This window comes from Staurois parvus, unplaced genomic scaffold (genome assembly GCF_062004578.1).
Source record: "Staurois parvus isolate SC_StPar_1 unplaced genomic scaffold, SC_StPar_1.0 ptg002222l, whole genome shotgun sequence".
NCBI classification, from domain to species: Eukaryota; Metazoa; Chordata; class Amphibia; order Anura; family Ranidae; genus Staurois; species Staurois parvus.
In genome coordinates, this window is record NW_028320018.1 from 323223 (window position 1) to 452304 (window position 129082).

Here is a 129082-nt window from a genome sequence, read left to right on the forward strand (position 1 = left end):
GCAGGTGGTGCCGCTGCGGATCCGCACGAAAATCCGTACAGCCGCACCACCCGCACAGAGAAATGCGGACCCGCGGGCGGGTACCATTAGTTCTAATAACACGCCGCCCGCACTGGGAAACGCAACTGTACCGGGAACTGAGGTTCCTGTGCGGGCTGCGTTTTCAAAAGATGTGAAGGGATTTCTTCCCTGCATGTATCAGGCACGGGAGTCCATTCAAATGAATGGGCTCTCGTGCCCGTGCAAAACACGGCCGCATATATGTGAACCGGGGCTAACTCTTAACTATTGGGGTTCTAATTGGAGAGGCATATATTTATCAAAACAAACTTCGGCCTCATCTGGAGCAGCTATTTTCTCCTTAAGGGCCGGTTCACACTATAGAAACGCAGACCAGATGTGTTCTGGATGCGTTTTTGTGGCGTGTTCCGGTGCTCTTTTGATGCGTTACTGTGCATCTTTTATGCATTCCAGTTCATTTTTTCCCCCCTCTTTTTCTTCAATTGAAATAGGGACATGTGCGTTCTAGCGCGGTTTTTATGCATTTTACCGCGTTCCAGTACAGTTCTGTGCAGAAAAAATGCCTGTACTTTTTTTTTTTTCTGTAACCGGAACGCACTAGAACTGCAAGCACTGATGTGAACTATGACATTGACAACCATATAACCTACTTTCTGTGCGTTTTGGATGCAAAAAAACGCAACTGAAACGGATGGAGTGTGAACCGGCCCTAAAGCAGAACTAAGCTCTGGAATATACTCACCCCAACCTTCAGAGATGTGTCTGTTACATCCCTCACTGTCTCCCCGGGTACTGGGATTTTGGGCCTCTTGATTGGCTCGGGGGGGGTAGTGGGATGTTATTTCCATGCAAGGAAGTCAGTTCTGGCCTAGCCAGAGTGTTCTGCATGCACACTGAGCTGTGCGTTAGCAGGTCAGTTTAAATTCAGTAGAAAACTGCAAGTAAAATGTGTATTGCAAAAGAGACAGAGCAGGTCTTTTCTGCAATACAGAGCTGCCTGCTCACCGTTTTCTACAAGTTAGGTATAGTTCTGCTTTAAAGGTAAAGAAACTCACTAACTTCCTCCCTCCCAGTTCGTTGGGAACTACAGGCCGTCTGCCATGGTGGCTGATGGGACTTGTAGTTCATTCATTCACAGATAGCTGTGAATGAATGAAGTGGCTGTGTGGGCAGAGCCACACACAGATGTGCTGTTTTTAAATTGTGACAGCGGGTGCGGGAGAGGATCTTCCACTGACGCAATGGGGGATGGGGGGGGTACAGGTCTGCTGCTTTAGTAACCTGTTAATCCTGAACACTGGTGTAACATGTTACTACAGGTGAAATTTTCATTTTAATATATATGCTGTGGGTGTTTTTTGTTTTGATTTTTCCCTCATTTTTTTTTAATCCTTTATCTTCTCTTCAAAGGGTCCGTCTCAAACAAAATAAATATCCCATCCTTTTTCTGACACAAGGCCAATCCGAAATCTATCCAGAGCTCATGGATTTGAGATCCCGAACAACTCCATTTGCGATAAGCTTTGCTCAGTTTGAAAATATTCTGGTAAGTAACTGGTGTAATTTTACATAACTGTAAGAGCAAAGAAAGCTGACAGAGGTGAACTCCTGTCTCTGTAAACTGAAAAAAGTGCTAGTCCAGGGTTGACAGGGGGGCATACAAGGTCTGGACAGTGACACAAAGTCCGATTAAACTACTTGGGTCAATTTAGACAAGATTTAAATAAGTTGCCAGTATATTTTTGTAGTGTAGGAGGAAACCAGAGCACCTGGAGGAAACCCATGTAAGGACAGAGAGAACAGGCAAACTCCATGCAGAATCCTGGTTGGGATTTGAACAGAGGACACCAGTGCTGCATTGCACCGCTCTCTTCTCTGCCTGTCCAGTGCTCACTTGAGTAGGGGAGGCAGTGGGTGGGCACAACTAGATCCTGGCTGTCAGCCACATGCTGAGAGGCTGAGCCAGCTGTCAATCAGGCAGCTATGTGGATCCCGACAATATAGTTGGTAACCTTGCAATGCCTGGAACAGGGGCGGACTGACAACTCATGGGGCCCCCGGGCAATAGGGGATCATGGGGCCCCTGTGTCCTTGCCCAAACTCAAAAAAGCCTATGAAAAAGGTACCACGGGCATCTCATGGGGCCCCCTACTGACCCCGAGCCCTCGGGCAGTGCCCGAGTTTCCAAATGGTCAGTCCGCCCCTGGCCTGGAATGACTGCCATGTGAACTGATAGCAAGCCATAGACCAATATTGGCTTTTTCTGGGTCACAGGAGATCAAAAGTAAGTGCATTCTTGTGACCCACAGAAAGACAAACAAAACAAAAGCTTTGGCCATACTTTTCTTTTAATATAAACAGGACATTGGTTTAAAAACTTGTAAAATGCTAAACCAGCACAGTGTCGCAGGATACTTGTGTATAAGCAGAATATTTTTACTACAGTTTCATTGACTAAACTCAGCGGCTAGACTCATCCACCTCACCAACCTCTCCACATCTGCCTCCCCCCTCTGCCAATTCCTTCATTGGCTCCCGATTGCCCAACGCATCAAATTCAAACTGCTAACTCTGACCTACAAAGCCATTCACAATGCCGCCCCAAACTACATAACTGACCTGATACCCAAATACTACCCTACCCGTGCCCTCCGCTCCTCACAGGACCTCCTACTCTCTAGCTCCCTGGTCTCCTCCTCCCACGCCTGATTGCAGGACTTCTCTAGGACTTCCCCCGTCCTCTGGAACTCCCTACCCCAATCCATCAGACTGTCACCCACCCTCCTCACCTTCAGGCGCACCCTGAAAACCCTCCTCTTCAGGGAAGCCTACCCCAACCTCACCTAACAACCTCCTCCACTCCTCCCACCACTCCATCCCCCACAGCCATCTCCTCCTGTGCCACCTTCCCCTCCCTCCTAGATTGTAAGCTCGAAAGAGCAGGGCCCTCGAACCCCTCGTGTACTGTTTTGTTACTGTCTTGTCTCATGTTCTGTCCCCCTTGCTACTGTACAGCGCTGAGCATACCCTTTGGCGCTATATAAATACTGTATAATAATAATATTAATTAACCGTTTCTGGTGACAAAAGAATTCAATACTTAATACTAAATAGTTTGTATCAGGAGTTAAAGAACCCTGATGGTTTGGTACATTTGTTCATGACAGACTGACTTATTGTTTTCATAATGTATGAATAGGGAATAAATGTCCACACTGAAGATCTGCTGAAAAATCCACATTATATACACGAGGCTAAATCAAAAGGTCTGGTTGTGTTCTGCTGGGGCGATGATACCAATGACCCTGATAACCGGAAGCTGATGAGAGATTATGGAATCGATGGACTTATCTATGACAGGTACTTTTATCAAAAATGCCTTAATTGTATAATAGAGGGCCCCCAACAATTCAAGTAGTGGGATTTTAAGGGCAACTCAAAATACTGCAGTAAAATAGCGAAAGTGATTACAATATCTAAAAGATACACAATGTAGTCATTGAAATTGAAGCATAGCACAGTGTGCTAAATACTGTATGGCTGCAATGGTGAAAAATATCCAGTGTGAACCACAAAGTCAAGATGGCATATCCTACTTGTCCTATTGGAAAAACATCAGCGGAGAACCCGACGCGTTTCAGATATCTCTTTCATCAGGGGTACGTTGTGGAGGAAGATCATATATTATTTGGATCAAATGTAGCCATATCTATAGTAAAGTTAAAACCTCTGTTAACGTCTGCTGGCACCCCGGAGGCCACCATGGAGCCTCACACTGAGACCGCCATAGAGGGAGAGGAATCAGATAGGTTCCTAGCTCGCTCCAGTCATCGGAGGGATGTGTAATGATTGTAAAAATGACTTAGAATCAATATCCACTTCCACATAGATAAATTGCAGTAGGTGGAGTGGCGAGGACCCAGTTTCAAGATGATGTAGTATATATCTCAGTATCTTCAGAGAAGGAAATCATCTAGTCCTCTTGCACACAAAATTAAGTGACAATCGTCCGTCCCGGTGGTGCACACAGTATCGCAGCTGAATTGAACAAGCTGAAGTTAGAAGCTGATTGGCTACCATGCACAGCTGCACCAAATTTTCCACTCTCCAGTTTTACTAAATTGAACCTATTGATGGAGAAGCAGCATACAGCTAGTAAAGTCTATACTTCCATCCTGCTACCTTGTTCCAGGTCAGTGACTTACTCCAGAGACTTGGGCAAAAGAAACTGTATAGACCAGGGGTCTCCAAACTATGGCCCTTCAACTGTTGAAGTACTAGAAGTCCCTTCATGCCTCTGCCCCTCGGAGTCTTGCCTGTAGTTGACAGAGTCATGGAACTTGCAGTTCCTCAACACCTGGAGGACCATAGTTTGGAGACCCTTGGTATGGACCAGGGGTCTCCAAACTTTCTAAGCAAAGGGCCAGTTTACTGTCCTTCAGATTTTAGAAGGGCCGGTCTGTGGCCAGTGGAAGCAGAAAATGCCCCGGCATCAGTGCCCCATCATTGGTTTCAATGGGTGGAATAGTGCCCCATTGTTGATATAAATGAGAAGGACATATGTAACAGAACCGAACCCCGACTGCACTTGTATTTCCGTTATAATACCGCTTCCCCGTCTGAACACCGACCACAGACACCACAGCAGACCATACAAGACTAGACGGCACCAGTCTTGAAGGAAACCAGGAAATAAACTATTTTATTTTAGCACAGATACAAGTTATATACATGCAAGGGAACAACCCCCCCCCTTTGGCATAATGACACAGGGCGGGGCAACCTTCCTTTAGTAACAAGAGACACACCAGCAGACAGTCCCATCAGGAGGGAGGGCTGCTGCAGACACTCACCCCCCCCCCCCCCCCACCCCTCACCACCACCACCACCAAGCCAATACACATAAACACATACTTCCCATAATAGTTTGCTCCCAAGCAAGACACACAATAGAACAATGGGATGCAACCACATGGCATTAAACAATGACCAACCCCCCACCCCAATATTAGGACAGATCACCATGTACCCCTAACAGGCACAGGGTGACTTGCACATGATAGGGATATGGGGAGCTAAGACAGGGATCTCCCCACCTCTCCAAAGTGAGCTGTGTTCCATGGGCCCCCCCATCCAAAGTGACTCCCGTCACAATATAGCACCCAGTTGATGATGTCAGTAGGCGGACTGGTGCTTCAACATTGGTGTCATTTGATGGAGTTAATACCCCAAGGGCCAGATAAAAGCAAGCAAAGGGCCATGTCCAGCCCCCAGGCTGCAGTTTGGAGACCACTGGTATAGACGATCAGATGGCAGCTGTGATAGTGGTTACAGCTGATGGGTAAATCCGGCACAGTGTAAAGAATTTTGCCAGATATTGTAGTATTTCACAGAAAACTGAAAATGACTATTTTGTATTATATGACACATTTCAAGCGTCTTCTCTCCTTTTTCTCTCTTGCTTTCTATTTCTTTTTTCTATTTCCCCTCAGAATTTGCTCCTAACGAGCAGCTTGTATGTATGAGAGCAGCGGAGGTGTTGTCATGATCAGGTCTTACATTTTAAGCCTGTTTGTTAAAAAGCATGAGCACGTTACTTTTATTTCTAAAGTTATTGAAATTAGTAATGATGAAGCTAAACTCTGGGCAGTCAGCTAAATACACAAATGAAATACAAATAAAGGAACTGCTTGTGACCCCCAACCGAAATGATGGATGCCGCTCAGGCTGTAAGGATCCCAATCAATAAAGCCAACCACTGAGAGTGCAGACTAGAATGGAGCTTGTCCAGGCTCCAGACAACAATGTACAGAGAAGAAAATGTCCACGTCAGCCACACATCTCTGCTAACCCCGAGGTAAAAAAGTGTAAGAGCCTCAGCCCAGGCTTCATTCAGACCACGCCCCCAATGTGTTTCACTTCGCCCCTGTTGTTCACCCAATGGGGAGCTCATGGGGATCCCCTTGGTTGAGCTCTGAAGGCGCAGTGAAATGCGTTCAGGGCATGGCCTGGTTAGAGCCAGGGCTGTGTGCAAAGAAACAAACAGAGGGCGCACGGGCCTAGTGCATTACCTTTTAAAAAGGTACAGTGGCTAAATGGTTAGCACTTGCACCTGGCAGTACTAGGGTCGTTGGTTCGAATCCCAACCACGCCACCACCTGCCTAGAGTTTGAATGTTCTCCCTGTGCCTGCGTGGGTGTCCTCCAGGTACTCTGGTTTCCTCCCACACTCCAAAGACATGCTGGTAGGTTAATTGGATCCTGTATAAATTGTCCCTAGTATGTGTATGTATGAATGTGAGTTAGGGACCTTAGATTGTACACCCCTTGAGGGTTAGGGACTGATGTGAATGTATAATATATATGTAAAGCGCTACGTAAATTGATGGCGCTATATAAGTACCTGTAATAAATAAATGAGATTTATTGAATAAAAAGTAGTATACTCACAAAAGAATAAAATCAAAGCCACATCACAAAAAAAGACAGCATGGTCCAATCTCTCTAGATGGTGGCTGTTGGGGGACTGTAGGCCTCCAAATGGTAGAACCTCTTCCTCGGAGCCAACTGAGGAAGAGGTTCTGCCTCGAAACGCGTCAACATTTGGAGGCCTACAGTCCCCCAACAGCCTCCAAATGGCAGGACCTCTTCCTCAGAGCCAACTGAGGAAGAGGTTCTGCCTTGAAATGTGTCAGCCATTTGGAGGCCTACAGTCCCCCAACAGCCATCATCTAGGGAGGTTGGACCATGCTGTCTTTTTTTGTGATGTGCCTTTGATTTTATTCTTTTGTGAGCAGGGGCGGACTGACAACTCATGGGGCCCCCGGGCAATAGGGGATCAAGGGGCCCCTGTGTCCTCACCCACACCCAAAAAAGCCTATGAAAAAGCCAATGAAAGGTACCAGGGGCATCTCATGGGGCCCCGTACTGACCCCGGGCCCTCGGGCAGTGCCCGAGTGCTCAAATGGTCAGTCCGCCCCTGTTTGTGAGTATACTACTTTTTATTCAATAAATCTCATTTTTATAAGGTAATGCACTAGGCCTGTGCGCCCTCTGTTTGTTTCTTTGCACACAGCGCCTTTGGATTTCCTTGGTCTGTTGAGGGCAGCAAGACTTGGATTCCCAAAAAGTACTCCATGTGGGGTTACTGACATTGTGGAGCTCATCGTCCAGAGCAGGAGTTTCAGCATTCATTTGCTCATGCTTGTTTATGGAGCCAGGGCTGAGGCTGCCACACTTTCTTACTTGGGGTTTGCAGACGTGTGGCTCGCATGGACATTTGCCAGATGGGGGGGATAGACCAAATTAAATCCTTCTTTTTTTATATTCAGTAATGATTTGTCTAAATCAGTGTTTCTCAACTCCAGTCCTCATGGACCCCCAACAGGTCATGTTTTCAGGATTTCCCTCAGATGAAACAGCTGTGGTAATTACTAAGGCAGTGAAACTGATCAAATCACCTGTGCAAAATAATGGAAATCCTGAAAACATGACCTGTTGGGGGTCCATGAGGACTGGAGTTGAGAAACACTGGTCTAAATGAAGGCTATGCAGACGTCAGCCATGTTACGTAATTGGTCTGTTGATGACTTTCAGTTACCAGTTGGTCTAGACCAGGGGTAGGCAACTTGTGGCTCTCTAGCTGTTGTGGAACTACATTTCCCATGAGGCATTGCAAAGATTACAAAACTGACAGTTACAGCTATGACTTGCAGAGGCATGATGGAACTTGTAGTCCTACGGCTCTCAGATTGCCTACCCCTGGTCTAGACTAAGTAGATTATAAACTGTTCTACTGGAAAAATGTTGTGAATTTAAAAATCATTAGATTGTGTAAAGTTAATGGCCCAAAATGTGTCCAAGTTTAGGCTACTATTACCCAGCAAGCAGCCTGGTATGCTTGTTTGTAATTGGAAGGATCTGGCGATCACATCCTATGTGAGATAACTGTTGCATTAGGCTCCATGCACACGGGGTGTTTTGATAACGCTGGTAATGTTAGCTGTGTAAAGTCACATTAAAAACTTGCGTTTTTCAGCTTTTTTTAGCATTTTTGCATTAGCGGTTTGCTGCGATTTACGCATTTGCTGTTTTTTTTTTTTTTTGTTTTTTTTTTTTAACCCCCTTGGTCAAAAAAAAGTCCAAAAATGCTGGTGTGTGGCAGTTTACTGCATTTTTCAGCGTTCGAGCGTTTTTACAGTTAAAAAAACTCCTCTAGAAACCCACTAGTCCTGTTCTCTTTTTTTTCCAGCCAAAAAACGTTCCGGCCAGAAAACCCTGATTAGTCTGTGTGTGTATGGACACATAGGAGAACATGCTGGGGGGTTTACTAGCTGTAGAAAAAAACGTCAAAAGCCAAAAACAGCCGCTGTAAAAACATCCCGTGCGCATGAGGACTTATCCGGATGCACAGTCATTTATATTTAGTAACACTTTTCCCGGGTGATTCTGAATTGATAGAAGACCTTTTCTGTAGCCTTCCTGGCGGTTTTCCCGAGCTACACTCGGGAATACCATGTGGTGCTGCTCCGGGATCTCTTCTTTACTCACCTTGTCCTGCGCTCCCGCGATGTCCCCCCTGCAGTGTCCCCTGTAATGTCCTCCGGCGGATGCCGGCATCTGTCATCTGGGTTCCGTCCCCTGCGAGCATCGGGATGTACGGGAGACGGAGCGGCGGGAAATTTGAAAATGACAAAAAGTGACATTCACTAAAATCACTAAAATCACATAGTATAACATTCCTGTATCAAACCATTTCACATACATTTTGTCCCGAGTGCTTTGTCCGGCGCCCTGCCTGCATTTTTACTGTTCTTTCTGCCTGGAAACTGAGAAACGTCCATGGCGTCCAAAAAGCGTCCGTTTAGGTCAAACGGTTTTAGACCGGCTAGAGAACAGCGATAGTAAATCAGAACCACTTGCAGAATTGAGTGATAATGATTCGTGGGGGAAATTCCTCATCAGACACTGAAAATGATTTTGCGACTTTGCTCAGCGATGTGCGAACTTGGCGCTCTATTTCACATTTCAGTGTTTTTTGTTGATTATATTATTGAATTAAATTTATTATATTATTATTTTTTATGATTATTTATTATATTATAATTTATGATTTCGTGTTTCAAATTTTATCCTACCCGGGATGTTTACTAGACTCTTGTTCAGACAGATTTCAGTGAGTTATTCCTAAAAATTACAGGCCTACAATAAAAAAAATACATATTTCCATGCAAAAAAAATGTACCACTTTGAGCACAGAAATATGGACATAATCAGACCGCTCGGGAGGTTAAATAGGCTCATTTACATTGTAGGTGGATGGTGATGAGGTAGTCCATGTGCAAAGTACATACTTTCCAGGCTCCAAAGTGCTTGTTGAAGTATATGTAAAACAACCCATTCAGTTTAAACATGTCCAGTAAAAAAAATGTAAAAAATCAAATTTCGTCATAAATTTAGGCCAAAATGTATTCTGCTCCATGTCTTTTGCTAGGAAAAAAAAAAAAACCCAATATGTGTAAATTAATTGGTTTACGTGAAAGTTATAGTGTTTACAAATGGCGGTATAGATACTGAAATGTTTTTTTTCTTTTAGTAATAATGGTGGCGATTAGCGACTTATAGCGGCACTGCGGCAGGCATTCTGACACTGGGGGGGAACTGACTTGGTGTCACTGACATCCCCAGTGACACCAATACAGTAATCGGAGCTAAAAAAAAATGCAGTGACACTGTACTAATGGCACTGGATTAACATGGAAGGGGTTAACATGAGGTGCAATCAAAGGGTTAATTGTGTGCTGGGAGTGTTTTTCTAAGGGGCGGGGGTGTGTGCTTCACTGTAAGCACACTGCTCTGGATGGCTGTGCACAGCTATCCAGAGCAGTGTGCCCGAGCTGATCGGGAGGAGTGCTGTTGGTAAACAAAGCAGCCCTCCTCCCCGTTGGTGATTGTTGGTAATTACCAGGCGCTGGTGGGTAATCACCATCCGGGACCCAGTGATTGTGGCACGGTTAGGGTGCGCTCGCAGCTCGCACACGCCCCCTACCCGGAAATGCGAAATCGCGTGTGTATATATACAGTATATGTGATTTTGTGCACCTGTGCTGACCTGTAGCAGTATGTCTGCTATAGGGCAGTCCGGAAGTGGTTAGAATAGAAAACAGAGCCAAACATTTGTGTATAGTTGAAAAATAAAAAAAGGGGAAAAAGTGTGTTTATAATGATTTTTTTTTTTTTTTTTATAAGTGATCTCATTCCCTCTGTTTTCAGCTGCATAAGAGCTGGGGGAGAAGAAAACAGTACCACAATGATCTTCCCAGTGAATTGCTGTGGTAGGGTGGCGTGTCAGGACAAGTCTGATCATTAGAGGAGAGCAGGCTGAGTTCCCAGCACAGCTAGAGAACTGACCACGCTGTGCTGTTATGCCTAGTGTGGTCAGTTTTTGATAGGAAACCATAGAAACTGACAGGAACACCAGGGATTTCACACAAAGGAAGCAATTCAAAGAGAACCGGAGATTTTTTCATTGTACAGCAGGCACATAACAGGAATATGAAATGTTGGGTTTACATACTGTCAAGGGCTGTGAAGTTTCTTCATCCGTTTTCTTACTGCTGGTCATACTTTGTGGTTGGCCTAAGTAGCATCAGCGGTAATCCTCCAACTCCAGGACCATAGCAGGGTGTGAGATGATTAAAATGAACCAGTGAGGGGGTATTGACTGTGTTGGATCTTCACGCTGGGACTGTATGAGGTAGTGGACCATTAAGTAGAGTGGATGTGTATGGATTATTTTTTAGAGAATAGGGATACTGTCACTTTAACATTGCACCCCGCAGGCAGCCGACAGCCCACTTCATTGGGAATGTTTATGTTGGAGTGGAGTGCACCGTTTTCTCTGCACCAGCTTTGGCATGTTTGTTTAATTTGCTTGAAAACACTGTTATGTGCATGATTATCAACCTCTTAATCACTTCCAGTCCGGACACTTTCCCCCCCTTCCAGTCCGGACACTTTCCCCCCCTTCCAGTCCGGACACTTTCCCCCCCTTCCAGTCCGGACACTTTCCCCCCCTTCCAGTCCGGACACTTTCCCCCCCTTCCAGGCCGGACACTTTCCCTCCCTTCCAGGCTGGACACTTTCCCCCCCTTCCAGGCCGGACACTTTCCCCCCCTTCCAGGCCGGACACTTTCCCCCCCTTCCAGGCCGGACACTTTCCCCCCCTTCATGGCCGGACACTTTCCCCCCCTTCATGGCCGGACACTTTCCCCCCCTTCATGGCCGGACACTTTCCCCCCCTTCATGGCCGGACACTTTCCCCCCCTTCATGGCCGGACACTTTTCCCCCCCTTCCAGTCCGGACACTTTTCCCCCCCTTCCAGTCCGGACACTTTTCCCCCCCTTCCAGGCCGGACACTTTTCCCCCCCTTCCAGGCCGGACACTTTTCCCCCCCTTCCAGGCCGGACACTTTTCCCCCCCTTCCAGGCCGGACACTTTTCCCCCCCTTCCAGGCCGGACACTTTTCCCCCCCTTCCAGGCCGGACACTTTTCCCCCCCTTCCAGGCCGGACACTTTTCCCCCCCTTCCAGGCCGGACACTTTTCCCCCCCTTCCAGGCCGGACACTTTCACCCCCTTCCTGCCCAGCCCAATTTTCAGCTTTCAGTGCAATCACACTTTGAATGACAATTGCGCGGTCCTGCAACACTGTACCCATATGAATTTTTTTCGCATTTTATTTATTTTGGTGGTATTTATTCACCACTGGGATTTTTATTTTTTTGCTATATAAATGAAAAAGTCTATTAGAAGCCCTCTGCTGGTCACAGCACTTTTCTAGCATACCTAAGAAATCTCTGTATGAGCCTTCAGAAAAATCCAAACTCCTCAACGCAACCTTTGTCAGGTCCACAGCCCGGGGCTGTAGCTGGGATTTATCATCACATATCACTTATTTGTCTTTGTATGGCCAGCTTTGCATGTCAAATTGTGGCCTGGAACCATGTTTCTATTTACTCATAGTGCCTGAAAGGAACATTCTGCTGTCCAATCAGATCATTAGTTTAGCATTGATCTGGGGAAAAAAAAAAAACAATTATCAAAATCTTATTGGAGTCTGTGCGCAGTAGACACCTCCTTGGACACTTGTGATAAAGGTTAAGAAGTCATGCATATTTTTATTAAAATTATTTAAATTGTTTTATTTTCTTGTTTTGCAGAATTTACGACTCGAATCCTGAACAGCCCAACATATTCCAAGTTGAACAAATGGAGCGTCTTAAGAAGGGCTTACCCGAGGAAATGCTCAGGAGCTGCTTGTGCTCCGTTGACCAATACGTGTGCAAGTCAACCCACTGCTCCAGCAGCCGTGTTTGCATGAACACCAATGGCGTCGCCGACCTCAAACCAGTTTAAGTTCGTCTACAGCACCCTTACTAGCATCTCAGGGCCATATCATCCTTTGTTGTCCTAAACGGGCAAAAGCAAAGCCACCCATTGTCCCATGACACACGTTGCACCCTGACTTTTGCTGTATCATTGCGTGTTTTTGTTCTGGCCAGACGTAGTTCTCATCGCAGTACGCGGCAATCAAAGCTCTCATCAGCCAATCAATGCACTGATGGAGAGGATTTGTATAGAAATGAACTATGAGATTGCTACTACTTACCATAGTACCTCAGAAGAGCACGATTCACTCTTTATAACTTCAAGTGCAATATACACGCTGTGGACCGCGGCATCCTGTGTGCGCAGCCATCACTGTACTGGATGTAGAACTATCTCTGGCCATTGACAGATTACCTCATTTGCAGATTTTTGCACGGCTAAATGCTTTGGTACAAAATGAATGTGCCACTATGTAACGATCAAGTGTCCTGGACTCTGGTGCCACTATGTAACGATCAAGTGTCCTGGACTCTGGTGCTTACAAACTCTTTTAACCCATGTAGAGACATTTGTAGATGTTTAGATTTGTTTCCTCACAAGAGGAATAGTCTACTTTAGATAAGCCACAAAAGTTATTCCGTTTGACAATGTTTCTTTTTGAAGGAGCCTTCAAGCTCTCAGAATTGGAGCCCCATCTATGGTGTAAAGCAGGGGTCTCCAAACTTTCTAAACAAAGAGCCAGTTTGTTGTCATTCAGACTTTGAGGCGGCCAGACTGTGGTATTAGTGGGAGGAATAGTACCCCATCATTGGTATCAGTGGCAGGAATAGTGCCCCATCATTAGTATCAGGGGAAGGAATAGTGCCCCATCATTAGTATCAGGGGAAGGAATAGTGCCCCATCATTGGTATCAGTGGGAGGAATAGTGCCCCATCATTGGTATCAGTGGGAGGAATAGTGCCCCATCATTGGTATCAGTGTGAGGAATAGTGCCCCATCATTGGTATCAGTGTGAGGAATAGTGCCCCATCATTGGTGTCAGTGGGAGGAATAGTGCCCCATCATTGGTATCAGTGGGAGGAATAGTGCCCCATCATTGGTGTCAGTGGGAGGAATAGTGTCCCATCATTGGTATCAGTGGGAGGAATAGTGTCTCATCATTGCTATCAGTGGGAGGAATAGAGCCCCATCATTGGTATCAGTGGGAGGAATAGTCCCCCATCATTGGCGTCAGTGGGAAGAATAGTCCCCCATCATTGGCGTCAGTGGGAGGAATAGTCCCCCATCATTGGCGTCAGTGGGAGGAATAGTCCCCCATCATTGGCGTCAGTGGGAGGAATAGTGCCTCATAATTGGCGTCAGTGGAGGAATAGTGCCCCATCATTGGTATCACTGGGTGGAGTGGTTCATCATTGGTGTCAGTGAAAGGAATAGTGCCCCATTATTGTTACTGGAGGACGCTGAAGGGAAGATGAGAGATGGATTGCACATCACAGTACAAAGACCATATATTGTTTCCCCTTTACCTTCCTCTAGTAGTGCCAAGAGCAGCTAATGCAGGAACAGAAAGATCTAAACACACTTCCAGGCTGGAGGTCCCTTGTCTGAATGTCCTGATTATCCTCAAATCAGGATCTTTATTAGGATGCAGGGATAAGGAAAAGCCAGGAAAAGTACTTTAATGACACTTGTCCTTTGAAGTGAACCTGTCATTGGAAGTCTTATCTACAGGTGAAACTCGAAAAATTAGAATATCGTGCAAAAGTTAATTTATTTCAGTAATTCAACTTAAAAGGTAAAACTAATATATGAGATAGACACATTACATGCAGAGCAAGATAGTTCAAGACGTGATTTGTCATCATTGTGATGATTATGGCTTACAGCTCATGAAAACCCCAAATCCACAATCTCAGAAAATGAGAATATTACATGCAATCAATAAAACAAGGATTGTACATAGAACAATATCAGACCTCTGAAAAGTAGAAGCATGCATATGTACTCGGTACTTGGTTTGAGCCCCTTTTGCAGCAATTACTGCCTCAATGCGGAGTGGCATGGAAGCTATCAGCCTGTGGCACTGCTGAGGTGTTATGGAAGACCAGAATGCTTCAATAGCGGCCTTCAGCTCTTCTGCATTGTTCGGTCTCATGTCTGTCATCTTTCTCTTGGCAATGCCCCATAGATTCTCTATGGGGTTCAGGTCAGGCGAGTTTGCTGGCCAATCAAGCACAGTAATCCCACGGTCATTGAACCAGGTTTTGGTGCTTTTGGCAGTGTGGGCGGTGCCAAGTCCTGCTGGAAAATGAAGTCAGCATCCCCATAAAGCTTGTCTGTGGAAGGAAGCATGAAGTGCTCTAAAATCTCCTGGTAGACGGCTGTGTTGACCCTGGACTTAATGAAGCACAGTGGACCAACACCAGCAGATGACATGGCTCCCCAAATCAACACAGGCTGTGGAAACGTCACACTGGACTTCAAGCACCTTGCAGTGTGTGCCTCTCCATTCTTCCTCCATACTCGGGGTCCTTGGGCCTCTCCATTCTTCCTCCATACTCGGGGTCCTTGGGCCTCTCCATTCTTCCTCCATACTCGGGGTCCTTGGGCCTCTCCATTCTTCCTCCATACTCGGGGTCCTTGGGCCTCTCCATTCTTCCTCCATACTCGGGGTCCTTGGGCCTCTCCATTCTTCCTCCATACTCTGGGTCCTTGGGCCTCTCCATTCTTCCTCCATACTCGGGGTCCTTGGGCCTCCCCATTCTTCCTCCATACTCGGGGTCCTTGGGCCTCTCCATTCTTCCTCCATACTCTGGGTCCTTGGTTTCCAAATGAGATGCAAAAGTTGCTCTCATCAGAAAAGAGGACTTTGGACCACTGAGCAACAGACCAGGTCTGTTTTTCTTTAGCCCAAGTAAGACGCTTCTGACATTGTTTGTTGTTCAGGAGCGGCTTGACAAGAGGAATATGACATATGAAGCTCATGTCCAGGATCTGTCTGTGTGTGGTGGCTCTTGATGCACTGACTCCAGCCTCAGTCCACTCCTTGTGAAAGTCCCCAACACTTTTGAATGGCCTTTTCCTGACAATCCTCTCCAGGCTGCGGTCATCCCTGCTGCTTGTGCACCTTTTTCTTCCACACTTTTCCCTTCCACATAACTTTCTATTAATGTGCTTTGATACAGCACTTTGGGAACATCCAACTTCTTTTGCAATTACCTTTTGAGGCTTTCCCTCCTTATGGAGGGTGTCAATGATGGTGTCAGGTCAGCAGTCTTTCCCATGATTGTGATTCCTACTGAACCAGACTGAGAGACCATTTAAAGGCTCAGGAACCCTTTGCAGGTGTTATGGCTTAATTATCTGATTAGAGTGGGACACTTTGAGCCGAGAATATTGCACCTTTTCACAATATTCTCATTTTCTGAGATTGTGGATTTGGGGTTTTCATGAGCTGTAAGCCATAATCATCACAATGATGACAAATCACGGCTTGAACTATCTTGCTTTGCATGTAATGAGTCTCTCTCATATATTAGTTTCACCTTTTAAGTTGCTGCACTGAAATAAATGAACTTTTGCACGATATTCAAATTTTTTGAGTTTCACCTGTATGTTCGAGCATCGCAAAATGCCCTCACCTTTTTTTTTTTTTCTAGCCTGAAAAGCCCACCTTTGCATGAGAGAGACTCTGTGGCCAAAGAGGGTATTCTGTTCAGATTGGGGATAGCAGTTGGCTGGCCTTACCCATATGGAAGACAACTATATTTGAAATATATTTTAAAAATATTCTTCCCAAATATATTGACATATATTTGGAATGCTACAACTTTGACCATATTCAATATATTTCAAATTCTATTTTAACAAATAAATATATACTGTATGTTGAAATGTGTTTTTATTACTAAATATATGAAAAATATTTTGAAAAATACAGTTCAAATATACTGCATGTGTTTAAAAATACAAATCTACATTTTTGTAATGCATTTACAAATATATGTTAAAATTACTTTTTTTATATGTAAAAAAAAATCTGAAGAATATATTTTTAAATATATATATATATATATATATAGTCTTCAGATTTTTTTTAACATGTAAAACAGGTTTTTTTTTTTAGCATATATTCTTACATTTTTTGAAAGCATTTACAAATATATGTATTTTTAAAGACATACAGTATATTTGAAATGTATTTATAAAAATATTTTTCATATTTAGTAATAAAAATGCATTTCAACATTACAGTATATGTATGTATGTGTGTGTGTGTGTGTATATATATGTATGTGTGTGTGTGTATATAGATATATGTGTGTGTGTGTGTATATATATGTATGTGTGTGTGTGTGTGTGTATATATATGTATGTGTGTGTGTATATATATATGTGTGTGTGTGTGTGTGTGTATATATATATGTGTGTGTGTGTGTGTGTGTGTATATATATGTGTGTGTGTGTGTGTGTGTGTATATATATGTGTGTGTGTGTGTGTGTATATATATGTGTGTGTGTGTGTGTGTGTATATATATATATGTGTGTGTGTGTGTATATATATATATATATGTGTGTGTATATATATGTGTGTGTGTGTATATATATATATATGTGTGTGTGTGTGTGTATATATGTGTATATATATATATTGAATATGGCCAAAATTGTAGCATTTCAAATATATGCCAATATATTTGGGAAGAATATTTTTCAAATATATTTTTCTTCCATATGGGTAGCTCTGAAGTTGGACAAGTCAGAGCCTTGGTAATAAAAGGGAGATGATTTCAGAGTAGATCTTCTATCTCACAAAGAAAACAGCAGGCAACTGACACCGACTGCACTTAGGCTGGACATTTGTATTTGTAGTTTCCACAGGTAACATGGAATACTGGGCATTGTATCATACACAAGGAGCAATATGAAGTACTGTTATCCACACTGACCAATCAGAAATCCTCTTTCATTAGTCTGACTACACTTATCTATTGGCAGTTGTCTGGTGCTGACAGGTGACTGCTTGTCCCTTTAAAAAAAAAAAAAAAAAAAAAAAAGCTCCAGCGTTACCTGTGGCCGGTGTTCCTGTACTAGCACACCTTTTGCATATCATTCAAAAAGAATGTCTTCTGGAATTGTTCTGTACTTTATTTATATGCTTTCTGTTCTGCATATACACTTTGTTTCTTGTGCCATACACCTCTATGCAGCCTCTGTGTTCTCTTTTCAGGTTTCATAAAATGCTCAAAAGAAAGTGTTGCTTGCACTGTCGTAGCTTCTCACGTATCTCCAACCCCGAAAATGAATGCTTTACCCCTAACCCAGCCTTCAAAACCTAAAGGAGTATTTAACCCAAAAGCAAACCTTTATTAGGCTAGGTTCACACCTATGCAGGTTGCGTTTCACCCGTTTCTGCATTTCGTTTTGTGTTGCGTTTTGTGTTTTTGCCTTGTTCTTGATGCGTTTTTTTTTAAGTTTTTTTGTTGCTAGGCAGATTTAAAACGCAAAATGTAACACTAATGCAGCAAAACGCAATACGTGCGTGTCCATTGCAGTCTATAGAACCAAAAACGCAACTTTTTGAGTTAAAAAAAAAAAAAAAAAATTCCCTGACCCTTTCCAGAAACGCACCGGGTGAAAATGTCCCATAGGAAATCATGTTAAATGGACTGTTCTGCAAAACGCTGCAGAAAACACTTAGATGTGAACCTAGGGTCATATTGCAGCTTACGACTCCTAGATGTGATGGCTGCATTAGTTCTCTTTTTTTTAGGCTTTCCTTCCCTATTTTTTTTTTTTTTTTTCCCATCTAGTGATCCGGCCAGCAAATCTGATGGTTTTTCAACAGAACAAGCTGCCCTGCAAATGTAGCAGTGTTGAGACAAACCATCTGCCACTGCCAAGGGTGCTTACAATGATCAGCTTTTATTTATTCATGTAAAACCTTTATCCCCTAAAGAAAAAAAACTGTTTGCTGTAATTGCTTGTGTACCTACAGTGTGACCTGGAATTTGGCTTGAATTTGTTAGATGTACAAGAAGATTTGGATGCACTAACACTCCCCTCCCCCCAGACTGCTAATGCTGCTGTTCAGTGGTGTGCCCCCTGTGCTCCTTCAGCCAGAGTGGGAGCGCTCTAATACAGGAGGTGTGCTACTGGCCAGATCACCACGTAAAAAACTAGAAAAAAAAAAAAAAGATAGTATAACATATTTGGTTTTCGGCTTAATACCGTATTAAAGGCTATGCCCACCTTTTTAATAAAAAAAAATAAATATATATACAGTCAGGTCCATAAATATTGGGACATCAACACAATTCTAACATTTTTGGCTCTTTACACCACCACAATGGATTTGAAATGAAAAGATGTGCTTAAACTGCAGACTGTCAGCTTTAATTTGAGGGTATTTACATCCAAATCAGGTGAACGGTGTAGGAATTACAACAGTTTGCATATGTGCCTCCCACTTCTTAGGGGACCAAAAGTAATGGGACAGAATAATAATCATAAATCAAACTTTCACTTTTTAATACTTGGTTGCAAATCCTTTGCAGTCAATTACAGCCTGAAGTCTGGAACGCATAGACATCACCAGACGCTGGGTTTCATCCCTGGTGATGCTCTGCCAGGCCTCTACTGCAACTGTCTTCAGTTCCTGCTTGTTCTTGGGGCATTTCGCCTTCAGTTTTGTCTTCAGCAAGTGAAATGCATGCTCAATTGGATTCAGGTCAGGTGATTGACTTGGCCATTGCATAACATTCCACTTCTTTCCCTTAAAAAACTCTTTGGTTGCTTTTGCAGTATGCTTTGGGTCATTGTCCATCTGCACTGTGAAGCGTCCAATGAGTTGTGAAGCATTTGGCTGAATATGAGCAGATAATATTGCCCGAAACACTTCAGAATTCATCCGGCTGCTTTTGTCAGCAGTCACATCATCAATAAATACAAGAGAACCAGTTCCATTGGCAGCCATACATGCCCACGCCATGACACTACCACCACCATGCTTCACTGATGAGGTGGTATGCTTAGGATCATGAGCAGTTCCTTTCCTTCTCCATACTCTTCTCTTCCCATCACTCTGGTACAAGTTGATGTCGGTCTCATCTGTCCATAGGATGTTGTTCCAGAACTGTGAAGGCTTTTTTAGATGTTGTTTGGCAAGCTCTAATCTGGCTTTCCTGTTTTTGAGGCTCACCAATTGTTTACATCTTGTGGAGAACCCTCTGTATTCACTCTGGTGAAGTCTTCTCTTGATTGTTGACTTTGACACACATACACCTACCTCCTGGAGAGTGTTCTTGATCTGGCCAACTGTTGTGAAGGGTGTTTTCTTCACCAGGGAAAGAATACTTCAGTCATCCACCACAGTTGTTTTCCGTCGTCTTCCGGGTCTTTTGGTGTTGCTGAGCTCACCGGTGCGTTCCTTCTTTTTAAGAATTTTCCAAACTGTTGTTTTGGCCACGCCTAATGTTTTTGCTATCTCTCTGATGGGTTTGTTTTGTTTTTTCAGCCTAATGATGGCTTGCTTCACTGATAGTGACAGCTCTTTGGATCTCATCTTGAGAGTTGACAGCAACAGATTCCAAATGCAAATAGCACACTTGAAATGAACTCTGGACCTTTTATCTGCTCATTGTAATTGGGATAATGAGGGAATAACACACACCTTGCCATGGAACAGCTGAGAAGACAATTGACCCATTACTTTTGGTCCCTTAAGCCGTGGGAGGCACATATGCAAACTGTTGTAATTCCTACACCGTTCACCTGATTTGGATGTAAATACCCTCAAATTAAAGCTGACAGTCTGCAGTTAAAGCACATCTTGTTCGTTTCATTTCAAATCCATTGTGGTGGTGTATAGAGCCAAAAATGTTAGAATTGTGTCGATGTCCCAATATTTATGGCCCTGACTGTATATATATTTATTTCAGGTAATTATATAGAGCATTCAATTTACGCAGCACTTTACATATATATTGTACATTCACATCAGTCCCTAACCCTCAAGGGGTGTACAATCTAAAGTCCCTAACTCACATTCATACATACACATACTAGGGACAATTTAGACAGGAGCCAATTCACCTACCAGCATGTCTTTGGAGTGTGGGAGGAAACCGGAGTACCTGGAGGAAACCCACGTAGGCACAAGGATAACATGCAAACTCCAGGCAGGTGGTGCTGTGGTTGGGATTCGAACCAAGGCCCTTAGTACTGCCAGGCGGAAGTGCTAACCACTTAGCCACTGTGTATGTATATTTATATTTGCAGGGAAAAAAAAATCTGGATTTATTATTTTATTTTTTGCAAATCAGCCTGGGAAACATTACATCCGTGATCAGTGGATCGTAGGGACAATGCCAGGCTCCTGTAGACTCCATCTCCAGCTTCAATTCTGTACCGAGGCATGGACATTTTTCAATAGTCAGAGGGGCACCAAGAATATTGCAGCATGGATGAAGGTAAAATCTACCCTCTCCTGTGTGGAATTTCATGCTCCAGTGATCTCCACAGCTCACAGTTCAACAAGAAGTGGGACGGGTTTGTCTCTAGCATGCGGACACAACAGTTGATACCCTGGTGGTACCATGGGATCAGTATGTTCCAAGGCGGACTGACCATTCGAGCACTTTGAGTGTGGGCAAGGACACAGGGGCCCCATGATCCCCTATTGCCCGGGGGCCCCATAAGTTGTCAGTCCGCCCCTGGTATGTTCTGATCTATGCCTTTCCCCTCTGAAATTCTGCTATTGTCTACTTCAAAGGATTGGAGCCAAGAGCATTTCAGTCATTCTCTTAGCTCCAGGTTGGCTTCAAAGAGTGTGGTATGCCAACCTTTTCCGTTGATGCTCCATGCCCTCTGCCAGATATGTTATTGTCCTCTACAGGACACAGGGAGCCTATTCATACACCATGGGTTATAGCCTTGTACCTTCAAGTGATTGGATGCTGGCAAGCTTTTGAGGACACGTCCCCAAGGTGCTCCTCCCCTATACCCCTACCCCAATCCATAATTCTTTTTTTTTTTCCTTTGTAACTTCCTTCACATTCTTCAATCAACCCTCACTGTTTTCTAATGCCTACACAGAAGTAGTGTATCTGGATCGGTGCAACCTTGAGAGTTTACTCATGGACTGATCTTCCCGCAGTGCTTGCCTTGACCATCCCGCCATTAAAATGCAGGTTCTGAGAGAGTGTTCCCCCGCTCTATTTGAAAGTGAAAGAAAATCCCAAATCTGGATTGGGAGTTTACTCATGGACTGATCTTCCCGCTGTGCTTGCCTTGACCATTGTTGATGCTCCATGCCCTCTGCCAGATATGTTATTGTCCTATACCTGACACAGGCAGCCTATTCATACACCATGGGTTATAGCCTTGTACCTTCAAGTGATTGGATGCTGGCAAGCTTTTGAGGACATGTCCCCATGGTGCGCCTCCCCTATACCCCTACCCCAATGCATAATTCTTTTTTTTTTTCCTTTGTAACTTCCTTCACATTCTTCAATCAACCCTCACTGTTTTCTAATGCCTACACAGAAGTAGTGTATCTGGATTGGTGCATCCTTGGGAGTTTACTCATGGACTGATCTTCCCGCAGTGCTTGCCTTGACCATCCCGCCATTAAAACGCAGGTTTTGAGAGAGTGTTCCCCCGCTCTATTTGAAAGTGAAAGAAAATCCCAAATTTTGGGTTGTCTCCAGAACATGAATGGGGGGGAGGGGGAAATCTTCCAATGGGGACATTAATTCTGCTGATAACCAGTCAATTCTTCACTTTGGAGGGATTTCCTCACATCCGGTTGTGGTTATAGGACAGGAAGTGAAAGGAAATCTCTTTAATGGGGCACAGTTGGCAAAAAAAAAAACCTGGGGTTGCAATCTTCCTTTATTCAAGATTAAAAATATAAAAGTTTTGACTTTAATTCTAATTTATTTTTATTATTTAGAGCCCAGCTCCGGGCAAAAAAAAGGGGGCCTGCACCGCATAGGTCAACTGCTTGTTTTGCCTAGGGGCGAGGAGAAAGTTTTATACTCGCCTCATCCTTCGTTCCTCCGGAAAAGAGCACTCCCCCACAGCCCAACGGTGGACCGTTCCTAGTCTATGGAGCCTGCTCTGGGTGTGATAATATCAAGCACAGTCCACTATTCAAGAACACAGAGGGGCACCAGACCGGACTTGTGCTGGGCGGATCAAAGGATTAGGTAAGCCTTTCTCCTAGAAAAACAGCAGTTGATCCGTGCAGTACGGGTATAGCCCCACAGCATGGGATTTTTTATTTTTTTTTGCCTGGAGTTGGGCTTTCATATCATCAAGCCTGGTCTAGAGCAGGGGTGTCAAACTGGTGGCCCTCCAGCTGTTGCCAAACTACAAGTCCCATCATGCCTCTCCCTTTGGGAGTCATGCTTGTAACTGTCAATCTTGCAATGCCTCATGGGACTTGTAGTTTGGCAACAGCTGGAGGGCTGCCAGTTTGACACCCGTGCTCTAGAGTAAAACCAATTGACGGCATACTGTTGTAATTCAATTTCACAAACCAGCGTCCTGGAGAAGTAATACACAATATGCTTTCTATTTATTTGCTGTTTGTCTGGGAGGTCAGCTGGGAGGTATTTGTCACCCTTTCTGCTGAGCTACTTGTATCACTGAGTTGACATTTTGCATTTGCTCCTAAATTGAATGTCTAGGATTCTATGGGAAATCTGCTAGCTAGTGGAAAGTTATTTAGCTGTAGAGTCCCTCCCACTCCTCACCCCCATCTTCCATGCCAGAGGGGGCCAAAGGATCTTCCTGCTGCATTTGACACCTCTCTGATAGAACACACTAATGCCGGCCATAGACGGGTCCAAAATCGGCTGATTTTTCGGCCGGAAAAAAAATCGGCCGATTTTCGCACCGTTAGTGGGTAAAATTGGTTGGCTGTTTTTTGGGCTTTTTGCACATTTTTTTTTATCGGGCATGTTGGAAAATTTGCAGCTGATTTTGACGATCAGCCGATTTTTACGGCAATGATGGGCAAATCGGCCGATCGTTTTACCGATAAAAAAAATCTGAGCTGTGACCTGCAAAAAGAATAAAAATAAGAAAGGATTTCAGTCCGCTATTATATTTTATATAAAAAGTCTTGTGGTTGCAACAATGTATCTATTTGTATCCGAATAAAAACATCTGTATCCGAAATGGATACAAATAGATACATTGTTGCAACCGCAATACTTTTTCATGTAAAATATAAAAGCGGACTGGACTTCTTCTCCTTCTTCTTCTTCTCCTCCTCCTCCTCCCCCCCCCCCATCCCCCTCCTGTAATTATGGGGTTAAATGTCGGCCATAGACGGGACAAAAATTGGCCGACTTTTTTACCGTTGGTAGTAATGTTGGCCGATCGAACGACCAATTTTTTTTTTTTTTTTTAAAACAGCCGATTTTCGATCTGCCTATGGCCTGCTGAAGGCCTGGTTCACACCTATGCGGTATTTGGTGCTTTTTGCAGTTAATCACTACAGGCCATAGCTTGAGAATCCACTTGATTTGGTGAGTGTGGGTGAAAATTGATCTAACACAGATGATGTAAGCATGCTGGAAAATATATATAATTTTTCATCACGTTTTTCTTGCTTTGGAGCACGGAACTTTTATTTGGGACTTATTTGGAATTTTCTTTATTCATTTTTTTAATTTATAAATTCATTTTTTTGTGCTGTTTTATTACACTGTTCACATCTATGCTCTTTTCAGCTGCTGCATTTTTGGAAAGCGTCGGACTCTTTTTAAGCACAAAATGTTCTGTTTTTGGTCCAATAGACTTTAATAGACACTGCAGAAAAGCATGTTGTAGTGTTTTCTTTTTTTTTGTTTTTTTTGTATGCCTTTTTGACAGGTTTTTGATAAATTATGCATTTTCTAATCTGAAAGACCAAAAGATCCCCTCCAGGTGCGTGCCGAATCTACATAACCCCTCAACAGACATGCAGGTGCTGGCCCGATCCGTGATCTCAGATGCAATGGAAAAACAGAATGGTTGGCCGCACAAACAGCAATACGGCAGATGAAATCCTTTATTGGAATCCTTTACATGCAATAAAAACATGACTGCTTCCGGACTGGACAGAGGAGCAGTAGACGCATTTGGCGTGAAACACATCTACTGCTCCTCTGTCTTGTCTTGGAGCGGTCATGTACTTATATTACATGTAGACGTGTTTCACACCAAGCCTGTCTACTGCTCCTCTGTCTTGTCTTGGAGCGGTCATGTTCTTATATTGCATGTAGACGTGTTTCACACCAAACCCATCTACAGCTGCTCTGTCTTGGAGCTGCCATGTTCTTATATTGCATGTAGGCACATTTCACACCAAACCCGACTACTTCTCCTCTGTCCTGTCTTGGAGCTGTCATGTTCTTATATTGCATGTAGACGTGTTTCACACCAAACCCAACTACTTCTCCTCTGTCCTGTCTTGGAGCGGTCATGTTCTTATATTGCATGTAGATGCGTTTCACACCAAACCCGACTACTTCTCCTCTGTCCTGTCTTGGAGCTGTCATGTTCTTATATTGCATGTAGACGCGTTTCACACCAAACCTGACTACTTCTCCTCTGTCCTGTCTTGGAGCGGTCATGTTCTTATATTGCACGTAGACGCGTTTCACACCAAACATGGCTACAGCTCCTCTGTCCTGTCTTGGAGCGGTCATGTTCTTATATTGCACGTAGACGTGTTTCATACCAAACCCAGATACAGCTCCTCTGTCCTGTCTTGGAGCGGTCATGTTCTTATATTGCACGTTGACGCGTTTCACACCAAACCCGGCTACAGCTCCTCTGGCCTGTCTTGGAGCGGTCATGTTCTTATATTGCATGTAGCCGCGTTTCACACCAAACCTGCCTACAGCTCCTCTGTCCTGTCTTGGAGCGGTCATGTTCTTATATTGCACGTAGACGTGTTTCACACCAAACCCGGCTACAGCTCCTCTGGCCTGTCTTGGAGCGGTCATGTTCTTATATTGCATGTAGCCGCGTTTCACACCAAACCTGCCTACAGCTCCTCTGTCCTGTCTTGGAGCGGTCATGTTCTTATATTGTATGTGGACGCATTTCACACCAAACCTGCCTACAGCTCCTCTGGCCTGTCTTGGAGCGGTCATGTTCTTATATTGCATGTAGCCGCGTTTCACACCAGACCCGGCTACAGCTCCTCTGGCCTGTCTTGGAGCTGTCATGTTCTTATATTGCATGTAGCCGCGTTTCACACCAAACCCGTCTACAGCTCCTCTGGCCTGTCTTGGAGCTGCCATGTTCTTATATTGTATGTGGACGCATTTCACACCAAACCTGCCTACAGCTCCTCTGTCCTGTCTTGGAGCGGTCATGTTCTTATCATATTGCATGTAAAGGATTCCAATAAAGGATTTCATCCACCAAGTAGGTGCAGCGCTGTAAGATGAATGTGCAGAAGATGCTAATATATAAATAATAATGTATCTTACTTCCTATAAATCTTATAAAATGCAAATGATATCACAACATTACGCCATAGATGCAATAAATATAAAGTTAAAAAAACATAAGACCACAAATGAGTGGTTATAGTGGTGAGTATGTGAAAGTCCAAACAATGAACTTGAAGATCATAGCAGATCTCATCTAAAGGTGCTCAATTCCTCTAGATCAGGAGTAACAGGTGGTATGACTGGAAATAAGTGAATTGCGCACTCACCAGATGTGCGCTAAAAACACGCATTTGAGATCACTTTTGTCTCATCTGGTCAGCCAGATCACTCATTCCCAGGTATGGTCAGGTTCCTGTTCCCTTTAAGGTCCCTCAATTTGGTATCACTGCATCAGGTCACCTCTAAAAAGGGATATTATTTGTATGATTTGCATTTTATTATTATACAGGATTTATATAGCGCCAACGGTTTGCTCAGCGCTGTACATTATAATGGGAGACAATACACAAGACCAGGGGTGGACTGACAACTCATGAGGCCCCCGAGCAATAGGGGATTATGGGGCCCCTGTGTCCTTGCCCAAACTCAAAAAATCCTTTGAAAAAGGTACCTGGGGCCCCCTACTGACCCCGGGCCCTCGGGCAGTGCCCGAGTTTCCAAATGGTCAGTCTGCCCCTGCACAAGACAGCACAGTAACAATACAATACAATACACGAGGGGTTTGAGGGCCCTGCTCCTTGGAGCTTACAATCTAGGAGGGAGGGGAGAGTGGTACAGGAGGAAATAACTGTGGGGGATGGAGTGGTGGGGAGAGTAGAGGAGATCGGCAATTAGGTGAGGGCGGGGTAGGCTTCTCTGAAGAGATGGGTTTTCAGGGTGCGCCTAAAGGTGAGGAGGGTAGGTGACAGTCTGATGGATTAGGGTAGTGAGTTCCAGAGGATGGGGGAAGTCCTGAAGACAGGGCATGGGAGGAGGAGACCAGGGAACTAGAGAGTAGGAGGTCTTGTGAGGAGCGGAGAGTGCGTTTTGGGTGGTAGATGGATAGCAGGTCGGTGATGTAGTTTGGGGCAGTGTTATGAACAGGTTTGTACGTCAATGTTAATATTTTGAATTTTATGAGATTTATATGAAGTAAGATACATTATTATTTGTATATTAGCATCTTCTGCACATTCATCTTACAGCGCTGCTCCTACTTGTTTGAACTTCAACTGCAACCTGCATCGGTGGGAACCGGGCTTTATAGTCTCAGGTCCCGACTTGCTTTGTTGGAGCACCTAACTACCACTATTTTTGTTTTAACAAAATGTATATATATTAAGAATAACAAAGTCAAAACAGGTGAAAAGAAAAACACCGGCAATAAAAATGTAAATGCATTAAGGATTAAAGCTCTCGGGGGAATCGTTGGCAGTCAGTGGCCGTGCTTTTCATCCAATCAATAACCTTTTGGATCGCTTTCACTTCTGCCTCTGCAGTAAGGACAAAGCCCCGTACAGCCTGACATTTCAGCTTCATCACCTCTGAAGGATTCATACAGCTCTGTCATTGTCTTTATACTTTAACCCCTCGCCTACCGGGCACTTCTACCCCCTTCCTGCCCAGGGCAATTTTCAGCTCTGTCGCATTTTGAATGACAATTGCGCGGTCATGCAACATTGTACCCATATGAAATTTTTATCATTTTTTTTTTACACACAAATAGAACTTTCTTTTGGTGGTATTTACTCTCCAATTGTTTATAGCACAAAAAATAAAACATTTTGAAAAAAAAAAAGTTTTTGTTTCTATTATAAAATTTTGCCAACAGGTAATTTTTCTCTTTCACTGATGTGCGTTGATTAGGCTGCACTGATAGGCAGCACTGATATGCAAAAATGATGGGCACTGATAGGCGACACTGATGGGCACTGCTGAGTGGCACTAACTGACAGCACTGCTGGGCACTGGTGGGTGGCACTAATAGGTACTGCTGGACACTGGTGCGTGGCACTGCTGATCACTTGCGGGCGGAACTGATCGGTGGCGATCCATCCTCTGACAATTGCCGGTGTCCTCAGGACACAGCGATTACGGAGATCGACGGGGCTGCATGGGAGGACGCGTTCTGGGAAGACGTTATATGACGCTCTCCCAGAACTGGCCAGGCACAGTGAAGCTGTCATTTGGCTATCTGCGGTAGGCAAGTGGTTAAAAGGCACAGATTTGATGGCAGTTGTTACAGATCGTCCCTTGTGTTCTCTGCAGGTAGCTTTAGGGCCAGGGTCATGTGGTTGCACTGCGACAATCCTGCGGTCCAGGGGCGGACTGACCATTTGGGCACTGCCCGAGGGCCTGGGGTCAGTAGGGGGCCCCATGAGATGCCCCTGGTACCTTTTTCATAGACTTTTTTGAGTTAGGGCAAGGACACAGGGGCCCCATGATCCCCTATAGCCCGGGGGCCCCATGAGACGTCAGTCCACCCCTGCTGCGGTCATTAATTTTTAAAAGCACTCCAATGCACCTTGCCAATACATTGCACCCCAACCTATGGGAATGCATGACTGTGTGCCGCATTCCAGAAAACAGTGCAGAAGCTTTCGGGGTCCATTGAGGAGCACCCAGTACTAAAATTCATAATATTCAGAGGTCTAAACGAAATGTTTCTTGAATAGAAGCATCAGGAGAAGCCAACACATTTCAGGGAAACAGGGATTGCTATGTAAGGTGTTTGGGATACCTACCCTCTGATGAAGTCCCGCTACTTGGGAATGTAACACATGACCTGGGGTTACCCTCACGATGTCTCCTTGCTCTAGCTCAACTTCGGTATGTGGATCGATGCCTCTACCTTCCTTAGGACAAGCGTACAAAAAGGCAAAACGTGAGCAAGTCTAATTATGTCCACAGTCCTTCAAAATCAAGGACAGGTGGGAGCTATGCCTTCACTGCTGATCAGCCCTTTGAAGGAGGACTCAGTCTTTAGTACATCCAGCAGCACCAATATGTTAGTCTAGCACTATCGCATATACAAGGTGGAATCGAAATGTTTCAAGACTAGTTTTGTTACACACAGCAATAGATGGCATCATGAAGCTGCATGCGAAGTCACAGGGAGCAATGACCTTCATAAGTCAATGTGCCAAAAGACACTGTTCTGTGTACATCGGGAGCTGTTCTGACTACGTACATTGCCATGTCTGCTACTTCATCATGGACAGCTGTACACATGCCGCAGCAATGAACGCTGATTTACAGGCTGTAAGGAGGTAATATTTTGCTTCCTGAGACTGGGTTCACACTTGTGTGGTGTGGGATACCCCATGCAATTCACACAGGAATCGCCGCATACCTGCGCACATCAAATGTGATGTCTGTGCGGTGCGATTTGAGCCATGTCTAACATGCGGTGTCTGTGTGGTGCGATACATTCTGTATGGCTCAAAACGCTTCGCCTCTGCACAAGCATGGTACAGGGCCCTTCTTTTCCCGCGCCTGAATCACATCCGATTCTGGCAATCTTTTCCCCGCAGAAGGGGCGAGGATTTGTTTACCCGAAAAAAGGGTTGGGGACTTGTTTACCTGCAGAAGGGTCGGGACTCGTTTACCCGCAGAAGGGTCGGGACTCGTTTACCCGCAGAAGGGTCGGGACTCGTTTACCCGCAGAAGGGTCAGGACTTGTTTACCCGCAAAAGTGTCGGTACTTTTTTACCCGCAGAAGGGTTGGGGACTGCTTTTCCCCACAAAAGGGTCGGGGACTAGTTTACCCGCAAAAGTGTTGGTACTTTTTTTTACCCGCAGCAGGGTCGGGGACTTGTTTACCCGCAAGTGTGTCGGTACTTTTTTCCCCACAGAATGGTCGGGGATTTGTTTACCCGCAGAAGGGTCGGGGACTTGTTTACCCGTTAAAGTGTTGGTACTTTTTTTTACCCGCAGCAGGGTCGGGGACTTGTTTACCCGCAAGTGTGTCGGTACTTTTTTCCCCACAGAATGGTCGGGGATTTGTTTACCCGCAGAAGGGTCGGGGACTTGTTTACCCGTTAAAGTGTTGGTACTTTTTTTACCCGCAGCAGGGTCAGGGACTTGTTTACCCGCAGAAGGGTCGGGGACTTATTTACCCGCAGAAGGGTCTGGGACTGCTTTTCCCCACAAAAGGGTCAAGAATTTGTTTACCAGCTGAAGGGTCGGGGACTTGTTTACCCGAGGAAGGGTCTGGGACTGCTTTTCCCCGCAGCAGGGTCGGGGACTTGTTTACCTAGGTAGATCAGCCCATTGAAACAAATGGGCTTCCCTACCCACGGTTGTAGTGATATGAACAGAGCCTTCAGACGAAAAGGGTGACAACTAAGGTGGCAAGAGGGCTATTCCCTCCAATGGTAGCCTTAAGTCCTCCTGAGAAACCTCCTTTCCATGTTGTCATTTTCATTAATAGAAAGCAGCCACATGCGTTCTGTCCTTTCACAGAAAACTTTATTCACGTGAAAACGGGTTAATTTTCAGAGATCGCCGGGCGCTCTGTGCCCTCAGTCAACATGTCCGCAGGCCCCGCCATGCCCTCAGCTAACGTGGCCGCCCTCTCCTCCGCCACACCCACTAGCGAAAACTCGGTTTCCCATCATGCTCGGCGGCCGGCTCTGAGGCAGACGGTGGCCGGCGGAGGTCAGTGGCGGTGTGTCGGTGCAGGAGGCGGCTCTGTCAGTCGGTTTTCGGTCGCAGTTCCTCCTCACAATGGCCATGGACAATTCGGGGAAGGAGCGGGAGGCCGTGCAGCTGATGGCGGAGGCGGAGAAGAGGGTGAAGTCGTCTCACTCCTTCCTGAGGGGTCTCTTCGGGTGAGGAGGAGGGGTGGGGAGGGGAGGCCTGGCAGGGATGGATCCTTCTTCTGTCATCGGAGCTGGCCGGGGTGCTGAACCTTGAGAGTCCTCCGACCTTCCCATACACTTCAATGGAGATCAGTGCCCCCCACATCACCCCCACCCATCCGGCATCTCTCATTAACCTCTTCCTTCCCGGCCCATTCTGACATTTCTCTCCTAAATGGAAAAATCTATATTTTTTTATTTTTTTGCTAGAAAATGACTTAAAACTCCCAAATATTATATATATATATTTATAGCAGAGGCCCAGAGAATAAAATAGCGGTCACCGAAATTTTTTATATCTCACGGTATTTGCGCAGCAATTTTTCAAAAGCATTTTTTTTGGGGAAAAAAATATACTTTATCCACTTATCCCCACCCCCCCCCCCTTCATGACCAGGCCATTTTTTTTGCGCTGTGTTCATAAATAAAATTTACGTCCTTTTTTTTCCCCATAAATGGAGCTTTCTTTCGGTGGTAGTTGATCACCTCTACAGTTTTTATTTTTTACGCTATAAACAAAAAAAGACCAACAATTTTGAAAAAAAAAAAGAAATTATATATATATATTACCTTTTGCTATGAAACATATCCGATAAAAAATAATAAAATTTCTTCATAAATTTAGGGAAAAGTATATTCTGCTGCATGTCTTTCCTAAAAAAAAAAAAAAAAAATCGCAATAAGTGTATATTGATTTATGTGAAAGTTATAGCGTTTGAAAATGGCGGTATATATACTGGATCTTTATTTATTTAAAAAAAGACCAACCATTTTGAAGCAAAAAAAATATATTTTTGACTTTTTGCTATGAAACACATCCAATGAAAAATAATAAAATTTCTTCATAAATTTAGGCAAAAATATATTCTGCTGCGTGTCTTTGCTAAAAAAAAATCGCAATAAGTGCCCTCCAGAGGATTTCCCCACTTCATGACCAGGCCATTTTTTTTGCGCTGTGTTCATAAATAAAATTTACGTCCTTTTTTTTTCCCCCACAAATGGAGCTTTCTTTCGGTGGTACTTGATCACCTCTACAGTTTTTATTTTTTGCGCTATAAACAAAAAAAAGACCAACAATTTTGAAAAAAAAAAAAAATTATATATATATATTTTTTTGCTATGAAACATACCTGATAAAAACTAAAAAAATAAAATGAATTCCTAACATTCATAAATTTAGGTAAAAATATATTTTCCTGCATGTCTTTGCTAAAAAAAAAAAAAATGGCAATAAGTGTGTATTGATTTATGTGAAAGTTATAGCGTTTAAAAATGGCGGTATATATACTGGATTTTTATTTATTTAAAAAAAGACCAACCATTTTGAAGCAAAAAATATATATTTTTGACTTTTTGCTATGAAACACATCCAATAAAAAATATTAAAATTTCTTCATAAATTTAGGCAAAAATATATTCTGCTGCGTGTCTTTGCTAAAAAAAAAAAAAATCGCAATAAGTGTGTATTAACCATTTCAATACCGGGCAATTTTCCCCCTTCCTGCCCAGGCCATTTTTCACATTTCAGCGCTCTCGCACTTTGAATGACAATTGCGCGGTCATACAACATTGTACCCAAACTAAAATTTGATCATTTTCTTCACACAACTAGAGCTTTCTTTTGGTGGTATTTAATCACCGCTGGGGTTTTTATTTTTTGCTAAATTAACAAAAAAAGACCAAAAATTCTGAAAAAAAAAACACGTTTTTCTTTGTTTCTGTTATAAAAGTTTACAAATAAATAATTGTTCTTCATAAATTTAGGCCGAGATGTATTCTGCTACATGTCTTTGGTGAATATAACCCAAATTAGGATGTATTATTTAGTTTGTAGGAAAGTTATAGAGTTCACAAACTACGGTATAGATCTGAATATTGATCAATCCTGAAGTACTGACAGCCAATCTAATTTCTTGAGGTCCAAGAATGTCAGAATAGTACAGATATCCCCCAAATGACCCCTTTTTGCAGAGTAGACAGTCCGACGTACTTCATAAGAGGAATGGCGAGTTTTTTGAAGTTGTATTTTTTTTGTCATAATTTTTCGGAAAATGAAAAAATTAAAAAAATTATTTTCACTATTTTTTTTTTTACATACTGTCACCAGTGCAGTACAGCGCCTTCATATAACTGGCATGGCGGTGAACAGGGACACTGACTGGTGACAGTATGAAAAAAAAAATATATATATATATTTTTTTTTTTTTTTTTATTTTAAATTTTTTATTAAATTTTTTTTAAGATTTTTTTTTCATATTTTACTATGACCAAAGTAGTACAATGTTATCATAGTAACATTGTACTACTTTGGGGAAGTGATCAGTATTTTTTTTTTTTTTTTTTACACAATTTGCTTATAGCAAAGAATTACTTTGCTATAAGCAAGCATTTACCTGAATGAAATCGATTCATTCAGCTTTTTTTTGTTTTTTTTTGTGCTTAGCTGTAATTTGGTCATAGCTAATCACATGACATGTGCATGTGATTAGCTGTGACCATTCACAGCTAGGCACTAGTATACAATGGATGGCATGAATGAAGCCATCCATTGTATACAACTGTCATGTGACCTGCTGTGATTGGTCACAGCAGGTCACATGGTACCAGCAACGGGGGCCGGTACTCAGATCTGTCATCGGTCGTGTTCGAGGTACACGGCCGGTGACAGATCGCGCCGCTGCGCCGCTCTGCAGGAGCGCAAACTGGGCATGTGCGGGAGGACGCCAAATGGCGTGCACCTGGAATGCCAAAGCGCTTTTGCAGCTGCCAAACGGCCATTGGCCGGGCGGCTAATGGTTAACCACCTGCCCTCCAGAGGATTTCCCCCCCTTCCTGACCAGGCCATTTTTTTTGCGCTGCATTCATAAATAAAATTTACTTCCTTTTTTTCCCCCACAAATGGAGCTTTCTTTCGGTGGTACTTGATCACCTCTACAGTTTTTATTTTTTGCGCTATAAACAAAAAAAGACCAACAATTTTGAAAAAAAAAAAAAATTATATATATATTATTTTTTGCTATGAAACATACCTGTTAAAAAATAAAAAAAATAAAACTTCTTCATAAATTTAGGTAAAAATATATTCTGCTGCATGTCTTTGCTAAAAAAAAAAAAAATCGCAATAAGTGTATATTAACCACCTGCCCTCCAGAGGATTTCCCCCCTTCTTGACAAGGCCATTTTTTTAAGGCGTTGCGTTACTTTAACTGACAATTGCGTGGTCATGCAACGCTGCTCCCAAATTACATTTTATGCCCTTTTTTTCCCCCACAAATAGAGCTTTCTTTTGGTGGTATTTGATCGCTTCTACGGTTTCTAATTTTTGCACTGTAAACAAAAAAAGACCAACAATTTTGAAAACAAAATATAATATATATTTTTTACTTTTTGCTATGAAACATATCCAATAAAAAATATAATTTCTTCATAAATTTAGGCAAAAATATATTCTGCTGCATGTCTTTGCTAAAATAAAAAAATTGCAATAAGTGTATATTAATCACTTGTCCTCTTGAGGATTTACCCCCCCCCCCCTCCTGACCAGGCCATTCTTTTGCGATACAGCGCTGCGTTACTTTAACTGACAATTGCGCGGTCATGCAACACTGCAACAAATGAAATTTACGTCCTTTTTTCCCATAAATGGAGCTTTCTTTTGGTGGTATTTCATCGCTTCTACATTTTTTATTGTTTGCGCTATAAACAAAAAAAGACCGACAATTTTTAAAAAAGAAAACAATATTTTTGACTTTTTGCTATAAAACATATCCAATAAAAAAAAACATTTCATAAATTTAGGCAAAAATATATTCTACAAAAATAATAAGTGTCCATTTATTGATTTACGTGAAAGTTATAGCATCTACAAATGGCGGTATAGATAATGAGATTTTTATTCATTTTTTCATATTAGTAATGGTGGCGATCAGCAACTTGTAGCGGGACTGCGGCAGGCATTCCCTGGGTGGGAACTGACTAGCTGCCACTGATATCCCCAGTGACACCAATACAGTGATCAGTGCTGATAAAAGCACTGAAAATGTACTAATGGCACTGGGCAGGAATGGGTTAACATCTGGGTCAATCAAAGGGTTAACTGTGTGCTGTTTTACCAGGGAGATAAGCTGTGCAGGGAAATACAAAGCAGCATGTCCTTGCTGACAGGAGAGAGACCTGTGTTGTTTATACACAGATCTCTCCCCTCTCAGCTTCACCGACAAACACCGTGTCCTGGCCAGGAATCACCGGCTGGATCCTGGTGATTGACACCAGTGCAGATAGGGTTGTGTGCGTGCCCCCTGCCTGCAGATGCAAAATCACGTATGTTAACACCCTACTCGCGCCGCCAGTTGCAGCTGCGGATGTCAATCGCCAGTAATTACTCACCGCCGCCCGGTAATTTCCGAGGATATCCAATGGGGAGGACTGTTTTGTTTACTAACAGTCCTCCTTCCTGTCAGCTCGGGCACACTGCTCTGGATGGCTGTGCACAGCACAGCCATCCAGAGCAGTGTGCTTACAGTGAAGCACCAACACACCGCCCCCAGTAAAGCACTCCCAGCACACAGTTAACCCTTTGATCACCCCTCATGTTAACCCCTTCCTGCCCAGTGTCATTAGTACAGTGTCAGTGTTTTTTTTTTTTTGCACTGATCACTGTATTGGTCCCTGCTGAAGAAGAGCTGCCACCACCATGTGTCACGGTGGGGGTGGTGTGTTCAGGGTGATGTGCAGAGTTAGTTTTCTGCCACACATAGTGTTTTGCTTTTAGGCCAAAAATTTCTGATCTCATCTATCCAGAGCCGCTTCTTCCACATGTTTGCTGTGTCCCCCACATTCTCGCAAACTGCAAACTGGACTTCTTATGGCTTTCTTTCAACAATGGCTTTCTTCTTGCCTCTCTTCCATAAAGGCCAGATTTGTGGAGTGCACAACTAATAGTTGTCCTGAGGACAGATTCTCCCACCTGAGCTGTGGATCTCTGCAGTTCCTCCAGAGTTACCATGGGCCTCTTGGCTGCTTCTCTGATTAATGCTTTCCTTGCCCGGCCTGTCAGTTTAGGTGGACAGCCATGTCTTGGTAGGTTTGCAGTTGTGCCATACTCTTTCCACTGTTGGATGATGGATTGAACAGTGCTCCGTGAAATGTTCAAAGCTTGGGATATTTTTTTATAACCTAACCCTGCTTTAAACCTCTCCACAACTTTATCCCTGACCTGTCTGGTGTGTTCCTTGGCCTTCATGAGGCTATTTGTTCACCAATATTCTCTAACAAACCTCTGAGGGCTTCACAGAACAGCTGTATTTATACTGAGATTAAATTACACACATGTGGACTCTATTTACTAATGAGGTGACTTCTGAATGCAGTTGGTACCACTAGATTTTAGTTAGGGGTATCAGAGTAAAGGGGGCTGGATACAATGCATGCCACACTTTTCAGATATTTATTTGTAAAAATTTTTGAAAACCATTTATCATTTTCCTTCCACTTCACAATTATGTGCCACTTTGTGTCGGTCTGTCACATCAAATCCCAATAAAATAAATTTAAATTTTTGGTTGTAACATGACAAAATGATGAAAATTTCAAGGGGTGTGAAGACTTTTTCAAGGCACTGTATTGCTAAAGGTCGCGTTAACCTTTGAAGTGTTGCTAAATGCTTTATCTTAAAGCACCTTCACCCATTTCAACAGGTATTTTGCTTTTGGTTCCTCCCCCCTCCCTCTTCCACAGTTGGATACATTTTCCACATTTTCTGAATGGTTTCTGACCCTTTTTTTTTGTAGTCCTGAGCCTAGCGCTTGCTCATTTTTGGTCTGCATGAGAACGATGTGGGGTCTTCTACTGCCTCCTGGTTTGGCCAAGTCACACATCACAGGAGGAAGCTTTACTGACCGGCTCATGCACACCGTGAGATTCTACGGGAGCACAGATGCTACGCAGGTCTTGGGGACCAGGTAGAGTTCTGTGGCACATCTGCACATAGGTAGGGGAATTCCTGCGTGTGCTCACAGACTCCGCAGATATCAAGACCCAGATACCAGCAGTATGGGAAGCACCCCTGCGTGTGACATAGGTCTCTGCTGGGTCCCCTTGGCACATCTGTGTATGTGTGGGATATTCAGAGATGGTGGTGTGGGAAAAGAGTAGCGGAACAAAAATATCAGGGAATGAAAAGTTTATTGGTTTTGTTTTGTTTTTTTTTTTCCCCAAAATAATTTTTATTGGGTTTTTACATTTTGTAAGGTTTTTTTTTTTTTTTTTTTTTTTTTTAATTTAAATATTTATTCATTTTTCAAGTAAGACAATACACATTTCCATAGTGTAAAATATAACATTACAAAATCTCATAAAACACTAATTTCAAATCATTTTCTCCCCATGACTCTCTTCCTTTTAACCCTCCCACCTCCCACCACGCTTCAACATACCCCTGACATCTATCTGATCTACTTGTATCTCATATCCTCTGGAAACCGAGGCCTGGAAAAGGAAAGAAAGAAAGGCCAATTCCTATATTTTCTCTCTCTCCCTATCACTTCCCCTTTTTCCTTCCTTTCTTCTTGTCCTCTCTTTCCCTTTTCTTTATGCTTACTTACTCAGTACCTTCCCTTTGAACTCCTCCCATTTCTCCCATTTCATATGATATGTCACCATCCTATCTTCCAGTATATAATAAAGTTTTTCCAGTCTAGCAATCTGGTCCACTCTATTTATCCAGTCCTCTTCCCTCGGTGCTTCAACTTTACCCCAGAACTTAGGAATCAGACTTTTTGCTGCATTTAAGTAGCACAATATACTCAGTTCTCTATATTTATTTCCAGGTAATTTTGAGTTATGAAAAAGACAGGTTTCAGGATCCAGTCCTATCTCCATTCCAGTGATATTCGTGATTTGATTTATAATTTTTTCCCAATATATTTGTATTTTTGAGCATTCCCACCATATGTGATACATCGTGCCCAACCCTCCACACCCTCGCCAACACCAAGGTTGCTTCTCCTCACTCATCTTGTGCTCTATCACCGGTGTTAGATACCACCTTGTCAAACATTTAAAGTTCATTTCTACCTCACGCATGCTAATATTTTCGTGTACCATTCTAAATATTTTCCTCTGTGTGTGCTCTTCCCACTCCACTCCTAGATCCTTTTCCCATTTTTCTATATATTTTAATTTAAACTTACTATCTAAGTCCGTGAGAGCTTTATATGCTTTAGCAGTGCTGTGTTTCCCATCACCTCTGTCTTCTAAGTATTTCTCAAATTCATTCCACTCTTTCCTAGTTCTAAGGGGCTTCGTCAATTTCTCCACAAATTGTTTCAATTGATTGTATCTCCATATATCTAACCTAGTGAAAATCCTTCCCTCTTCCCTTTTCAAATCCTCCAGTGTTCTTAAGTGTACCCCCTTCATTACATCTCTCAGCTGAGTGTCTTCCTTCATAATCCATCTACCTGAAATTTCCTCTTTACCTGGGGGGAAAAACTCTGAATTTCTTAGTGACATCAGCAGTGAATTGAAGTCCCATTTCCTCTGTTTGTGCATTTTATCCCACTCCCTTATTACAATCCTCGTGTATATACTCGTGCTCTCCTCTAATTCTCTAAACTGTGGTGACACCCATACACTCCTACCCAGATCCTTTCTACTAAGTGTGTTTTCAATCGTGACCCAATGTTTACTCTTTGAGTTATGTGTCCAGTCAAAAATTCTTGCTAGAATGACTGCCCTATGGTATCTTTTAAAGTCCGGTAATCCCAGCCCCCCTTTTTCTTTATTTCTGCTTAACACATCATATGATATCCTAGGTTTTTTATTTTTCCATATATATTTAGTTACCATTCGCTTAATTGTCTTAAAATACAACTCTGGGAGATTAATGGGAATCATCCGGAATTTATACAGTACTTTCGGGAGAATTACCATTTTTATCAGGTTAATACGACCCAGCCAGGAAGGATTTCCACTACCCATTTTCCTCAATTCCTCTCTGATTTCGTTTAACATTGGGATATAATTAGCTTTATAAAGATTTTTCTGTGAGGAAGTAAGTTTTACTCCCAGGTACTTTATTTCTCTATCTTTCCATATAAAGGGAAACTCTCTCTGTATACTTTCTTTTTCACTCTTTGGAAGATTTATATTTAATATCTCTGTTTTGCTCGGGTTGATTTTTAGATTTGACATTTCCCCATATTCTTTCAGTGTTTTCATTAGGTTAGGAAGTGTTATTCTCGGGTTTCCAACATAGAATAATAAGTCATCCGCAAAAGCGGCTATCTTATGTTCTGTCTTTCCAACATTTATTCCCCTTATATCTATATTTTTCCTAATTGTTGATAACAGGGGTTCTAATGATAGAACAAACAACAGTGGGGAAAGTGGGCATCCCTGTCTGGTTCCATTTGACATAGAAAAGGTCTCTGATCTCTCTCCGTTTACCATTACCATCGCGGACGGTCCTTCATACAACTTTCCAATCAACTTTCTCATCCTACTACCCAATCCCAAGATCTCCAGTGTGTCTATCATAAAACTCCAGTTAACCCTGTCGAACGCCTTCTCCGCATCAATCGAGAGCAGCACTACTGGTTTTTTTTCCAATTTACATTTCTGTATAAGCATCAGGGACCTCAACCCATTATCTCGACCCTCTCTTCCTCTAACAAAACCCACCTGATCTCCATGTATCCAATCTGGCATCAGATCTCCTAACCTATTCGCCAATACTTTTGCATACAACTTCGTATCTACGTTTAATAATGATATCGGTCTATAACTTGAACAGTTGGTGATGTCTTTACCTTCCTTATGTATCAAAACCACCTGTGCCAGAAGGGATTCCTGTCTTATCTCCATCTCTCCCCCCAACGCCTCCATATATCTCTTTAACTTAGGTATCAGTAAATCAGCATATTTTTTTATAATACCTCACTGTATACCCGTCTGGACCTGGGCTTTTTCCCGTCTTAAAGCTTTTTAATGCTATTTGTAGTTCTTCTTGTGTGATATCAGATTCTAAGGAGTTTAATAACTCTGCATTTAATTTTGGTAATCCTGCCTTCCTTAAATAATCTCTTCTTTTTTCAATATTTATTACTTTATCTTTATTTATATCATCCTTGGGGGCAATATTGTATAATTTACTATAGTAATCTTTAAATACCTTTGCAATGTCTTTGGTTGAATGGACTAACTCTCCCTTGGAGTTTTTTATTTTATCTATGTAGTTCCTATTCTTCTTTCTCCTCAAGGCTCTCATCAAGTATTTTCCTGATCTATCTCCCCATCTATATCTTTCTCCACTGATCTTATTAAAAGTTCTCATTTTTTCTTCCTCCATTACTTTCTCTAGTTCTTCCCTCTTTTCTATCACTCTTTGCTCTATCTCTTTCCTTATATTATTTTTATGTAGGCGTTCCATCTCAGCTATTTCCTTCAATAGCCCACTGATCTTCTCTCGTCTTTCCCTTTTTTTCTTTGCCCCAGTCGCAATAAGGATACCTCTTATATATACTTTATGTGCCTCCCACACTGTAGCTAGTGATACATCCCCTGTTTCATTTTCGTCAAAGAACCTCTCTATTTCCTCTCTGATCTTCCGGTCAGTATCTGGATCCATGAGGAGTGTCTCATTCAATCTCCATGATAAGCCTCCTGATACCTTCCCTCCCCATCTTAATTCCGATACTACAGGTGCATGATCCGAGAAAGTTATTGCTTCTATTTTAACTTTAACCAAATCCTCAACGAGTCGATGGTCTACCATAATATAATCCAATCTAGAGTATGTCCTATGTACACTAGAGAAAAAGGTGTAATCTCTATCTCTCATGTTAACAACTCTCCAACTATCCACCAATTGACACTCTTTCATCACCCTTTTCAATAATCCCATGGACCTGTTTTCCCCTCTCTGTACTCTGGATGTTGTATCTATTTGTGGATCCATACAAATGTTAAAGTCTCCCGCCACTATTAGATATCCCTTTCCAAAGTCCATCAATCTTCTCTTAACTTCTTTCAAAAACTTCTCTGGCTTTCTATTAGGGCAATATATGTTTACAAGCGTACATTCTATGTCCTCTAGTTTACCTTTCAAGAACAGAAACCTCCCCTCCGGGTCCGTCTTTCTATCTTCTAGTTCAAACCTAATGTTTTTTGCAAATCCTATAGCTACCCCTTTAGCTCTCTTAACTGGGGAATCTGCATAATACCATGTCGGGTGTTGTCTAGAGCTTAGCTTAATATTTTTTTTTAACTCTAGGTGTGTTTCCTGCAAAAAGACAACTGAGGCCTCTCTATGTTGTAGTTCCCTGTATAGTCTAAATCTTTTACCTGAGCAATTTAATCCATTTACATTATGGGTTACCAAGCGTATTTCCTCCATATTTTATTTGTCTTCTTCCTTTTTTTTTACCCTTTCCCCTCCTCTTCCTCCTCCCAAAACCTCTCCTTTCATACAAGATGTCAGTTTTAAAAATCCCTGTCCCTCCCTAATTCTCTCCCTCCCCTCCAACCTCCCCCCCTCCATCCCCCCCCCTCCCCCCCACCTCATCCCCACCTCTCTCCCCCCCCTCAATCCCCCTCTCCTCCCTCCCCTTACCCCTCCTCCCTCAGATACTCCTCCCTCCTCTCCCCCCCCCCCATTAGGCTTTTTATTTGCCTATGAATCATTTGTGGAAAAGGTCCCACTTTTGATTCCTACCTGGGAGTTCGGCTCTGTCCATGTGGCGCTCACCTTCCCCCCCTCCTCCCCGGTGTCCCTCTATTTATCTGCTCTCTATTTTCTCTCCTAATTAGCTGCCATTCCTCTTTTCCCAACATATATGATTCTCCCTCCTCCTCTTCCCATTCCGGGATCTCTATTCTCTGCAGTTCAAATTTATTACAAAATTCTTTCATATCTTCAGGGGTTCTCAAAAATGCAGTGACTCCATCTCTCCAGCCGATTAAACATGCTGATCGACCCCATCTATACTGCACATTATGTCTTTTCAACAGTTCCAACAATGGTTTCAATGACCTTTTTCTTCTCAATGTCCCAGGTGCTGTATCTGCAAAAATTTGAATATTTTTTCCTCCATATTTAATATTCGATCTTCCCTTAATCTTCTTCCGTATCTCATCCTTATCTCCATAGTTATGAAATTGGACAATTATATCTCTTGATTTTTCTGGGCCTTTTTCTTGTTGGAATTTTCCTATCCTATAAGCTCCATCCAATTTATACGTCTCTGCACCAGGTCTATCCATTATGGAGTTCAAAATTTTGCATGTGGTCTCCTTTAAATCTTCCCCCTGTAGCAACTCTGGGACTCCTCTTATTCTAATGTTATTTCTCCTTTCTCTATTTTCTTGGTCCTCCATCATATAAAGCAGTCTTTTTTGTTCCTTCCGGGTATCCACTATCAATTTCTCTATTTTTGGGATAATTTGGGTATGGTATTTGACTGTCTCCTCAGTTTCTTCCACCCTAATTAGCAGTTGTCCCATTTCTTTCCGCATTATCCCCATCTCTTGCTTTATAGATTTTTCCAGGTTTTTAAACATCTCCGCCATTTCCTTTTTATTCGGTATTTGCAAGTCTTTTTCAGTTTCTCCCAGCTCTATCCCTTCAATTATTTGTTGACTATTGTTAGCTGCTCCCAGGGAGGATCTTGAGCTATTATCTAAGCTTGTTTCCAGGTCACTCCTTTCACTTATTTCCTGGGATCTTATAGGAGTCAATTTCCCCTGCGATGTATATTTTTTTATCGTTGCAGTTTGAATTTGGGAATTCTTGGGCATATTTCCTTTGCTATTTTTCCCTTTCATGTCACCTGTAAGGTTTTTAAAGGTTTTTTAAGGCTCTTTAGTCTATATTTAAGCTATTACTTCTTTCTCTTCTTCTTCTTCTCTAATCTTCAGACCCTCTCTGGGAACCCCCTCCTTACTTCTCAAGGTGCTTATCAAATGGGCTATAGCAGTAGCCAAATAGTAATCATGTAGGCAGATTAACAGTTCTCACTCACCCACTTCAGTGAAGCTGCTTCAGAGTTTGCCGTTCTGGGTTGTTTGATCTCCTGCGGCCATGTTCTTGGTGGGGGTTCCTAGTGGGTCCCTTTTTCCCTTTTCTCCGTGTGTCGTACAGCCTCTCCTGGGGTCTACTTGGTGGCAGGACACAGGCAACGTTTTTTCCCCCAGTCTCTTAGGACGCCAGCCAGCTTCCTCTTCTCCCAGCAGTCCCCCGCGGCAGCCCACGTGGTTACTCCGCTCTCCTCGTCGCCTGGCAACCCCACTCTCTCTCCGGGATCACCTCAGGCAATCCTCCAGCGGATAGTCACCTCGGCTTCCTACTCCCCGACAAGCCACCGCACCGCCGCCAGGATCCCTCACCTTTCTCGGTGAGTCTTCGGTAGCTCAGCGGTTACGGACACATTAGGGAGGTTAGGAGGGGAAGGTGATCGGAGAGCGTCTAATCTCCGCTCTCCCGCGCCTCCATGGTCAGGCTCCACCCCTCCTCCCCCAGTACTTCCCTACATTTTGTAATGTTGATACAAAAGGCAAAATTGAATCACTATCAATAATAAATGCCACAACGCCGAGAAAATAGAAGCTTTAACACTCAGGTTGTAGCCTGCATTTGTGATATTAAGGATACAGTAGGTGACTTAGAAAATGGAATGCAAAATTCAGAGCACTGCATAGTCACTATTGAAATTCTGTATACTTAAAGTGGAATTTTACCCATAATAATGTTACAAAAAAAATGTTCTTTAGCAAGGAACATATATTATTATTAATATACAGGATTTATATATTGTTATTATTATACAGGATTTATATATTATTATTATTATACAGGATTTATATATTGTTATTATTATACAGGATTTATATATTGTTATTATTATAGATGATTTATATATTATTATTATACAGGATTTATATATTATTATTATAATACAGGATTTATATATTATTATTATACAGGATTTATATATTATTATTATTATACAGGATTTATATATTATTATTATAATACAGGATTTATATATTATTATTATACAGGATTTATATATTATTATTATTATACAGGATTTATATATTGTTATTATTATACAGGATTTATATATTATTATACAGGATTTATATATTGTTATTATTATAGATGATTTATATATTATTATTATACAGGATTTATATATTATTATTATACAGGATTTATATATTATTATTATAATACAGGATTTATATATTATTATTATTATTATTATACAGGATTTATATATTATTATTATACAGGATTTATATATTATTATAATACAGGATTTATATATTATTATTATACAGAATTTATAGATTATTATTATTATACAGGATTTATATATTATTATACAGGATTTATATATTGTTATTATTATAGATGATTTATATATTATTATTATACAGGATTTATATATTATTATTATACAGGATTTATATATTATTATTATAATACAGGATTTATATATTATTATTATTATTATTATTATTATACAGGATTTATATATTATTATTATACAGGATTTATATATTATTATAATACAGGATTTATATATTATTATTATACAGAATTTATAGATTATTATTATTATACAGGATTTATATATTATTATTATAATACAGGATTTATATATTATTATTATACAGGATTTATATATTATTATTATACAGGATTTATATATTATTATTATTATTATTATACAGGATTTATATATTATTATTATACAGGATTTATATATTATTATTATTATTATTATACAGGATTTATATATTATTATTATTATACAGGATTTATATATTATTATTATTATTATTATTATTATACAGGATTTATATGGCGCCAACAGTTTGCTCAGCACTTTACAACATATAGGGGAGACAATACAGCAACAATACTGTTCAATACAAGAGGATTAGGAGGGATAGCTAAGGTTCAGGATTTCTAGAATGAAGTTAAAAATGCATAATCAAAGGGTGAGGTGGGGGGATAGGTAAGGGGAGGGGTAAAAGGTCACCGAGATTAAGGTTTTTTTCTGGGGAGTGTTATGACAGAAATGTGTAATGTATAATGTCTGTTTTATTAGCTTTTGTACGTTTAATATGGTGATTTGAAAATAATAGCTTACAATCTAGGAGGGAGGGGCTAGTGGTACAAAAGGTAGTAACTGTGGGGGATGGACTGGTTGGAAGAGTAGAAGATTCCAGTATTAGCTGACGGCAGGATAGGCTTCCCTGAAGAGATCGGTTTTCAGAGATCACCTAAAAGTGAGCAGAGTAGGCGTTAGTCTGATAAATTGGGGTAGAGAGTTCCAGAGGATGGGGGAGGCTCTGGAGAAGTCCTGGAGACGAGCATGAGAGGAGGAGACAAGGGAGCTAGAGAGCAGGAGGTCTTGCAAGGAGCAGAGAGGACGGTTTGGGTGATATTTGGAGACAAGATCGGTGATGTAATTTGGGGCAGAGTTATAAATGGCTTTATACATTATTGTTAATGATTTGAAATGTATCCGTTGGGCAATGGGAAGCCAGTGGAGGGATTGGCAGAGAGGAGGGAGGACACTGAGTGGAGGCCAATGGAGGGATTGGCAGAGAGGAGGGAGGACACTGAGTGGAGGCCAATGGAGGGATTGGCAGAGAGGAGGGAGGACACTGAGTGGAGGCCAGTGGAGTGATCGACAGAGAGGGGTGGAGGACAGTGAGTGGAGGCCAATGGAGGGATTGGCAGAGAGGGATGGAGGACACTGAGTGGAGGCCAGTGGAGGGATTGGCAGAGAGGGATGGAGGACACTGAGTGGAGGCCAGTCGAGGGATTGGCAGAGAGGGGTGGAGGACACTGAGTGGAGGGATTGGCAGAGAGGGGTGGAGGATACTGAGTGGAGTCCAGTGGAGGGATTGGCAGAGAGGGGTGGAGGATACTGAGTGGAGGCCAGTGGAGGGATTGGCAGAGAGGGGTGGAGGACACTGAGTGGAGGCCAATGGAGGGATTGGCAGAGAGGAGGGAGGACAGTGAGTGGAGGCCAATGGAGGGATTGGCAGAGAGGGATGGAGGACACTGAGTGGAGGCCAGTGGAGGGATTGGCAGAGAGGGATGGAGGACACTGAGTGGAGGCCAGTGGAGGGATTGGCAGAGAGGGGTGGAGGACACTGAGTGGAGGTCAGTGGAGGGATTGGCAGAGAGGGGTGGAGGATACTGAGTGGAGTCCAGTGGAGGGATTGGCAGAGAGGGGTGGAGGATACTGAGTGGAGGCCAGTGGAGGGATTGGCAGAGAGGGGTGGAGGACACTGAGTGGAGGCCAATGGAGGGATTGGCAGAGAGGGGTGGAGGACACTGAGTGGAGGCCAGTGGAGTGATCGACAGAGAGGGGTGGAGGACAGTGAGTGGAGGCCAATGGAGGGATTGGCAGAGAGGGATGGAGGACACTGAGTGGAGGCCAGTGGAGGGATTGGCAGAGAGGGGTGGAGGACACTGAGTGGAGGGATTGGCAGAGAGGGGTGGAGGATACTGAGTGGAGGCCAGTGGAGGGATTGGCAGAGAGGGGTGGAGGACACTGAGTGGAGGCCAGTGGAGTGATCGACAGAGAGGGGTGGAGGACAGTGAGTGGAGGCCAATGGAGGGATTGGCAGAGAGGGATGGAGGACACTGAGTGGAGGCCAGTGGAGGGATTGGCAGAGAGGGGTGGAGGACACTGAGTGGAGGGATTGGCAGAGAGGGGTGGAGGATACTGAGTGGAGGCCAGTGGAGGGATTGGCAGAGAGGGGTGGAGGACGCTGAGTGGAGGCCAGTGGAGGGATTGGTAGAGAAGGATGGAGGACACTGAGTGGAGGGATTGGCAGAGAGGGGTGGAGGACACTGAGTGGAGGCCAGTGGAGGGATTGGCAGAGAGGGGTGGAGGACACTGAGTGGAGGCCAGTGGAGGGATTGGCAGAGAGGGGTGGAGGACGCTGAGTGGAGGCCAGTGGAGGGATTGGTAGAGAAGGATGGAGGACACTGAGTGGAGGGATTGGCAGAGAGGGGTGGAGGATACTGAGTGGAGGTCAGTGGAGGGATTGGCAGAGAGGGGTGGAGGATACTGAGTGGAAGTCAGTGGAGGGATTGGCAGGTGGATGAGTCTGGCAGCAGCATTCATGATAGACTGAAGAGGGGATAGATTCAATCATCATCATCATCATCATCAATAGATTCTTACATTCAATCTTAATATTTATGCTCCCAAAATTAGAGTGCGCTGTAAATTGCCTCCAGCATTGTTCCTGTTTCTTCTTGCTGATGGCTGCCATTTTGCTGAAGCCCTGAGCCCCTGAGCAGCAGTACATTTTTAGGTTGTTGGCAGATTGGCCTCTACATTTTTGGCACAATGCTGAAAAATAAACTGAGCACGTGCAGAGCGCAACAGTATAAACACAAATGGTGCTAATAATACAAACATGCATATATGAATGGTGAAAACAGAAATGGTGTTTGTGACAATAAATATGTGCTACAGCCAATATCTTCTCAACACATACACATAAATAACCATAGACTTGCACATAACAGTGCTGAAATGAATATAAATACCAGATAAATGTACTTAATAGCAGGGGTGGACTGACAACTCATGGGGCCCCCGGGCAATAGGGGATCATGGGGCCCCTGTGTCCTTGCTCAAACTCAAAAAAGCCTATGAAAAAGGTACCAGGGGCATCTCATGGGGCCCCCTACTGACCCCGGGCCCTCGGGCAGTGCTCAAGTTTCCAAATGGTCAGTCCGCCCCTGGTTAATAGTGAACTGTCCCTTTAAATCTTAAATATCTTCACATTTGCTTGTGCGGTATGTCTCCTATATATCGTGATCCAGATACACCAGCAACAAGTGTCTCATAAATGAAATCCCCAAACAATGGTGAACTGTCCTTTTAAATACGCTGTACTCCAAGTGGATCAGTGCAATCACACTTCTGCATACATGTGTACGGTGCTCCTGTGTCACCCCTTTGTACATTCACCTCCAACACATTATTGCGCTCACCTCCAGGTTTGACCCGTAATGCCAGGTCAATTTACACTTTTCCCTTTAACCCAGGAGGGTATACTGGCACACAGATCTTCACCACCGTCAGCACTTTAAAAACTCTCCAGAACGCTCCACAATCATAGGAAAAAAATGCTCCATATAGTGTAGTATTGCCAAGCAAAACGGACTTTATTAACCACTTCCAGTCCGGACACTTTTACCCCCTTCCTGTCCAGCCCAATTTTCAGCTTTCAGTGCTGTCACACTTTAAATGACAATTGTGCGGTCATGCAACACTGCACCCATATGAATTTTTTTTTTTTCATTTTTTTGAGGCCGATAAAGCTTTATTTTGGTGGTATTTATTCACCACTGGGATTTTTATTTTTTTGGCTATGTAAATTAAAAAGTCCAAAAATTTTGAAAAAAGTGTTTTTCTTATAAAATTTTGCAAATAAATAGTATTTTATCATAAATCTTGGCAAAAAAAATGTATTCTTTTATATTTTTAGTAAAAAAAAATAACCCAAATTAGTTTATAACCAAAAATTATAATTTTTGAACTTTTGTTTACATTTTTTTTATATTTTTTATTTATTTTTTATTTTTTTTACATACTGTATCCTTAGCAGTACAGTGTCACCACTACTACTTGTGGGGGGTGATGAAGATTTTTTATTTTTTTGGCTGTAAAAGCAATCATTTCTCCTTCTCTCTAGCTGCATTCTTGCAGCCATTAAGAACTTCTATGTGAGCTGTGATTGGTCACAGCTTGCCACATGGTACAAGGCTGTTGTGAATAGCCCTGTACCATGTGACCTCTCTGATCATTCACAGATTTCACACGTAGTAAGCAATGATGTCAGAAGTGACATCTTGCTTACTACTCTGCATGTGATCACTGATTGCCCCATCAGTGATCACATGATCAGGACCTCGCACAGAGGTCCTGTACGACTACCGGATCGTGGTGCCGCACGCTCCCAGGGAGTGCGCACAAGCAAGGTGCAGGGAGGCCATTTATAAACGGCCACCCGACCCTGCGCTGCCACCGTCCGGCCTTTTATATACAACGGCCGGGCGGGAGGTGGTTAAAATACTCAAAATAAAGTCACAGTTAAAAGTGTCCACCTGGGACACTGCAGGGTAAAAACTCACTATACAGCATGTCTTGTGAACAATGTACAGGAATCCCTTTTCCAAAATGGCAGCACATGCACGTCTGGTTTGCGGCTTGACGTCATCCGCGTACCTTACACGTTGCGTCACATGACTTCATCAGGAGTACTTACCGATTAAGTCACGTGACTTAGGATACGCCGATGGGGGCCACTCTGCTGCAGAAAATATGTGGTAGGCGGTCCGCATGAGCTTAAGGCTATACCTGCAAAAGGGGACAGCCTGAAGTGATCTAGCAAGACTTAATTTTCTGACTAAAGTTTCACTTTAACAAGTTAGCAATCTCTCAAACAAATGTTCACATGACACAAGAGATGTTCCTGACGGTGAAATAATAAAAGCATATCCGGATCTTGCCTAGTAAAGTATGCCAACAACATTAGCAATGTTCTCTCTGTAATCAAATATTCTTCACTCTACCAGTAAACGCAGCATATCCACTTGCCCTCCTGAGGATTTACCCCCCTTCCTGACCGGGCCATTTTTTGCGCTACGTTACTTTAACTGACAATTGCGCGGTCATGCAACGCTGCATCCTTTTTTTCCCACTAATTGAGATTTCTTCCGGTGCTATTTGATCGCCTGTGCGTTTTTTATTTTTTGTGCTATAAAAAAATACTGACAATTTTGAGGAAAAAAAAAACAATATTATTGACTTTTTGCTATTAAACATATCCAGTAAAAATTTTTTTAAAAAACTAAAATTTCGTCATATATTTAGGCCAAATGTATTCTGTTACACATCTTTGCTAAAAAATATCCCAATACGTGTAAATTAATTGGTTTACGTGAAAGTTATAGCATTGGCGGCATATATACTGGGTTTTTCCTTTTTAAGTTTTACTAGTAATGGCAGTAATCAGCGACTTCGACTGCGGCGAACATTCTGATACTGGGGGGGAACTAGCTTGGTGTCAGTGACATCCCCAGTGACACCAATACAGTGATCAGTGCTAAAAAAAAAAGAACTGACACTATACTAATGGCGCTGGGCAGGAAGGAGTTAACATGAGGGGCGATAAAAGGGTTAACGGTGTGTTTTTCTAGGGGGCGGTGTCAGTGTGCTTCACTGTAATCACACTGCTTTGGATGGCTGGTGCTGCGCACAGCCATCCAAAGCAGTGTGCACGAGCTGAAAGGGAGGAGAACTGTTAGTAAACAAAACAGTTCTTCTCCCCGTCGGAGATCCTCGGAAATCACCAAGCGCCGGCGAGTAATCACCAGCCGGGACCCGGTGATTGACAGCTGTGGCCCCAAATGGTGGCACGGGTAGGACACACGCGCGGCTTGCACGCGCCCCTACCTGGAAATGCGAAATCACGTATATATAGGTGATTTTGCACACCCGTACCGTCCTGTAGCAGTATTTCTGCTATAGAGCAGTCGGGAAGCGGTTAAAGCATAAATTGAAAAAGAAATGGTAAGAGTGCAAATCTTGGAACGGACAGCCAGGGTTCCCATATTTTAATGAATTTAGTCTCGCAGCCCCTGTGTTAGAAAACCAGCTTTTTACCTAAGGTACCATAACATTAATATGTGTGAACCACTCCTCTACCTCTAGTGGGTATAGAGCACGGGTGTCAAACTGGCGGCCCTCCAGCTGTGGCCAGACTACAAGTCCCATGAGGCATTGCAAGACTGACCGTTACAAGCATGACTCCCAAAGGCAGAGGCATTATGGGACCTGTAGTTTAGCAACAGCTGAAGGGCCGCCAGTTTGACACCCCTGGTATCGAGGAATCTCTGTCTGGTAAGTTTTGTTTATAACTCCTAATACCAATTGCCAACGGTGGAAAAGTTTGGGACATCTCCATAATGTGCAGAAAATCCACTGGTGCACCATGACACCTCGGGCAGTTAGATGAATCTCTACCCTGCCAGCAGAACAATTTTTGCTGGGTATGGTGAGCCCTAGGTGTCGGTGTTGGTGACAGGGATACTAGAGGTATAATTTCCAAAGCCCTGCTCCATGCATCCTCCGGGATATTCCCTACATTAGTCTCATATTACCCAGTAGAGGAGTGTTTTCCTTCAGTTCAGCACTCAAATGTGAGTACACCTTTCCTGTTAATGATATCAGTTGATGATATTGATGACCACGTTAAAGAGTTGGTTTTACTATGTAAAGTGAAAAAAAGTGCAGCGCTAATAATAAGATGTGACATAAAATGTAAATAAAATATAAATAATCCTCAATAAATATCACAAGACATATATATATATATATAATAAAAGTTCGTAATAGATATATAGGGCTCCTCCTGATATCAGATATATCAGTACACCACTTCTTCAAGGGATAGGTGAGAGGCAAAGTACAGATAAAGTGCACACTCACCGGACGCGCAAAAGAATTGCGCAATGTGTAACAAAATGAAGGTCTGCCAATGGGTCCCCCTCAGGATAGGAATGGAATTGACCCGGAAAAGATGGATGTCATCGGGGATATTCAACCGGAGGTCCCTTTAAGGACACGGGTGCGGCCTCTTCAATATGGTAAGGTGGCCACCTGGGGGAGCTCAGCTGGATAGAAGTAATGGCCGCCGGACCTCCGTGATCCGGCGGCATGACGTCAAGGCTCGCAGGCTCCTCCAAAACGCATTTCGTACGCGTGCACGTCTTCAGTGGGGGTTGGTTTTACTCTGTTCTTTTCCCACCATGTGTTTTTTTTTCTCCTTCCTTTCCCCTCTCTCTGTTTCTTAGACATCTCCTTTATGGAACCGCAATTCCCGATGTTAATTTCTAATTGAAGGGGATCTTTTGTATTTGAATTGTTATTTGGGTTTGTTCCCGGGACCTTTGACGGGGCTTCCTGTCCCCGGCTTTGGAAACCGGGAGGGTCTGGATCTTATTGTGACCTGTCCAATTGGATATTTGTCTGTGTACCATCACATTTTCTACTGCTAGGGTCCGCATAGTACCATGTAGTGGTCCCCTGTATGTTCCCGCCTACTCTGTCCTGTATAGCATTGATGTTTGGTCTTTCTGACCTGTATACTGCCACTTCTGTTGTAATCATTCTACATTTCTATGTTGTTTTATTTTTCTCCGGCTATTATGCCTTAACTGCAAGTCCCAACAGCCTTAGCAGCTGTCAGCCTGTAGTTTTCAATGAACCGCGAGTGCTGTGGTAGTTAATTGAGTCTTCCTCTCAGAAGCAGGGGCGGACTGACCATTTGGGAACTCGGGCAGTGCCCGAGGGCCCGGGGTCAGTAGGGGGCCCCATGAGATGCCCCTGGTACCTTTTCATAGGCTTTTTTGGGTGTGGTTTGAGTGTGGGCGAGGACACAGGGGCCCCATGATCCCTTATTGCCCGGGGGCCCCAGGGTCCAGGGAGACCAGATATAGTGAATACAGGGTCCTGGGAGACCAGATATAGTGAATGCAAGGTCCGGGGAGACCGGATATAGTGAATGCAGGGTCCGGGGAGACCAGATATAGTGAATGTAGGGTCCGGGGAGACCGGATATAGTGAATGCAGGGTCCGGGGAGACCGGATATAGTGAATGCAGGGTCCGGGGAGACCGGATATAGTGAATGCAGGGTCCGGGGAGACCGGATATAGTGAATGCGGGGTCCGGGGAGACCGGATACAGTGAATGCGGGGTCCGGGGAGACCAGATATAGTGAATGCGGGGTACGGGGAGGACCGTATACAGTGAATGCAGGGTCCGGGGAGAACAGATATAGTGAATGCAGGGTCCGGGGAGAACAGATATAGTGAATGCAGGGTCCGGGGAGAACAGATATAGTGAATGCAGGGTCCGGAGAGAACAGATATGGTGAATGCAGGGTCCGGGGAGACCAGATATAGTGAATGCAGGGTCTGGGGAGACCAGATATAGTGAATGCGGGGTCCTGGGAGAGCGGATATAGTGAATGCAGGGTCCGGGGAGACCGGATATAGTGAATGCGGGGTCCGGGGAGTCCAGATATAGTGAATGCGGGGTCCGGGGAGAGCGGATATAGTGAATGCGGGGTCCGGGGAGACCGGATATAGTGAATGCGGGGTCCCGGGAGTCCAGATATAGTGAATGCAGGGTCTGGGGAGACCAGATATAGTGAATGCAGGGTCCGGGGAGACCGGATATAGTGAATGCGGGGTCCCGGGAGTCCAGATATAGTGAATGCAGGGTCTGGGGAGACCGGATATAGTGAATGCAGGGTCCGGGGAGACCAGATATAGTGAATGCGGGGTCCGGGGAGACCAGATATAGTGAATGCGGGGTCCGGGGAGACCAGATATAGTGAATGCAGGGTCCGGGGAGACCGGATATAGTGAATGCAGGGTCTGGGGAGACCGGATATAGTGAATGCAGGGTCTGGGGAGACCGGATATAGTGAATGCAGGGTCCTGGGTTTAGTAGTTGTCAGTCCACCCCTGGTCAGAAGTATCGGGTTGCCCGTACAGTATGTTTGAGCACACAGATACAATGACAGTCTGAAGGAGACTTGCATGGCATCAGCGATCTGATCACTGGTGCAATCCTTTCCAAGTTCCTACTGCAATAAATAATAAATGCACTTTTTTTTTTTTTACCTGCAAAAAAATGCGCATTTATAATTTTTTGCAGAAAGGTGATCCTTTAAATTGCACAATAAGGGCATGCTGCAGTTGGAGATGTTGGTAGACTTTCTGTCTAGGTATTTGAAGTTCCATTTGTAGTGTGTGAAAGGATTTAAGTGTGTCGTTAGTATATAACTGAGAGAAATATTGTCGCCCCAGCTGAGGCCAAACATCAAAACCTTCACGTTTACCTAGTTCCTGCAATGACATTGTGCCAAATCCGATTATATGAGTTGTAAGCGGAATAATGCGGAATCTGTTTCATTTCCATCATACCTCATGCAATATCTTTAACCACTTCCAGTCCGGACACTTTCACCCCCTTCCTGTCCAGGTCAATTTTAAGCTTTCAGTGCTATCACACTTTGAATGACAATTGCGCGGTCATGCAACACTGTACCCATATTAAATTTTTAGAATTTTTCTGAGACAGATAAAGCTTTATTTTGGTGGTATTTATTCACCACTGGGATTTTTATTTTTTTGCTATGTAAATGAAAAAGTCCAAAAATTTTGAAAAAAAGTGTTTTTCTTATACAATTTTGCAAATAAATAATATTTCATCATAAATCTTGGCCAAAATTTATTCCGTTATCTTTTTAGTAAAAAAAACATTTTTTTTACATTTTTTTTTTTTTTTTATATTATTATTTGTTTTGTTTTTTTTTTACATACTGTCACCCTAGCAGTGCAGTGTCACCATGGTGACACTGTACTACTTGTGGGGGGTGATGAATATTTTTTTTTTTTTTTTACACTAGTTGCTTTACACCCATAAAGGCTGGAAAAGCAATCATTTCTCCTTCTCTCTGGCTGCATTCTTGCAGCCATTGAGAAATACTGTGTGAGCTGTGATTGGTCACAGCTTGTCACATGGTATAAGGCTGTTGTGAATAGCCTTGTACCATGTGACCTCTGTGATCATTCACAGATTTCACACGTAGTAAGCAATGATGTCAGAAGTAATATCTTGCTTACTACTCTGCTTGTGATCACTGATTGGCCAATCAGTGATCACATGATCAGGACTTCGCACAGAGGTCCTGTACGAGGATCGTTGTTCCACTGTGTCCGGAGGACACAGTAGGCACCGGATCGCTGTGCTGCGCGCACAAGCAGGGGGCAGGGAGGCCGTTTATAAACAGCCACCCTACCCTGCACTGCCACCGTTCGGCCGTTTATATACATGGGCCGGGCGGGAGGTGGTTAATATAGGCAGCGCACTTGAAGTGGAAGGCAAGTCCAAACTAACTGTGCTGAAATCTATTCCCACCCCTACGATTATTCTATCTATCCTGTAAAAGGAAAGATGTCTATACCTATTTTAAAGTTGCTCTGGTCATATGTTCTCTCTAGCGTCGGCTTCAGTGTAGAGGAGAGCGTGCCGACAACAGCTGCAGAAACTGGACAATTCTTCTGGCAGTTATGGCTGCAATCTTCCTTGGTCTACCTGACTTGACCTGGCTTGGTATCAAGAGATCCCCGAACTTTCCACTTCTTAATAGGTGATGTAACAGTACTGATTGGCATATTCAAGGCTTTGGACATCTTTTTATGTCCTTTTCCATCTTTATAAAGTTCCATTACCTTGTTACGCGGGGCTTTTGACAGTTCTTTACTGATCCCCATGGCTCAGTATCTAGCCTAGTCAGTGCTTCCACATAAGAGCTAACAAACTCATGGACTATTTATACACTGACACTAATTGCAATGTAAAAAGCCACAGATGTGGGACATTAACCTCTAATTGGCATTTTACCTGTGTGTGTCACCTTGTGTGTCTGTACCAAGGACAAACTTTCCAGGGAGCGGAGGCTTCTGATCCAGGGGGCGGAGACTTCTGATCCGGGCCATTTGGGTGATTTCTGTTATCATGATTTAAAAAGGAGCCAAACAACTATTTGATAATAAATGGCTTCATATGATCACTATCCTTCAATAAAAGAGCATTTTTTGGCATGATCAGTCATATTTTCAATATCAATGCCAAAATTTTAAAATTTCTGCCAGGGGATGTAAACTTTTGAGCACAACTGTAGATAGAATAGGCTTAGAATGGGGGTGTGATTTAAGCTTCGTCAGGTTTTGACTTGTCTTCCACTTTAAATAACCCATGATGCCCTCCTCGAGTTGATAATTTAAATTTGGAGTTCCCTACCCCACCATTTATTGCAATTGGGCAGCTAAAAAATTAAATTTGACATTCGGAACCGCTAACCTTCTCCTGTCCTTAGGTAATTGGAATATGTAGAGTTTAATACAGGTGTGGCTTTGCCCCTTCAAGATTAACTCCCTAAATTAACCCTCCTGGACCAAGTGTGAGAGTGCCATATAGGGGAGTTGTGTAAAAGGTATAGAATTTGGCAGGGTGGATTTTATTTAAATCACTAGTCAGTAAGGCTTGATGTAAATCCTAGTTTTCTACATAAAGACTAATTCTTGCTGGTATAACTTTAATATGCAAGTAGATGAAGATTTTTAGAATAACAACTTTTCATATTAGTTTTTTTATCCCCAGTTTAATAGGTTAATCATTCATATTTGGACAACTTTTCTGTTGTACTTAGGAAGGAGAAAAATAATCATTACCTTAATAACAATTTAAATAGATTTATTCATCTGAAACAATAACATTCCAGCATATGTGATTTGCTTAAACATCCATGTTTGTTAACTAATTTGGCTAAACAAAATATCTATATTTTAAGAAACTTAGACTGTCAGCCCCTCCCTCCTCGCACTGTCAGCCCCTCCCTCCTCGCACTGTCAGCCCCTCCCTCCTCACACTTAGCTTCACTTTCTTCTTGTGCAGATCTATTCCACTCCAAACAATCAGAAAAATATTGTTTCTATTCTATTCACTGAACTTCTTGAAACTTAGCACTGAAGGGGTTGATTCTGTATTCATAGGTTTGTAGAAGTTAGGATGAAGGTCTTTTTCATAACTCTGTTCATGTTATAACATTTTTGCTGTGAAGAAGAGGCATGTGATCTCCGCTGAGTCAAATTCAGTTTTGAGAACTGCAAAAGTAAACCAATCATCTGTGATAATATCTTGTAGGCAGAGAAACTGCCCAATAATCTTACAGAAACCTCTGGAAGAGCATGACATTGTGAATGGATTCATGGAATTTATTTACCAAAAAATATTAAACATATACAGCCTTATTCTACATAATTAAAAAACTATTCTTTATTTCATGATGGAATAACCTTTGGATGGTAATATATTTTCCTCAAAAAGCATTTTATTAAAAAAAATCCGATTTACATAAAAAAAATCAGATTTTTTTGATTTTTTAAAAAAAAAATCATTGATTTTTATCCACCCTGGAATTTGGGGTGCCCAAATAGTTTTTATTAAAGCGGTAGTAAACTGCCAAAAACAAAAGTCCCCTGCAAAATAATGTTATAATGTGCTAGTATGAATCTCATACTAGCACATTATCAAAGACTTACCTTAGAACAAAGCCCTCCAGCAGTGCGCTGTCACCGCTGACAGGGCTTCCGTCTTCACATGGTCTTCCACTCGGGTTCATGGGCTCTGGCCTGGCTTGATCGGCCGAGCCACGATGATGTCACTCCAGTGCGTACGCGTGGTAGTCTCAGCCGCAGTGCAGAGCTCTGAAGGAACGGCATGGGTATGCCATTCCTTCAGGGCGCATGCGCCGGTGATGTCATCGGCCGCAGGGACGCTGAATATCTCCTAAACGGTGAATGTTTAGGAGACAGGTAAGCTTTATTATAAGCTTACCTGTAGGTACAAGTGTCCCGTGGGAGTTTACTTCTACATTAACGTAACCCTCCCTATAACAGATCAACATGAGTAGTGAAGTTCCTCTTCAACCCCCAGACCATTTCTCCATTTCTCCATATCACCAAGCCTGAGGCATTGTTTGCTCTACCTGACATGGGGTATTTTCTGTTCTCACTGGTCACAATTCGCCCCCTCTAAGGTCTGAAGGACAGTAAACTGGCCCTTTGTTTAGAAAGTTTGTAGACCCCTGCTGTAAAGCGAAGAGAGCAGAGGAGGTTTTAAATGTATTTTTTTGGGTTTGTGCTATCAAATGCTGCAATTAGAAGGGGCAAAGATGACTATGAATGAAGGTATTGGATGTAACATACAGTGAGGAACAGAAGTATTTGAACACCCTGCGATTTTGCAAGTTCTTCCACTTAGAAATTATGGAGGGGTCTGAAATTCACATTGTAGGTGCATTCCCACTCTGAGAGACAGAATTTAGAAAAAAATTCAGGAGATCACCTTGTATTGAACATAAGTATTTGAACACCTAAGAAACAGCAAGAATTCTGGCTCTCGAAGACCTGTTACTGCGCCTTTAAAAAGTCCACCTCTACTCCACTCATTAATCTAACTTAGTAGCACCTGTCTGAGCTCTTTAAAGACACCTGTCCACCCCACAGTCAGTCAGACGCCAACTACTACCATGGGCAAGACCGAAGAGCTGTCAAAAGACACCAGAGACAAAATTGTGGACCTCCACAAGGCTGGAAAGGGCGACGGGGCAATTGCCAAGCAGCTTGGTGAAAATAGATCAACTGTTGGAGCAATTGTTAGAAAATGGAAGAGGCTAAAGACGACTGTCAGTCTCCCTTGGACTGGGGCTCCATGCAAGATCTCACCTCGTGGGGTATCACTGATGATAAGAAAGGTGAGGAATCAGCCCAGAACTACAAGGGAGGAGCTGGTCAATGACATGAAGAGAGCTGGGACCACAGTTTCACAGGTCACTGTTGGTAGAACACTACGCCGTCATGGTTTCAAATCATGCATTGCACGGAAGGTTCCCCTGCTCAAGTCATCACATGTCCAGGCCCGTCTGAAGTTTGCCAATGACCATCTGGATGATCCAGAGGAGGCATGGGAGAAAGTCATGTGGTCAGATGAGACCTAAGTAGAACTTTTTGGTCTAAACTTCACTCGTCGTGTTTGGAGGAAAAAGAAGGATGAGCTGCATCCCAAGAACACCATCCCTACTGTGAAGCATGGGGGTGGTAACATCACGCTTTGGGGGTGTTTTTCTGCGAAGGGGACAGGACAACTGCACTGTATTAAGGAGAGGATGAATGGGGCCATTTATTGTGAGATTTTGAGCAACAACCTCCTTCCCTCAGTCAGAGCATTGAAGATGGGTCGTGGCTGGGTCTTCCAACATGACAACGACCCGAAGCACACAGCCAGGAGAACCAAGGAGTGGCTCCGTAAGAAGCATATCAAGGTTCTGGAGTGGCCTAGCCAGTCTCAAGACCTAAATCCAATAGAACATCTTTGGAGGGAGCTGAAACTCTGTGTTGCTCAGTGACAGCCCCGAAACCTGACAGATCTAGAGGAGATCTGTGTGGAGGAGTCGGCCAAAATCCCTGTTGCAGTGCAAACCTGGTCAAGGACTACAGGAAACGTCTGACCTCTGTAATTACAAACAAAGGCTTCTGTACCAAATATTAACACTGATTTTCTCAGGGGTTCAAATACTTATGTTCAGCAGTGCAAGACAAATACATTCTTTACAAATCATACAATGTGATTTCCTGAAATTTTTTTAAAATTCTGTCTCTCAGAGTGGGAATGCACCTACAATGTGAATGTCAGACCCCTCCATGATTTCTAAGTGGGAGAACTTGCAAAATCGCAGGGAGTTCAAATACTTCTGTTCCCCACTGTATACTGTATAATTCTACAATGACTTTAGTGACCCTTTAAGGTGCACCTCTCTGGTGCTGGTTGTAAGCTTGTAGGGTATCCAGTTATTGATTTGGGGGTATAAGTGTTTCTAAGGCACCAAAAAAATAAATCTCCAGTCCTGCGTCTGAAGGACCCAGCCAGAGAAATCACAGCATTTGCTGACTTCTAGGGCAGACTGTCCTTGTTCCCATATAAATGCAATTTTAAAAAAGGTCATATTAAAAAGGCAGCAGGCTTCGTTTGAGTGTTTTATGATGTAGTCAGCGTTTAATTATGAATGAGGAATGTGCCATGGGGAGGAGTGCCTGTATGTGCCAGCTCCAGCTTCTGTTTGTAGAGCAGCGGTGTGAACAAATAACAACTAGTCTAGTTTTTGGGATCTTCTTGTGATGGCTTAAACACTTCTGAAATTCATTAAAATGGCACCTCCAGGCTTCAGGGCAGTGCCTTGTTGGCTGCTCACTTTTTACACTGGGAGCGATTCAATAAAGCATTCGTGACAATTATCTGGGGGTGTGTATGTAGTCGGAAACCTTGCGGCAACTTCCTAAAAATGCTGCAATATTTTCACTGTTCGTACCAATTTGTGCGACAAATTCAGGTAGTTCTTATTTGGGATACTCATGAAGAAAGTCGGTGATTAGGAGAGTGGAGGTAAAGAAGACCTTTTTCATGTTTGGAGTACATTTATTACATTATGTGTTGTTAATGTGTTGCATCTTTGAGACAATTCTGTGACAAAATTTTGTCTTGCAGTTCCTCTGGAAGTGATATTTGATACATTTCCATTAAAGTGTAAGGGTGTCAGTTTGGTTGGTGAACTTACCAAACTAACACCCTAAAGCGAACACCCCCCACCAACACCCCCTTTCCCTCAGTCCCTGGTGCTGTTACTTTGATGGATGATTAGCTGTCAGTGCCCACACATCTGGTGTAATGGTCTAGATCTGTGATTCTCAACCTTTTTTCATTCAAGTCACCCTTTAAAATTATGGAAAGTCATGAGGCACCCCATTGTAAAATGTGAAAAACTATTCTAATACTTTTATATAACGCAGCACCATCCACACATGTGGGACACCCAACATTAGAGGTGATTTATACTTCCAAAGCAAATACACTTTTGCACCCTGGTACTGACTAGTATTCCCATGTTTCTCTTTTTCCTCAGGTTTTCTCCATCACTAAGCTAATGTGACCCCAACACTGATGGAGAGGGGCGCAGGAGGGTCAAACTAGGATGCTGTGAAGGCAGCTGACATCCTCATCATTATTATTATACAGGATTTATATATTATTATTATTATTATATAGGATTTATATGGCGCCAACAGTTTGCTCAGCGCTTTACAATATAAAGGGAGACAATACAGCAACAATACAGTTCAATACAAGAGGGTTAGGAGGGCCCTGATCCTGGGAGCTTACAATCTAGGATCAACTGATGATGTCATTGGTTGTCAGGATTGTGGCGGCTAGAATGTCGTAATGGCGTACAATGAAGACCTGTGGCTTTGTGTAACTAAAAGGCAGGCTCATTCCACCCACTGGCTTGTATACAGGTTTTGGGCAATTTTTAGAAATTTTGCCAAGGCACCCCTGAAAATACCTCAAGACACCCCAGGGTGCCTGGGCATCCTGGTTGAGAGAGGCTGGTCTAGGGATTTGAAATGTCTGCTCTTCTTTCTCTAGGGTTTTCTGAGATGGATCAGAGCGATTCTAATTGGTCGTAGCAGTCAGGTGCCAGCACTGACAAATTGGAATCAGTCTGATCATCTGCAAAAAGAAGGGGAAGAAGAGCGGGATTTCAAATTTTTTGACCATTACACTGGCTGCATGGGCACAGCCCCATGGATGTAAGTGCAGCAAGGACTGGAGGGGTGAGGAGGGTATAGGGTGGGTGTTCACTTTTTATGAAAAAAAGATGAACATACACTTTAAAGGATTAAACATAAAATTAGTGAAGCGCTTGTATCTCATGAATACAATCATGTGTCTCCATAAAGTATAATAGTAAATCAAAGTGACCACGATATATATTAAAAATATGTGAACTCCCTCTAGTGGATAGAAAAAATAATGTCAACCGAAATGACTATAATGGCTAAATATCACACATTAAGAACCTAAATATGTAGTGCATAAATCAGATATACTAAACAAAGTATATATACATGAAAACAGAATAATTGGCCACATACAATGGTGTCTAAATCAAACATAACTAATATATGCCATAAGTGAAAAAGACAATATCAAAGGTGAAAAAATATTCCATGCATGTGACTGTGCTTTAAGCTGGAACACACACGTGATCTCCACTTCTAAGTGCAAGTACTCTCCTTCAAATGGCAGCAATGCCTGCTCACCTCCCTTCCTCGACCCACACAGGGCCTCAAAGCAGTTACCACCTCAGTGGTGTATTCCTCTGGCAGACTCCTTAATCCTCCTCCTCTCTTATGCAACTCATAGAAAGACAAGAAAGCCTTCCATAGTGTAGTAAGTTTTAATAGGCAAAGTAAAAAGTGACAAAGTAAACCACTCACATGCTCCTTTCCATAAACAAGCGTTTTTCCCAGCCTGTGGGTAGATATGCATGCACCTGGGGGAATCCAATATGGCCACTGTGTCCGGACATACGTCACCAGGAAGTAGACAAACCGACGCGTTGCGTCACGTGCGTCGTGACTTCATCAGGGTCCTGATGAAGTCACGGCGCACGTGATGCAACGCGTCGGTTTGTCTACTTCCTGGTGACGTATGTCCGGACACAGTGGCCATATTGGATTCCCCCAGGTGCATGCATATCTACCCACAGGCTGGGAAAAACGCTTGTTTATGGAAAGGAGCATGTGAGTGGTTTACTTTGTCACTTTTTACTTTGCCTATTAAAACTTACTACACTATGGAAGGCTTTCTTGTCTTTCTATGAGTTGCATAAGAGAGGAGGAGGATTAAGGAGTCTGCCAGAGGAATACACCACTGAGGTGGTAACTGCTTTGAGGCCCTGTGTGGGTCGAGGAAGGGAGGTGAGCAGGCATTGCTGCCATTTGAAGGAGAGTACTTGCACTTAGAAGTGGAGATCACGTGTGTGTTCCAGCTTAAAGCACAGTCACATGCATGGAATATTTTTTCACCTTTGATATTGTCTTTTTCACTTATGGCATATATTAGTTATGTTTGATTTAGACACCATTGTATGTGGCCAATTATTCTGTTTTCATGTATATATACTTTGTTTAGTATATCTGATTTATGCACTACATATTTAGGTTCTTAATGTGTGATATTTAGCCATTATAGTCATTTCGGTTGACATTATTTTTTCTATCCACTAGAGGGAGTTCACATATTTTTAATATATATCGTGGTCACTTTGATTTACTATTATACTTTATGGAGACACATGATTGTATTCATGAGATACAAGCGCTTCACTAATTTTATGTTTATTTCTTGCACTTATTGGTATTAGTTAAAGTGACAGCAGCTGTATTGTGTCAGTTATTCCCATGAGCGCAGGAGGATCTCATACTATTACACTTTAAAGGATAAGTTCACCTTTTGTAACATGTTACACCCCATATTCAGGGTGTAACATGTTATGATCAGACACCTCTGACTGCTAGCGGGGGATTGTCTCACAACAGCCCCACCCCTCCCCTAGCTGTTAAATTTAAAAAAAAAATGCTGCCATACGGGACTCCGCCCACCCAGCCACGTCACTTGTTCATAGTCCTCTGTGAATGAGAGTCTACAAGTCCCGACAGCCTTAGTGGCTGTCGCCTTGTAGTCCTCAATTTGGAGCACCATGGTATTTCATTCATTCTTCCTGTCAGTATATCTGCTTACTCTTACGTCTGGTACAGGCAAGCAGATCTACTGACAGATCTGCAGGAGACCTGCATGGCACCAGCTGTCTGCTGATCAGTGGTGCAATGCTTTACAGGCTCCTACAGACAAAAATAAATGTACAAAAAATGCTGCAAAAACCTTGCATTTATTATTTTTTTACTGAAAGCTGAACTTGCACCTTAACCCCCGTGCACACTTGGTGTTTAGCCCCAATGCATGGGTCTTCGTTGTTTAGATGTGAGCAGTAGGCCCAGGTGGGACGTCCAACCCCACTTCTGGAAGCCTTTCAATCTCTGAGATTCTAAGAGCTGCTATGGCTGGATGGGCCTGGATGGTGCACCTAGCTGTATGAACATTTAGGGCAGCATGCACCCCAGGGGTTGATGCTTGAAACAGACTTCTTGTGTTCCAGGCATTGGTCCATGGGTGCGTACTTCCCTAAACGATCGTACAACTAAGGGCACCATCTAGCCACAGCAGCTACCAGATTCCTATAGAGGCTGACCGGGACACCTATTCCTTCAGCCTGTAGCTAAACGTCAGAGCCCCCTGCATCGGGGCCAAACACCCATTGTGCATGGGGCCTCACTCTCCCGACCTCTTCAAATGGCTTTTCAGCTACACAGTTCTGTCAGAGTTGTGATAGATTTATATACATTTTACTGACATGTACATGAGTCTGTCGCAGGTTCTGCTATTTGCCTCACTACTGCATGACAGATTTCTACAACACTCTATGAATTATATAAATTCAAAACATTAACAATCACATATAAAGCCATTTATAACTCCACCCCAAATTACATCACCAATCTTGTCTCCAAATATCACCCAAACTGTACTCTCTGCTCCTCGCATGACCTCCTGCTCTCTAGCTCCCTTGTCTCCTCCTCCCATGCTCGTCTACAGGACTTCTCCAGTGCTTCTCCCATCCTCTGGAACTCTCTACCCCAATTTACCAGACTATCGCCTACTCTGATCACTTTTAGGTGATATCTGAAAACCTATCTCTTCAGGGAAGCCTATCCTGTCCTCAGCTAATAATGGAATCTTCTACTCCTCCGACCACTCCATCCCCCACAGTTACTACCTTTTGTACCACTAGCCCCTCCCTCTTAGATTGTAAGCTCCGAGGAGCAGGGCCCTCCTAACCCTCTTGTATTGAACTGTATTGTTGCTGTATTGTCTCCCATTATATTGTAAAGCGCTGAGCAAACTGTTGGCGCGATATAAATCCTGTATAATAATAATGAATTCCAGGGACTATACTGCATGATATGTTTGTGTTGGGACATGCAGTGCTAAAGCAGCCCAGATATTTTGAAGACATGCACCTTAACGAATTAATTTTAAGCACACGGTCACTCACTTGTTTCTTTTTTAAAGAGCCGTTTTTGCCCAATTATATTTAAAAGAAACTTCCACACAACATAGGTTTCCCATGCAGGGGTATCCACCATCAATGCAACCAAAAACATAAATTCAGCCTCCAGGCTTCATGCCTCGGTCCTCTTGACCATTCACGTGCAACACCTGGGTTAGCTCCCGTTCTCGGCACTCCTGCTTCTCCAGCCCACAGGCTTGGGCTCTGTCTGCTCTCAGACTATACTGTGCCACCATGCACACTTGTGGCTGCTCCCTTGCACCCACATGGACTCCTCGGGAGGATGGAGCCCAGATCCCTGGTCCTGACTCTAGAAGAGAGACACACACACCTGACCAATCAGTATCCTGGCCATTCCCAAAACCTGGTTCCAGGATTGGAGATTTCATCCCTCCCAAATCACTTTGTAATCTCCAGGCTCCAGGTCCCAAAATGGACTTTACAAACAAATGAGGAAAGTGAAAAGCCAGTTTCCTCTGCATCAAACAAGTACCCTGGAGCCCCTCAACCTGCCTTGTTGAGAATCCCGGGTGAAATATCCTTTTTATATCGTGACAGATCGCCACACTGCCACAGCGGGCATTGCAAAATGTGCCATAAAACACTGACTTTGTGTATCTGAAAGAAGATTTTTGGCTCATTCTCCCACTATGGAGTATTGCTTCAATTGCTGGTTTTTCTACAGTATGAGATAAGATGTCCAGCAGGTGATACCTCATCATGGCCCTAGTGGGTGGCCTGAGCTGAGAAGTCCAGTGCATTGATTGAGGCTGGAGGATAATTCAGCAGATATACACAAAGCTGATCTTTCAATTTACCATGGACCTCAGCGAAAGACACATTTTTTTATAAAGATTGTCCTAGAAATAGCTGAAGCAGAATACACAGATGTTCTGGGACAGACAACCCAGTATTATTCTGGCAGAAGATGAATTGATATAAAAAGGTGTTTACATAATGAGATGTCTGACGTCAATATAAAAGCTGATCTAACTGGTGAAAGGTGAAAAATGTCTCAGACCGGATCCAGAACTAAACATGAATATGTCAGCTTGTGACAACTGAAGATGCAAAATCTGAATGTAATTTAACTTTACTAAAATCACCTGAAACTTTTAGCTCAGAACTGTTAGGCACATGGGCATCATAATTTACTGATGTTTACTCAGGAACCTGTGATGCCCGTGTGCAGGGGGCCAAAAACTGTGTAAAGAGCTATGTATAGATAAGTAAAATTCTTCTTCATTGCCAGTATTGTAATTTTCTCATTTATACTTTTAACGCCCGTGTGCAAACGAGGAAATACAGGAGTAAATTACTGCACTCAAATCAAAAATGTTCTATTTCTTGTTTTACTGCTCTGTACTCTTCGCTGTATTACCCAGCTGTACTCTGCTGTGTGCATTGTCCCATAGACAACAATGCATCTCATTTCACATCAGTAAAAAAATCTTCAGCATTTTCTACTCATGTGTGCAGCAGGCCTAAATGGTTAGATAATATCAATATAGTGCGTGCGCATGCGTGTATGTATATGTATATATATGTGTGTGTGTCTATATATATATATATATATATATATATATAAATATATCGTTAAAGAGCAGTAACAATATTTTTTTTCCTTTCCTTGAATTAGAGGAAACACAAAAGTAGAAGAAGCCTGTGAGATGTATGCCAGAGCTGCAAATATGTTCAAGATGGCAAAGAACTGGAGTGGTAAGTGCCAGATTGTTTAGCTTTTATTCTTTGCATATCGACACGTTGATGGTTTTAGCCAAAAGCAAGGTTTTGTTTGTTTTTTTATTTGTCATTTACATATTAAATCTTGATAAGAGCATAAATACATTTTGGTAGCAGCCGGCAACACCGGTATCAAACCCCAAACCAAAAATGTAATGTATTGCAGCTTACCAATCATTAGATGTGGTGGCTGCATTGGTTTTCTTTTCTTAGCCTTCTCATCTGGTGATACTACCAGTAACACACCTCCTGTATTAGAGTGCACCCATTCTGGATGAAGAAGCACAGGGGGCACTTTTGTACAACAGCATTGTCATTGATAGCATCATTTAGATTGTAAGCTCCGTAAGCAGTGCCCTCTTATTCCTTCTGTATTGTAATTGTCCTATCCTTTTTATATTGTAAAGTGCTGCGTAAACTGTTGGCGCTATATAAAGCCTGTATAATAATAATATTTTTGGATGTGCTAGCAGATTTATATACACTAACACTTTGAAGCCAAACTCCAGCTAACATTTTTAAGCAGTTCCAGCAAACAGTTTTTTACTTTTTGGGATAAAAGTTTCACAAATAAAAACTGATCATTGTAAGATCCCATGTCAGTATTAAATAGTTTGTCTCAACCCTGTAGCTGCTACATCTGCAGGACAGCTTGTTCTGTTGAAAAACAACAGACTTACTTGCAGGATCACCAAGTGAAGTCAAAAATAAAGGAAAGAAAGCCTAAAAAAGAACATGAATGCAGCCACCACCTGCAATACAATGTTTGCCTTTTGGGTTGAAAACAACTTCTCTCTCTCCCCCACCCTTTCTCCTTCTCTCTCCCCCCCTTTCTGCTTCTCTCTCCCCCCCTTCCCTTCTCTCTCCTTTTCTCTCCCCCCCCCCCCTCTTCCCTTCTCTCTCTTCTCTCTCCCCCCTCTCTCCTTCTCTCTCCCCCCTCTCTCCTTCTCTCTCCCCCCTCTCTCCTTCTCTCTCCCCCCCTCTCTCCTTCTCTCTCCTTCTCTTTCTCCCCCTTTTCTCTTTCTCACCCCCCCTCTCTCTCCACCCCTCCCCCCTTCTCTCTCCCCCCTCTCCCCTTCTCTCTCCCCCCTCTCCCCTTCTCTCTCCCCCCTCTCCCCTTCTCTCTCCCCCCTCTTCCCTTCTCTCTCCCCCCTCTCCCCATCTCTCTCCCCCCTCCCCCTCTCTCTCTCCCCATCTCTCTCCCCCCTCCCCCTCTCTCTCCCCATCTCTCTCCCCTTCTCTCTCTCCCTCTCCCCCCCCTCCCTCTCCCCCCTCTCCCTCTCCCCCTCCCCCCCCCCCCCACCCCCAGCTTGTTCTGTTGAAAAACAACAGACTTATACAGGCCATAGACAGGACATTATCGGCCGAATTGTGGGCTGATAAACGAAAATTCGGTCGTTGCTGCCACCAATGCTTACAAAAAATGGCCGTTTTTCGCAGATTTTCCAGCATGACCGGTAAAAGGAAACGAGAAGACCTTCTAGCCGCCGGCATCCTGATAACCAATGACATCATCAGTTGATAAGGAGGATGTCAGCTGCCTGCACAGCATCCTAGTTTGACCATCCCCCGCCCCTCTCCGTCAGTGCTGGGGTCACATTAGCTCAGTGATGGATAAAAACTGAGGGAGAGGAGAAACACTGGAATACTAGTCAGTATCAGTGTGCAAAAGTGTATTTGCTTTGGAAGAATAAATCACCTCTAATGTTGGGTGTCCTACATGTGTGGATGTTGCTGCGTTATATAAAACTATTAGAATAGCTTTTCATATTTTAGAATGGAGTGCCTCAAGACTGTCCATCATTTTAAAGGGTTCCTCGGGGCTGTCCATAATTTTAAAGGGTGCCTCAAGACTGTCCATCATTTTAAAGGGTTCCTCGGGGCTGTCCATCATTTTAAAGGGTGCCTCAAGACTGTCCATCATTTTAAAGGGTTCCTCGGGGCTGTCCATAATTTTAAAGGGTGACTGGGGGCTGTCCATAATTTTAAAGGGTGCCTCAAGACTGTCCATAATTTTAAAGGGTGCCTCGGGACTGTCTATAATTTTAAAGGGTGCCTCGGGACTGTCTATAATTTTAATGGGTGTCTCGGGACTGTCCATATTTTTAAAGGGTGCCTCGGGACTGTCCATAATTTTAAAGGGTGCCTCAGGGCTGTCCATAATTTTAAAGGGTACCCCGGGACTGTCCATAATTTTAAAGGGTGCCTCGGGACTGTCCATAATTTTAAAGGGTGCCTCGGGACTGTCTATAATTTTAATGGGTGTCTCAGGACTGTCCATATTTTTAAAGGGTGCCTCGGGACTGTCCATAATTTTAAAGGGTGCCTCGGGACTGTCCATAATTTTAAAGGGTTCTTCAGGACTCTCCATAACTTTAAAGGGTGCCTCGGGACTGTCTATAATTTTAAAGGGTGCCTCGGGACTGTCCATAATTTTAAAGGGTGCCTCGGGGCTGTCTATAATGTTAAAGGGTGCCTTGGGACTGTCCATAATTTTAAAGGGTGCCTCGGGACTGTCCATAATTTTAAAGGGTGCCCCGGGGCTGTCTATAATTTTTTTTTGTTTACAAACAATTTTTATTTTTTCAAGAAATAGTCTGTAAAATAACAGTACAGCTTCAAACAATGTGTACAGTAGTAACAAAGCACAGTTGAATTGTACATTTCAAAAAGGCACAATCATATCGAAAAAGTAAAAAAGAAAAGAAGAAGAAAGAATAGAGTCTAAGTACATGAGAAATATAAATAAAGAGATAGGTAGAATTATATATCTGCCAACAGTACAAGTCAGGCAATCATCAAATGGAATGGCCCTAAGTATGCAGTAAATGTCTATGAACCTTCCAAGATTTCCATTTTCTATCAAATAAGTGCATTTTATCCAGTAAGGTGTAATGAATTCGTTCCATGAGCATCACAGCATCTACTCTATGTAAAACAGAGGCCAAGGGCTGTCTATAATTTTAAAGGGTGCCTCGGGGCTGTCCATAATTTTAAAGGGTTCCTCGGGGCTGTCCATAATTTTAAAGGGTGCCTCGGGACTGTCCATAATTTTAAAGGGTTCCTCGGGACTGTCTAAAATTATGGACAGTCTCGAGGCACCCTTTAAAATTATAGACAGTCCCGAGGAACCCTTTAAAATTATGGACAGTCCCGAGGAACCCTTTAAAATTATGGACAGTCTCGAGGCACCCTTTAAAATTATGGACAGTCCCGAGGCACCCTTTAAAATTATGGACAGTCTCGAGGCACCCTTTAAAATTATAAAGGGTGCCTCGGGACTGTCCATAATTTTAAAGGGTGCCTCGAGACTGTCCATAATTTTAAAGGGTGCCTCGAGACTGTCCATAATTTTAAAGGGTTCCTCGGGACTGTCTATAATTTTAAAGGGTGCCTCGAGACTGTCCATAATTTTAAAGGGTGCCTCGGGGCTGTCTATAATTTTAAAGGGTGCCTCGAGACTGTCCATAATTTTAAAGGGTGCCTCGGGACTGTCCATCATTTTAAAGGGTGCCTCATGGCTGTCCATAATTTTAAAGGGTGCCTCGGGACTGTCCATCATTTTAAAGGGTGTCTCGGGACTGTCCATCATTTTAAAGGGTGCCTCGGGGCTGTCCATAATTTTAAAGGGTGCCTCGGGGCTGTCCATAATTTTAAAGGGTGCCTCAGGGCTGTCCATAATTTTAAAGGGTGCCTCGGGGCTGTCCATAATTTTAAAGGGTGCCTCGGGGCTATCCGTAATTTTAAATTGTGCCTCGGGACTGTCCATCATTTTAAAGGGTGCCTCGGGACTGTCCATCATTTTAAAGGGTGCCTCGGGACTGTCCATCATTTTAAAGGGTGCCTCGGGGCTGTCCATCATTTTAAAGGGTGCCTCGGGACTGTCCATAATTTTAAAGGGTGCCTCGGAGCTGTCCATAATTTTAAAGGGTGCCTCGGGGCTGTCCATAATTTTAAAGGGTGCCTCGGGGCTGTCCATAATTTCAAAGGGTGCCTCGGGGCTGTCCATCATTTTAAAGGGTGCCTCGGGACTGTCCATCATTTTAAAGGGTGCCTCGGGACTGTCCATAATTTTAAAGGGTGCCTCGGGGCTGTCCATAATTTTAAAGGGTGCCTCGGGGCTGTCCATCATTTTAAAGGGTGCCTTGACTGAAAAAAGCTTGAGAAACACTGGTCTAGTAACTCTATTAAGTAGCAGCATGACATGTTATTGTTTCAGTGCTCGACCCATAGCTGTGATGTAAACTAGTTGATTGCTATCATTTGTAATACCTTTTATCTCAGTATCCTAATACGTCTTTTGTGATCTGTTTTGCAGCTGCAGGAAATGCGTTTTGTCAGGCAGCCAAGCTACACATGCAACTGCAGAGCAAACACGATGCAGCTACAAGTTTTGTAGATGCCGGGAATGCCTACAAGAAGGCTGATCCACAAGGTATGTATTTTGCTGTATGTGGTGTTTGAGCCACGTCTGTCTGTCTGCCATCTCTGCCACACTTTCACTGGTACACATGAAGCGCCCTGTTGCCTTAACGCTGGACCGCTTTTGGAGCCACCCTCATTCATTGGGCCGGTTACCTTAAACTGACTTGCATGTATCACAGCATGTGTAGCCCACCTCTTTGTGCCTTTATTTCCTCCCTTGTATCGCATTCTCTACTGCATCATAATCAGCATGTCATATATTGAACTCTTATTTTTACATTCTGTATGGTTAAGATGCTTTTCATTGTCTTTCCCAATTTGCTAACCCTAGAGGCCATCAACTGCTTAAATGCAGCCATCGATATTTACACTGATATGGTAAGAAGTGATTACTCACTAGAATGCTGATTATTCCTATAAAACAGTGGGATATACCTGTGGCTTGATTAGTACTTCTGCCATAAGAGAAATATAGGGGCTTACATTGCTGATCCTCCTAAAAATGCTACTGGCTGTTGTGCCGATCCTCTGGCTTCAGTACTAGTCTACGGATCTGGAAAGTCAGAGAAGAGTCAGGTGTCTTTTTCTACTTTTATTTGTTCAGGGTCATGGGCTTAGTATCAAATCCAAAGAGTCAGCGTTAGAACCAAGCAGCTAGCGTTATTCAGATGAAGAGGTCAGCGATGGGAACCTTTTTCTCTTCATAGGTTTCCATTTAGGAACGTGTATATGTTTTGGGGACAGCAGCAGTAGAGCTCACAGATTTAGCTTTAAAGTGTCTGAGAGAGGAAAAAAAAATATATGCAGTAAATCTCTGTAATACATGAGGAGTTTCTCCATGTTTTCTCTTTAACCACTTGACCTCCGGAAGAGTTATCTCCCTTCCTGACCAGGCCATTTTTTTTTTGCGATATGGAACTGCGTTACTTCAGTTGACAATTGCGCGGTTATGCAGCACTGTACATAAATAAAGATTTATGTAATTCCCCCCCCCCCACAAATAAAGCTTTCTTTTGGTGTTATTTGATCACCACTGCATTTGGGGGTTTTTTTTGCGCTATAAAAAAAAAATAAAAAAGCGACAATTTTGGAAAAAAAAAACAATATTTTCGTTTTCTGCTATAAAACATATCCAATAAAAATTTAAAAGATCACATTTCTTCAGAAATTTAGGCCAATATGTATTCTGCTACATATTTTTGGTAAAAAAAAAATCCCAATAAGCGTAAATTGATTGGTTTGCGCATCTACAAACTATGGGGTATATACTGGATTTTTTTTTTAATATACTAGCAATGGCGGCGATCAGCAACTTATAGCGGGACTGCGATATTGCAGTGGACATTTTTAAACTAATTGACAATTTGTGGGAACCAGTGACACTAATACAGTGATCAGTGCTAAAAATATGCACTGACACTGTACTAATGGGAAGGGGTTAAACATCTAGGGCGATCAAATGGCTAACTGCGTACCTAGCCAGTGTACTGTGTTGGGTGCTTTTACTAAGGGAAGTGATGGATCTTATTCCCTGCTTTACAGGGACACAAGTTCCATTACTCCCCCCCCGTCAGAACAGAGCCCTGCCTTGTTTACATAGGCAGAGCTCTGTTCTGTGTCTCTGCCCGACAATCGACAAGGGGCTGGCGGACACATGTTGGCCAGCACCAACTGATCAGTTTCTGCTGTGAGTATTCACAGCAGAAGCAAGCCGCCGACGGCGCATGTGCACGCTCCCTACACGGAAGTGTGGAATCACTTGCCACCCACCCATAGTACATTTACTACGGGTGGGCAGCAGCTACAGGCTAGGCAATGCACTCGTACGTCACCGCCTGCTTCCAGACATGCATGCACGCACCCCCCTGCTGACCTTTGCTGTGATTGGACACACCATGTGCTTGTCAACAGGTTTCAGCCACTGATCTTGGCTCTATAACTGCTGATTGGCTATGGCCAATCACAGCACAGAGTTCTGTGTTTACAAACACACACACAACTCTGTACACAGACAGCGATCTGGCTGTTTCTTCACCTTGAAATCAACTCTGAGTTTAGGGAAAACAAAGAATCCAGATCTGTAAGTAAAAGCAGCACACATTACACTTGTTAGGCACACAGTTAACCCCTTGATTACCCCTTCTTGTTAACCCCTTTCTAGCCAGTGTCATTAGTACAGTATTAATATTCTGCATTAGTGTCACTAGCGATGTCAGTATCAGTGCCCTCCCAGCCAGTGTCTGTTAGTGCCAAATTGCTCTCCACACTATCATAGTCCCACCATAAGTCAATGATGACGGCCAATACCAATATAGCATCTATATCTGCGTAAATTCCAGTATATATACCATAGTTTGTAGATGCTTTCACACAAACCAATTAATATACACTTATTGGGATTTCTTTTTACCAAAGACATGTAGCAGAATACATTTTGGCTTGAGTTTATGAAGAAATTTGATTTTATTGGATATGTTTTATAACAGAAAGTAGACGATATTGTGGTTTTTTTTTGGTCTCTTTATGTTTAATAAAAAAAAAAACCCAGTGGTGATCAAATACCACCAAAAGAAAGCTCTACTTGTGTAAAAATAAATTATATATATATATATATATATATATATATTTTTTTTTTTGGGTACAGTGTTGCATGACCGAGCAATTGCCAGTTTAATTAGCGCAGTGCTGAATAGCAAAAAAAAATGCCCTGGTCATGGAGAGGATAAAGCCTTTTCGGAGGGCAAGTAGTTAAAAATGATGTAAGTACAGAAAAATACCTGTTGACCTGCCAACAATCCAGTGCGCTCCTAACTTCCTGTTTCAGCTGACAACACACTGTCTCTGCTGCACAAGCAAAAATGTTAGGCTGTTCAGTTCTCCTCTGGTGGACTACAGGACCCCCCTCATCCCCATAGAATAAGGAGGAAATGTTGTATATTGCAGCAGAAAATAACTGGGCAACAGGGAAATTTCAATGGCACCGTGTTATCAGCTAAAAAAGAAAGTTAGGGGTACCCTAGATTGTAAGCTCGAAAGAGCAGGGCCCTCAATCCCCTCATGTTTTGCATTGTATTGTTATTGTTCTGTCACATGTTCTGTCCCCCTTTGTAATGTACAGCGCTGAGCGAACTATCGGCACTTTATAAATACTGTATAATAATAATAATAATAATAATACCCGGGATTTCTTGCAGGTGTCTTGTGTACTTACAGCATTTTTAAAGGAACAAAAAATGGGAAATGTACACCGCTGCAGAGAATGTACTGCATGCCTTTTTTTTATTTTGCCCAGATATACACTTTAGCATGTAAAATTAAATTTTTAAATATCCTTCTACCATTTTTTTTTTACAGAAACTTTGGTCAAAAAGTTACTGCCTACATGTAACATCTTTTGTTTTACTGTAGCTGTGTGCATTCTTTTAGGTTGGTGACATGAACAGGTTTTATCTTTTACAGGGAAGGTTTACAATTGCTGCTAAGCATCACATCACAATTGCGGAAATTTATGAGACCGAACTTGTTGATATTGAAAAGGTAAAAATACATTTTCTGTTTCATCTAGTTAACCTTTTTAAAGGGGATGTATCGTGTCTCAAAATGTATTTTACATATTCATATGTATTTTATTCAAGACAAAAAAATAGCACTTCTAAGTTTAGTTTTTTAGTTGGATAAATCAGAAATGTTACATATGAATATTTTGCACCCTGTGTTAAATTTGTAAAATAAAATTTGTATATAAATAATAAACAAATATAAGCATCTGTCTAATAAAGTGGTAGTAAGCTCCAGCATGACAAAATCTGCCGACATGCACGGTTTTTATAACAGAGGCGACCCTAGAGGTCTCTTATGTCGTAAATGCCCCCCCACCTGTCAGTGGTAATGCGATCTGAGCCATGCATGCGCATGCATTTACGGCACACTCTGTGTGCTGCAGCGAAGAGACTCCCGTGCGTTTGCACGGAAGTTATTTCACTTTAACCCGGCCATTTAAGCGGGCAAAAATTTGCAACCCGAAAAGTATACCAGGTCAACATGTAAGCAGCCGGGGAGGGAAGCTGTCACAGCCCAGCGCTGGAGGGCTCCATTTGTTGGCAAGCTTGAGGTACATACTAGTACATTATGACTTAAACCTGCAGGAGGGGCTTTTTTTTACTTTCTCAAGGAGACGTTAATACCTCTTTAATGTATACATTATAGACAAAAAAAAATGAAAATGTGTGTGTGTGTGTATATATATATATATATATATATATATATATATATATATATATATATATATATATACAAAATAAAAATAATTCAAAACTAATATACTTTAAAAGAGGTTTTCCATCTCAGCCATGGGATGGAAGGTATTTTGATTTTCATACTGTGTGTGCAGGAACCTCCAGTTAAATTGCTACTAAAGTCACTCAATCAACTGTTTCTTATTTTGTCCCTCCCTCTCCCAAATGCTAAGAAGACGTATTCTAATTTTCATAACTTAGTGTTCTTTTTGTGCTGCAGGGTAGCTTTTCCTGGTTTCCTGCCTAGGCAGGGCCCGGCTGCCTCCTGGAATAGCTATGTCACAGGTATCCCAGAAGGCAGTGAGTAACCAAGCTGCAACTTTTTGCGGCCCACGTGTGCATGTACGGCAGGTTTATGTGCATACACACAAATGTTGCCAGGCGCTATATTTCTTTTCTACCAGAAGCTGGCAGCATTTGTGCGCATTTGCAGAAATCTGTCACCATTTTTTTTTTCACAAGTTTTGGGAATGAACAAGCATGCTGGAGTTTAGAGGGTTGGTGGTGCTTGGTAATGGTGCAATGAATACAATATATGTGCAGGTCATATGGAAAGGGAAGAAGAGGTGAAGGGGTTAATTTAGATATAGGCAGGATAAGGGAAGTGAAGGGATTTATATACAAGACACTGCAGAGACATGATTGAGCTGAGTTAAACGAGGTGGGAGGTTGAAAGGGTTAAAAAATCCATAACGTTGGCATCTGCTGATCTGCAACGAAGGCCTCATGTACACTGCTGGTCCTAATTGTGAGTTTAGGAGCTTTTGGCTTTTTTTTGCGAAGCCCCTGAATTCAACTCAATAAAAGCCTGTGTCCATGTACACATAGGCTTTTACCAGAGTTTAGGGGCAGTTAAACGTTCTTCTTCTGAACGCAGTATAATTGTGTTTAGGATTGTAGCAATCATGCATACAGAGATGGACGCGGTCCTCCATCTTGTTAAGGGTCTTCCATCTTCTATCATGCTCTACTCCCAAATCAGCTGTCCTCATCCCCCCTCCCTCTCTGTTGAGTGACATATGGTCTGTTTGATGCAGATCACAGGCAGTAAACTCCATGGGAGGGTGTCATGGCTATAAATCCCACAACCGAGCTGGGGCCTAGCTGTCTGTTAGCTGTGCAATCTAGGATATCGTAAAACCATAAACCAAGTCCTTCACTGAGTTCAAAGACATTCCAGATAAGTCATAAACCAGACACCACATGCAATATCCATTTTCCCCTATGATTACATGTCTTGGATTATGAAAGACTTACACAAACATGGAGCACAGATTCGGATGGCTAACTTTGATACAAATCACCTGGTATATTACACCACCTAGCTGGCATGTACAGGAGAGCAGAAAATAATATCTCCTGAACCATTCAAGCAGATATGTCATATTTCATATCTAACCGTTCCGCAGATGTGTCTGCATATTAATCTTCTAGTGGCCAGGCTGCTAAATGCACCAAAAATAAGTTATGAACCATAATATATTTTGGGCAGGCTTTGGTCATAGCCTGAGGTCTCCACCTACAACTCCCTCCCCAAATGAGGCACTTGGTTTACTGCTCCAGGGAGACACCCTGTGGAGTTGCTAGAAAAAGCTAAGCTGGGCTGAGTTGTGAAGTTGAATAATTCTCCTTTTTTAACATTGGAACTAAGGTTGGGAGATAAGGCATCCTTTTGGCTCATGAAACCTGATCTGCTTAAACCAGGACATTTGGCAAGTACTTTAACCCTCTAAACTCCTCTCTGTTATCTCTTTGCTGTGCTATTGCTTTCTGTATATTTATATATATATATATTGGCTACATATTTTTCTGTAAATATTTTTATTGCACCCTTTTGACCTTTTAGTAATAAATCTTACTTTCTAAAAGTGTTGAACTGTTTCTAACGCTCTTTAATGCAAACTATGAATTCCTGCCTCTGAAGAGCGCTACTGTGTATGTGTTTTAAACTTTGGTATATCTCTGCCTGCGGTGATAGTGGTATACCGACGATTATTCACACATCATAGTGTTATTGCTGATATTGCCGAGTTTCCTCTTTCTCTGTACAAAAAGGAGGTGGTGGCAGTGTGAAGGGTTAATTGCGTAATTAACCTGACCCAGTAACAATCGCTGCCAGGATGCAGATACACAGATTGTGGTCCATTAGTTGGAAAATCTTTGTGCAGAGTACAGCTGGGCGTGGCATTGTTACGCATGTGGTGAGAAGGGCTGGGGTCTGACGCCTCAATCGTCACAAGGAAAGGAACAAAAACGCGGCTAAACGCTAGCTGCATGTAGTGCTTGGCCATTTATCAATGTCAATGGAAAATACTCTGGCCAATCAAATAAACGTCCAAGCGCTAAACGCGGCACCGCGTTTACAAACGTTTTTGCCGTGTTTAGCATTTTTCTGCTGCCAGGAGAGTTTGACTAGGAGAGTTCATGTGTAAGGCCTAAGATTGATTTATTTATTCATTATTTTCTCCTTTGTGAGAGGAAGGTGCTTGCTCTCCAACGTAAGCATTAAATTGTTTACGTTGGTGATTGCTGTGATTGGTCGTCACAGAGATCACATGGAACAGAGCTGTTCAAATGTGTTCTGTACATTGTGTCTGTGACCTGAGTCATCCAATGACAGTTTAGTTGACGGCTACTAATGGCACATTGTCTGTCTGCTGGTGATTGGTGCAATGGCGTTTTTGTATGGCACTGCAGAAATAAGTGTCTTCCACTTCATGACATAAAACATACAGAGGTATATATGTGGTTAACTAATTCAATACCGGGCAATCACCAACGTAAACAATTTAATGCTAAAATGTTATCATTTTCTTCACACAACTAGAGCTTTCTTTTGGTGGTATTTAATCACCGCTGGGGTTTTTATTTTTTGCTAAATTAACAAAAAAAGACCAAAAATTTTGAAAAAAAAAAGTTTTTCTTTGTTTCTGTTATAAAAGTTTGCAAATAAATAATTGTTCTTCATAAATTTAGGCCGAGATGTATTCTGCTACATGTCTTTGGTGAATATAACCCAAATTAGGATGTATTATTTAGTTTGTAGGAAAGTTATAGAGTTCACAAAGTATGGTATAGATCTGAATATTGATCAATCCTGAAGTACTGACAGCCAATCTAATTTCTTGAGGTCCAAGAATGTCAGAATAGTACAGATATCCCCCAAATGACCCCTTTTTGCAGAGTAGACAGTCCGACGTACTTCATAAGAGGCATGGCGAGTTTTTTGAAGTTGTGTTTTTTTTTGTCATAATTTTTCGGAAAATTAAAAAATGAAAAAAATTTGTTTCGCTATTTTTTTTTTACATATTGTTACCAGTGCAGTACAGCGTCATCATATAACTGGCATGGCAGTGATCAGGGACACTGACTGGTGACAGTATGGAAAAAAAAAATTATATATTTTTTTTTATTTTTTTATTTTTTATTAAATTTTGTTTTCTTTTTTTAAGATTTTTTTTTCATATTTCACTATGAGGAAAGTAGTACAATGTTACCATAGTACATTGTACTAATTTGGGGAAGTGATCAGTATTTTTTTTTTTTACACAATTTGCTTATAGCAAAGAATTACTTTGCTATAGGCAAGCATTTACCTGAATGACATCGATTCATTCAGGGTTTTTTTTTTTGTTTGTTTTTTTTTTTTGTGCTTAGCTGTGATTTGGCCACAGCTAAGCACATGACATGTGCATGTGATCGCTGTGACCATTCACAGCTAGGCAGTAGTATACAATGGATGGCATGAATGAAGCCATGCGTTGTATACAACTGTCATGTGACTTGCTGTGATTGGTCACAGCAGGTCACATGGTACCGGCAACGGGGCCAATACTCAGATCTGTCATCGGCCGTGTCTGAGGTACACGGCCGGTGACAGATCGCGCCGCTGCGCCGCTCTGCAGGAGCGCAATCTGCGCATGTGCGGGAGGACGCCATATGGCGTCCACCCGGAACGCTGATGACATTTGCTGCCCACCATTCAGCCATAGGGCGAGTGGCAAATGGTTAAGGAAGCACATTGTCCTTAATAGTTTTGTTTAGTTTAATTAAACTTGGCTGGCTGCAGATTTAAATTGAAAGAGATCTTGTAATACCAAACAGTTACAAAATAGTTTGTGTAGCAATTATACAGGTTTCATCGGTTCGTTAAAAAAAAAGAAAAGTAAATTTAACCCATAGATTGCATTGGCTATGTTTTAAGTAGCATATAATTATAGTTTTGTTTTTGAAGTAAACATAAACTGGCAAACATCTTATTCGTTTCTTTGCTGTTTTGTATTTTGACTGACTACTGTAATTTTGACTTTCCTTTTTCAGGCCATTGCACACTATGAGCAGTCAGCAGATTACTATAAGGGGGAAGAATCTAACAGGTAGGGTGATAAATCTGTACTCAAAGCTTTGAGGTACGATGGGATGAGAAGTGATTTTTGGCTTTGATTTGTCATTTCAGCTCTGCCAATAAGTGTCTGCTAAAGGTGGCTGCATATACCGCACAACTGGAACAGTACCAAAAGGCAATAGAAATCTATGAACAGGTAAAGAGTCCCCTGTGTTATTCTGGCATTATGGTAATAATGAAAATACCCGCACAACAGTAATCCTAACCACTCGTGTGGGTAGCTGCAGTTTTTTCAGTGTGTGCACATTAACCAGATATGGAAATGATATAAAAACCACACTTACCCAATACTACAAATATTAATAAATGAACATATATACAGTCAGGTCCATAAATATTGGGACATTGACACAATTCTAAAATTTTTGGCTCTATACACCACCACAATGGATTTGAAATGAAACGAACAAGATGTGCTTTAACTGCAGACTGTCAGCTTTAATTTGAGGGTATTTACATCCAAATCAAGTGAACAGTGTAGGAATTACAACAGTTTGCATATGTGCCTCCCACTTGTTAAGGGACCAAAAGTAATGGGACAGAATAATAATCATAAATCAAGCTTTCACTTTTTAATACTTGGTTGCAAATCCTTTGCAGTCAATTACAGCCTGAAGTCTGGAACGCATAGACATCCCCAGACGCTGGGTTTCATCCCTGGTGATGCTCTGCCAGGCCTCTACTGCAACTGTCTTCAGTTCCTGCTTGTTCTTGGGGCATTTTTATGGACCTGACTGTATAAATACTAATTGTCCATGAAAGCTTAAATAGTCCAAATAGTGTCAACCTCTCCTTTTGTAAAGTGCCAGTGCTCAACAGTGCTTGGATTGTGCTCTCTCTTCTATGTAGAAATAAAGTGCCACTCTCCACCTCCAACACTCTATGCAAAAATGTGCCCTTGCCAGTCCACACTCACCAAACAGAGGTGACTACTCTAGCTTATACCAAGGTAGGTCTAAAATGCTTGTGCATGGCAGTTCTCCCCTAGTCTCAGCCTCTATGGCTCAGGTCCATAAAACAGCTCACATGCAAAGAAGGATTTAAGCAGAGAAGGATCTCATAGTTCATACCATTTATTATAAAACCAGCAAATTAAAAGGGTTTAACCCTCCTGGCGGTATTCCCAAGTGTAGCTCGGGGTTGACTTTCAGTTCCAAAAGCGGTAACCCCGAACTACACTCGGGATTACACTGCAGCGTTGCTTCGGAATCACTCAAGCACTTATCTTGTCCTGCGCTCCCGCGATGTCCCCCCTGCAGCGTCTCCGGCCGATGTTGGCATCTGTCTTCTGGGTTCCGTTCCCTGCGAGCGTCCGGACGTACGGGGGACAGGATCGGCAGGAATTTCAAAAATGAAAAAATTTGACATTCACTCAATACACTAAAATCTGATAGTATTACATTATTTATTTATTGCAAGTACTTTTATGCAGCACTTTACATATATATTGTACATTCACATCAGTTCCTAACCCTCAAGGGGCGTACAATCTAAGGTTCCTAACTCACATTCATACATACACATACTAGGGCCAATTTAGACAGGATCCAATTCACCTACCAGCATGTCTTTGGAGTGTGGGAGGAAACCGGAGTACCTGGAGGAAACCCACGCAGGCACAGGGAGAACATGCAAACTCCAGGCAGGTTGGGATTTGAACCAATGACCCTAGTACTGCCAGGCGGAAGTGCTAACCATTTAGCCACTGTGCTTCCCCGTTTCACATACATTTTGTCCCGAGTGCTTTGTCCGGCGCCCTACCTGCATTTTTACTATTCTTTCTGCCTGCAAACTGAGAAACGTCCATGGCGTTCAAAAAGCGTCCCTTTATGTCAAAATCGGTTTTAGACCGGCTAGAGAACAGCGATAGTAAATCAGAACCACTTGCAGAATTGAGTGATAATGATTCGTGGGGGAAATTCCTCATCAAACACTGAAAACGATTCTGCGACTGAGCTCAGTGATGTGCGAACTTGGCGCTATATTTCACATTTCAGTGTTTTTGGTTTGATTATATTATTGAATTAAATTTATTATTATAATATTTTTTATGATTATTATATTATAATTTATGATTTCGTGTTTCAAATTTTAACATCCCCGGGATGTTTACTAGACTCTTGTTCGGACAGATTTCAGTGAGTTATTCCTAAGAATTACAGGCCTACAATAAAAAAACAACATATTTCTATTGAAAACAATGTACCGCTTTGAGCACAGAAATACTGACATAATCAGACTGCCAGGGAGGTTAAAAACACTCACAATCTCCGATGCCCCCCTGGCACCCTGGAATCTGCCGATTAATGAATATCCCGTGGCCACTCCAGCCCGTGTAATGTCTGGTGTGCATTCCAGTTCATGGAAGTGGCCTACAGACTAACTGCGTTCCACCCCCTACACGTACGTGTTTCGTCACTTCCAGGACATCATCAGGAGGTGCCACAAGGGTAATGGCACATTTTTGCACAGTGGTGTTTGCGGTGGAGAGTGGCACTTTATTATCATAAGGAAGAGAAAACACAATTGAAGCACGTTTGAGCACTGGCACTTATTTATCAATATTTGGACTACTAAAGTTTTTGGGGACAATTAGTATTTGTGTGTGTGTATATATATATATATGTTCATCCTGGCATTGTGTTTATATTTGTAGCTCAGTAAAAATGTATTATTCTGTGATGGCATTGATACACACAGACTAGAAGAGAATTTCATCCCTATGAACCTGATAGTATTTAAAAAGTTAAAGTGGTTGTAAAGGCTCAGGGCTTTTCATCTTCATGTATTCTATGTTTGCAGGTAAAAAAACGTTCTGTATGCAGCTTCCCCCCGAATACTTTCCTGAGCCAGATCCTGGTCTAGCGATGTGCTCGAGAACCTCGGCTGTCCTTGGATTCTCTCTCTCCTCATTGGCTGAGACAGGGCTGCGGGAACCATTGGCTCCTGCTGCTGTCAATCACAGCCAGTGACGAGGGAATGGGGGTGGGGCTCAGCCACGCTCTGTGTTCCATAGACACACATCGAGGATGCACGAATGCCCCCAGAGCAAGCAGTTTTCTCTGGGGGCATTCAGCAGCTGGTAGAGGCCAGAAGCACTGGCGGGGGGAACCAAGAAGAGGAGGATCGGGGATGCAAAACCATTGCACAGAGCAGGTAGGTATTTTAAAAAAAGCAGAACCTTTATAACCACTTTAAAATGAACCAATGAGAGCCGATACATAGCAGATGATATTAATGGCTTGCCTTTAAAAAAGACACTGTGACCTTGTCCTTGCAGGAAAAGTGACAGTCCCTCTGTAAAAGCCCCTCCTTGGCTCCTTGTACTTGCTAGCGCTCTCTTTTCTTCTTTCTGTGACGCAGCCTGGTATCCGTTCCTAGGGATTCTGGGTGTGAGGGCGCTGGGACATCTCTCAGCAGCCTAGTCGCCAATCACTAGATGCCAGCACTGTCACATGACCCGAGGTCCTGACCTCTCCACGTTTTTTTTTTTTTCTGTGACTGCTATAACAAAGGGAGGAGGGTGAGGGAGTGCAGGTAAGGTGAGTATATGGGGGGGGGGGGGGGGCGCATTGCAGAAAACTTACTTTGTCCTGCCAGTTAGGGCTTTTCTTTAACCTATTTCTGCCCATGTAATCATAAGTGCAATGGTAAATAGGATGGGCTGTGATGCCCACACACTGCACATATACATGCTTGGGCTGCAGCAGTTCCTGTGCTGAGAGCGTGCTCCTAGCACAGTGACTGAGCTGTCAGAGACAACTCCCAGTTTGTAGCAATGATTGGGACCGGCTCACGATCATGGGACCTGTGTGACTGCCAGTCACAATGGTCATTGGATCAGGCAGACCTTCCCTCCCCCCCACATGGCATAATAGCCCAGTTAATCCTCGATTGTGTGGATGTAGGAATTTGTTAATTTTCCATTCAGCCATCAGAAAAAAAATAATCCATGACCAGCTTTACTGTTTTGCAGCCCGGCTGCTTCAAAATTCAAAGCTGACTCCCTTAATTCAGCTTTGCTAAAATTTCTTCTGCCTGCAGCATGCTGGTGATCTGGAGCGCTGCTCAACAATAGCGCGCAGCTGTGCGCATCTCCAGTGGGCAGCATGCTCCCTGCATGGCGCTCACATGAACATCGCTACTCAGGGTGAGCAGGGTGCAAGTATCTTTTGTTTTACAACAGAGGGAATCTGAAATACACGGATCTCAAAGGGGCTCTTTTCAGTGTGTTGGAAGACTGAACTGAGTTTTATAACACATTCCCCCACAGGATTTCCAGATACTTTTTCTTTAATGTTTCAAACTTAGATTCTTGTGATTAAAATAACAAGGCCAGTAAAGTACAATTTGGTTCCTTTTTAGAACATTGGAAATATTGAGATAACGGAAATAAGCTGAAATCTTAGGAAATGAAGATAAAATATAGAACGGGCTATTAATCCTTTTCTAATTGGAAGGAGCGGCTAATGTGTTCAGAAGTGGAAAGACTTCCGTTTTGTTACTGTTCCCTAATCTGTCTTTATTTCTGCATCTGAGTGTTCCCATCATAAATCCCCAATCTAATCTCTTCTAGGTTGGTACAAGCACGATGGATAATCCTCTGCTGAAGTATAGTGCAAAAGAATATTTCTTCAAAGCTGCTCTCTGCCACTTCATTGTGGATGAACTGAACGCCAAGGTAAAGTGTATGTTCTGTGTGGAAGTGGAAGCTTTTTCAGGGGTTGATGTCTGTATAAGGAGGTCAGTGTACAGGTCGCCGTGTGCAGTTCATCTGCCATATCTGTTTGGCCTTTTTTTATTATCCCCATTTTATTAAAGGATTAGTTCAGCTTTATTTATTTCGGGTACTTATATAGCGCCGTCCGTTTACACAGCACTTTACATATATATTGTACATTCACATCAGTCCCTAACCCTCAAGGGGTGTACAATCTAAGGTCCACAACTCACATTCATACATACACATACTAGGGACATTATATATAGAAGTGCAGCGCTATAAAAAAACATACAAATATAAAAAAAAACACACAATGTTTAAATGTAAATAAAGATAGTCCCAGCAAAGGTGACTTAGAGTAAAAGTGCACACTAACCAGATGTGCACATTAAAAGTGCAATGTAGAGATCATATTGCTCATGGTGTAATCATCAGAGTAGAAATGGTGTTTCCTTGGTCAGAAAAGATCCCCGGATGGTGCAGAGCTGGGCAGGAAGAGAAAATCCTAGATAACCGGGAACAGGACGATGATCCACCTGAAGAGAACGACTCCTCCAAAACTGGGCAAAAAACGTATCTAGAAAAAGGTTGCTCCCCACGGGAGGTCAAGAAAAAATGCCCATAGTGAAGTATTGCATAAACAATTTATTGTAATAAAAAGTGACAGTAGCAGAGGGGATGCATCCAATAAAAAAGCTAGTACAGACAGGGCTAACCGTCCTGTCAGATGTAATAGCCGCCAGAGCTCCACGATGCTCCGACGGCGTAACGTCACGGCGTGCGTAAGCTCCTCCTTACGCGTTACGTGCCAAGCACATCCTCCGAGAAAGAACTCTTCCTGCCCAGCTCTGCACCATCCGGGGATCTTTTCTGACCAAGGAAACACCATTTCTACTCTGATGATTACACCATGAGCAATATGATCTCTACATTGCACTTTTAATGTGCACATCTGGTTAGTGTGCACTTTTACTTTAAGTCACCTTTGCTGGGACTATCTTTATTTACATTTAAACATTGTGTGGTTTTTTTATATTTGTATGTTTTTTATATTTGTATGTTATTTTATAGCGCTGCACTTCTATATATAATGTCACTGTGAGGATTTTTATTGGTTATCCTGTGTGCCTAGCTGCTTTAATTTTTAAAAAAGCGCTCACTTATTTCTTTACTTTATCACATACTAGGGACAATTTAGACAGGAGACAATTAACCTACCAGCATGTCTTTGGAGTGTGGGAGGAAACCAGAGTACCTGGAGGAAACCCACGCAGGCACAGGGAGAACATGCAAACTCCAGGCAGGTGGTGCCGTGGCTGGGATTCAAACCAACGACCCGAGTACTGCCAGGTGGAAGTGCTAACCACTTAGCCACTGTTCTGCTCTAGCTTTGGGAACATGTTACATGTTCCGCCTCTTTTTAGGGTGGAACACGTAACATGTTCCTGCTCCTGCAGCTGTCTCCCCTCGCCCCTCCATGACAGCGGGCCGGGGATCTTCTCCTTGCACCTGTTGTCACTATTTGAAAAGAGCATGGCTGTACGGGGCTCCGCCCACATGGCTTCTTCATTCATTTACAGAGTTCTGTGAATAGATTAACTACAAGTAACGACAGACGTTTGCGGCCCCCTGCTAACTTGCCGACCTCCTCCACTCTTCCTACCACTCCATCCCCCACAGCTATCTCCTCCTGTGCCACCATCCCCCCCCCTCCTAGATTGTAAGCTGGAAAGAGCAGGGCCCTCGATCCCCTCATGTTTTGCATTGTATTGGTATTGTTCTGTCACATGTTCTGTCCCCCTTTGTAATGTACAGCGCTGAGCGAACTATCGGCGCTTTATAAATACTGTATAATAATAATAATAACTATCAGGGAGCTAGCGAGCACTCTGGTAGTCTGTTGGTTCTTCCTGTCATTCAGTAACTGCCTGCCCATACGAGGTACAAGCAAACAGCTTACACTGACAGTCTGCAGGAGCCCTGCATGGCACAGTGATCTGCTGATCGCAACTTCAATGGTTTACAGACTCCTACAAAAAAATTAATAAATGACCTTTTTCTTTAACTCGCAAAAAATGTGGATTTATTTATTTATTTTTTTAAACATAAACTTAGCCTTTAAATTGTATATAAACCGAAAGACTTCTTTTGCACTGGCGGTATGCTTACAACCCTATGAAAAGCAATCTGCAGTGGAGCACTTTTCAGTCCCTGGCTCGATTGTCTGGCTGGAGTCTGTGCTGAGGGTACCATACACTTCACACGTGTGTGTGAACCCTTTTTAAAGTTTGCATATCCACTGAAGTGATATCGCAAGAGTTTGCCATACTGAAACCTGTGGAGACCTGTGGGATATCCAAAATCATCCGAGGATCGATCTAATCACAAATCGCATTTGACCTGTATAACTTATGGGTCAATCTTTGAGGTGAGCGTGCATGCTGGAAGGTGGAGGAGCACGTGTGGTGATTTATTAAATACATTTGCAAGTCCCCGGCGAATATTCTGTATTTGGAAGATATGGGTCAAAAGGACTGTACCATTTATTTGCTTGAATATCGACCTTGGGACTTGTGTTAACGTTTGGCATATTTTACTTTTTTCGCTTTATTTGATGATTATTAGCAATATTTTTTCCGGCAGGTGCTCTCAGCCAGGTTTTTATTCTTATATGCCTAATACGTGGATTCCATTTTACATTTTTGAACTTATTTAGAGAGTGGTTTATTCGCCATCATTTATTCACTTATATGGTATTTTGTTGACACGATCCATTGGGTGTGTTCCTTTATTAACTCTAAAATATACTTTTTTTGGAAGAGCTCTGTCAGGGTTTTACTTTTTATTTATTATATTGTTTCACTTTTTTTTTTAATCATTGAGCATTTTTTCATTTGTTTCTAGTGATTATATCACATTGCTTTACATATATAAGGTCATTTAAGTAGCTCTGACAGGTGTTTACTTTTATATGCATTTTCACTTCATCTGTATAATTTTTCCCTAAGCATATTTTGATTTATTTGTAGTGATTATATCTCATTGCTTCACACATATAAGGTTAAGGAGCTCTGCCAGGTGTTTATTTTTCATGTATTTGGGCAGCACAGTGGCTAAATGGTTAGCACTTCCGCCTGGCAGTACTAGGGTTATTGGTTCGAATCCCAACCACAGCACCACCTGCCTGGAGTTTGCATGTTCTCCCTGTGCCTGCGTGGGTTTCCTCCGGGTACTCTGGTTTCCTCCCACACTCCAAAGACATGCTGGTAGGTTAATTGGCTCCTGTCTAAATTGTCCCTAGTATGTGTATGTATGAATGTGAGTTAGGGACCTTAGATTGTACACCCCTTGAGGGTTAGGGACTGATGTGAATGTACAATATATATGTAAAGCGCTGCGTAAATTCATGGCGCTATATAAGTATCTGAAATAAATAAATAATTACTTACTGAGTCTTTTTTTTATTTGGTTTATCACATGGATCTTCCTAAAGTTTATTTAGGAATTGGTGAGAGCAGCGCAACACCATTTATACTTTCAGTTATATTAATATGTGTTTGCTGAGTCACTGGCTATGGCAGGATTTTTATTGGCATAAATCACTTAGTTAATATTGAGGGGGCAAAATGTAAGTTTTTTTTTTTTGTTGTTTTTTTTTTCAGTTTTTTTTTTTTAACCCCCTTCATGGCTGTTTTTTTACTTCTTTTAAGTTTGGTTAGAAGGGGCACTCACTCCTCTTCTGCCCTATTTTTCAGCTTGCTGTGGAAAAATATGAAGAAATGTTTCCTGCATTTTCAGATTCCAGGGAGTGCAAACTGTTAAAGGTTGGTGTGTCTTATACCGTATAGGTTGTGGTTTTGTGCCAAGAACAAAGATTTCTTTATTGGGGTAGGAGATGTTTGCTGTGGGTTATAGGTAGGTTTACTGGGACATTTAAATGTCTTTTTATTTGTCTCCCTCAGAAACTCCTTGAAGCTCATGAAGAACAAAATAGCGACTCCTACACTGAAGCTGTAAGTCCTCTTCTAATACTGTAAAGGCTTTTCTATAAAAATAAATATATATATATATATACAGTTGTGTTCAAAATAATAGCAGTCAGACATCACTAACCGGATCAATCACTGTTTTTGGTAGAAATGATATTTCTACATGGCAAATAATTTCCTAGCAGGTGTAGTAGAGTAATAGAAATCCAACAGACCCAACAGTCATGACATGCATGCTGCTGATTCTGTGTCATTGAATCACTCATTGAAAGGGGCGTGTTCAAAATAATAGCAGTGTGGAGTTCTATTAGTGAGGTCATTCATTCTTTGAAAAACAGGTGGCAATTATTGCCATTTTTTAAGGAAGGAAGGCAGCAAATGTTGTACATGCTGGTTACAGTGCATTTCTCTCTGAAATTCTGAGGAAAATGGGTCGTTCCAGACATTGTTCAGAAGAACAGCGTACCTTGATTAAAAAGTTGATTGGAGAGGGGAAAACATATAAAGAAGTGCAGAAAATGATAGGCTGCTCAGCTAAAATGATCGCAAATGCTTTAAAATGGCAACCAAAACCTGAAAGATGTGGAAGAAAGTGAAAAACTACCATTGGAATGGATAGAAGAATAGCCAAAATGGCGCGGACTCAGCCAACAATCAGCTCCAGGAAGATGAAAGAAGGTGTGACGTTCCATGTGAGGACTGTTACAATTAGAAGACGCCTATGTGAAGCCAAGCTATCTGCAAGAAGCCCCCGCAAAGTCCCACTGTTGGAAAAAAGACGTGTGCTGAAGAGGTTACCATTTGCCAAAGAGCACATTGACCGGCCTAAAGAGAAATGGCGCAACATTTTGTGGACTGATGAAAATAAGATTGTTCTTTTTGGGTCTAGTGGGCGGAGACAGTTTGTCAGACGACCCCCAAACACTGAATTCAAGCCACAGTACACTGTGAAGACCGTGAAGCATGGTGGTGCAAGCATCATGATATGGGGATGTTTCTCATACTACGGTGTTGGGCCTATTTATCGCATACCAGGGATCATGGATCAGTTTGAATACATCAGAATACTTGAAGAGGTCATGCTGCCTTATGCTGAAGAGGAAATGCCCTTGAAATGGGTGTTCCAACAAGACAACGACCCCAAACACACCAGTAAACGTGCAACATCTTGGTTCCAGGCCAACAAATTGATGTTATGGAGTGGCCAGCCCTATCCCCGGATCCTAATCCAATAGAAAACTTGTGGGGTGACATCAAAAATGCCGTTTCTGAGGCAAAACCAAGAAATAGAGAAGAACTGTGGAATGTGGTCCAATCATCCTGGGCTGGAATACCTGATCACAGGGGCCAGAAGTTGGGTGACTCCATGCAACACGGATGTACAGCAGTTCTCAGAAACAGTGCGACTACAACCAAATATTCATGAAGTCATTCAAAGGAAAGCAAAATCTTCAAACATTTCTCAGTTTATATAGTGAATGTTTGAGTTTGTAAAGAAGAATACAAACACTGCGATTTTTTTGAACCGTCTAATATTCACTTTTCTTCAATTTTTTTAGAGGAACAACACAAATTTGATATATTTTTCTTCATGTTTTGATTTGGAATAGAATGTGTCGTGTTCCCAATGCATTTGTGTGGATGGAAATAAAAGCTGTTAGAAGGATTTTGAGCTTTATTCACTTTTTTCAACACACTGCTATTATTTTGAACACAACTGTATATATAAATAAGCATTTGAACAGAAAGATTCAGAATATTATTTTCTTAATCATAATTAATGTTTTCTCACTATATATATATATATATATATATATTTGTAAGATGATTTAACAGGCAGCGTAGATTTGGCTATGTTCAGGTCCTGAATAGGTGATTGGGAAATCAAAGCAGAGGGGTACATGTCTAAGTGCATACACACTCGCAGGGTGGAGATCAGCATAGGAAGAGTTACAACAGACAGCCGGTAGAAAGACTGGAGGGAAGAGACCGATAGACAACTGCAGTGTGTGGGAGGGAAGCAGAGACTGCAGCATGTAGACTCTTCGGCTCTTTGTATTTAAAACGAGGACCTCCATCAGCAGTCTGAGGACAAGACTGTTTGTCCTCTGGGAATGTTTCTACAATATAGCCTGTCCTTTTTGTGTCCTCCTCAAAATAGGGTGTCAGCACAGGACAGTGTTCATCTGCATTGTGGCCTGACAGCCTTCCCACTCTTTCCCTGACTTACAGCGATTTATGTGAGTGTCATAACTTTCTGATTTGCTTGTTGGTGATCTCCTTTAAAAACAAATCAGATACTTAAAGGGGAAAAAGCAGTGTCATGCGTATCATTCATGAGGACTTTTGTTTTATTGTGGCCTTTATTGTTGCTCTACCACAGAGGTCTCCCCTAAACAAAGGGCCAGTTTACTGTCCTTCAGTCTTTAGAGGGGTCGGACAATTGCCAGTGAGTAGAAAATGTCCTGGCATGGGAGTGAACAATGCCCTCTTTTTGGTATTAGAGAAAGGGTGTGCCATAGTTGATGTCAGTGGGAGGAATAGCGCCCTATCATTGGTGTCAGTGGGAGGAATAGTGTTCCATCATTGGTGTCAGTGGGTGAAATAGTGTTCCATCGTTGGTGTCAGTGGGTGAAATAGTGCTCCATCGTTGGTGTCAGTGGGAGGAATAGTGCCCCATCATTGGTGTCAGTGGGAGGAATAGTGCTCCATCGTTGGTGTCAGTGGGAGGAATAGTGCTCCATAGTTGGTGTCAGTGGGAGGAATAGTGCCCCATCATTGGTATCAGTGGGAGGAATAGTGCCCCATCATTGGTGTCAGTGGGTGGAATAGTGCCCCATCATTGGTGTCAGTGGGAGGAATAGTGCCCCATCCATTCCTGTCAGTGGGTGAAATAGTGCTCCATCCTTGGTGTCAGTGGGTGGAATAGTGTTCCATCATTGGTGTCACTGGGAGGAATAGTGCCCCATCCATTCCTGTCAGTGGGTGGAATAGTGCTCCATCGTTGGTGTCAGTGGGAGGAATAGTGCCCCATCATTGTGTCACTGGGAGGAATAGTGCCCCATCATTGTGTCACTGGGAGGAATAGTGCCCCATCATTGTGTCACTGGGAGGAATAGTGCCTCTTCATTTCTGTCAGTGGGAGGAATTATGTCCCATTGTTATTGTCAGCGGTAGGTGTAGTTCCCCGGGCCAGATAAATTCAAGCAAAGGGCTGCAGTTTGGAGACCACTGATCTAGCAGAATGATGAATTATCCCATGAAAAGAGTCAGATCTGCCAACACACTTTACTGTTTAGGTTGTGCTCTGATGACCTTTTTCAATCAGAACCCATGTTTGGTCCAACCTGGAAGGAAGTTGTCAGTTGCAGGCCAGTCAGCTGCGGCCAGGGCATTCCCAGCCCTGCAGCTTCATGCAGATTTAAGGGGTGGGGATCCTTGTGACATCATTACCCTAATACTGTCATGTGGCTGTGTTAGATGGCCATATGAATAAATCCTCCATAGGTGGACCTCCCCCACTCCTCCTATGTGTCTTCCTGGGAAGCTATGGTGGATGCGGCTCTGCTCATGTACAAACTTGCATGTCTCAATAGAAGCTGCCCCTGGAAGTATGATAAAGTGTGATCCCCCTGGACCTCGAGGTAGCATTCCCTTCTCTGCCCTTTTTCCTTTTCCATTATTCCCCCCTATATTTCCTTCCCTTGTCCTACTCTCCTTGTTTTCCCCACTACCCTCTATCCTTACATTTGGACAGCTATCTCCTTATGGGACTCCGGTGCCTCCCCAGACTTTAACTTAGGATATCTTTAATTGAGGGGTGACGTCATAATTTTTGTTATATACAGTTGCAAGAAAAAGTATGTGAACCCCTTGGGATTACGTGGAGTTTTGCATGAATTGGGCATAAAATGTGCTGTGAACGTCATCTAAGTCACAACAATATAAGAACACAGTCTGCTGAACATAATACTACACAAACATTAGATGTTGCCATGGTTTAATTGCACATAACATGTAAACATTCACAGTGCAGGGAGGAAAAAGTATGTGAACCTTTGGACTTAATAACTGGTTGACCCTCCTTTGGCAGCAATAACCTCAACCAAACGTTTCCTGTAGTTGCAGATCAGACCTGCACAACGATCTGGAGTCATTTTGGACCACTCCTCTTCACAAAACTGTTTCAGTGTAGCAATATTCTTGGGATGTCTGGTGTGAATCGCTCTCTTAAGGTCATGCCACAGCATTTCAATCGGGTTGAGGTCAGGACTCTGACTGGGCCACTCCAGAAGGCATATTCTGTGCTGTTGCAGCCAATGTTTTGTTGAATTACTTGTATGCTTTGGGTCATTGTCCTGTTGCATCACCCATCCTCTGCGGAGCTTCAGTTGGCGGACAGATGGTCGTACGTTTTCCTACAAAATGTCTTGATAAACTCTGGAATTCATTTTCCAATCAATGACAACAAAGCCGTCCAGGCCCTGAGGCAGCAAAGCAGCCCCAAACCATGATCCTCCCTCCGCCATGTTTCACAGTGGGGATGAGGTTTTGATGTTGGTGTGCTGTGCCTTTTTTTCTCCACACATAGTGTTGTGTGTTCTTCCCAAACAACTCAATCTTGGTTCCATCTTGGTTCTATTTTGCCAGTAGTGCTGTGGAACATCCAGGTGCTCTTTTGCAAACTTCAAACGTGCAATATTCTTTTTGGACAGCAATGGCTTCCTCCGTGGTGTCCTCCCATGTACTCCATTCTTGTTTAATGTTTTCCTTATTGTAGATGTGTCAACAAAAATGTTAGCATGTGCCAGAGATTTCTGTAGGTCTTTAGCTAACACTCTGGGATTCTTCTTTACCTCATGCAGCATTCTGCGCTGTGCTCTTGCAGTCATTTTTACAGGACGACCATGCCTAGGGAGAGTAGCAACAGTGCTAAACTTTCTCCATTTGTAGACAGTCTGTCTTACCGTGGACACATGAACATCAAGGCTTTTGGAGATACTTTTGTAACCCTTTCCAGCTTCATGCAAGTCAACAATTCTTGATCGTAAGTCTTCTGAGAGCTCTTTTCTGCGAGGCATGGTTCACATCAGACAGTGCTTCTTGAAACCAGTAAACCCAAAACAGGTGTGTGTTTTTTAAGGGCAGGACAGCTGTCAGCAACACATCCAATATCATCACACTGATTGGAGTCAAGGTTGGCTCACTCCTGGCTCCAATCAGCTCTGGGAGAAGTCATTAAGCTAGGGCCTCACATACTTTTTCCTCCCTGCACTGTGAATGTTTACATGTTATGTGCAATTAAACCATGGCAACATCTAATGTTTGTGTAGTATTATGTTCAGCAGACTGTGTTCTTCTATTGTTGTGACTTAGATGACGTTCAGAGCACATTTTATGCCCAATTCATGCAAAACTCCACGTAATCCCAAGGGGTTCACATACTTTTTCTTGCAACTGTGCATGCATGCTTACTACCCTGCTGTAATGTACAGTTGGACTCTAACTGTTCACCGGATTTGGTGAATATGTAGGACATTGTATATTGTATATGTGCTTATTTGCTCTGTACTGCTCTTGTCTTCAATAAAGCACTCTTGATTTGTTAAAAATATGGCCATGCGGCCATATTGAGAATTTAATGTCACGTACGTTCTCACTAGAGATGAGCGAATCGAACCAGGCGAACCGGAATTCGAGTCGAATTTCAGGAAATATTCGATTCGCGGCGAAACCGAAATTTTGCCTACTTCGGGTGCGCGAATCGAACATTTTCCGATCAGCCGGCAAAAGTGTCCCTGCAGTGAGCTCCGCTATTTCTGACAGTTCTCTGACAGAAGGAACACATGTTTAGCGGTTGAAACATTGTATCTATTAGTTTACATTTAGGATACAGATGTTTCAACCACTGTTCATGTGAAGAAGCTGTGAGAGAACTGTCAGAAATAGAGGAACTCTGCACATACACTTTTTGCCGGCTTGGAATTATTCTTCTTTTCATCCTACTTCTTCTTCATCTTCATCCTCAGAAGAAGAGGATGAGGATGAGGATGAAGAAGAAGAAGAAGAAGTAGGATGAAAAGAAGAATAATTCCAAGCCGGCAAAAAGTGTATGTGCAGAGTTCCTCTATTTCTGACAGTTCTCTCACAGCTTCTTCACATGTACAGCGGTTGAAACATCTGTATCCTAAATGGAAACTAATAGATACAATTTGTATCTATTAGTTTCCATTTAGGATACAGATGTTTCAACCGCTGTACATGTGAAGAAGCTGTGAGAGAACTGTCAGAAATAGAGGAACTCTGCACATACACTTTTTGCCGGCTTGGAATTATTCTTCTTTTCATCCTACTTCTTCTTCTTCTTCTTCTTCTTCATCCTCATCCTCTTCTTCTGAGGATGAGGATGAGGATGAAGAAGAAGAAGAAGCAGTAGGATGAAAATAAGAATAATTCCAAGCCGGCAAAAAGTGTATGTGCAGAGTTCCTCTATTCTGCAGATACACTTAGAGGAGCTCTGCACATACACTTTTTGCCTGTTTGGAATTAATCTTATTTTCATCCTACTTCTTCTTCTTCTTCTTCTTTATCCTCATCCTCAGAAGAAGAAGAAGAGGATGAAGAAGAAGAAGAAGAAGTAGGATGAAAATAAGAATAATTGCAAGCCGGCAAAAAGTGTATGTGCAGAGTTCCTCTATTCTGCAGATACACTTAGAGGAGCTCTGCAGATACACTTAGAGGAGCTCTGCACATACACTTTTTGCCGGCTTGGAATTAATCTTATTTTCATCCTACTTCTTCTTCTTCTTCTTCATCCTCATCCTCATCCTCAGAAGAAGAAGAAGAGGATGAGGATGAGGATGAAGAAGAAGAAGAAGAAGAAGTAGGATGAAAATAAGAATAATTCCAAGCCGGCAAAAAGTGTATGTGCAGAGCTCCTCTAAGTGTATCTGCAGAATAGAGGAACTCTGCACATACACTTTTTGCCGGAAACCGCTGTATGGAGGGAATGTCCCAGAACTGTCATAAATAGACTATTAATGACAGTTCTGGGACTGTCCTTCCATACAGCGGTTGAAACATTGTATCTATTTGTTTCCATAAATGACATTCTGCAGATACACTTAGAGGAGCGCTGCAGATACACTTTTTGCCGGCTTGGAATTATTCTTATTTTCATCCTACTTCTTCTTTTTCTTCTTATGAGGATGAGGATGAAGAAGAAGAAGTAGGATGAAAATAAGATTAATTCCAAGCCGGCAAAAAGTGTATCTGCAGCGCTCCTCTAAGTGTATTTGCAGAATGTCATTTATGGAAAAAAATAGATACAATGTTTCAACCGCTGTATGGAAGGACAGTCCCAGAACTGTCATAAATAGTCTATTTCTGACAGTTCTGGGACATTCACTCCATACAGCTGTTTCAACCGCTGTATGGAGGGAATGTCATAGAACTGTCAGAAATAGACTATTAATGACAGTTCTGGGACTGTCCTTCCATACAGCGGTTGAAACATTGTATGTATTTGTTTCCATAAATGGATCCATTTATGGAAACAAATACATACAATGTTTCAACCGCTGTATGGAAGGACAGTCCCAGAACTGTCATTAATAGTCTATTTCTGACAGTTCCATGACATTCCCTCCATACAGCGGTTGAAACAGCTGTATGGAGTGAATGTCCCAGAACTGTCAGAAATAGACTATTTCTGACAGTTCTGGGACAATCACTCCATACAGCTGTTTCAACCGCTGTATGGAGGGAATGTCATGGAACTGTCAGAAATAGACTATTAATGACAGTTCTGGGACTGTCCTTCCATACAGCGGTTGAAACATTGTATGTATTTGTTTCCATAAATGGATCCATTTATGGAAACAAATACATACAATGTTTCAACCGCTGTATGGAAGGACAGTCCCAGAACTGTCATAAATAGTCTATTTCTGACAGTTCTATGACATTCCCTCCATACAGCGGTTGAAACAGCTGTATGGAGTGAATGTCCCAGAACTGTCAGAAATAGACTATTTATGACAGTTCTGGGACATTCACTCCATACAGCGGTTGAAACATTGTATCTATTTTTTTCCATAAATGACATTCTGCAGATACACTTAGAGGAGCGCTGCAGATACACTTTTTGCCGGCTTGGAATTATTCTTATTTTTATCCTACTTCTTCTTTTTCTTCTTATGAGGATGAGGATGAAGAAGAAGAAGTAGGATGAAAATAAGATTAATTCCAAGCCGGCAAAAAGTGTATCTGCAGCGCTCCTCTAAGTGTATTTGCAGAATGTCATTTATGGAAAAAAATAGATACAATGTTTCAACCGCTGTATGGAAGGACAGTCCCAGAACTGTCAGAAATAGTCTATTTCTGACAGTTCTGGGACATTCACTCCATACAGCTGTTTCAACCGCTGTATGGAGGGAATGTCATGGAACTGTCAGAAATAGACTATTAATGACAGTTCTGGGACTGTCCTTCCATACAGCGGTTGAAACATTGTATGTATTTGTTTCCATAAATGGATCCATTTATGGAAACAAATACATACAATGTTTCAACCGCTGTATGGAAGGACAGTCCCAGAACTGTCATTAATAGTCTATTTCTGACAGTTCCATGACATTCCCTCCATACAGCGGTTGAAACAGCTGTATGGAGTGAATGTCCCAGAACTGTCAGAAATAGACTATTTCTGACAGTTCTGGGACAATCACTCCATACAGCTGTTTCAACCGCTGTATGGAGGGAATGTCATGGAACTGTCAGAAATAGACTATTAATGACAGTTCTGGGACTGTCCTTCCATACAGCGGTTGAAACATTGTATGTATTTGTTTCCATAAATGGATCCATTTATGGAAACAAATACATACAATGTTTCAACCGCTGTATGGAAGGACAGTCCCAGAACTGTCAGAAATAGTCTATTTCTGACAGTTCTGGGACATTCACTCCATACAGCTGTTTCAACCGCTGTATGGAGGGAATGTCATGGAACTGTCAGAAATAGACTATTAATGACAGTTCTGGGACTCTGACAGTTACATGACATTCCCTCCATACAGCGGTTGAAACAGCTGTATGGAGTAAATCTCAGAATAAGTGAGCGCTTCAAACAACTAATAAAATCAATTAGTGAATAAAATGACTAAATAAGAAGAAAGCAGCTGAACACCAAAAGGTACCATATAAACCTTCATAATAAGAAATGCATACGAGGGAGAGGTGCAGCGCTAGCTGAACAAATATACACTTATATACTTAATAAATATACACTAATATAAAGTGCTATTAAAGTGCAAAACGGTGACTAAATGACAAGTATAGTCCGTAGCGTGCTCAAAAATCCAAGAGAGTCCTTAAAGAGCTCCAATCCCTGGATTCGTGGATGAGGTGATAAAGATAAGAATTGCGCACTCACCAGATACGCAATTCAAGTGCGCATTTAAAGCTGATAATTCCAGGGTCCTCATATGGATCTGGTCAGATCTGGTCACAAAAGCCTCTCGCCACCTGGTAGTGTTTTCCACACATGGAAGAAAGGGGCCGCTCTGCAGATGTAAAGGACTCCCACCAGGAGAGCCCCAAGAACAAAGGAGGCCAGATAGTGTGATACCTTATACACAAGGGGTGTTTTATTCCCAATGACACATAGTATACAGGCAGAGGCAGGGAAGATACTGACCATACATAGGATAATAAATGGCCGCCGGGGCCCTCGTGGCGCCGGTCGGCGTGACGTCACACCGCTTGTAGCCGCTCCCTGACGCGTTTCGTGCGAAGGCACGTAGTCATAGGGGGTTAGCTTACAGCAGTGGACGTCAGTGTAGGACCTAAATAGGGAAAAAGGCGCATGCGCTGTAATCGCGCGCCATTTTCCCTTTGACAAATGTCTCCGTATCGGGCGCCATTTTCATGTAGCCCGCCGAACTGCGCATGCGCGAGCGCTGTCAGCACGGAGTAAACGGCATAACAATGATCACCAGGGAGAGGTGTGTTGCCCAGCAACCTGTACGTAAAGATGATTCAAAACAGCCCCATGAGCAATCTAATAGAGCAATTAGTACCAGGTTACTCATCCATGGCATAATGATCATCGAGGGGATATTTTACCCAAAACCTTGTATATAGATATAAAAATATACTAACAAATTAGTCAGCATATGCATAATTAAAATATGTATAATCAAAAAATAATTAAAATCAGATTAAAACCAATCAGATCAATGTAAAATAAGATTATATCTGGTGGTCATTGCTAATGCCACATACTTTAATAAACTCACATTCAGAATTTCAACTATAAAAACATGTAACATATTAAATATAATACAAAGCATATATAAAAACCACGTAATAAAACAAATTACAACCATATATAAATATATAGAAAACCTTTTTATATAGAGGAAAAATCCCCTCATATATAATATATGTGAAAATATATATATAAAAACGATTTCACTATGACCTAAAACCAAATACGCAATAAGAAGGGTAATGGACAATAAAGTGACATTATAAAGGAACATTATAAAGGATTCAAAGGGATAAAACTGATGCTAACTGTTGTCAATGAAACAATTGATATCCATGTCTATATTAAGTCCTTTAGGACGCATACAATCAATTTGGTAAATCCATTTAGTTTCCATCTGGGAAACTGCTCTCTTTTTATTAGTTCCCCTCCAATGATTCTGTACTACATCAATTCCTACAAATGTCAAGGAAGATGGGTCTCTGTTATGATGGGTCCTGTAGTGCATTGACAAAGAGTGCTCTTTGTAGCCTTTTTTCACATTATTAACGTGTTCACGCAGTCGGTCCCTGAGTCTCCTGGTGGTACGACCTACATACTGCTTTTTACATGGACACTGCAAAAGATAAACCACATATCTGCTATTGCATGATATGAAGTTATTGATCTTGTAATTCTTCCCAGTACTAGTAGATGTAAAGTCATCAATCCTCCTTTTCCTGTGTCCATTACATGTACATATAATACAATTATTGCACGGGAAAAATCCAACCATGTTGTTAAAAAACACTGTTTTAATAGGGGGGTTGATGATATTAGGGGCTATAGTGTTTCTCAAAGGTTGTGCCCTCCTGAACATAATCTCCGGTTTATCCGGCAAGATCCTCGCCAAAACTGGATCTGCTTTAAGAATTTTCCAATTTTGGTTGATAATTCTCGTAACTGTTTTGAACTGAGCAGAAAATGTAGTCACAAAAGGGCAAACCTTAGAAGGCTTACAGGTGGGGTTGTCAGTCAATAATGATTCTCTGTCCATATTAGCCACCTCTTGCATGATATGAGTGAGATGAGATTGCTCATATCCTTTTTCCATGAACCTATTCCGCAAAATAGAGGCCTGTGCGTGGTAGGTGTCCACTGAGGTACAGTTTCTCCGAATTCTGAGAAACTGACCCTTGGGTACATTAGAAAGCCACAATGGATGGTGGCAGCTGCTAATGGGAATGTAGCTGTTGCGATCTGTCTCCTTAAAAAAGGAAGAGGTCGCAACAGCTCCATTAGAGTTAATTAATGTAAGATCTAGGAAATTAATGCTGGTCTTACTATACTCATAGGTAAGTCTAATGTTAAGCATATTGTTATTAAGAGTCCCAAAAAAGTTCACTAGTGCTTGTTCTTCCCCTCTCCACAAGAGCAAGATGTCATCTATATATCGTTTATAGAAAACGAGCTCCGGCCAATCCCTGGCATAAATGACATCTTCCTCCCACCTGGCCATGAAAAGATTGGCCAGGCTGGGAGCGAACTTCGCTCCCATAGCCACACCCCTTTTCTGAAGATAAAAAATACCATCAAACCAAAAGTAATTTCTAGTCATAGTGAAATCTAAAAGAGTGAGGATAAAGGTTTGATGCAAAACTGACAACTCAGATTCTTTCAAATAGAATTCCACCGCTTCCATACCATGAGAGTGATCAATACTGGTATACAATGATGCAACGTCTGCCGTTACTAAAAATGTATCACCATCCAAGGGGAGGCTCCTAATCTCCTGTAGGACCTGCTTCGTGTCCCTAAGATAAGAAGGAGTAGTTCGTACCAAGGGTTGCAAAAAGAAGTCAATGTATTGTCCAGCTCTGGAACCCAAGGATCCGATCCCACTTATGATGGGTCTACCAGGAGGATTCAATGGGTCCTTATGCACCTTCGGAAGGATATACATAACTGGTAGTCTAGGAGCAGAGGGACATAAAAACTCTCTCTCTTTCTTATTAATTACTTTATCCCGATATCCTTTGGTAATGATATCCTTGAGAGATTTTTTATATATATTTAAAGGGTTTTTTAACAGGACACAATATGTCTCAGTGTCACTAAGGATGTTGTGCACTTCACTGGTATATTTTTCTTTATGCATTATTACCACACCTCCTCCCTTATCAGCGGGGCGTATGACTAAATCCTTTCGGTCAAGGAGGGAATCAATAGCTATTGAAACCTCCCGATTACTTTTGTGGTTCTTAGTTTTAACGGCAGCCAAATCTTTAAGAACTGTCTCCTTAAACACATTAACATAGCTATGAGCCTGTGGAGGGGGGTTGTACAACGAAGCATTACGTAAATTTGAATGAATATTGGTACTAGGTATATTCCTAGTAATAGGGTTCTGAGAAAAATACCTTTTTAATGATAATGACCTAATAAATCTATGCACATCAATAAATGTGTGGAATTTATCAAGTTTCTTATGTGGGGCAAATTTTAGTCCCTTATCCAATAAATTCATTTCTAGTGGTGTAAGTTCCTTTCCACTGAGATTAAAAATACCCTTTTCCTTTACGTTTTCCTCTTTTTTGGGTTTGTTGACCCTTTTGCCTCCCCTTTGTCCTCTGTTCGAGCGCTTCTCTTGCGCATATTTCCCTCCCCTAAAAAATGCACCGGGGTTGATTTAGAATTAGGATTATCACCCTGATGTCTAGGATTATTAGATGGAGGCGGGAAATAGACATTAGTGCCAACTGGTGGGTCATATTGGTATCCCCCCTGTTGTTCATTATACACTCTGGGACCATTTGGTGGGTTATATTGATTATATTGATAACCCCCTTGGTTTTCACCATGTGTTCTGGGGCCTAATGGCCTCCAGTTACCCTCTCTCGATGGTGTACCATAATAGTTTGCAGGGGAATTGTAATTGTTCGCAGGAGAGTTATAATAAACATTACTTTTATTGTTATGTCCATTAGTGGGCTTCTTGTTATGGTAGTGAGCGGGTTTTTTAAACTGATTGTTTCTATAACCTTGGTCTGGATACCATTCACAATTCCTAGACCCTATGTTCTCATCGGGCATAGATTGCAATGGTTCAAATCGGTTATATGTTTGTATATTATTCCTCATAGGTATTCGATACTGATTTAATTGCATGGGATGGTATTGGGCGGGACCTTTCCAACCCTTCTTTTTCTTAGATGGTTTGGATACATATGTGGTGATCTCCATGGGGGTGGGGGAGACTGTGACAGTCTCCTCATTGATTGTTTGCCACTTAAACACTCTATTTTCCGCATAGTCTTTGTGGTCACGTATATATTTCCTACGTTTTTTAATTCGTTGTTCTTTTTCAATATGTTCTAGAAAGGTCTTAAGATTATCTGATTCTGTTCTATATTCATCTTTCTCTTTAAATGGGGTGAGTTTATCCCGTATATTATTAATTTCACCATCCAAATACCCCAGCTTCTTTCTTTTACGTAGAATGAGGAATTTCAATAAATCCAACCCAGCAGAATTGAAGTACTGAAACCATTCAGACGTACTGTTGACATCTCCTGTTTCTGGAGGAATATCCCATCTCAATGAGCGGGGAACCATATGTTCTTTCACATATCTATCCAGAAAGGAAATGTCCCAAAGCGTTCTAACCTCAGCCGAGGTCATATTCCGTAACTGTATGAATAATCCCTTAATATCATCCGTATCCTCATTGATGGTGAACACATCATCTGATATCATCGGTCTCATAGACCTAATCTCAAAAATATCAGTCATTATGCAAAATTGCAGGATAGCAGCTCAACTTCAAAAATAGGTAATAGTAAACAGTAAATCTCAGAATAAGTGAGCGCTTCAAACAACTAATAAAATCAATTAGTGAATAAAATGACTAAATAAGAAGAAAGCAGCTGAACACCAAAAGGTACCATATAAACCTTCATAATAAGAAATGCATACGAGGGAGAGGTGCAGCGCTAGCTGAACAAATATACACTTATATACTTAATAAATATACACTAATATAAAGTGCTATTAAAGTGCAAAACGGTGACTAAATGACAAGTATAGTCCGTAGCGTGCTCAAAAATCCAAGAGAGTCCTTAAAGAGCTCCAATCCCTGGATTCGTGGATGAGGTGATAAAGATAAGAATTGCGCACTCACCAGATACGCAATTCAAGTGCGCATTTAAATTTTGTGACTACATTTTCTGCTCAGTTCAAAACAGTTACGAGAATTATCAACCAAAATTGGAAAATTCTTAAAGCAGATCCAGTTTTGGCGAGGATCTTGCCGGATAAACCGGAGATTATGTTCAGGAGGGCACAACCTTTGAGAAACACTATAGCCCCTAATATCATCAACCCCCCTATTAAAACAGTGTTTTTTAACAACATGGTTGGATTTTTCCCGTGCAATAATTGTATTATATGTACATGTAATGGACACAGGAAAAGGAGGATTGATGACTTTACATCTACTAGTACTGGGAAGAATTACAAGATCAATAACTTCATATCATGCAATAGCAGATATGTGGTTTATCTTTTGCAGTGTCCATGTAAAAAGCAGTATGTAGGTCGTACCACCAGGAGACTCAGGGACCGACTGCGTGAACACGTTAATAATGTGAAAAAAGGCTACAAAGAGCACTCTTTGTCAATGCACTACAGGACCCATCATAACAGAGACCCATCTTCCTTGACATTTGTAGGAATTGATGTAGTACAGAATCATTGGAGGGGAACTAATAAAAAGAGAGCAGTTTCCCAGATGGAAACTAAATGGATTTACCAAATTGATTGTATGCGTCCTAAAGGACTTAATATAGACATGGATATCAATTGTTTCATTGACAACAGTTAGCATCAGTTTTATCCCTTTGAATCCTTTATAATGTTCCTTTATAATGTCACTTTATTGTCCATTACCCTTCTTATTGCGTATTTGGTTTTAGGTCATAGTGAAATCGTTTTTATATATATATTTTCACATATATTATATATGAGGGGATTTTTCCTCTATATAAAAAGGTTTTCTATATATTTATATATGGTTGTAATTTGTTTTATTACGTGGTTTTTATATATGCTTTGTATTATATTTAATATGTTACATGTTTTTATAGTTGAAATTCTGAATGTGAGTTTATTAAAGTATGTGGCATTAGCAATGACCACCAGATATAATCTTATTTTACATTGATCTGATTGGTTTTAATCTGATTTTAATTATTTTTTGATTATACATATTTTAATTATGCATATGCTGACTAATTTGTTAGTATATTTTTATATCTATATACAAGGTTTTGGGTAAAATATCCCCTCGATGATCATTATGCCATGGATGAGTAACCTGGTACTAATTGCTCTATTAGATTGCTCATGGGGCTGTTTTGAATCATCTTTACGTACAGGTTGCTGGGCAACACACCTCTCCCTGGTGATCATTGTTATGCCGTTTACTCCGTGCTGACAGCGCTCGCGCATGCGCAGTTCGGCGGGCTACATGAAAATGGCGCCCGATACGGAGACATAAATGGATCCATTTATGGAAACAAATACATACAATGTTTCAACCGCTGCATGGAAGGACAGTCCCAGAACTGTCATTAATAGTCTATTTCTGACAGTTCCATGACATTCCCTCCATACAGCGGTTGAAACAGCTGTATGGAGTGAATGTCCCAGAACTGTCATAAATAGAGAGAAACTGTCACAGAACTGTCCTTCTTCTCATCCTTCTCCTTCTTCTCATCCTTCTTCTCATCCTTCTTCTCATCCTTCTTCTCATCCTTCTCCTTCTTCTCATCCTTCTCCTTCTCCTTCTTCTCATCCTTCTCCTTCTTCTCATCCTTCTCCTTCTCCTTCTTCTCATCCTTCTCCTTCTCCTTCTTCTCATCCTTCTCCTTCTCCTTCTTCTCATCCTTCTCCTTCTCCTTCTTCTCATCCTTCTCCTTCTCCTTCTTCTCATCCTTCTCCTTCTCCTTCTTCTCATCCTTCTCCTTCTCCTTCTTCTCATCCTTCTCCTTCTCCTTCTTCTCATCCTTCTCCTTCTCCATCTTCTCATCCTTCTCCTTCTCCTTCTTCTCATCCTTCTCCTTCTTCTCATCCTTCTCCTTCTCCATCTTCTCATCCTTCTCCTTTTCCTTCTTCTCATCCTTCTCCTTCTGCTTCTCCTTCTCCTTCTTCTCATCCTTCTCCTTCTTCTCATCCTTCTCCTTCTTCTCATCCTTCTCCTTCTTCTCATCCTTCTCCTTCTCCTTCTTCTCATCCTTCTCCTTCTTCTCATCCTTCTCCTTCTTCTCATCCTTCTCCTTCTTCTCATCCTTCTCCTTCTCCTCATCCTTCTCCTTCTTCTCATCCTTCTCCTTCTCCTTCTTCTCATCCTTCTCCTTCTCCTTCTTCTCATCCTTCTCCTTCTCCATCTTCTCATCCTTCTCCTTCTTCTCATCCTTCTCCTTCTTCTCATCCTTCTCCTTCTCCTTCTTCTCATCCTTCTCCTTCTTCTCATCCTTCTCCTTCTCCTCATCCTTCTCCTTCTCCTTCTTCTCATCCTTCTCCTTCTCCTTCTTCTCATCCTTCTCCTTCTTCTCATCCTTCTCCTTCTCCTCATCCTTCTCCTTCTCCTTCTTCTCATCCTTCTCCTTCTCCTTCTTCTCATCCTTCTCCTTCTCCTTCTTCTCATCCTTCTTCTCATCCTTCTCCTTCTTCTCATCCTTCTCCTTCTCCTTCTTCTCATCCTTCTCCTTCTCCTTCTTCTCATCCTTCTCCTTCTCCATCTTCTCATCCTTCTCCTTTTCCTTCTTCTCATCCTTCTCCTTCTGCTTCTCCTTCTCCTTCTCCGTCTTCTCATCCTTCTCCTTCTCATCCTTCTCCTTCTTCTCATCCTTCTCCTTCTTCTCATCCTTCTTCTCATCCTTCTCCTTCTTCTCATCCTTCTCCTTCTTCTCATCCTTCTCCTTCTTCTCATCCTTCTCCTTCTCCTTCTTCTCATCCTTCTCCTTCTTCTCATCCTTCTTCTCATCCTTCTCCTTCTTCTCATCCTTCTCCTTCTCCTTCTTCTCATCCTTCTCCTTCTCCTTCTTCTCATCCTTCTCCTTCTTCTCATCCTTCTCCTTCTTCTCATCCTTCTCCTTCTTCTCATCCTTCTCCTTCTTCTCATCCTTCTTCTCATCCTTCTCCTTCTTCTCATCCTTCTCCTTCTTCTCATCCTTCTTCTCATCCTTCTCCTTCTTCTCATCCTTCTCCTTCTCCTTCTTCTCATCCTTCTCCTTCTCCTTCTTCTCATCCTTCTCCTTCTCATCCTTCTCTTTCTTCTCATCCTTCTCCTTCTTCTCATCCTTCTCCTTCTCCTTCTTCTCATCCTTCTCCTTCTCCTTCTTCTCATCCTTCTCCTTCTTCTCATCCTTCTCCTTCTCCTTCTTCTCATCCTTCTCCTTCTCCTTCTTCTCATCCTTCTCCTTCTCCTTCTTCTCATCCTTCTCCTTCTTCTCATCCTTCTCCTTCTCCTTCTCTTTCCTCATCTCCAAGGGCATTTAAATTAAAGGTACAGTGTTCTGCACTAATTTAAAGGCTCTCTGAAGCCTAGAAACCCTTTTTATAAGTCATCTTCGTAGCGAAGAAATTCGCATCGAATCGAATTTCACACTGGAATTCGCCGAATCAGCCGAATCGAATTTTTGAGAAATTCGCTCATCTCTAGTTCTCACCCCTTTGTGTACATGCAACTGCGGGGTGGAGATAATCCTGGTCACAGCAGTTTGGCCTGGTACTTATCCTTTCCTTTTGAGTTGGGCCCAAAATGGATTCCTAAACCCAAGCTCATCTTTAATCTTGAATATGAGATGGTGGGTAATCAGGCAATTTATGGGGAGACAAAAATAGACATTGTTAGGATGTCAAAAGTCAAGCAAAATAAATTGAGTGGAATGATTTTGCTGAGAGTCCGTTTTGTAAATGCAGAGGTAAGCACAGCTCATTCCTATAGGGTATGTTCATATCTCTGCAGAAAACAGGATTTTGAAGAGATTGGTATTGTTTATATGCAGCAGCCATCCTGTAAATATATTTAGTCATACACTGTTACAGTTTAACCTCTTCACGCCAGCCGAACGCAAATGTGCAGCCACCCGGCATCTGGGCCTAGACGCTGAGCGGCTGCACATTTACATTCTATTAAAAAAGAACATATGTGCCGAGAGCGTGCGCCCTGCGCACTCCCAGCACACATGTCTGGTATTCATGGAAAGGTCCCGATCTCCTCCTTCAATCGGGACCTTGCCCGATCATGTGACCGCCGTGATGGCGCGTCACGGCGGTCACGTCTCTAAACCCCGCCCCGCTTCCTGGCTTCTGAAACTCTTAAAGGGCCGGGAGGCGCCGGCATGAAGGGGTTAAGCCGATCCAGAGGAATCTTCTGATATTCTAACAATGGGTGGCCCTGCTGGCTCAATTACTCAATGGACTTTTTGTTGAAGGAGTCAAGTGAAAATTTTCAGCCATACAGCACCTACAGCCAGTCAGATGCAGGCATTGTTTGGGTATTCTGACAGCCGCTGCTCATGGTTGCTAAAATACAATAGCCCAGAAAGAGAAATAAATCTATCTTTACCATCTGTGTGAATGGAGGAATGTGTTAGATTTGTTTATTTGCTGCTGCTAGGAAGAGAGATGGTGGCAGTAAAAGTATATTACCTTAATGGATAGAAAATACATTTTATGTCTCTCCATCCTAACTTCAGGTGAAGGAGTTTGATTCAATATCTCGTTTGGATCAATGGCTGACCACCATGTTACTTCGGATCAAGAAATCAATCCAAGGAGATGGAGACGGCGACCTTAAATGAGGTGGAGATGTGCCGCCTAAACACAACTGATCCCTCTTTTACTTTTGTTTTTCCAAATGATGTATTTTATTTTTTTACATTTTTTTTTTTGTGCCAGTAAAGTCTGTAATACAACACGGTGTGGATGGCTGCATGTCATCTCCATGAGTCAGTAGTACAGGGAATAAGTGACTTCTTAAATAATGCAAAGCATTTTCAGCAGGCAGTGACAGTTCCTTTTTATGTGATAGGACACAGACTGTGTGCAAACAGATGTAGCTCTTCTCTAGTAGGACATCAGCTGTTGGCACACAACATGGACAGTCATTTGGTGGGCTAAACCAATATTCCTAAGCATATCAGGAAGCCGAGTGCCGAGCATACCTTGAAGTTGAACCTGTCAGCCAGTATGTGTATTTAATAGTGATGACCCTGCCAAAAAGCCGGTATCACGGCTATTACAAAATTATCCAGAAAAATGTCTTTTTTTTTTTTTGTTAATTTTGTTCCACTTTGTTCTGTGATCTGATTTTTCATGCCTTTCTGGATAAGCCCACCTACCGGCATACCTTTTGTCCACTTAAAAAACCTTTACTGACCTTTAAGGAAATCTCATTGGACAGCGGATAGCAGTTGGCGGAACTTAGCAATGAGATCAGAAAAAGTCTGATCCCTAGTAACAAAGTGAAGCTAAATCCAGAGAGGGGACAAAGAGGTTATTTGTTGTAAAAAAAACCTTCCCTGTTGGCCTCTCTGATTTATTTTCACTTGGTTGTAGCGGGCCTGATTTTTCCAAACTCTAGAGTAGGCCCCGCCCACCTGTCTGCACCCCGTCCAAACAAAATATCCGAAATGAATTTCTTGCATTTCCCTAACAATGTGAGAAATATAATCCGAAAAGGTTTTCTGACTGATACTAAATTCTAGCAGGTCCTTGCTTGTAGGCAAGGCTCTAGGTTTTAAATGTTTCAAGTGGACCCTTTATTTTGTTGTACATGCAACGCTTTCAAGCCCAACTCCAGGTTTTTAGTAATCCCTCTCCCACCCCTCTGTCCTACCTCCCTCTAGCTAACTGCTGGTAGGAGAAAAAAATAAAAAATTCAAATGCCTATTTTACATATCTGAAGCTACAGTCACATGAAGATCCTTTTCTCTTAAGCCGGCCATAGATGAGTCGAAAACCAACGTTCTCTTAATTGAAAAATGAAAATGGCGCATACGATTGTGCCATCATCTGTTTCCAACAGCGTGTTGGATCCGGCACTTTCAATTGCACAAAAATCACGTGTCGCAGCTGGCGACAAATAAACAATTTGACGACTGACGAGAATTTTCGTTCGGTTTTTAACTAACCTATGGTCTGCTTTAATCCGTATACTTACTGAAGTCCTTCGGGGGTTACTACCTGCTTTATATGCACACCTCCTATTGGTGGAGGCTTTCCAGCAACCAGGTCTTCTCTCATAAGTATAGACAATTGGGTGCAGGGAGGGGACTCATGCCCAAGAAGATAAAAAGCAGGAATCAATTAGTCCCCAGGGCAGGATATTAGCTCCACACCACAGGCTGAAGGAGAGAAAATTGCTCGATTCAACACAAGTGATGGGGGAATCCCTCCCGCTGTGGTATTGTATTCTGACAGCAGGTGGTTTCTCCGCCATCAACATACAATGATTACTGCTGCTCCCTATAGCCGGTGGCAGTGATCACACAAAAAAGACAGGCAGGTTGTACTTAAGTCGATCAATAGTTTCGATCCATCTATGGCCACCTTCAGGAAATACGATTTCCAATTAAAATGTAATTTGTTTTTTTCCCGGAGTTGGGCTTTAAAGAAAAGCAGTGTAGGGAGACCTCATAGTTGCCATATTTCATGTTTTGAAGGTTTTAGTGTTTTGTTGAAGTCTGAAGTATAAAACGCCTATGTATTTATCTCCTCCCAGGGCTGTTTTAGTAAAGTAGCAAAAAGGGCATATGGTGTAGGTCTGACAAGGGAGCCCACAGACAGGCTTTCTGGACAGATGATGTTCTAAAAGAGATCATAGTTTAACCCAGGGGTGGACTGACAACTCATGGGGCCTCCGGGCGAGTGCTCCAATGGTCAGTCCGCCCTGCTTTAACCTGTATGTTAATAAGGACAGCCTCCCCTTTTCATGATTGAAATGTATTGCCCCAAAGCCCCCTTGGCCACAGCTCTGTTGTATTGAAACTTCGTACCCTTCTGATTATTTTGCCATAGCAGAATTGTGTAGCCAAATCTTCAGTTCTGCTGCCCCAATAACATCATGCTGTGGTGGGCTTAAACTACACTCATGGCTTCTGACTTTCTCAAAAACCACTAAAGCCTGAAAAGTCTGGAACATGCAAGCCTTTCCATCTTGCCTTCTTGGAGCATGCTATTTACTACTGGTTACAGGTCATTATAGGTATGCCATTCATTTCTAGTGCTGGTTTAATCAACATCATGGTTGCCGGCACCATGAAAGTGAACCTGAGGCCAGGCTGGATATGTCTGTTTGGGTATTAAGCGACAAACGAGCTTCAATACAAGGCTTCGCTGAGCTCTATTGCTGCAGTGAGGCAAGTCATCCTTAAAGGATAGGTTCAAATTTTGTAACACATTACGCCCATATTCAGGGTGTAACAGGTTACTGTAGCACTGGCCCCCTGCAACTCCCCTCCCATCCCTCATTGTGACAGCTAGTAGGGGATCTTCCCTCCCCAGTAGCTGTCACAATTTGTGGCCGTGTCCAGGGGCGGAGTGACCATTCGAGAACTCGGGCAGTGCCCGAGGGCCCGGGGTCAGTAGGGGGCCCCATGAAATGCCCCTGGTACCTTTTTTATAGGCTTTTTTTGAGTGTGGGCAAGGACACAGGGGCCCCATGATTCCCTATTGCCCGAGGGCCCCATGAGTTGTCAGTCCGCCCCTGGCCGTGTCATTCATTCACAGAGTTCTGTGAATGGGAAACTACAAGTTCTGATAGCCTTTGCAGCTGTCAGCTTTAGGTTCTTAATGAACTACCATGGCGCTGTTGAGGTTGTTCATTGATTCTTCTTGTGACTGGAACTGCCTGCCCATACGAGTGGACAGCAGGGGTGGACTGACCATTGGAGCACTCGGGCACTGCCCGAGGGCCCGGGGTCAGTAGGGGGCCCCATAAAATGCCCCATGTACCTTTTTCATAGGCTTTTTTGAGTGTGGGCAAGGACACAGGGGCCCCATGATCCCCTATTGCCCGGGGGCCCTATGAGTTGTCAGTCCGCCCCTGGTGGACAGCTTACAGTCTGCAGGAGTCCTGCATGGCAATCGTGATCTGCTGATCGCTGGCGCAATGCTCTTCATTATCTCTAAAAAAAAAAAATGTATATATAGTAAATCCACATTTTTTTTTACCTTAAAAGTGAACTTATCCTTTAAAATTTACAGCAGAAGGACTGCAGTTCTCCAGATTGTACTTTCAGCAGCTCGGCTCTACCTGCTTCCTTCTCCCTGCAATGCCTTCCAATCTTTCTCTAAGGCTGGCCATACACTATACAATTTTCTGTCCAATTTCTGCTCAATTTCCTTTAGATTTACTTTAACAATGTAGTGCAAGAACCTGACTAATTGGATACAGTTGAAAGTGTTGTTAGGTTTGACCTCCTATTATGTGGTTTTTGGGAAATCTAAACCATAAATCTCAAGAAAATTGTATAATGTATGGCCAGCCTAAGTGTAGAGCGAGATCTGGGAGGGGAGCTGGGAGCAGAAGGTCTGATTTGAACAACTTCAGTGCTTCTGTTGCAAATTTCTAGACGCCATGTATATTTTGCTCACTGAATACAAAGGGTTCTTTGATTGGACGGGGTGGATATTGTGATGTCACAGCCCCTCCTCATCCAAAGAGGGAATACCTTATATTCATTGAAACAAATACAAGGCATTCTATGAATGACAGCAATGCCCAGCAAGCGGCAAATTGTATAATGTATGGCCAGCCTAAGTGTAGAGCGAGATCTGGGAGGGGAGCAGGGAGCAGAAGGTCTGATTTGAACAACTTCAGTGCTTCTGTTGCAAATTTCTCCTCAGTGCCTGCAGTTACAGCGGTCGGGAGGGCGGGGGGGGGGGTTGTTTTAAAGCTCATCTGCTGCCTGCTAATACTCAAATGCCCATAATCTGGCCACAAGTTCAATTTTAGGTTCAGGGGAAAATGGGTGATAAATCTACTTTTCTGTTGGCACCTATTTTAAAATGTGTTGCGTCCGATCTCATAAAAATCTTTGTAGGGAATGTTGGAGACTTCAGAGGACCAAGTGCAGTTTTTTATAGCCGTTTTCCCTGTGTATTGGGCTTGCTGCTTGCAAGACATCTATTATTATGTGTGGAGGCTCAGAATATTCAGTGTCTGTATGCTATAAAAGTAAAACCACCAAAAAAAAGCATGCACTTGTGGGCTGGTTAACGTCGGGTCTGTTGCTCAAATGACACATTTAGTAATTGTCTAGTTTTTTTTAGGTGTTCACCATGTATAAGGGCTTAACTGTTTGATATTCAATGCAAACTAGACAGCTGGATGCCTTGTTTTCATTTAGCAATGGGAAGATATTCATGCGGTTGGCCAATACCACTGACATACGTCCTATAAATGTGCAGCCCCTTTCTATTAAACATTGACTTACTGGGGTCAGTTCACTGATGTGAATGTTCATATTTTATGTATGAACAAGGGCTCATCAATAGATTTACAGGAGAGACGTCTTTTTTTTTTTTTTTTTTTTTTTTTTTTTCGGTCATGGGCCAAACTTTGCTTTGACGGAAAGCAAAAAACGTGAGAGATTTGGGCTCTGCTGGCTGTTTACTGTAGGAGGATTCTATAATAGGTACAAATAGGTAGACAGAATAGATAATAGAATATATAGTAAAATAATATAAAGAGAAAGGTCAAGTCTATTTTTATTTCGGGGGACTGGTAAAGACATACTCATGTAGTCCCCATTCACACTTGTTTTCCAGCGGTTTTTGAAGCCTTGTTTTTTAAGCGTTTTTTCATTTTTTTTTTAATCATTAGGCGTTTGTGTTTTGGCCAAAAGAAAACAGTGTCATCTGTGACATCATGGGGTTTATTTACTAAAGCTGGAGAGTACAAAGTCAGGCTCACGTCTGCATAGAAACCAATCAGCTTCCAGGTTTCATTGCCAAAGCTTCATTTAACAAGCTGAGGTTAGAAGCTGATTGGTTTCTATGCAGAAGGGAGTCTGATTTTGGACTCTCCAGCTTTAGTAAATAAACCCCCATATGTCATCATCTTTGCGAAAGGTCTTCTATCCTGCAGCTTACCGGTTTTCATGCTGTTACTCACTGTGGCGGAACCCCGCTATATATTTGTTTTTAGTTCTGCAGATGGAGCTTCTATAGTGATAGCTGCGGTCTTTCAGGTCCTGTAGCAAACAGCTTTCCCTTTGTACACTGACCATGGAGTATTGATCGCTTGGTACTGCCATCAATTATAGAACAGCTTGTATTTTTTATTCTTCTTTCAGGTAAACGTTTTATTACATGTAATGCAGCATACATCAGTTGAACAATTCAGTAAGATACAGACAAAGATACAGCTCATCAAGAAGTCAACCAAAAGCATACATAGCAAATAGACGCCGTGTATATTTTGCTCACTGAATACAAGGCGTTCTTTGATTGGACGGGGTGGATATTGTGATGTCACAGCCCCTCCTCATCCAAAGAGGGAATACCTTATATTCATTGAAACAAATACAAGGCATTCTATGAATGGCAGCAATGCCCAGCAAGCGGCACCCTGTGGTCAGTGTGTAAAGAGGCAGCCACTGGAGCAGCACCTGAAAGACTGCTTGTTATTGTTTTACTTGTCTTTTAAGTGTTTTTTCATTTTTTTTTAAGCATTAGGCATTTGTGTTTTGGCCAAAAGAAAACAGTGTCATCTGTGACATCATATGTCGTCATCTTTGCGAAAGGTCTTCTATCCTGCACCTTACCGGTTTTCATGCTGTTACTCACTGTGGCGGAACCCCGCTATATATTTGTTTTTAGTTCTGCAGATGGAGCTACTATAGTGATAGCTGCGGTCTTCCAGGTCCTGTAGCGAATAGCTTCCCCTCTGTACACTTCTTTCAGGTAAACGTTTTATTAAATGTAATGCAGCATACATCAGTTGAACAATTCAGTAAGATACAGACAAAGATACAGCTCATCAAGAAGTCAACCAAAAGCATACATAGCGAATAGACGCCATGTATATTTTGCTCACTGAATACAAGGCGTTCTTTGATTGGACGGGGTGGATATTGTGATGTCACAGCCCCTCATCCAAAGAGGGAATACCTTATATTCATTGAAACAAATACAAGGCATTCTATGAATGACAACAATGTCCAGCAAGCGGCACCCTGTGGTCAGTGTGTAAAGAGGCAGCCACTAGAGCAGCACCTGAAAGACTGCTTGTTATTGTTTTACTTGTTTTTTAAGTATTTTTTCATTTTTTTTTAAGCATTAGGCGTTTGTGTTTTGGCCAAAAGAAAACAGTGTCATCTGTGACATCATATGTCATCATCTTTGTGAAAGGTCTTCTATCCTGCAGCTTACCGGTTTTCATACTGCTACTCACTGTGGCGGAACCCCGCTATATATTTGTTTCTAGTTCTGCAGATGGAGCTACTATAGTGATAGCTGCGGTCTTCCAGGTCCTGTAGCAAACAGCTTTCCCTTTGTACACTGACCATGGAGTATTGATGGCTTGGTACTGCCATCAATTATAGAACAGCTTGTATTTCTTATTCTTCTTTCAGGTAAACGTTTTATTAAATGTAACGCAGCATAAATCAGTTGAACAATTCAGTAAGATACAGACAAAGATACAGCTCATCAAGAAGTCAACCAAAAGCATACATAGCGAATAGACGCCATGTATATTTTGCTCACTGTATGCAAGGCATTCTTTGATTGGACGGGGTGGATATTGTGATGTCACAGCCCCTCCTCATCCAAAGAGGGAATACCTTATATTCATTGAAACAAATACAAAGCATTCTATGAATGACAGCAATGCCCAGCAAGCGGCACCCTGTGGTCAGTGTGTAAAGAGGCGGCCACTAGAGCAGCACCTGAAAGACTGCTTGTTATTGTTTTACTTGTTTTTTAAGTGTTTTTTCATTTTTTTTTAAGCATTAGGCGTTTGTGTTTTGGCCAAAAGAAAAGTGTCATCTGTGACATCATATGTCATCATATTTGCGAAAGGTCTTCTATCCTGCAGCTTACCGGTTTTCATGCTGTTACTCACTGTGGCGGAACCCCGCTATATATTTGTTTTTAGTTCTGCAGATGGAGCTACTATAGTGATAGCTGCGGTCTTCCAGGTCCTGTAGCGAATAGCTTCCCCTCTGTACACTTCTTTCAGGTAAACGTTTTATTAAATGTAATGCAGCATACATCAGTTGAACAATTCAGTAAGATACAGACAAAGATACAGCTCATCAAGAAGTCAACCAAAAGCATACATAGCGAATAGACGCCATGTATATTTTGCTCACTGAATACAAGGCGTTCTTTGATTGGACGGGGTGGATATTGTGATGTCACAGCCCCTCCTCATCCAAAGAGGGAATACCTTATATTCATTGAAACAAATACAAGGCATTCTATGAATGACAACAATGCCCAGCAAGCGGCACCCTGTGGTCAGTGTGTAAAGAGGCGGCCACTAGAGCAGCACCTGAAAGACTGCTTGTTATTGTTTTACTTGTTTTTTTAAGCGTTTTTTCATTTTTTTTAAGCATTAGGCGTTTGTGTTTTGGCCAAAGGAAAACGGTGTCATCGGTGACATCATATGTCATCATCTTTGAATCTTCTTCTGCTTTTTCTGTGTGGTGTTGCGGTGTCCTGTGCTATCGGCGCTCTTGAGACATTTTCGCTATACCAATTTCTTCCCAGGCCACTTGTCACGGTTATTGTAATGGACATCAAAGGGGTCATAGAGATTCTTGTAGGCTCTCACCAGGTGGATGGAAGTCTCCACATCCAGCATGGACACTCCAGAGCCCTTTATTTTATTCACAGGCCTAAGGTTGTAAGCAGGGGGGAGATACAGCACAACAACCATAGTGCACTTTATTGAAGGTAAATGGTTCTACCCACAAAGTTGGACATCAAAAAACAAAAAGAATTAGGAAGAGGAGCCGCTTTATCTCGGCTGTCCATCTGGACTTCATGGATGGATGGGGGAGCCAGATGCCCAGCATCCAGACTGTTGTCAGGCAATCCAACCAGGCCTGGCGGCTGGTCTTCCATTTGGTGTGCTCAACCCCAATCATTGTGGCCTCTCTGATGACATCACCAATGGAACATGCGCAGTAGCAGGATGTGTTTTGAGGCAAATTCCTCTTCCTCTACTGGAAACATGTCCTGCTATTGTGCATGCTCCATTGGTGATGTCAGAGTTGCTGGAACAATTGGGATTGAGGATACCGAGCGGTACATCTGCCGCCATGCTTGGTTGGATTGCCTGAGAGCGGCCTAGACGCTGGATATCCAGCTCACCAATCCATCCTTGAAGACCTGGTGGATAGATGAGATTTATCGGCTCCTGACCCTATTATGCTCTATGCTCTCTGATGCTCAACCTTTGTGAGGTGAACTATATACACTCAATAAAGTCTGTTCCACTGTTATACTGCATTATGGTTGTTTCCCGGTGTCTCCACCATCCTCCCTTTGTGTTCTCTCGGGTGGGGTCCCTCCTCCATGGCAGGCAGCAGCACACCTAGTAGCGGCAGTTGCCTATGTTTAGGTTTTGGGCTGCCCCATCCATAATCTCCATCACTTTGTTGTGAAGTACACATTCTGAGCAGTTTGTTTTTAGTTCCAGCATTTTTTCACACAGTCATCTATTTTGTGTTTTTCCTTTTGTTAATTTACATCAAATAACAGACCATTTGGAGTTTGAGCGCTGTGTGCTAAGCGCCTTTTTAGACGAGCGGCTATTTCCTGAGCTTGCGAAGAGACCATTTGTTATACACCACTTCCAAGGCACACGTTCCTACAGAGTGGCTGTAATGTAAATAGGTGCTGCAGCGACCACTGGCTGGAACCGCCGATAAAGTGAGAGAATGCCACTAGCGCACCACGGATCACCAGAACCAGCTCAAAGCTTTATTCAGCGATCGCATCATTGTAACGCAAACAACATTTCGGAGCCACGCGGGACCCCTTTATCAGACCTGTGGCCGGTGCAAAAAAGTGCTAAAAACACGTTAAGCGCATTTTCAGGTGCTTAATTTTGAAGTCTATAGGGCCAAAAATGTTCGTTTCTTTCCCCCTCCCCCCCAAAAAAAGCTCATGTGCTTTTTTGAGTGACCATTGGCTGCATAATGCTCCGACACCATAAAATGGGAGCCTTCATGTTGAGTGTTGTTGCATTTTTGGAAACACATGACAAATTGCTCAGGTGTGAATGGGGGCTTAGGCTTTGAATAAACTGCATATCAGTGTATCTGTTCTTCTGCCAGTTTCTTTTCCACTTGCTAAAATATCTTTTTTGATCATTTTTTACATATAAAAACAATGGTGCATTGTATATTGGTACAGGGCCTGCTGCCACCTAGGAAGAACGTTTGGACAGTCATGTTCATTTACTCCTTTTTAAAGGTTTTTCTTCTCTAAGCTTAAAGTGGATGTCTGCTTTAGACACCTCACCCTACCCCACCCCAGCTCACCTCACCCTACCCCACCCCGCCCCACCCTACCTCACCTCGCCCCACCCTACCTCACTTCACCCTACCCTATCCCACCCCACCTCACCCTACCTCACCCTACCTCACCCCACCCTACGTCACCTTACCCTACCTCACCCCACCCTACCTCCCCTCACCCTACCTCACCCCGCCCCACCCTACCTCACCCTACCCTACCTCACCCTACCCTACCTCACCCTACCCTATCCCATCTCACCCCACCCTATCCCATCTCACCCCACCCTACCCTGTCCTACCCCACTCCGCCCCACCCTACCCCGCCCTACCTTACCCTGCCCTACCCTACCCCGCCCTACCTTACCCTGCCCTACCCTACCCCGCCCTACCCCACACCGCCCTGCCCCGCCCTACCCCGCCCCGCCCTGCCCCGCCCTACCCTACCCCACCCTCTGTGTAGCATCCTAGATTAAAACCCACAACTCAAGCTTTCAAATGTCCTTCCACCCTGAGTGACCATGGGGGAGATTTATATAACTGGAGCACTCAGAATTTGATGCAGCTGTGCATGTGCATCAGCTTCAATTAAGCTTTGACGAAAAGAAAACAACCTAGAAGCTGATTGGCTTCTATGCAGGGGTGCACCAGATTTTGCACACTCCAGCTTTAGTAAATGTCCCCCAGTGTATCTAAATGGGAAGGACAGGTACACTTGCCGTATACTGGTCTGCTGTGATCCTTAGCCATGTGCTGTTTTTTTTCCAGTTAGGACCCCACCTCTGTCAATGTATGGTTTCACATACAGGACTATCCTGGCTCTGTTACCAAGCATGGATGTGGTTCCTATTTTCACCTATAGGGGTGGAGGGGGGACCATTTAGTATTATTACACAGAGCGATCCTAAACGGGGTGGGGTGGGGTGCTTTATTTATAGAATACCCTTTTAATGTGCACCCACAGTGAGGGCAGCCTGTAGAAAGGTTACTTTCTTTATATAAATACATCCTGCCTATTTACTAGCTGTCAGTAATGTAACTTTTATTGCTGATTTTGTTTTATTGCCACGATGTAATGAATTTTAGTTCGGCTTAGGATAGTAGCTTCTTTACTGAACAGAAGTAACAGGTGCACTTGATTATACTCATGTATCGTTCAGAGGAGTGTCATATTTTTTACTTTTACATTGATTTAGAATTAAACAATATATGTATTGAAAGATACCAAGGAAATGGTTATATCTTTAGGTTGTTACATTTTGCCTAGTATTTCTTCCTGCCACTTGTGTGATCTGCCAGATTTTAAATGGGGTTTTGTATGTAATGATTTTTTTTAACTTCGCAAAAGGTCTTCTATCCTGCAGCTTACCGGTTTTCATGCTGTTACTCACTGTGACGAAACCCCGCTATATATTTGTTTTTAGTTCTGCAGATGGAGCTACTGTAGTGATAGCTGCGGTCTTCCAGGTCCTGTAGCGAACAGCTTCCCCTCTGTACACTGACCACGGAGTATTGATCGCTTGGTATTGCCATCAATTATAGAACGGCTTGTATTTTTTTTTTTTCAGGTAAACGTTTTATTACATGTAATGCAGCATACATCAGTTGAACAATTCAGTAAGATACAGACAAAGATACAGCTCATCAAGAAGTCAACCAAAAGCATACATAGCGAAAAGACGCCGTGTATTTTTTGCTCACTGAATACAAAGCGTTCTTTGATTGGACGGGGTGGATATTGCGATGTCACAGCCCCTCCTCAGCCAAAGAGGGAATGCCTTATATTCAATGAAACAAATACAAGGCATTCTATGAATGACAGCAATGCCCAGCAAGCGGCACCCTGTGGTCAATGTGTAAATAGGCGGCCACTGGAGCAGCACCTGAAAGACTGCGATGATCACTTTTGTAGCGCCAACTACTATAGTGATTTCCAGCTTCCCCAATGGCCCAGAAGGTATGAGGTTGCAAGCTTTCATTGTGAGGAGCTGGACCATTATAGAGTATGCAATACAAATATTTTCAGCATTTCAGCTTTAAAAACCGATTATGCTGCAGGATAGGGGTGGATATTGTAAAGTCCAATAAATCAGCTAAATACATTACAAGTGCATCAAAACAAACGTGTGCGATGTCTTACCATTTTTTTTTTTACACTCAGCCACAACCAAAGTAAAAATAAGCCTGTCTCCTGCCAGCATGCTGTAATAAGAAACACTTGCTCTCTGTGATCTGTCAGACACATTCCCTCCTGAGTCAGAGCAGTGCTGCAAGGATTAGTTGCTTCTGTAACAGACCCCAGACACCCACGACTGGGTATCTCTGTCAAGAAGCTGCTTCTCAGGCTCTGGAACACGAGACCAGTGACTCTGGCTATTGTTACCCCAAGATCCAGGCGACACCAGATTTGAAGCATGGCAGAAGGTAGACTAGTTTATTTTAACACAGATACAAGGGAACAATCCCCCCTCCCTGCATAATGACACAGGGCGGGGCAATCTACATTTAGTAACAAGAGACACACCAACAGATAGTCCCATCAGGAGGGAGGGCTGCTGGAGACACCACAGCAGACCACACAAGACTAGACGGCACCAGTCTTGAAGGAAACCAGGCAATAAACTATTTTATTTTAGCACAGATACGAGATATATATACGTTCAAGGTAACAACTCCCCCCCGCATAATGACACAGGGCAGGGCAAACTTCCTTTAGTAACAAGAGACACACCAGCAGACAGTCCCATCAGGAGGTGGGGCTGCTGGAAACACCCCCTCCCCCACCAAGCCAATACACATAAGCACATACATCCCATAATAGTTTGCTCCCAAGCAAGACACACAATAGAACAATGGGATGCAACCACATGGCATTAAACAATCTACAACCCCCACCCCACCTTTACATGTCTACACAATATTAGGACAGATCACCCTGTACCCATAACAGGCACAGGGTGACTTATAGATAAGAGGGATATGGGCAGCTGAGACGGGTCTCCCCACCTCTCCAAAGTGAGCTGGGTTCCATGGGCCCCCCACCCAAAGTGACTCCCGTAACAGCTTCCACGAAAGGAGCAAAGGTCACCCTCTGCAACTGCTGGCAGGGGACAGGTTTTTCTGCATGGGCTGTGGTTGCTTTACAAGGAAAACAAACAGTAGGACTTTGCATACATTTGTTTACATGTATCTGGAATGTATTTAGTTGATTTAAAGCTGGATTCCAGGAAGTCAGCTCCTTCTGTAAAATAGGAAGGCACACTATGAGTTAAGTGCAGTGAGGTGCATGACACCTCCTGGGCTTAGCTCTTTTATTTATATCTGACACCTTTTATAGTACTCCCAAAAGACAGCTATCCTTGTAGTTCCAGGAGAGCAGCATTGATCCTTCTAAGCTCTGCATTTTAAACAGGAGAGTCGCTGTAGCTGCTATGCCCACCCCTTCTGCTCCTCCTGCCTGTTCACAGAAGCCTTTGTATTATGTGAACACATTCACAAAATACAAAGGCTTCTCTGAATGGGCAGCAGAGGGGAGGGGTGGGAATAGCTGTTCTGTGTGCCTTTCTTCTCTTTCATAGCCCGGAGTGTCTGCTGTAATTCCCGGTACAGCAATACACCTGTTAATTGGAAACAGTAGAGATAAGCCCGGGAGATGACATGCAGCTCCTTGGACTTAACTCATAGTGTGCCATCACTTTTTATCCCTGGAATTCAGCTTTAAACGGAAGGCTTGTCATTTAGTTTTCATGTATGTAAATCATCTTAGATCTCTTTAAAGATGACCTCACTCAGCACATAGAGAGTGGTAGTGTGTTCAATCCTGTACTGTACAAGGTGGAATTCCCTTTACAGGTTAGAAAACGCAGCATGGCCAATTTTAGATTGCTAAATATAACATCAGACTCTTTTATCGGACTGCTTTGATGACATAACTGTTGATTTTGTGCTGGTCTTTAATTTCAGGTGATCTTCTTTCTTTTTTTGAGATGACCTGAAAACAGTATTTTTGCACAGTTGTGAAATATGCATACCCCTCCGTGTGTCTCAGTAACACGATGCAATAGTTTTTGTAGTCCTGTGTCCGTCGTTCTTGTGTGTCTTGATGTAGATTTTTTGAGTATATTGTGAGTTAGTTGATGGCATGTGTGTGTTGGCTGTTGTGTTTTAAATTGCCGCCACGATTCTCGGACTATATAACAGACAATCTGTCTTCCTTCTAGGTGTATTATGATGTATCCTATATACAATAATTCTAAGCAGGAAACACTTGGACTCTTTTTGTGTGCACATGTACAGTTAATAAAGTGACAATATGCTACAGCACCGACTTGTTTTGTCTGTTATTGCTCTTAAAGAATGTCAACTCAATATTTCATTTTTCTGATAGGTGCCTGCTGTACCATATACTTGTATAAAAAAAAATCTCCTGTTTGGTTAGTATTGCTTCCTTTACGTAAAATCCCTGGTGTTCCTGCAAGTCCCTCTGCTTTCCTATTTAAAACTGCCGACACTAGGCATGTGGTCAGTTTAATGACTGTGCTGGGAACTCCGCCTACCTGTCCTGCAATGGCCAAGACTTGTGCTGAAATGGCCACCTGTTCAGTGTTATGCTGTTTCTCCTCCCCCCAGCTCAGTAAGCTCCTTTTGAAGCTGAGAACACAGGGTTATATGATCACTTATAAGAAAAAGGGGAGAAAAAAAAGGTATTTCTAATGTTTTTATACAGTGTAAACACAAATATTTTTCCGTTCATTTCTATTTTAAACTGAATGGTTTGTTTTTAACCACTTACCCACCACCGTATAGCAGATATGCTGCTACACGGCGACACGGGTGCACAAAATCACATATATATACATGATTTTGCATTTCCGGGTAGGGGGCGCGCGTGCTCTACCCGCGCTGCCATCCGCAGCCGTAGATGTCAATTGCCGGGTCCCAACCGGTGATTACCCGCAGGCACCTGGTGATTACTGACAAGCACCGACGGAGAGGAAGACCAGTTTTGTTTACAGTCTACCTCCCTGTCAGCTCGGGCAGATCGCTGGTGCCATGCAGGTCTCCTTCATACTGTCAATGTTCTCTGTGTGTTCATACCTCGTACAGACAGACAGGAAGAGTCAATGAACTACCTTGGAGCTGTGGTAGTTCACTGACAACAATAAGCTGACATCTGCAAAGGATGTCGGTACTTGTAGTTCATTCATTCATAAAACTCTGAATGAATGATGTGGACATGTGAGCGGAGTCCAACATAGCCGTGTTGGTTTCAAGTGACTGCTAGTACAGGGGACTTCTCCCCGTATTGCTGTCACAGGGAGAGAGGGCAGTGGCTGCAGCAGTGGGACATGGAACCTGATCCCAAACGTGAACTTACCCTTTACCCTAGGCTCACACCTAAATGTTTTGCAGAAACCCACTACAGTCCATTTAACATGATTTCCTATGGGACATGTTCACATCTCTGCGTTTTCACCCGGTGCGTTTATTGGAAAGGGTCAGGGACTTTTCTGAATGGAAAAAGCTGTGTTTTTGGTTCTATAGATTTCAATGGAAACGCTGCAGCAAAGCATGTATTGCATTTGTGATTCATTTTGTGTTTTTAAATCTGCCTAGCTACAAGAAAAAAAAAAAACCCTCAAAAAGTGTCAAGAAATGCAGGTGCAAAAACACAAAACGCAATGCAGAAACAAGTCAAACGCAACCTACATAGGTGTGAACCTAGCCTCAAAAGATGTATGAACTTTTAACAAACATTTATACTCAAATCCAATGCTGCATCTGTCCCTTGTTGATTCTGCAGTGAGAACTGAGCTATCAAACACCGCTGATCGATCAGTTCTCTGACTGTCTCTGGCTCTCTGCTCTGCCTCCCCCCAGTGCTCACTGGAGCGTTGGGCTGTGGATGGGACAGGAGAGGGCTGGCTCAGGATCTCACCATCTAACTGAGAGGCTGAGCCATGTGTCGGTTCAGGCATCTGGGTGGATCCTGACCATGTGACCAGGATCTTTTCAGAGCCTGGACTGGCTGAGTGCTGACAGTGGACTAACTGCTCTCCTGTGACCTACAGGAGACTTCTATCCAATATACAGTATCTCCCAGAAGTGAGTCCACCCCAGGGGCGGAGTGACAAGTCATGGGGCCCCTGGGCAGTAGGGGATCATGGGGCCCGTGTCCTTGCCCAAACTCAAAAAAGCCTATAAAAAAGGTACCAGGGGCATCTCATGGGGCCCCCTACTGACCCCGGGCCCTCGGGCAGTGCCCGAGTTTCCAAATGGTCAGTCCTCCCCTGGTCCACCCCTCACATTTTTCTAAATATTTTATTCTATCTTTTCATGTGACAACACTGAAGAAATGACAGTTTGCTACAATGTGACGTAGTCAGTGTACAGCTTGTATAACATGTAAATTTGCTGTCCCCTCAAAATAACTCAACACACCGCCATTAATGTCTAAACCGCTGGCAACAAAAGTGAGTCCACCCCTAAGTGACAATGCCCAAATTGGGTCCAATTAGCCATTTTCCCTCCCTGGTGTCATGTGACTCATTAGTGTTACAAGGTCTCAGGTGTGAATGGGGAGCAGGTGTGTTACATTTGGTGTTATTGCTCTCGCTCTCTCATACTGGTCACTGGAAGTTCAACATGGCACCTCATGGCAAAGAACTCTCTGAGGATCTGAAAAAAAAAAAGAATTGTTGCTCTACATAAAGATGGCCTAGGCTATAAGAAGATTGCCCAGACCCTGAAACTGAGCTGCAGCACTGTGGCCAAGACCATACAGCAGTCTAACAGGACAGGTTCCAATCAGAACAGGCATCGCCATGGTCAACCAAAGAAGTTGAGTGCACGTGCTCAGCGTCATATCCAGAGGTTGTCTTTGGGAAATAGACCTATGAGTGCTGCCAGCATTGCTGCAGAGTTTGAAGGGGTGGGGGGGTCAGCCTGTCAGTGCTCAGACCATACGCCGTACACTGCATCAAATTGGTCTGCATGGCTGTTGTCCCAGAAGGAAGCCTCTTCTAAAGATGATGCACAAGAAAGTCTGCAAACAGTTTGCAGGAGACAAGCAGACTAAGGACATGGATTACTGGAACCATGTCCTGTGGTCTGATGACACCAACATCAACTGATTTGGTTTGGATGGTGTCAAGTGTGTGTGGTGGCAACCAGGTGAGGAGTACAAAGACAAGTGTGTCTTGCCTACAGTCAAGCATGGTGGTGGGAGTGTCATGGTCTGGGGCTGCATGAGTGCTGCCGGCACTGGGGGGCTACAGTTCATTGAGGGAACCATGAATGCCAACATGTACTGTGACATACTGAAGCAGAGCATGATCCCCTCCCTTCAGAGACTGGGCCGCAGGGCAGTATTCCAACATAACGACCCCAAGCACACCTCCAAGACCACCACTGCCTTGCTAAAGAAGCTGAGGATAAAGGTGATGGACTGGCCAAGCATGTCTTCAGACCTAAACTCTATTGAGCATCTGTGGGGCCTCCTCAAACGGAAGGTGGAGCAGCACAAGGTCTCTAACATCTACCAGCTCCGTGATGTCGTCATGGAGGAGTGGAAGAGGACTCCAGTGGCAACCTGTGAAGCTCTGGTGAACTCCATGCCCAAGAGGGTTAAGGCAGTGCTGGAAAATAACGGCGGCCACACAAATATTGACACTTTGGGCCCAATTTGGACCTTGTCACTTAGGGGTGGACTCACTTTTGTTGCCAGCGGTTTAGACATTAATGGCTGTGTTGAGTTATTTTGAGGGGACAGCAAATTTACATGTTATACAAGCTGTACACTGACTACGTCACATTGTAGCAAAGTGTCATTTCTTCAGCGTTGTCACATGAAAAGATAAAATCAAATATGTACAGAAAGGGTGTACTCATTTCTGTGATATACTGTAGCTTTGGCTATACTTCTTTAAAGTTTGTTTTGATAAAGGTTGTTGCACCCAAAGATTATTGCACCCCTTCTTCTCTTTAACATTTGCCATGCCAAGGCCATGTATACACATCCTGGATCCAAAGGGGTCCAAAAATTCAGCCGTTCGCTTGTTATGGTTTTGTTCAGCTGCCTCATGGATATTCAGTAAACGTTCCAGGAAGCTACAGAGCTGCCCAAATCACTTTTACGGGACTGGAAAGGTGACTATGCTGTCCCCCCTTCCCCTCACCATGGTTTGAGAGAGCCTGGGACCACAGTAAATGCTGCAGTGATGGCGAGCATGGGTAGATTGATTCCCTGACCTCTCTGCAACTAATGGACCTGGAAGCACTCAGTTCTGAGCATCTGTGGATACTAAGCTACCAGAATCCAGGTTGAAATGCTGAGTAAACAGCTAATCATGCTCAGTCTGCTTGATCAGCTTTAGTAGAGGGCAGGGGGGACATTAGGGGCCTAACAGAACCCCTGATGTCATCATAAAGGGAACCTGATAGTTGCCCAATGCCATCACATAGTGACCTTGTTAGTAGGGCGTGTACATACAGTTGTGTTCAAAATAATAGCAGTCAGGCATCACTAACCGGATCAATCACTGTTTTTGGTGGAAATGATATTTCTACATGGCAAATAATTTCCTAGCAGGTGTAGTAGAGTAATAGAAATCCAACAGACCCAACAGTCATGACATGCATGCTGCTGATTCTGTGTCATTGAATCACTCATTGAAAGGGGCGTGTTCAAAATAATAGCAGTGTGGAGTTCTATTAGTGAGGTCATTCATTCTTTGAAAAACAGGTTGCAATTATTGCCCTTATTTAAGGAAGGAAGGCAGGAAATGTTGGACATGCTGGTTACAGTGCATTTCTCTCTGAAATTCTGAGGAAAATGGGTCATTCCAGACATTGTTCAGAAGAACAGCGTACCTTGATTAAAAAGTTGATTGGAGAGGGGAAAACATATAAAGAAGCACAGAAAATGATCAGCTGCTCAGCTAAAATGATGGCAAATGCTTTACAATGGCAACCAAAACCTGAAAGACGTGGAAGAAAGAGAAAAAACTACCATTGGAATGGATAGAAGAATAGCCAAAATGGCGCGGACTCAGCCAACAATCAGCTCCAGGAAGATGAAAGAAGGTGTGACGTTCCCTGTGAGGACTGTTACAATTAGAAGACGCCTATGTGAAGCCAAGCTATCTGCAAGAAGTCCCCGCAAAGTCCCACTGTTGGAAAAAAGAGGTTACAATTTGCCAAAGAGCACATTGACTGGCCTAAAGAGAAATGGTGCAACATTTTGTGGACTGATGAAAGTAAGATTGTTCTTTTTGGGTCTAGTGGGCGGAGACAGTTTGTCAGACGACCCCCAAACACTGAATTCAAGCCACAGTACAGTGTGAAGACAGTGAAGCATGGTGGTGCAAGCATCATGATATGGGGATGTTCTCATACTACGGTGTTGGGCCTATTTATCGCATACCAGGGATCATGGATCAGTTTGAATACATCAGAATACTTGAAGAGGTCATGCTGCCTTATGCTGAAGAGGAAATGCCCTTGAAATGGGTGTTCCAACAAGACAACCACCCCAAACACACCAGTAAACGTGCAACATCTTGGTTCCAGACCAACAAGATTGACGTTATGGAGTGGCCAGCCCAATCCCCGGATCTTAATCCAATAGAAAACTTGTGGGGTGACATCAAAAATGCCGTTTCTGAGGCAAAACCAAGAAATAGAGAAGAACTGTGGAATGTCGTCCAATCATCCTGGGCTGGAATACCTGATCACAGGGGCCAGAAGTTGGGTGACTCCATGCAACACAGATGTACAGCAGTTCTCAGAAACAGTGCGACTACAACCAAATATTCATGAAGTCATTCAAAGGAAAGCAAAATCTTCAAACATTTCTCAGTTTGTATAGTGAATGTTTGAGTTTGTAAAGAAGAATACAAACACTGCGATTTTTTTTGAACCGTCTAATATTCACAGGAACAACACAAATTTGATATATTTTTCTTCATGTTGTGATTTGGAATAGAATGTGTCGTGTTCCCAATGCATTTGTGTGGATGGAAATAAAAGCTATTAGAAGGATTTTGAGCTTTATTCACTTTTTTCAACACACTGCTATTATTTTGAACACAACTGTACATGCAAATGGTAATAGTACTACACATGTTGGGTATACCCGCAAATGTCAAAATGAGCAGCAATTCTAGAGCCATCATTCACAGTAAAAGTGGTTCTTAAAGTGTTTTTAAAAACTGTAGCTGCTGACTTTTAAAATACACTTACCTGCCCCTCGGTCCAGTGGTGCCCCCACCATGGCTGGTTTCACTGGCCGTCTTCTCTCCTTGGTGCTGGCATCCTTAGTGTGGGCACCCGGCTGTGACAGCTTGCGGCTTCACAGCCGGGTGCCCACTGCGCATGCACGACAAACACTGCGGTTTGTGAATGGCCTCGTAGTCTTTTGGGACCTGTCATGTGTCCCAGAAGACTATGGGGAGGACAAATGCTGTTTCTGATCACCTTAGGCGATTGCACCGGAAGTGGGAGCGGGTACCTGTCAAATTCGCGTGCCAATCATTTACAGGGAGCGGGGACAAGGCATTAAAGCGGAACGTCCCCTTTTGGGTAGAATCCTGCTTTAAGTAGTTTTCCAGCAAAAAATGCAGATTTTAAAGTGTATTTGATACATTAAAAAATTGCTCCAGATGCAAAGTGGTTAAAGGTTTAATCTTCGTTGTCGCAGCGGTGATTTCTGAATGTATCAGCCATTTGTCAGAGCCTCCTGACAGAAGCACACATGGACCGCTTATCTCCGAATGCATTTGCACAGTTCATTCGAAGACCGTGTGCGCTGGGATGGAGTGGGGAAATTGCCATTTCTGCTAGTCACAGTGTTGGATTTATTTATTCTGAATAAAATGTTCTCCTCCTGTCTCTGGCCATCTGTCTGCTGAGATACATGAGTGAGAAGGGGAATTTATACGTACTGCATTCTAATTCCAACACTGCAGGATTTAACCTAATCCCACGGTTTTTAGGAAACGCGCGACCTCCCCGGGAGACGCAGATTAGCAGCAAGTGGATTGCCAGTGCTTAGAATGTGTTAGATACAGTACAACACTGCTACAGCTCCAGACGATGGACAGAAAAATCCATCATGGCTCCCAACTTCCCTTTACTTGTAGGGATTGTGCCTCTTTGGAACCAAATCCCTCTGTCCCACATTACTTCTCCATTGTCCCTCTTACTGCTCTTATCTATAGACGTCTACAGGACGTCCCTAGGGTTGGTGTCACGCGTTGCTGGAACACTTGGTGACATCCCCCCCCCCCTCTCTCTCTCTCCTCTTTCCCCCTCCCCCTCTTTCCCCCCCTCCCCTCTCTCTGCCCTCTTTCCCCCCTCCCCCCTCTCTGCCCTCTTTCCCCCCCCTCTCTCCCTGTGCCCTCTTCCCCCCTCTCTCCCCCCCTCTCTGCCCTCTTTCCCCCCCCTCTCTCCCTGTGCCCTCTTCCCCCCCTCTCTCCCCCCCTCTCTGCCCTCTTTCCCCCCCTCTTTCTCCCCCCTCTCTCCCTGTGCCCTCTTTCCCCCCCTCTTTCCCGCCCTCTCCCCGCCCTCTTTCCCCCCCCTCTCTCCCTGTGCCCTCTTCCCCCCCCTCTCTCCCCCCCTCTCTGCCCTCTTTCCCCCCCCTCTCTCCCTGTGCCCTCTTCCCCCCCTCTCTCCCCCCCTCTCTGCCCTCTTTCCCCCCTTCTTTCTCCCCCCTCTCTCCCTGTGCCCTCTTCCCCCCCTCTTTCCCCGCCCTCTCCCCGCCCTCTTTCTTCCCCCCCCTCTCTCCCCGCCCTCTTTCTTCCCCCCCTCTTTCTTCCCCCCCCTCTCTCCCCGCCCTCTTTCTTCCCCCCCCCCCTCTCTGCCCTCTTTCTTCCCCCCCCCCCCCTCTCTGCCCTCTTTCTTCCCCCCCCCCCCTCTCTGCCCTCTTTCTTCCCCCCCCCTCTGCCCTCTTTCTTCCCCCCCCCTCTCTCTGCCCTCTTTCTTCCCCCCCCCCTCTCTCTGCCCTCTTTCTTCCCCCCCCCTCTCTCTGCCCTTTCTTCCCCCCCTCTCTCTGCCCTCTTTCTTCCCCCCCTCCCCCCTACCTACTACATGAAGCTGCAGTGCTGTCACCAGGGTCGGGGGATTACACACTGACCTGCTGTATACTCTGCCCACCCCTCCAGCTCTCCGACTTCAGCACCTGTGGCAGGGATGTGGACCCGTCCCTGTACTGAATCTCCGAGGAGGAGAGGTGTCTGAAGTGCCTGCCTCACTGTCTGTCCCCTGAATGCTTATTTCAGCAGCGGC

The 129082-nt window shown here is 42.9% G+C and overlaps 2 protein-coding genes across 3 annotated transcripts in view; both read left to right on the plus strand.

The window, feature by feature from the left end:
- GPCPD1 (glycerophosphocholine phosphodiesterase 1) overlaps window positions 1–14209 on the plus strand; it is a 103089-nt gene extending 88880 nt beyond the window's left edge. Inside the window, exons 18-21 of one of the 2 annotated variants that reach the window (XM_089665507.1) lie at window positions 1432–1567; window positions 3221–3381; window positions 5514–5573; window positions 12241–12376. In XM_089665507.1, coding sequence (XP_089521633.1) covers window positions 1432–1567; window positions 3221–3381; window positions 5514–5526 — 310 coding nt within the window. In that variant the 3' untranslated portion in view covers window positions 5527–5573; window positions 12241–12376. Of the gene's footprint in view, window positions 1–1431; window positions 1568–3220; window positions 3382–5513; window positions 5574–12240 lie in introns of both variants that reach the window. The other variant, XM_089665506.1, reaches the window with a different exon arrangement.
- A 16298-nt stretch (window positions 14210–30507) lies between these two features.
- On the plus strand, window positions 30508–121120 carry LOC149431533 (beta-soluble NSF attachment protein). Its single transcript, XM_089665504.1, has 11 exons — window positions 30508–30681; window positions 66063–66142; window positions 70485–70601; window positions 70923–70969; window positions 74051–74128; window positions 79207–79262; window positions 79343–79427; window positions 83868–83972; window positions 87770–87838; window positions 87977–88027; window positions 107018–121120. The coding sequence occupies exons 1-11, from the start codon at window positions 30578–30580 to the stop codon at window positions 107120–107122; spliced, it is 897 nt and encodes a 298-aa protein (XP_089521630.1). The 5' UTR covers window positions 30508–30577; the 3' UTR covers window positions 107123–121120.
- Window positions 121121–129082: the final 7962 nt, after the last annotated feature.

Bases quoted from the DNA above. Each gene is read 5' to 3' on its own strand.
- LOC149431533 (XM_089665504.1), top strand. From the start codon at position 30,578: ATGGCCATGGACAATTCGGGGAAGGAGCGGGAGGCCGTGCAGCTGATG. The intron at 70,970-74,050 runs GTAAGAAGTGAT...TATCTTTTACAG, and splicing joins TCGATATTTACACTGATATG to GGAAGGTTTACAATTGCTGC. The intron at 74,129-79,206 runs GTAAAAATACAT...TTCCTTTTTCAG, and splicing joins AACTTGTTGATATTGAAAAG to GCCATTGCACACTATGAGCA.